The sequence below is a fragment of the Vulpes vulpes genome, chromosome 5 (assembly GCF_048418805.1).
Source record: "Vulpes vulpes isolate BD-2025 chromosome 5, VulVul3, whole genome shotgun sequence".
Classification (NCBI taxonomy): Eukaryota; Metazoa; Chordata; class Mammalia; order Carnivora; family Canidae; genus Vulpes; species Vulpes vulpes.
In genome coordinates this window covers 82021197-82165375 of record NC_132784.1, presented here as the reverse complement: position 1 = coordinate 82165375, position 144179 = coordinate 82021197, and the positions used below count along the sequence as shown (strand labels likewise).

Below are 144179 nucleotides of genomic sequence, written 5' to 3'. Positions count from 1 at the left end.
TAAGTACTTATTATTTCTCATTCTTCAAAGCTCAGTACAGATTTTCCTCCCCCATTAAATCCCCTTCAAGGACTTCAGTCACAAAATTTTCCCCCTACTCTGAATTCATTCTGAACATAGAGATGTTATCTCTTAGCTTAGCATTTAATTATCCTAGTGCAAGTTGATTTAAGATTTCAAACTATTAGAAATCTGGATCCATTTTTCCTTGCATGGTAGTCAAAGTTGACTCCAATGTTGGGCACGCATTTTCATAGGATTCATTTGCATCAGGGACACTGTGCTAAGCATTATATAATATGATCCTTAAAATCACTTCATAATGATAGCTTTAACTAGTGCTCTTCGAGAAATAAGGAAACCAAGGCATAACCGAGGTGGTTGAATTCACAAGTGAATAACTAGTGAAGCAAGGCCCTCCCTCAAACAAGGTCGTCAGAAGCCAGAGCCCAGTCTCCACCACCATACTACAGAAATATAAAAACTGGTGACTTAGAAGGAGAAAAGTCACAATAAACAGTACTTTGGTCTATTCTGAAGAAAATTATGTTTAACTCAAGCCTTTAAAGAATCAGATCTTTGAATAATTAATATAAATAAAATATTCTCTAAATCACTGCATGACCATTATATAGGATTTTATTGGAGAGAATACAGAAAACTATGCTTTAGAGTTTTTTGAGGGGCACCTAAGAGGCTCAGCCAGTTAAGCTTCTTTCTGACTCTTGATCTCAGGTCTCTGTCTGAGGGTCATGATTTCAAGCCCCATGTTGGGCTCCATGGTAGGTGTGGATCCTACTTAAAGTCTTTGGAAAACTTGTATTTATTAATATTAGTAGACGTTAAAGTCAAACCGTGGACTCTCTATAGAGTATTTTTGTATGAGAGGAAACACTACTGAGAGAGAAATAACTCTTCCATTACTATATTGTAAAACCAAGTGCCTACACTGATCTTTTTTCCAGGATATGTGTAAAACTGTGATTCTGTGTATGTAGTTGTACTGTGGTTATTGGTAGAAAGGGGAAAAAAGCATGACCCAGTATTGCATATTTCCAGAAGTTTGTTTCTGCAACACAGTTTGGTCATGTTCTATTTTTACCCCAGCCTTAGGGAATCAAGACGGGGAAATAGGTCTCTAAGGACACATATCAGGGTACTTTTTTCTAAAGTCAACAAGTACTTTTGTGTGAGCCAAACGCTGTACTAGGTACTCTAGGCATTACAAAAGAAGCCTAAAACCTAATTTTGGCTTTTTTTTTTTTTTAATTTCAGTTTTAAAAATAGTTGGAAACTAAATGATTCCCAAACCCAAGTTCCTTTCATCCTCAGGTGCCTCCCACATTGTAGAGTTTCCCGAAATGTATATATTTGTTGCTGTGTTTATTAATGTTAAATGTTATGTGGCAGTCACTGCGGTTCATTGAAAAAACAGCCAGAAATGAGGTCCTGAGATGGTTCAGAATACTGTATTCTAACTAGTACGCTGAGTCATCTAAAATTCACATATATACAGCATGTGACTTTATTTTTTTCAAAGAATTTTGTAAATTCTCTTATTTTGTGTAAACAAATGTCTCCACTCTCTTGTTCACTCACTTAGCTTTCTTCTTTTTTAAAGATTTTATTTATTTTTTCATGAGAGACAGAGAGAGGCAGAGACACAGGTAGAGCGAGAAGCAGGCTCCATGCAGGCATGCAGGGAGCCCGACACGGGACTCGATCCCAGGTCTCCAGGATCACACTCTGGGCTGAAGGCAGATGCTCAACCGCTGAGCCACCCAGGCTAGCATGTGACTTTAAAACACTCCTGAGAACAAGTTTCTTTACATATGTTATCGAAGAACCTTACCTATACACTATCTTTGACTCCTCAACATTTCTTAAAAAAAAAAAAAAAAACCCAAAAAACAAAAACAGAAACAAATGATAATTGGATAACTTTGTGGTTTCATAGAAAACACTGTAGTATGGTTTTAAAATTCCCTCTTCCTCTTCTCTTCCTTTTTTTCTTTGTTTATATTTATAGCGTCTTGGTAAAACTAAGGGCAACTTAAATTCTAGTCTATTGTTAATGTGAAGTTCAATGTAAAACCCTTCCCTTAACAGTTTTTACATTCTTGTGAACTCATCAGGAGTTATGAAAAGAGTTCAGGCTTTTATTTATACTTAGTATATAAGCCTTTCCCAATAGTATACTCATTCCTTTTGGTTTCTTTGTTAAATATGTCCTGATTGCTTTATGCCTGTGGTCATATGAACAAATGCAAGCAAGTTCTGTTGAATCAAGTACTTAAAATTTCCCAAACATCTACGAAGGAACCGTTAAAAAAGTAAATAAAAAGACAAATTGGCAGCTAAGCTTAGCTATGATAAGGCTGGCTGATTCTTTCCAAATAGAGGTCAAATTGCAGTAAAGTTGATCTTTGAACAATGAAGGGGTATCAGGCACTGACCACCCATGTAGTCAAAATCTATATATAACTTTTGACTCCCCCCAAACTTATCTACCAATAGCCTACCATTGACCAGAATCCTTACTTACAACATAAACAATAGATTAACACATTTTTGTCTATGTATTGCATACTGCATTCTTACAATAGAGTAAGCTAGAGAAAAGAAAATGTCATTAAGAAAATCATAAGAAGAAAATAGATTTATAGTACCATACTGTATTTATTTATTTATTTATTTATTTATTTATTTATTTATTTAAGTAATATCTACACCCCATGTGGGGCTCAAATGCAAGACCCTGAGATCAAGAGTCACATGCTTTTCTGACTGCACTAGCCAGGTGTCCCTCTGTGTTTATTGAAAAAAAACCATGTTTAAGTGGACTCATGCAGTTCAAACCCATGTTGTTCAAGAGTCAACAGTATCTAGTTTCTATGGTGGGAGTTAATATATAAAATATATATATTTTAAGATTTTCACAGAGAGAAAGAGGCAGAGACACAGGCAGAAGGAGAAGCAGGCTCCATGCAGGGAGCTAAGTGTGGAACTTGATCCCAGGACACCAGGATCACACCCTGAGAGAAAGGCATACACTCAATTGCTGAGCCACCTAGGCATCCCTATAAAATTATTCTTGAAAATCTTTTATAACCGTCAGCCTGGGTGCCTCAGAGTGCCAGAAGTATTGTTTACCACTAGCAGCTCTTCAAAGTTAAGTCATTTCAAGTGAGGTCCTTTTCTTCAGAAGTATGGTTGACTTTTTATTGTTGTTGAAAGTTACAAATAGAGAAGATATAGAGTAACATCTCAATGGTCCCTCCTCACTCCTACTCCAATGAGTAATTCCCTCCCCAAATTAACTAGTCAATAGCTTAAAGCGTAACTTCACAGTTCTTTCTCTACTTACACATATACAATTATATACATTTTTTACTTGCTTTTTTTCTTCATTTGATTATTTGATTTTTAGACAATTTGAAACTTATAGTAAATTTGTGAGTACAGTACAAAGAATTTCCCCCCTGAATCATTAGAGAGTAAGATGCTAACATGATGTCCCATCACTGAGCCCCTCATACTTAACATGTGTATTTCTCACAGACAAGGACATTCTACATAACCACAATACAACTTTCGAAATGAGGAAATTAGGGACGCCTGGGTGGCTCAGTTGGTTGAGCATCTGCCTTCAGCTCAGGTCACAATCTCAGAGTCCTGGGCTCCCTGCTCAGTGCAGAATGTGCTTCTCCCATTTCCTCTGCCCCTCCTCCTACTTGTACTTTGGCTCTCTCTCTCTCTCTCTCTCTCTCTCTCTCTCTTTCTCTGTGTCAAATCAAAAAGTAAAATCTTTTTTTTAAAAAAGAGAGGGACTATGACTCCTCTATTTGAAAAAAAAAAAGAGGAAATTACATTGATACATTATCACAATCTAATCCTTAGACACCATTCAAGTTCATCAGTTGTCCTAATAATGGTCTTTATTGCCAAAAGATCCATTTCACAGTCCTATGTCGTCATTTAGCTGTTGGTCTCAGGAGTCTCCTTTAGCCTGAAACGATTCCTTAGTCTTTCTTGGATTTTCATAATTGTGACACTTTTGAAAATTATAGGACAGTTATTTTGTAGAATGTCCCTCGAATGATGTTTTTCTGATGTTCCCTCACAAATAAGTTCTGATTATGCATCTTTGGCAGAAATGCATCTGAGATCATGTTGTGTTCTTGTGGCACACGGTTTTCTCATTATTGATATTTGCTTTGGTCACCTGACAAAAAGTGGTGTTCACTAGATTTCTCCATTGTTAAGTTTTCTTTTCCCTCTTTGTAATAATCACTTTGGGGAGCTTTTTGAAACTATGTAAATTTCCTTATCAAATTCTCAATTTATTCATTTATTCACTTGTCCATGTGCTCTAGCCACTCAATACATTGTTAGTACCATTCCTTTAAACAAATAGTTATCTTTTAAAATCAATTAAGATTAAGAGAAATAGGGGTGCCTGTGTGACTCAGTAGATTGAGTGACATTCTTGATTTCAGCTCAGAGATAATCTCAGAGTTGTGAGATTGAGCCCCATATCAGGCTCTGAGCTGGACATACAGCCTGCTTAGGATTCTCTCTCCCCCTCTTTCCCTCTGCTTCTCTATCTCTCCCCCTCTCTTAAAAAAAAAATTTTTTTTAAAAAGACTAAGAAAAATAAAAAAATTTATTTTACTGTCATTTATTCCTTCTCTAATGCTCTTCCCTTCTTTATGGAGATCTAAATTTTAACCTATATAATTTTCCTTTTGTCTGAAAATTTTCTTAAAACATTTCTTATAGGGTAGTTCTGCTTGCAATGAATTCCCTGTTTTTGTTTGTGAAAAACTATGTCTCCATCATTTCAAGGATACTTTCACTGGAAATTATCATTATATTATTCACCATATTCATTAGACTGGTAGGGTTGTGTTTTTTTTTCCCCCCCAACATTTTAAATATTTCACTCCATTCTATTCTTGCTTACATGGTTTCTGATGACATGTCCACTGTAATTTTGTAGGTAAGGTAATTTTCTGCTCTCTGGCTTCTTCAAGATTTTCTCTTTGTCTTTAGTTTTCTGTAGTTTGTATATAAAATGCCCAGGCATGGGACGCCTGGGTGGTTCAGTGGTTAAGGGTCTGTCTTCAGCTCAGGGTGTGATCTCGGAGTCCCAGCATCGAGTCCCACATCAGGCTCCCTGCATGGAGCCTGCTTCTCCCTCTGCCTATGTCTCTGCCTCTCTCTCACTTTGTGTCTTTTTAAAAAAATGCCTAGGCATAATTGTTGCTCCTCCTATTTAGCTCTAATGCCCCACTCCAAGCCTCCTCTCCATGTAGACACTTTGCCTTGGCTCTGACAAGTTGGTCTAGGCCCCTCCTAAACACAGAAGCCCTCCTCACCTGTTCAGGCTCTGCCTCCCCACACCCCTTGCCCGTGACCTCAACCCACTTGGGCTCCAACACTCAGGCCACTTCTCTGCACCTTTCTTGGAATCTGATGCCCTGCACGAGACCATGCCTGTAAGTGGATGCTCTCCTTTCCCAGTTGGGGCATCAGGCCTTCCTCTGTGGAGATGCATTCTTCATCACACTTGGATTTTGATAGTTCCCACCAGGACTACTTCAATGCATATGCCCTCCTCCCCTTTTGGCAGGAACATCACAGAGGTGATGCTGTTTTTTTCCTTCCTCATCTTGTCCAGTGGCAACCTGACTTCAATTAGTCTCATTACCAAGGATGTTCACTTAATACTTGATTAAAGTAATGTCTGCTAAGCTTCTCCTCTATAAACTTTTTTGTTTGTCCAAATAATCAGTAAATATTTTGTGGATACTATATAAATATCCTATTTCTCATCAAACATTTAATCAATTATTTATGTTAGTATGGTTTTGTATTTTACTCAAGAGACTGTAATCTGTTACTTTCATTGGTTATTCTGGTCAAATTCCTCCAGATTTGTTCAATGGGGGCCCCTTCAAGCTGGTTTCTGCATCTTTTGACATGTCCCCAGCATTCTTTGACTACTTCTTTACTTTCTGAGACAATAAGATATCCCAAGATCATATTGTCCTTTTCCTGTGCCAGACCTAGAAACAACCATTCTTCTAAGCAGTCCTGATTCTTTTTAAAAGAGAATGATATTTAAAATTCAGAATTTTGTCACTGGGCATGCTCATTGCTAGTGTCACTGCTTCGGTTCTTTCAGTACACAGAGGTGGGATATGAGCATGTATGTGTATATATGTATGTACACACATTTACATTTATATTTCTCATTTATCTAACAATATATAGACATACTTTTTTATTGAGATATAATGCATATAACATGAAATTCAGCATTTTAAAGTATACAATTCAATAGCTTTTAGTATATTATGTTGTACAACCATTACTATCTAATCTAATTCTAGAATATACATAAATATGATAGTATTATTCAATACAACATATATATAACTGAATATAATTCAGTATATTCAGTATATTCAGTATATAATTCAGTATATTTATTTCAGTATATAATTCAGTATAATTCAGTATATTCAGTATATTCTAGAATATACATAAATATGATAGTATTATTCAATACAACATATATATAACTGAATATAATTCAGTATATTCAGTATATTCAGTATATAATTCAGTATATTTATTTCAGTATATAATTCAGTATAATTCAGTATATTCAGTATATATATACTGGAATATAATCCAGTATATATAATATATACAATATATTGAAAACCATGAGTTTGACTTGATACTGCCTATTCCAATCCAGTAGCACAGGATTAATTCTAGTTTTCTTCTTTTCTATCTCTGCGCTTTTTTCCAAAAAAACAACAAACCCATTACTCTCAATATTATTTTATGAACCTCTCTGCACTTAGCTAATCCCCCATCCCTGCCATCTCCCCCTCCCCTGTGCAGATGTTCTCTTACCCTACTCAGGCTTTGACTCCTCCCTTAATGAGGCAGACACCTCAAGCAGACACCCCAAGCAGACACCTTCCTTACCCTATTCAAGCTCCAGCACTCACCTTGGTCAGAGCTTGCTCTGGTCACCATAGCTCCCCCTACACTGCCAGACATAGATAGACACAGATATTACCGTGCTAAGCACTACCTAACAGCTTCAGGATCATATTGTTCAGGGAAGGAAGAAAGGGGAAAATAAGAGAAGGGAAGAGGAAGAACAATGAGCAGAGATTTAACCACTGAGTTTTGGGGTAGTTTGTTAAGCAAACTGGTTGTGGCCCAAATAAAGTGATATACTAGCTTTTACTGCTCCTGCCCTTATAATGTTACCTTGAAGGCATAACCAACCCAGTCAGAACCAGCTTGCCTGGTTTTTACTTCAGTATTCCTCGCCTGCTTCTCTTCAACCTTTAAGAGGAAGGGCATTAGCTATTCAGTTAATCACCAAGACCAATTAATTCTGCCTCTTAAATGTCTTTGAATAGCTAACCTAAGCCAGGGCAGTGGGGGTGGGGCCAGATTAAATCATTGATTATCCCCTGCTGCATTAAACGAGCTGGAGTCAGACATAAAACTAGAACATTTAAATAAGAGAGTAAGGATATAAAGAGGAAAATATGAGTCTTTAATTATAAAATTATTTTTAAAGTCGATTCTCAGTATAAGTAATAAAAAGATTATATCAGAGCATTCACCATACCTAACAGCAAGCAAGTCCTCAGGCTAAAATTTAAGTGTAACATAGAGAGCAAGAAGGCTAGAAAAATGAGCTAAGGCTGTGTAGCCTGGCTAAAAACATGTATGGGTAGACTTCTGTTAAAGTGGAATTAGGAAATCTGTTTTATATAGGACTCTAGTTTCATGTGACTGGTTTTAGTTTCTTTCTTCTTATGAAAAAAACCACCTTTGCCATTGTAAATTGGCAAATTTACATATTTGGCATTATATATGGAGAGTTATAAAAATGTTCATACCCTTTGACCCAGTAATTCTGCTCTTAGCAATATATCTTAGAAGGGAAAAAATTGTAAATGCGTGAGATTGCAACCCTAATTATAAAACTGCTGGATTAACAAACAGTCTAATGAGCAATAATAGTGAAAGGCACAAGTAAATATGGATTGTTTTGTAACCACCAAAAATTATAGATATGGAAACTATGTAGCAACTTGCAAAGTAACTTATGGGATAATGTTATTTGAAGTAACCAGGATACATTAGTCTATACACACTATGATTCAAATATTTTTAAACTGTTTTCAAAATGACACAAAAGACAAACAGGTGGAAAAATAAGAACAATATAGTTAGTGAGATTATGAAGCTTTTCTTTCTTTTTAAATTTTGCTCTAATGTTGGACTGTTTTGCTTGTGCTATAAATAAAAATCAAGTTGGAACAGCAGAAAACCCAACTTTATTTTAGCTGAATCAAAAGTATAGGAAGGCTGGGGCACCTTGGTGGCTCAGTCAGTTAAGCATCTGCCTTGGGCTCAGGTCATGATCTCAGGGTCCTGAGACTGAGCCCCACATTGGGCTTCCTGCTCAGTGGGGAGCCTGTTTTCCCCTTTCTCTGCCCCCAACTCATGCTTGCACTCTCTCTTTCTCTCAAATAAACAAATAAAATCTTCAAAAAAAAAAAAAAAAAGAATGTCTTATGGGCATTTCAAATTTAACATATCCAAAATAAAACTTCTGATATTACTTCCCAAACCTCCTCTACCCATAGTGTTGCCTGTCTCAGTTGATGGCAACTCCAAACCCTGAGTCATATATGCTATCATTACACTCTGCTAATTCTACCTTCAAAATATGTCCAGAGTTTGGCCACGTCTTACCTCCTCCACTGCTAGCACAATAGTCCAAACCATCTTGTCGTGCCCAGATGACTACCATAGATTCCTAAATGATTTGCCTGCTTCCACCATTGCCCCTCCTCCACTCTCAGCACATGAAAAATAATCAGAGGGTTCTTTTAAAAGCCTATTAGATAGGGATGCCTGGGTGGCTCAGCAGTTAAGTGTCTGCCTTTGGCTCAGGGTGTGATCCTGGAGTCATGGGATCAAGTCCCACATTGGGCTTCCTGCATGGAGCCTGCTTCTCCCTCTGCCTGTGTCTCTGCCTCTCTCTGTGTCTCTTGTGAATTAATAAATTTTAAAAGTCTTTAAAAAAATAATGTCAGATAATGTCTCACCTCTATTCAAAATCCTCTGTCTCCCCATCATACTCAGAATAAAAAACTAAAGCCCTAACAATGACCAACAAGGCTCTACATCCTCTCTACTCTCCTCATGTCTATGACCTAATCTCCTGCTATTTTCTCATTCAATCACTTCACCCAGCCACCATTAACATCCTTGATATTCATACAAATATCAGTCATTCTCTTGTTTTAGTACTTTTGCCTTTGGACCTAGTTGTTCCTCTGGAATACTCTTCACCTATACATCCCCATAGTTCACTCTTACTTCCTTCAAATCTTAGCTCACATGCCACCTTCTCAGTATGACTACTCTTGACCATCCTGCAATACTGAAGCATGCCCCCATTATCCCAAAATACTAGATCTCTGTTACTCTTTTTTTTTTCTATAGCAATCATCTTCTAACATGCTACATATTTTAAAGTATTTTTATAGTATTGTTTGTATACCTGTGTTAAAATGTAAGCTCTAAGGGGGCAGAGATTTTTTTTCAGTGCCTAAGATGAAGAAACTTAACCATACTGCTACCATTTGGCAGAACTAGGAATATTTCAGAAGGCATAATCCAGAGCCACTGTGCTATCCTACTATACCTACTCCAGCTTACTTTCCTAGAGAAAAAGTAAAGCTAGAGTAGATACAGTAGTGTGGCTTCCTGGAGCCCCAGTCATTTAATTCCCATGCTGTCTCCTTCTGAAGTTCTTGCTGAATCCAGCTGATTATAAAAATTATAAAAAATGAAAGTGGAGATGATGAAGTAAGAGAATAAAAAGCACTAAGTCATTGGAACATTTGTCTTTTTCAGAACAAAAAAGTAGTATTATGCCTTCATTGGAACATTAGTCTTTTCTTGACTACAAGACAATCTTTTACTTCAGTCATATCTGAAGACATTAAAATACCAGCACCACTCACTATGACCACCGAGGCTGCCCCCCTTTTAAAAAGCTGCAGGTACCAAATATCATTCTCCTTCTCTCTTGTCTAAGTAGGGAGGGCATAGGCAAGTACCCAAGCCTGGTTGTGGGACTGGCTGGGAAGTCTATTGAGGGATCTTTGTTACAGATTTATTCTCCTTCTAAAGTGGGACCTACAAGGGACACCTGGGTGGCTCAGCGGTTAAGTGTCTGCCTTTGGCTCAGGGCATGATCTTGGGAGTCCCGGGATCGAGTCTCACATCATAGGGCCTGCTTCTCCCTCTGCCTATGTCTCTGCCTCTCTCTCTCTCTCTCTCTCTGTCTCTCATGAATAAATAAATAAAATCTTTTTTAAAAATGAAAAAAGGGGACCCATGAAAAAAATTGTAGATTGCAGAGTTCAAAAAGACGGAAAGATCTTGGGGTCTTGATAACATCTTTGAGGTACTGCATCTTTGAGGTTGATGCAGTACCACCATGTTCTCAAGCTTCTCATTTAATGACAATAACACGGGTCCTCACTATTGAAGCTAGTGGTCCTCAGTCAGAAGCTGTATTTACTGCACAACGACTTGGAAACATGGGGGTGAAGGTGCAGCGGGCAATTTCATTTTATTCAATGACTGGGTGGAGGTAGTAGCATTTGGTGCCTGGAGATAAAGGGTTGTATATTCCTCCCAGGGGTGGGACCATCTTGCCCCAATGCCAACAGGGCACTTAGAAGCACTGTTTTAAGTAAATCTTAGGTTATTTGTGGCTGAAAAATATCCAAACTGATATAATTACACCCCATTAAAACTTTTATCATATTTTTATAGAACAATGTGTATCTTGAGTACAAAGTATTGGGTGGCTGGTTTTAGTGCCATCACCTTCATGATCACTAAAAACCTTTGTATGGTGAAATGGTTAGAAAAAACAGTGTGCGCTTGTTACAGGATTTTTTTTCTCCATCGGTGCCTGCAGTTCTTGGTCGCACCGTTCGAGAATAAAGAGATAGAACAGAGAGGTGGGCAGCAAAGTAAGGTTTATTGAGCGGTAGCAAAGTGCTGGTACAAAGCTCCTGAAGTGGGAAGGGACCAGAGAGGGTTGCATTTCTTTTTTTTTTTAAATTTTTTTTTTATTTCTATTTTTTGAGGGTTGCATTTCTAAAGGGTTTTTATGGGGCTTGTTGGTGGGTTGTTTTGTTTTAATCTGATTAACCCACCCTACCGTATCATCCAATCAGGTTTTTGTCTCATGGGAAAGGGTGGAGGCCTCCTTCTAGGGTGGTATAAAATCCTTTTAAGGGTAGTTTCCTCTTAGGGTGAGGTTCTTGTCCCTGCCTGCCTATCTTCCAACTATCCTTCATCAGACTGCTGAGAATTATATGAAGTGAATTATTGTATTATCAGACTTCAGTGTCTTCAGAACTCTGACTTTAGAAAAGATCATTGCTTTAGGAAAAGATCTGGCTGGCTCAGTCAGAAGAGCATGCGGCTCTTGATCTCAGGGTCATGAGTTCCAGCCTCCTGTTGCGTGTAGAGATTACTTAAATTAAAAAAAAAAAAAAAAGATTATTGCTTTTAAAAAATCTAATATTCCCTGGGGTAGCTCAGTTGGTTAAGCATCTGCCTTCGGCTCAGGTCATGATCCTGGGATCCTGGGATCCTGGGATCCTGGGATCCTGGGATTGAGCCTCATGTTGGGCTCCCCGCTCAGGAGGGAGTCTGCTTCTCTCTCTCCCTCTATCCCTCCTCCTGCTCCTGCTTTCTCTCAAATAAATAAATAAAATCTTAAAAAAAATTTTAATCTTCACTCCTAAAACCAATCAGTTTCTTTTATGCAAAAATCACTGTTATCTAAAATGGTTTTTCTTTACTATTTATAATTTTTTACTATTGATAAAAATACCTTTTCACAAATATTTAGGTGAACATGTTCTCATCATAAATGCAAAGAATAGAGAGATATACAGAACAAAATATAAAAATCACTCTTCATCTACCTTCAAATCCCTCTTCTCTAGAGAAAACCTCTTTAAACAGTTTGGTTTGAATGTTATATATGTACTTGTATACATATACATATTCAAACTTTTTAAAAAAAAAGATATTTTAAAAAATTTATTTATTTGAAAGAGAGAGCACAAACAGGGGAAAGGGCAAAGGGAGAAGGAGACTCCCCACTGAGCAGGGAGCCCTATGTGGGGCTCAATCCCAGGATCCCAGGATCATGACCTAAGCCAAACGCAGATGCTTAACCAACTGAGCCACCCAGGTGCCCCAAATGTTTTTTTCTTTTATAATGATTTTCTTTCCCTTAGGTCTTTAAGATTCCTTGCAGGTTAATACATAGATACCTAACAGAGTCATTGTAACTACAGGATACTATTACACAGTGTAAATTACCATAATTTATTAAGTCATTTATAGACAGATTATTTCTAGGTTTTTTTGTTATTCTGAAATGGTAAAGCAATGAGTATATATACACACTTCTTTGTGAATGTGAGAGTACTTCTTTAGAATGGATTCTAAGAAATAAAACTATTTGGTCAAAGTATATGTGAATTTTAAAATTTGATACATAAATGCCTGTTTGATTTCCAAAAATGCTTGGCCATTGTGCAGGCCCATCAGTAGAATAGAACAGTGTCCTTGTCTTTGAATATTCACTAAGAGTTGATGTTATCCATTATTTTAACTTTTGCCACTCAGATTGATTAAGATATTTTATTGCTATAGTTTATATTTCCTTGGTTGCTAATGACAATAAGCCTCTATTCTTTTTTTTTTTTTAAGATTTTATTTATTCACAAGAGACACAGAAAGAGGCAGAGGAGGGGAAGGAGCAGGCTCAATGCAGGGAACCCAATGTGGGACTCAATCCTGGGACTACAGGATCATGCACTGAGCTGACGGCAGACAACTGCTGAGCCACCCAGCAGTTCATTCACCATTTTTATTTATTTCCTCTGTGAATTGACTATTTGTAGGTAAAAGGCTTGTATTTCTTTTTTTTAATTTTGATTTTTTTTCATTTTTTTAATTTAAAATTCAATTAATGAACATAAAATGTATTATTAGTTTCAGGGGTAGAGTTCAGTGGTTCATCAGTTGCATATAATACCTAGTGCTCATTACATCATGTGCCTCCTTAATGCCCATCACCCAGTTACCCTTTCCCTCCACCTCCCACTCCTCCAGTGGCCCTCAGTTTGTTTCCTGTGATTAAGAGTCTCTTATGGTTTGTCTACCTCTCTGATTTCATCTTGTTTTATTTCTTCCTCTCTCCTATGATCTTCTGTTTTGTTTCTTAAATTTCACATATAAGTAGATCATATGGTAATAGTCTTTCTCTAACTTATTTTGTTTAGCATAATATCCTCTAGTTCCATCCACATCTTTGCATGGCAAGATTTCATTTTTTTGATTGGCTGAATAGTTTTTCATTGTATATATACCACATCTTCCCTATCCATTCATCTGTCAATGGACATCTGGGCTTTTTCCATAGTTTAGGTATTGTGGACATTGCTGTTATAAACATTGGGGTGCATGTGCCCCCTCAGATCACTACATTTGTGTCTTTGGGGTAAATACCCAGTAGTGCAATTGCTGGGTCATAGGGTAGTTCTATTTTCAACTTTCTGAGGAACTTCCATACTGTTTTCCAGAGTGGCTATACCAGTTTGCATTCCCATCAGCAGTGCAGGAGGGTTCCCCTTTCTTCTGCATCCTCACCAACATCTGTTATTTCCTGTGTTGTTAATTTTAGCCATTCTGACCCATGTGAGGTCATATCTCATTGTGGTTTTGATTTGTATTTCCTTGATGCTGAGTGATGTGGAGCATTTTTCATGTGTCTTTTGGCCATTTGTACCTCTCCTTAGGAGGAACATCTGTTCATGTCCTGTGCCCATTTTTTATTGAATTATTTGTTCTTGGGTGTTGAGTTTGATAAGTTCTTTACAGATTTTGGATACTAGTCCTTTGTCTGATATGTCATTTGCAAATGTCTTCTCCCATTCTGTCAGATGTCTTTTGGTTTTGTTGATAGTTTCCTTTGCTGTGGAAAAGCTTTTTATCTTGATGAAGTCCCAATAGTTCATTTTTGCCTTTGTTTCCCAGGAACCTGGAGACGTGTCTAGCAAGAAGTTGCTGTGACTGAGGTCAAAGAGGTTGCTGCCTGTGTTCTTCTCTAGGATTTTGTTGGATTCCTTTCTCATATTTGTCTTTCATACATTTTGAATCTATTTTTGTGTATGGTGTAAGGATATGGTCCAGTTTCATTCTTCTGCACGTGGCTGTCCAATTTTCCCAACATCATTTGTTGGAGAGACTGTCTTTTTTTCCATTAGATATTCTTTCCTGCTTTGTTAGAGAAGATTAGTTGACCATAGAGTTGAGGATCCATTTCTTAGTTCTCTGTCCGATCCATTGATTTATGTGTCTCTGTTTGCGCCGTACCATACTGTCTTGATGATTACAGCTTTGTAATAGAGTTTAAGTCTAGAATTGTGATGCCACTGGCTTTGGTTTTCTTTTTCAATTCCTCTGGATATTTGGGGATTTTTTTTTGGTTCCATACAAATCTTAGTATTATTTGCTCCAACTCTGTGAAATGAGTTGATGGTATTTTGATAGGTTGCATTGAGTGTATACATTGCTCTAGGTAGCATTGACATTTTAACAATATTTGTTCTTCTATTCTGTGAGCATGGAACATTTTTCCATTTCTTTGTGTCTTCCTCAATTTCTTTCATGAGTGCTCTATAGCTTTCTGGGTACAGATTTTTTGCCTTTTTGGTTAGGATAATTCCTAGGTATCTTATGGTTTTGGGTGCAATTGTAAATGAGATTGAGTCCTTGATTTCTGTTTCTTCTATCTTGTTGTTAATGTATAGAAACGCACTGATTTCTGTGCATTGATTTTATAACCTGCCACTTCGCTAAATTCCTGTATGAGTTCTAACAATTTTGAGGTGGAGTCTTTTGGGTTTTCCATATAGAAGATTATGTCATTTGCAGAGTGAGAGTCTGATTTCTTCTTTGCCAATTCAGATGCCTTTTAATTCTTTTTGTTGTCTAATTGCTGAGGCTAGGACTTCTAATACTATGTTGAACAGCTGTGGTGATAGTGGACATGCCTGCTGTGTTCCTGACCTTACAGGAAAAGATCTCAGTTTTCCCCATTGAGAATGATATTTGCTGTGGGCTTTTTGTATATGGCTTTTATGATATTGGGTATATTTCCTGTATCTCTACACTGAAGAGTTTTAATCAAGAGGGGATGCTGTACTTTGTCAAATGCTTTTTCTGCATCTATTGAGAGGATTATATGGTTCTTATCCTTTCTTTTATTAATGCAGTGTATTACATCAATTGATTTGCAGATGTTGACCTACCCTTGCAGCCCAGGAATAAATCCCACTGGGTTGTGGTGAATAATCCTTTTAATGTACTGTTGGATCCTATTAGCTAGTATTTTGGTGAGAGTTCTGGCATCCATGTTCATCAGGGATATTGGTCTGTAATTCTCCTTTTCGGTGGGGTACTTTGCCTGGTTTTGGGATCAAGGTAATGTTGGCCTCATAGAAAGACTTTGGAAGTTTTCCTTCCATTTCTATTTTTTGAAACAGCTTCAAAAGACTAGGTATTAATTCTTTTTTAAATGTTGGTAGAATTGGGAAGCCATCCAGCCCTGGACTCTTTTTATTTTTTGGGAGTTTTTTCTTTTTACTGCTTCAATTTCCTTGTTGGTTATGCATCTGTTCAGGTTTTCTATTTCTTCCTGTTTCAGTTTTGGTTATTTATACATTTCTAGGAATGCACCCATTTCTTCCAGATTGCCTAATTTGTTGGCATAAAATTGCTCATAATATGTCCTTATAATTCTTTGTATTTCTTTGGTGTTGGTTGTGAAGTCTTTCATTCACAATTTTATTTATTTGGGTCCTTTCTCTTTTCTTGGATAAGTTCTGGCCAGGGGTTTATTAATCTTATTAATTCTTTCAAAGAATCAGTTCTTCGTTTCATTGATGTGTTTTACTGTTCTTTTAGTTTCTATTTCATTGATTTCTGCTCTAATATTTATTATTTCTCTTCTCCTGCTGGGTTTAGTTTTTATTCATTGTTCTTCCTCCGGGTCCCTTTAGGTGTAAGGTTAGGTTGTGTATTTAAGACTTTCCTTATTTCTTGAGAAAGCCTTGTATTGCTATATACTTTCCCTCTTAGGACAGCATTTGCTGCATCCCAAAGGTTTTGAACAGCTGTGCTTTCATTTTCCTTTGTTTCCATAAATTTTTTAAAGTTCTTCTTTAATTTCCTGGTTGATCCATTCATTCTTTAGCAGGATGCTTCTTAGCCTCCATGTATTTGAGCTCTTTCCAACTTTTCTCTTGTGATTGAGTTCCAGTTTCAAAGCATTGTGGTCTGAAAATATGCAGGGAATGATTCTAATCTTTTGGTACCAGTTGAGACCTGATTTGTAATCCAGTATGTGATCTATTCTGGAGAATGTTCCATGTGCATTTGAGAAGAATGCATATTCTGTTGCTTTAGGATGGAATGCTCTCTCTCTCTCTCTCTCTCTCTCTCTCTCTCTATATATATATATATATATATATATATATATATATATATAAAACCCATCTGGTCCAGTGTCATTCAAAGCCCTCATTTCCTTGTTGATCTTATGCTTCGATGATATGTCCATTGCAGTGAGTGGGATGTTAAAGTCCCCTACTATTATTGTATTATCAATGTGTTTCTTTAATTTTGTTATTAACTGGCTTATATAACTGACTGCTCCCATGTTAGGGACATAAATATTTATCATTGTTAGATATTCTTGTTGGATAGACCCTTTAATTATGATATACTGTCTTTGCTCGTCTCTTATTACAGTCTTTGGTTTAAAAGCTAATTTGTCTGATATAAGGATTGCCACCCTGGCTTTCTTTTGATGTCAATTAGCATGATAAATGGTTTTCCACCCCCTCACTTTAAATCTGGAGGAGTCTTTGGCTCTAAAATGAGTCTCTTGCAGACAGCATATGGATGGGTCTGGCTTTTTTATCCAATCTGATGCTCTGTCTTTTGATTGGGGCATTTAGCCCATTTACATTCAGAGTCACTATTGAAAGATATAAATTTAGTGCCATTGTATTACCTGTAAAATTACTGTTTCTGTATATTGTCTCATTCCTTTCTGGTCTATGTTACTTTTGGGCTCTCTCTTCCCTTAAAAGATCTCTTTTAATATTTTTTACAGGGCTGGTTTGGTGATCACAAATTCTTTTAGTTTCTGTGTCCTGGAATCTTTTTATCTCTCCTTCAATTTTAAATGACATCCTGCCTGGATAAAGTATTCTTGGCTGCATATTTTTCTCATTATCACCCTGAATATAGCATGCCAGTCCTTTCTGGCCTGCCAGGTCTCTATGGATAGGTCTGTTGCCAGTCTAATGTTTCTATCCTTGTAGGTTTTAGACCTCTTGTCCCAAGGTGCTTTTAGGATTTTTTCTTTGTCTCTGAGATTTGCAAGTTTCCCTATTATGTGTCAGAAGTTGACTTATTTTTATTGATTTTGAGGGGGGGTTCTCTCTGCCTCCTGGACTTGGATGCCTGTTTCCTTCCCCAAATTAGGGAAGTTATCTGCCATAATTTGCTCCAATATACCCTCTGCCCCTCTCTCTCCTCTTCTTCTGGGATCCCAATTATTCTAATATTGTTTTGCTTTCTATTATCACTTATCTCTCAAATTCTCCCCCTCGTGATCCAGTAGTTTATCTCTTTTTCTCAGCTTCTTTATTTTCCATCATTTTGTCTTCTGTATTACTAATTATTTCTTCTGTCTTATTTATTCTAGTCTCTAGAGCCCCATTGTTTTAATTGCATCTCATTAATAGCATTTTTTATTTAGACTCTATTAGATTTTAGTTTTTTCATTTCTCCAGAAAGGGATTCTCTAATGTCTTCTATGCTTTTTTCAAGCTTTGCTAGTATCTTTATAACTATTACTCTGAACTCTCGTTCCTACATCTTTCTCATATCCATACTTATTAGGTCCCTGGCAGTCAGTACTGCCTCTTGTTCTTTTTTGAGGTTTTTCCATCTTGTCATTCTACCCAGAGAAGAATATATGGACAAAGGAACAAAATACTAAAGTGGCAACAATGCCCTCAGAGAAATATATACAAAACAAGTCAGAAACAAAGAAATAAATAAGTAAATAAATAAGTCAGAAGACCCAAACCTGAGAAAAAACAGAAAGAGGGAATATAGTCAGAAATGTGAACAGAATAGAGCAATACACCAGATCCTGTGTATATTTTTGTCTGTTAGAAAACTAGATCCCAAAATTGCAACAAAAGAAAAACTTATATGTACAAACAAATTTACATACAACAAAAATATAGAATGTAACTGTAAAAATGAAAATTAAAAGACAAAAAAAAAAAAAGAAGGAATATAAACAGACATGTGAGCATAACAGAGGAATACACTATACCCTGAGTGTATTGTGGTTGGTTTGTTAGAACAAACTACATCTCAAAATTGTAAAGAAAGAAAAACATGTATATACAATAAATAAATAAATACATTGAAAGGCTAGAATGTAACTATAAAGATGAACATTAAAAAAAAAACTTTTTTTTAAAGATTTTTGTCTATTTATTCATGAGAGACACAGAGAGAGAGAGAGAGAGAGGCAGAGACACAGGCAGAGGGAGAAGCAGGCTCCATGCAGGGAGCCGGATGTCGGATTCAATCCCAGGTCTCCAGGATCATGCCCTGGGCCAAAAGCCGGCACTAAACAGCTGAGCCCACCCAGGCTGCCCTAAAAAAAAAAAAAAAAAAAAAACCTTTTAAAAAAATAAAAAAAAGAAGAAGAAGAAAAAGAGAGAGAAAAGTGAATATGATTAGACAAGTGAAGAGAACAGAGCTATACACTAGATTCTGGGTGTATTTTGGTCTGTTAGAAGAAACTGCAGCCCAAAATTGTAAAGAAAGAAAAACGTAAGGATAGAATCTAACTGTAAAAATGAAAATTAAAAAAGATTAAAAAGAAGAGTTGATAAAATAAGAAATTGGTTGAAAAAGGAAAGAGAAAAATTAAAGTTGAAAGTTTAAAGAATCTGGAGAGAAAAAAAAAAAACCCACCATGAATTCTATATGCTACAGTCCCCTAGCACTGGAGCTATGCAGTTCTCAATGTTGGGTAGATTTGGTCTTGGGTGGATGTTTTTGCTGGTCTTCTGGGGGAGGGGCCTTGTTGCCCTGATTCCCAGGCCTCTTTCCCCAGGCAGAAATGCACCGCCCTTGCCAGGGGTCTGGGCTAGGTAATCTGCTCCAGATTGCCCCATATGGCTTTTGTTTCCTGAAGGCTTTCCGCAGGGCCTTAGAGGATCAGACTAAAAATGGACCAAGGGTCCCGCCCTGGAGCTGAAAGCTCTGGGGCCCCACTCCTCAGTGCACCCTCAGGGTAAAGCAGCCAACCACTCCTGTCTCCCAGATCTCCCTCCACACTCCATGCTCACCCAGCCTGTGACTGAGCATTTCTCTCAGGCACACCCCCTTGCAAGTCCCCAAACCCTATAGACTCCCAGAGTGTGCTCCCTGCTGCTCCTCCCAGGGGAGGAGGTGAGGGTGTCGCTTGCTGAGCCCCTAATCTGAGAGCCGCTGTGCCAACTGTGCCCCAGTTCCTAGTCCACAGCAACCCGAGCTGAGAGCCCTCTCCTGGGCTGGTTGGCTGCAGCCAGTTGGCCCTCCCCCATGCCTGGGAACTCTGCTGCGCTCAGGCACCACCAGTCTTCCCGTGCCCCTGAGGGTGCTGAGGCCACACTGTCCCACCTAGGATTCTGTTCCCTGCTCCACCGCCCTAGCCCCTCCAGACAGGGATGTCCCTCACTGTCCCTCACCAGAGCCGACTTCTAAAAGTTCTAATTTGGGGCTCCGTTTCTCTATGGTTTCCCAATAGCTGGCTGACAGAGGCTCCCTCCCACCACAGTTTAATTTCCCATCTATTTCCTCAAATTCACTTCTTGGTGCCTCCTACCTGGCAGAAAGTGGTCGGTCAGTTTTCTATTAGTAGAGTTACAGCTATTTTCTTAGCTCTCCAGTTGAGTTCACAGGTGTTGAGAGTAATTAAATAGCTATCTAGCTGAATTCCTGGGACCAGATGAAACTAAGATCTCCTACACCTCTACCATCTTGGACTCTCTTAAAAGGCCTATATTTCTTTGGGCAAGTTTATTTTTTTTATTGATTTGTCATAGCTTTTTATGTTTTGTGGCTATTAGTCCTGTCATGAACGTTTCTAATATTTTTCCTGATCTTTTACTCGCCTTACCTGCTTAAAAAATTTATCATAGGTTTTACCAAACGAGTGTTTAATTTTTAAGAGTACTATTTCTGTTGTCTTTTTTGTTTGTTTTTTTTTTCCTTGTTTTTAATTTTTTAAGTAGGTTCCATGTCCAGTGTGGAGCCCAATATGGGGCTTGAACTCAAAACCCTGAGATCAAGACCTGAGCCGAGATCAAGAGTTGCACACCTAACTGAGTCACCCAGGTGGTCAAGAGTACTATTTCCATTTTTATTTTATATATATTTTTAAAAGATTTTATTTATTTATTCACGAGAGACACAGAGAGACAGAGGCAGAGACATAGGCAGAGGGAGAAGTGAGCTACCCACAAGGAGCTTAGTGGCACTCAACGCCAGGACCCCAGGATCACAACCCAAGCCAAAGGCAGACGCTCAACCACTGAGTCATCCAGGTGCCCCACTATTTCCATTTTTAAATATTTTTCTGATTTAAAATATACATTGGATATATTCATTGTAAGAAATTGAAAAATACAGAGCAAGTATAGAGGGAAATAAAAATCATTCTTAATTCAACTGACCCACAGAGAATCACTGCTAAAAAAAAAAAAAAGAAAGAAAGAAAAAGAGAGAATCACTGCTAACATTTGAAGTATTTCTTTTTTTAAAAAGAGATTTTTTTTTTAAATGTGAGACAGAGAGGGAGAAAGAGAGAGAGAGAAATAGCAAGAGAGAGCACAAGTAGGAGGGAGGAGCAGGCTCCCCACTGAGCAGGAAACCTGATGTGGGGTTCAATCCCAAGACACTGGTATCACGACCTGGGTAGAAGGCAGACACTTGACTGATTGAGCCACCCAAGTGCCCCTAATGTATTTTTTTTTCAGTTTTTTTCTCTCTGAATCTCTCTGTATAGTATCATATATGTTCTCTATATATTTATATACTTGTTCATCTATATTTTTTATATTTTTAAATTGAAATAATTCCATATAGACATGATTTATCTTTTATTTTTATGTTCAAATTTTCATTAAAATTTTTATTTGAATTGTGGTAAAATACATATATACAAAATTTGCCATCTTAATTATTTTTAAGTGTATAGTACAGTTGCAGTGCAACCAACCTCCAGAACACTTTTAATTTTTTAAAAATATTTTATTTATTTATTCATAAGAGACACAGAGAGAGAGGCAGAGACACAGGCAGAGAGAGAAGCAGGCTCCCTGCAGGAGCCCCATGTGGGACTTGATCCTGCAACTCTGGGGTCATGCCCTGAGCCAAAGACAGACGCTCAACTGCTGAGCCACTCAGGCATCCCTAGAGCAATTTTTCTATTTCTTAAAAAAAAAAAAAATGCCACTGACATTTTGATAGGGGTTGTATTATATATCTATCCATCTTGGTAGTATTGACATTTTTAACAATGTTACATGTTCCAATCCATGAACACAAGATATTTTCCTATTTATTTGTGTCTTTCAAATTTTCTTTCAGCAGTGTTTTGTAGTTATTTTCCAACACATTATGGTATCTTTTCCTATGTCATTAAATGTTCTTTGAAGACATCAATTTATAATTCTGTAATAACCCATAATGTGCCAATATGCTATATTTAACCAGTACCATATTCTATATACTTGTTTCCAAGTTGTCTGATTATAAATAATGCTACCATCAACAATTTTTTTTTAAACATATACCTAATCACTTCCCTGGGATAAGTTACTGACTCATGAGCATGAAGACATTATTGGTACATGTTGCCAAACTGCCTCTCTGCAGTGCGGTACCGCAGTACGGTCTTACCATGAGTATCAGCCTGCTGTCCTCTCTCCCAACCTCCGGCCGCCAAGTGCTGTAGAGGCCTACAGAGTACTTTACCTGGCACACCTGCCTCTACCATACTAATACTGTATTTTATCCCCTCAAAATCATTTGCTCAATCACTGAACCACCAAGGTGCCTCACTATTTTAAGTGAGGGATGACAGAGAACCTTCCAGCCCAGGCTCAGGTGCCCACATCAGACCCCCCAGGGAGAGTGGCCTGGAATAAAGACCAAATCAAACAAAACAGTTACTGCCCCCTTGAAACTCTTCAAGAGGGCCCCCTGGGTGGCTCAGTGGTTAAGTGTCTGCCTTTAGCTCAGGTTGTGATCCCAGGGTCCTGGGATCGAGTCCCACACCAGACTCCCCCTGAGGAGTTTGCTTCTCTCTCTGCCTATGTCTCTGCCTCTTTCCGTGTGTCTCTCGTGCATAAATAAATAAAATCTTTAAAAAAAGAAAGAAAGAAAACTCCTCAGCAAACTGGAACCAGAGTCCACCTGCTTTATGACCCAGTAACAGAAAGTGGGGAAAGTGGTGACACGTCTGCCACCACAGCCAGACTACCCTGGGAAATGACCCGAGTCACAGCCAATGGCCATGGACATGAGGCAGGGAGGAGGTGGGGGCAGCTGCCTTCAGAGAGAGTCTGAGGAAAGGCAACTACCACCAGCAAGTCAGCTCAGTAGAGTCCTTGGAACCAGAACTTAGGGGATTTCCGGGAGATGGAGGTGAGCGATTTCATTGCTGAGCCCTGGGCCAGAGACCCCACAGTTTTCCCAGGTATTCCTTGTGGGGAATATAATGAGCAGGGTGGGGTAAGGCCAACCAGGGACAAGTGGCTTAATCTCTATGAGCTTGTTTCCTCATTTGTAAAATGGTGATAGTGTAAAATAATGATTATATCGAAAAAAAAATTTCTGGGAAGTTTGGCATGCCACAGCCCTGGTATAATAAAACCATACATAATACTGACGTTTTCTTTAAAGCTATGGTTCTCAGAACAGGTGGAACTTCTCCAGGGGCATTTTGGCTTCTGAGGGAGAATCTTCAGCTGTCACAATGATTAGAAGCACTGCTGGGATTTAATGGACAGTTGCCAAGGATGCTGTCCACTCCAAAGGATTATTCTGGGTCCCTCACAACTTTTGATGTCTCTCCTGATATATCAGTGAAAAACCTGTTCCCAGTTACCTGAACCTACAACCTACCTCCATTTTTCATATAAATACAGTGCCCCCTCTCCAATTCTAATATACACTGAATTTTCTAGAAATACAGCTTGCAGATTAAAGAAAGGAAAACTATATGTTAGTTTGATTTGCAGTGAATTTTTCATCATTTCAGAAAAAAATAAATCACAGCCACAATTTCCTCAACATTCAAGTTACCATTTCAACACAACTCTAGCAATCTGCATTTATAGCTATTATGGCTACCTATGATTCTGGGCACAGATGCAAACATCCAACTGTCTCTTTATCCCATAATATAGTCATGCCCGAGCACTGATATATTGAAATATATATATATATATATATATATATATATATATATATTTAAAATTTTTTACTTATTCATTCTACAGGTAAAGAGAAAGCTGGAGGAGAAGCAGAGAGAGAGGGATAAGCAGACTCTGTGCTGAGCACAGAACCTGACACAGGGCTTGATCACATGACCCTGAGATCATGACCTGAAACAAAATCAAGAGTCAGATGCTCAACTGACTGAGCCACCCAGTGCCCGTGAAATACATATTTTATTATACAATGCATTCCCTTCATTTCTCTTTTACATTGAAGTTAGGGCCTTCTTTGTTTATTACATGTATAAATGATTTATTGTACTAATAAATTTTATTTCAAGATGATAAAGGAGATATTATAAGGTATTTATATTTATAAAAGAGATGACCCTTTTAGAACTACTGCCTTCAAAGAAAAACTATCTTCCTGATTACGTGGTGATATTGATACTTCAGGCACAAATGAATGGTCTTCCATTTTACATAATCATGTACGCAATTGCTGTGTATACATATTGAATAACTTTGAGACTCAAGGAAATCTCTCTGTGGTATCTGTACCAGGGCAAATCACAGCACTCTTTCCATTTGCTAGTCAATGTTTTGAGTTTGAGTAAGCAGATTAAAATGAACTCTCAGGAATCAAATTTCCCCAGTCAAAATGAGAAGCTAAAGCTGAGGCAAAGAAAGATCTTAGATCTCCAGAAGCCAGACAGAAATAATGATAAGGTCACTTAACATTATTTAAGCTCATGTCCTAAGGTTTTATCTTATATATTAAATATTATATCTTTTAATCTTTATGTCAACTTCATGAAACAAGTACTATTATTATTCTTATTTACATGTTAAGAAACCAAAACTCGAAGAATGTGAGTGATATCTTTAATGACACACTGCTGAAAAGTGGTAGAGACTCAGGTCTGTCTGACACCATAGTGCAAGCTCTTAACTATGACAACAGATGGAGAACACAACTTTAATTGGAGAACAGGAAAAACTTTATCCACAACTGGGGAAATGGAGAGAAGATGAATGAAGAGAGCACTAACTTGGCATTCAGGAAAACCAAGACTCAGGCTCAGTTTTTGCCACTGACTTGACCTTGGATATGGAGAGGCAATGTCACATAATGATTTAAGAGTGTGATTTCTGGAAAGCAGAATGTCGGGGTTCAAAGCCCAGCTTTGTCACTTGCTGAGTAACCTCAGACAAGTTATTAATGATTCTGTACCTTACTGTCCCTCTTTGTGGTATAGGGATTATAGAAAAAGGATTATAAAAAAGTAAGCATTCAAGGAGTATTACCTACAATGTTAGTTAGGGTTGACTGACCTGTGACAAAAGGTTGAGTCATTTGTCGAGTCTCTTGGAATCAGATTCTGAAATGGAAGCCTGTCTTTTACTCTGGAGGGTTTGTTCCAGCATAATCAAGTAGCAAGGCTACTTGGCCCCAGAACACTTTATGTGGCAAGACCTTGAATCTTTGTAGAGTTTATTTCCTGTACATGCCGGGTTTATTTCCTGCACTCTGGAGTGCATGTGTCTTATCAAAGCCCCCACTGTATTTGCCACTTCTTCCTCTTCCAGCTGAATTAACATGATGTCATCAGTAAAATGGACTAATGTGATATTCTAAGGAATGTCTGCATGGCCCAGGCCCCTTCAGAATATAGTGTGACAGAGGATGGAAAAGAATTAATGTAACCCTGGGGCAAGGCTAAAAATATATGCAAGCTTCTTCTGATAGGCTTGGAAAATAAATTGTTCTTCAGACCAATGACTGTACCATGTACCTGAAGCCATTTAATTTGCTTTAGCAAAGATACCATATCTTGCACAGCAGCTGTAAGTGAGACCACTATTTGCTTGCATTTGTGGTACCAGTGTTCTCCAGAATATATCTGGCTTTTGAAGAGACTAGACGGGAAAATTAAATAGAGATATAGTCAACATTGCATTGGAAGTACTAGCTAGTACATTAAGACAAGGGAACATAGGGCACCTAGGTGGCTCTGTGATTGAACATCTGTCTTTGGCTCGGGTCATGATCCTGGGGTTCTGGGCTCGGGTCCTTCATGGGGCTCCATATTGGGAGCCTGCTTCTCCCTCCGCCTGTGTCTCTGACTCTTCTCTGTGTGTCTACCATGAATAAATAAATAAAATATTTAAAAATAGTAATAACAATATACAAAAGTCAGTTGCTTTCCTATATACAAATAATGCATATGGGTATTTGAAATTCAAAAACCAGTATCATTAATAATAACATGAAAATTGAAATACTTGGGCATAAATATAAGAAAATATATACAGCATGTATAGGCCAAAAACTACAAAACTTTAATGAAAGAAATAAAAATGACCTAAAATATGTGGAGAAGTATTCTGTGTTCAGGACTGGAAGATATAATATTATTAAGATTCAATTATTCCTGACCTGATCGATAGATTCAATATTATCTCAACCAAAATCCCAGTAAGTTATTTCACAGATACTGACAAAGTGATTCTAAAGTTTTTTTTTTTAAGATTTTATTTATTTATTCATGAGAGATACACACACACACACACACAGAGGAACAGACACAGGCAGAGGGAGAAGCAGGCTCCATGCAGGGAGCCCAACGTGGACCTGATCCTGAGTCTCCAGGATCACACCCCAGGCTGAAGGCAGCGCCAAACCGCTGAGCCACCTGGGTTGCCTGTGATTCTAAAGTTTGTATGGAAAGGTAAAAGAGGTTTGCCTGGCTGACTTAGTTGGTAGAAAATCTGATTTGCTCTTCAGGTTGTGAGTTTGAGCCCCTTGTTGGATGTAGAGATTATTAAAGAAAGAAAAATTAAAAAATGAAGGGAAAAGACCTAAAATAGCTAACACAGTACTGAAGAAGAGAAATAAAATTGGAGGACTCACATTATATAATATTAAGATCTACTATAGTAATCAAGACAGTATGGCATTGGTGTTAGAATAGACACGTAGTTCAATAGAACAGAATAGAGAGCCATGAAATAGACTTACACAAATGTAGACAATTGATCGTTGGCAAAAGAGGAAAAGCAATTTGGTAGAGAAAGAACAGTCTTTTCAACAAATTGTGTTAAGACAATTACATGTTCAAATGTAGACACAGACTTTACATTTCTTGTAAAAATTAATTCAAAATGGATCATAACTAAATGTAAAATGCAAAAATATAAGACACTGGAAGAAAGTATTCCTGTTTTCTAGGTTACCTTGGGTTTGGCAATGTGTTGTAGATACAACACCAAAACCATGATCCAGGAAAGAAAAAATTTTAAGTTGTATTTTATTCAGATTAAAAAGTTCTGCCTCTGCAAAAGACACTGTTAAAGAATGAGAATTCAGGCCATAGATCTGGAGAAGATATTTGCAAAACACACGGCTGTTAAAGGATTTGTACCCAAAATACACAAGGGAATCTTTTTTTTTTTTTTAAGATTTTATTTATTTATTCATGAGAGACACACAGAGAGAGAGGCAGAGACACAGGCAGAGGGAGAAGCAGGCTCCACACCGGAAGACTGTTGTGGGACTCGATCCCAGGTCTCCAGGATCACACCCCAGGCTGAAGGCAGTGTTAAACCTCTGGGCCACTGGCACTGCCCTACACAAAGGACTCTTAAAACTTACCAATAAGAAAACAAACAATCCAACTTAAAGATAGACAGAAGAGTTGAACAGACACTTTACCAAAGAAGATATACAGATGGAAAATAAGCATCCAGGACCAGATGACTTCACAGGCAAATTCTACCAAACATTTTAAACCCACAACACTAAGATCAAGAGTAACAGGCTTTTCCAAATGAGTCAACCAGGCACCCCAAATTCTATCAAACATTTAAAGAAGAGTTAATACTTATTATTTTCAAACTATTCCAAATAAATAGAAAAGGAAGGCAAACTTCCAAATTTATTCTATGAGACCAGCATTACCCTAATAACCAGAACAAGATAAGGACTCTACTAAAAAAGAGAACTACAGGCCAATATGGATGAACATGGATGCAAAAATTATCAATAAAATAATAGCAGACCAAATCCAACAATGCATTAAAAGAATCATTCACCATGACCAAGTGGGATTTATTCTTCGGTTGCAAGGGTGGTTCAATATTTGCAAGTCAATCAACACAATACACCACATTAATAATAGAAAGAATAAGAACCATACAATCATTTCAGGGGCACCTGGGTGGCTCAGTCAGTTGGGCGTCTGACTCTTGATCTCACTGAGGTCTTGATCTTGGGGTCATAGGCTTGGGCCTTGTATTGGGCTCTACATGGCATGGGCTTTGTATTGTGCTCTACATGGCATGTAGCCTACTTTAAAAAAAAAAAAAACCCATATGATCATTTGAAGAGATACGGAAAAAGCATTTGACAAAATACAACATCCATTCTTAACTGACTGAGACACCCAGGTGCCCTTCCTTTTTATAAAGATTTTATATTTATTTATTTGAGAGAGAGAGAGAGAGAGAGGGAGAGTATAACATTCAATCTTAATAAAAACCCTCAACAAAGTAGGTTTAGAAGGAACATATCTCAAAATAATCAAGACCATATATGAGAAACCCATAGCTGATATCATCCTCAATGGAAAAGCTCTCAGCTTTTCCTCTATGGTCAGTAACAAGACAAGGATGTCCACTCTCACCATTGTTATTTAACATAGTACTGGAAGGCCTAGCCTCAGCAATCAGACAACAAAAAGAAATAAGAGACATCCCAAATTGTCAAGGAAATAGTGAAACTTCCACTGTTTGCAGATGACATGATACTCTCTATAGAAAACTCGAAGGACTCCAAAAAAATTGCTAAAACTGATTCACAATTTCTGCAAAGTCATAGGACACAAAATCAATGTACAGAAATCTATTGCATTTCTATACACTGATAATGAAGAAGCAGGAAAAGAAATTAAGGAATCAATTCCATTTACAATTGCACCAGAAACCATAAGATACCTAGGAATACACCTGACCAAAGAGGTAAAAGACCTGTACTCTGAAAACTATGCAAAGTTGGTGAAAGAAATGGAAGAGGACACAAAGAAATGGAAAAACATTCCATGCTCATAGATTGGAAGAACAAATATGGTTAAACTGTCTATGCTAAGCCACACAATCTATACATTTAATGCAATCCCTATCAAAATAACTCCATCGTTTTTCACAGAGCTAAAGCAAACAAACCTAAAATTTGTGTGGAATCACTAAAAGACCCTGAATAGCCAAACTAACCTTGAGAAAGAAAAAGTTGGAGGCATCACATTTCGAAACTTCAAATTATATTACAAAGCTGTAGTGATCAAATCTGTATGGTTCTGGTATAGAGGCACTAAGGTGTCTCAGTCAGTTAAACATACAACTCTTTTTTTAAAGATTTTATTTATTAGAGACACACACAGAGAGACAGAGAGAGAGACAGGCAGAGGGAGAAGCAGGCTCCATGCAGGGAGCCCCACGGGGGACTTGATCCCAGGTCTCCAGGATCACATCCTGTGCTGAAGGTGGCGCTAAACCGCAGAGCCATCTGGACTGCCCTAAGCATCCAGCTCTTGATTTCAGTTCAGGTCATGATCTCAGGATCCTGAGATCCAGCCCTGCATCAGGCTCCCCTGTCAGTGGGGAGTCTACGTAGGATTCTCTCTCTTTCTTTCTCCTGCACTAACTCTCTCTCTCAAATAAATAAATCATTTACAAAAATGTATGGAATTGGCACAAAAATAGACATGTAGATCAATGGAACAGAACAAAAAAACCAGAAATGGACCCAAAAGTATATTGTCAATTAATCTCCCACAAAGAAAAAAAGAATATCCAATGGGCAAAAGTCTCTTCAACAAATGGTGTTCCAAAAACTTGATGGCAACATACAGAAGAATGAAACTGGACCAGATACTTAACCAACTGATCCTGCCTTGTGCCACTTAACTAACTGGAGTTTACATAACAGCTTTAAAAAGAAAAATAAATAAATAAATAAGGGGCACCTAGGCAACTCAGTTGGTTAAGCATCTGCCTTTGGCTTGGGTCAGGATCTCATGAGTCCTGTGACTGAGTCCCCCATCAGGCTCCCTGCTCAGCAGGGATTCCACTTTGCTGTCTCTCCCTCTTCCTGTCCCCCCAGTCATGCTCTCTCTCTCTCAAATAAATTAATAAAATCTTTTTAAAAAAAGAGGAAAGAAAAAAGAAAATAAGCAAATGAAAAGATGTTCAACATCATTAGTCATTTAAGGAAATGCAACTTAAAACCATGATCTTCTCACCTATTAGGATAGCTGAAACAGAGTCCAAAATGGCAGGGAAGAAAACAAGAATGGCTAAAACACAAAAACAAAAACAAGTGATAAACCGGAGCTCTTAAACATTGCTGGTAGGGATGCAAAATGGTAAAGCCACATAGGAAGACACTTGACAGTTCTTGTTAAATTGCAGTATTGTGTGGACCACTACCTGTGCATGCTGTAGGTCTTATAAGAGCGGCCTTACAAGGCTTTATATGAAAAATACATATCTAACATTACACTTAATAGTGAAAAACAGAGCTTTTCCTCTAAGATCAGGAACAAAACAAGGATGTCCACTGTGACCACTTTTATTCAACATAGTAATAGAAGCCCTATCCACACCAATCAGACAAGAAAAAGATTTAAAAGGCATCCAAACTGGTAAGGCCGGAGTAAAACTTTCACTATTTGTAGGTAAACTGATATATATATAGAAAACCCAAAAGACCCCTTGCTAAAATACTAGAACTGATAAATGAATTCAGTAATGTTATAGGATACAAAGTTAATAACTGTTGCATTTATTTGTTGCATGTATTTGTTGCAGGAATCTGCTGCATTTTCATACACTAATAATAAAGTTGCAGAAAGAGAAATTAAGGAAACAATCCCATTTATAATTGCACACATACAAAATAAAATACCTAGGAATAAACTTAACCAAAAAAGTGAAAGACCTGTACTCTGAAGACTCCAAAACACTGATGAAAGAAATCGAAAATTACACAAACAAATGGAAAGATATTCCACGCTTATGGATTGGAAGAATATTATTAAAATGTCCATACAACCCAAAGCAATCACAGATTTAATGCATTCCTGTCAAAATACTTTTTGACTAGAACTATATCAAATAATACTAAAATTTGTATGGAGCCACAAAAGATCCCAAATAGCCAATGCAACTGAGAAAGAAGAACAAAGCTGAAGGTATCACTGTCTCAGATTTCAAGATATACTACAATGCTGAGTAATCCAAATGGTATGATTTTGGCACAAAAATTGACACAGATCAATGAACAGAATAGAGACCCCAGAAATAAATCCATGATTATATGGTTAATCTGTGACAAAGGAGGCAAGAATATACAATGGGAAAAAGTCTCTTCAACAAACAGTGCTGGGAAAACTGAATAGCTGCATATAAAAGAATGAAACTAGACCACTTTATAACACATACGCAAAAATAAACTCAAAATGGATTAAAGATCTAAATCTGATACCTGAAAACATAGAAATCTCAGAAGAGAACACAGGCAATAATTTATCTGATACCAGCCTTAGCAACATTTTTCTAGATATGGATATGTCTCCTAATATCTATATAGGATATATAAGAAAAGGATATAAAAGCAAAAATAAACTATTGGGACTACATCAATTGGTTTTGGAATCAAGGAATGGAACTTGGAAGTTTTCCTTCCATTTCTATTTTTTGAAAGTGTTTGAGAAGAATAGGGATTAACTCTTCTTTAAATGTCCGGTAAAACTTCCCTGGGGAAGCCATCTGGCTCTAGACTTTTGTTTGTTGGGAGATTCTTAATTACTGATTCAATTGCTTTGCTGGTTAAGGGTCTGTTCACATTTTCTATTTCTTCCTGTTTTCAGTTTGGGTAGTTTATATGTTTCTAGGAATTTGCCCATTTCTTTTAGATTGCCCAATTTGTTGGCATATATTTTTTCATAATATTCTTTTATAATTATTTGTATTTCTGTGATGTTGGTTGTGATAGCTCCTTTTTCATTTGTGATTTTATTTATTGGGGCCCTTTCTCTCTTCTTTTTGATAAGTCTGGCTAGGGGTTTACCAAGTTTATTAATTCTTTCAAAGAACCAGCTATTAGTTTCATTGATCTGTTCTGTTGTTTTCTGTTATTGTTGTTTATTTGTTTCTATATCATTTATTTCCACTCTAATCTTTATTATTTCCCTTCTTCTGCTGCTTTTAGGCTTTATTTGATGCTTCTTTTCTAGCTCCTTTAGGTATAAGGTTTGGTTGTATATTTGAGACTTTTATTGCTTCTTGAGGCTGGCCTATATTGCTCTACTTCTCTCTTATGACCACCTTTGCTGCATCCTGAAGGCTCTGGAGTGTTTTGCTTCCATTTTCATTTTCTTCCATGTAATTTTTCTTTCTTCTTTAATTTCCTGGTTAACCCATTCATACTTTAGTAGGATGTTCTTTAATCTCCATGTATTTGTGGTCTTTCCAAAATTTTTCTTGTGGTTGATTTCATAGTGCTGTGGTCTGAAAATATGCATGGTATGATCTCAATCTTTTTGTACTTGTTGAGGCCTGATTTGTGACCCAGTAAGTCATCTATTCTGGAAAATGCCCCATGTGCACTTGAAAAGAATGTGTATTTGCTGCTTTAGGATGAACTGTTCTGAATATATCTGTTAACTCCATCTGGTCCAGTGTGTCATTCAAAGCCATTGTTTCCTTGTTGATTCTGCTTACATGACCTGTTCATTGCTGTAGGTGGGGTGTTCAACTCCCGTACCATCGTTATATTATTATCAATGAGTTTATTTAATGTTTGTTATTATTTGATTTACATATTTGGGTGCTCCCAAGTTGAGGGCACAAATATTTACAATTGTTAGATTTTCTTGTTGGATAGACACCTTAATTATCATATAGTACCCTCTTTTTTTTTTTTTTAATTTTAGCCATCCTAGTTAGTGTGTAGTGATAACTCTTTGATGGTTTCAATTTGCTTTTTCCTAATAGTTAATAATGTTGAACATCTTTGCATGTGCTTATTTGTCATCTATATATCTTATTTTATGAAATATTGTTCATATCTGTTGTCCATTTTCTAATTGGATTTTTTTAAAAAAGATTTTATTTATTTATTCATGAGAGACACACACACATACAGAGGCAGAGACACGGGCAGAGGGAGAAACAGGCTTCATGCAGGGAGCCCAATATGGGACCCGATCCCGCGTCTCCAGGATCACACCCTGGGCTGAAGGCAGCGCTAAACCACTGAGCCACCCGGGCTGCCCATAGTGCCCTTCTTCATCTCTTGTTACAGACTTTGGTTTAAAATCTAGTTTGTCTAATATAAGTATGGCAACTCTGGCTTTCTTTTGACCATCATTAGCATGATAAATGATTCTCCATCTCCTTATTTTCGATCTGCAGGTGTCTTTAGGCCTAAAATGAATTTCTTATAGGCAGCACATAGATGGATCTTATTTTTTTAAAGATTTTATTTATTTATTCATGAGAGACACAGAGAGAGAGAGGCAGAGACATCGGCAAAGGGAGAAGCAGGCTCTATGCAGGGGGCCCGATGTGGGACTCCATCCTGGGACTCCAGGATCATGCCCTGGGCTGAAGGCAGGCTCTAAGTCACTGAGCCACCCAGGCATCCTGGATCTTATTTTTTTTTAATCAATTCTGATACCCTGTGTCTTTTGATTGGAGCATTTAGTCCATTTATATTCAGAGTGATTATTGTTAGATATGAATTTAGTGATATTGTAGTAGCTGTAAATCATTGTTTCTGTAAACTTTCTCTGTTCCTTTCTAGTCTGTTGCTTTTGGTCTTCCTTTCCCACTCAAAGAGCCTCCTTTATTTTTTAAAGATTTTATTTATTTACTCATGAGACACACACACACAGAGGCAGAGACATAGGCAGAGAGAGAAGCAGTCTTCCCACGTAGAGCCTGATGTGGGACTTGATCCCCAGACCCCAGGATCACAACCTGATCCAAAGGCAGACACTCAACCACTGAGCAACTCAGGCATCCCAAAAAGCCTCCTTAAAAAATAAAACCACCTCTTTTAATATTTCTTGCTTGGTTTAGTGGTCATGAACCCCTTTAATTTTTGTTGGTCTGGGAAACTCTTTATCTCTCCTATTCTGAATGACAACCTTGCTCGATAAAGTATCCTTGGCTGCATATTTCTCCCACTGAATAGATATTTTTCCAAAGAATACATGCAGATAGCCAACAGACACATAAAAAGATGCTCAGGGAAATGCAAATCAAAACCACAATGTGATATTACCTTATATACCAGAATAGCTAAAAACCAAAACACAAGAAATAGCAATTGTTGGTGAAAATGTGAAGATAAAGGAATGCTGTGCACCGTTGGTGGGAATACAAGTTGGTGCAGCCACCATGGAAATAGTATGAAGACTCCTCAAAAAATTAAAAATAGGGATGCCTGGTTGGCTCAATTAGAGGAGCATGTGTAAGTTGAAGGTGTAAGTCCTAGCAAGAATAGAAGCAGGGAAAGGAATGAAAAAAGGCAATTTTTCATGGAGTCCCTTTGGCTTGCCTGTATCAGAAGCAACCCTGTATCCATAGATGAATGGATAAAGAAGATGTGGTATATACACACACTGGAATATTACTCAACCATAAAAAAAGAGTGAAATCTTGCCATATGCAACAACATGGATAAATCTAAATGAAACAAAGCCAGTCAGAGAAAGACAAATACCATATGACTACTCATATGTGGGATTTAAGAAACAAAACAAATAAATACAGGAAAAAGAGACAAACAAATAAAAAGGCCAGACTCTTAAATGCAGAAAATAAACTCGTGGTTGCCAGAGGGGAGGTTGGTGAGAGGATGGGTGAAATAGATAAAGAAGATTACGAGTGGTACATTTATCTTGATGAGCATTGGGTGATGTATAGAATTATTGAATCATCATATTGTATATTTGAAACAATATAACATTGCATATTAATTATACTTCAGTTTTTAAAAAGGGAAAAATAAATGGCTTCTAAGGCCAACAATCTCTATCATTACTGCTAGAATGTGATATTTTTTATTTACTATTTTGGCTGGTAATTTTAAGGGTATGGCCTTCCCCATTATGATACCTCTGATCCGTAGGCCAAGGATATCAGATGAGTATTTATTGGGGAGTATTCATGAGAACAACCCTAAGGGGAGTAGAGGAGTAGAGGAAGCAGAATTAGGCAGAGGAAAAAAGTATAACTGTGATATAGTCACAATAACCCAAGAGAAGTTTTGTAGTTGGAATGACTCTTCTGAGTTGTCTCAAATTGGGGCAAGGGGACTTGTACTCACCTTGACCCCTGAATCATTGGATATAGGATGGCTGACTGTAGAAAGACTTTGGGTAAGTTATGTCACCCAAATTCTCACCCAGAATTGCCAAGGGCAATTTCTGGAGAGGGACTGAGCTAAAGCTGCCATATGCAAATACTGTTAACAGTGAGGAAATGAATGATTCAGTCCTATAGACAGGAAATCTGAGCAGTATGTCCCCAAATATAGTGGCTTAAATAAATTAGAAGTTTGGTTTTTTTCCCTTTCTCTCTCTCAGCAGCCCTAAAGTGAGTGGGTCTGGAAGAAAATGGAATGGTGGTTGGCAGGAGCTTGGGGAAAGAGCAAATGGGGAGCTGGTGTTTAATGGGTACAGAGTTCCAGTTTTGCAAGATCAAAAGGGTTCTGGGGACAGATGATGGTGATGTTTGCACAATACAAATGTATTTAACACCACTGCAATGTACACTTAAAAATAGTTAAGATAGTAAATTTTATGTTATGCATTTTACTCCCCCCCCCCCCCCCCCACACACACAAAAAGAGGCAAGGAGGGTGTGGAACATAGCTGGTTTTCAAGGTAGTGGAGTTCCTGACAATCAGGGACCCTGATTCCTTCCATCTTATGGCTCTGCTATCTTCTAAGAAGTTCTTTCCAGACTTTAATATAAATGTGAATCATCTGGGCATCTCATTAAACTGCAGACTCTGATGAAATACATCTGGGGTAGGGCCTATTCTAACAAGTTCTGATGCTGATGCTACTAGCCCATGGGCCACACTTAGAGTAGCATGATGCCAGGGCATTGGCTTTGTCTGAATGGTCTGAGTTGTGTTATTGTCAAGTCTGATTTCCAGTCCAACAGACAGGGAAAGAGAGGAAGTGAAGAACAAGCAAATTCCTTTTAAGCAAGTGTTTTGAAAGCTGCACAAAGCACCTCTGTTTCCATTCCATTGGTGACAGTTTAGTCATGTGGCCACACCAAGCTATAATTGTATCACTGTGAGAGATGGGAAAACAGACCTTGGAGGATAACTAATGGTCTTCCATGGATCTTGTTTTAGGTTTCAGTTTCTTCACCTTTTAAATTGAGGTCTTTCATATAAAGACATATTCTAATCGTCTGGGGTTCCGTGACACCAAATGTCCTCAGTGATATAAATCTAAATTCAATGTTTACTTATCGTTGCTTTCCTTAATGGGAAAGGAAAAAAATTGTTTTGAGACAAAGAAGATTTAAACATGTTATTTACTACTTGCTTTCTTCTAATGGAAGTGCATTATTAGCTGAACAGGATTTCAGGTGTAAAGACGCAAACGATGAAGAAACAAGAAAAGAGCTGAATTACTCTGTGAGAGAGAAAAAAAAAAGAGAGGTTTAGGAGTTCAGAAGAAAGATGCCAGGGCCTGTAAAGCTGATTGTAACCAGGCGCGGCCTGACAAGTCTGCCTGGAAAAAGGGCTAGAAGGGAGAGAAGATAGCTGGTGTCTGGCGATGAACTTGGGGAGAAAACAGAGCTGGTTAATGGGAATTTTTATTAAATTTTATTATGTGTTATATGATGTAATCCTCCAATCCATCTTCTCTACAAAATTTTCCCTCCAGTGCCTTGTAGAATGGATTTTCTTCTGAGATATAATGAGAAGTACTGAGTCCTACCCTAAGGGTAGCACAAGGCAAGAACAATGGCTGGCACTGGGTTCTAGAATGCAGTAAATACTCTCATTTATCTTCAACACTTGCTTTAAAATAAAAAAAAAAGAAGAAAACAAAACACACACACACACACACACACACGACAAAGAATGGGCAGGCTTCATTGCATTCAGGAGGTTAACTGGAGTATGTATTTGCTACGATAACCTACTATGAGGACCTCGGCTTCTTCATCCAACACCTGAGGAACAGTCAAATACTTTTTAAGTTTCCTTCCAATTGGACTCCTCTGTGACTCAAAATCAAATGTTAAACAGAATTTAAGTAGAACTGAACCAACCATAATTTATCAGTTCAGTGATACCAAGAAGCAATGAAGGATTGAGATAATATAATTTAGTCCAAACAAAATAAAACAAAACATAGCACTAAAGTGAGAATTAAAGATGAAGTGCCTTTCTTGACTTGGAAATCTTTATAATTACATCAATTCTTCACTTTGTGCCTTGAGTTAGACTTTTGCTTTTAAAAACAACAAACACCATCCTTCAGTGTGTTTTTGCTGTGACTTTACAAGAAGAAGCATCTTGGGATGAGATTATAACATATACAGAATGAATAGGTAACAAATGCACATGGTACAAAATGTAAAAGGCACAAGAGGTTATATGGTGAAATGTCTCTCTTTGTCTCCCACTGCTCCAGCCCTTCTGTCCCCTACAAGCAAGCACTTGTTTCTTGGGTATCCTTGAAGAGATATTCTCTGGATACATAATACGTAGGAGGCTCTAAGGAGACCCTTTCTGTTTCAGTTTCAGCTATATCCTCAAAGGTTAAGAGAAAACAGTAGCTACCACATACACTCACATTCCAAGGAGAGTGACTACCTTCCAAACAAGACTTACAAAGGCAAGAATCAAAACGTGGCTTTGCAAACCTTGGCCAGTATTGGGGGCATAAAAGACTTGGAGTTGAAGTGGCCAGAGCAGGGGATTTCTTCGGAAAGGACTGTTTTATTCTTGTGTGTTTTCCGTATGCCCGTGGGGGTAAGGAGAATGATGTTTTCCCTTACCTTAAACCAACAAGAAGCCTTCAAAGGGACCATTTCTAGGACTGGGCTAGATAGCATCCCTCAGAGTTTGGAGGACATGATGAAACGGTACCTGATGTACAGCTGGGAAATTTAAAGTGAGAGACTATGGCAATAGGCCCAAAGAGGCAGAAAATGGAGAGGCTAAGCTTTCCTGGGAGTGAGCTGCACTGACATGAGGATCAAATGGATTCAGGGGGCAAAAACCAGGTTGAAATTGGCTTACAAAAAACATTTCCCAATTGCGCTGCCTTAGAGGGACATGAGATCCTGAGATAGAGAGAGACAGAGACAGAGAGAGTGTGTCATCCTCGGACATCCGTAGGCTGAGGTTTAGACGTTTAAGTGGCCTGCCAGAGAAAAGCATGAACCACATCTCAAAAATTGCAATTGGAGGTCCCTAGTTGGGGGATTTCTGAGAAAACCATAGAAGAGATCAAAAGTCAGAATAAATATCTGCTAATCCTGAAAGGCTCCAAGTAGAATGACCTGTTTGTCAGTCAGGTATGACCTTTCCCATCTTTTATTTTTCCCTCTTCTTTCAAACCTGGAGGAGCTAGAGGAGTTTAGAGAAGCAGGGGAGAGCCAGTGGAAGACCAAGACTAAGAAACCAAGAAGTTTCCCAGCCTGCCTCTTTCCTCCGGCTCAAAGCAGAGCTAAGTTCTAATTTACAGAGGCTTATTTTATTGGAGTGGCCAACTTAAAAGCAGAAATGAAACTATTATGGGAAATTAAAGTGCTCAGGGGACTTTTAATTTTTTTTTTCTAAGGGTGACCAGAAAGGTTATGATCTTCCACAAGATTTCATCCACGGTTTAAAGGGATACTGAAGGGAAAGAATGAAGTTGCCTTTTATTTACACCTTATTTTGGGTGTTTCAAAACCATATATGTGCATACCATACATACTGTTCTACACTTTCCTTTTTTATCACAATATAGCTGGGTGGCTGTTCCATATTAGTATATACAAATTTACTGCATTCTTCTAAACAGCTGCACAGTAGACCATTTAAAGGATGTACCATGATTTATTTTAATCATTCCCTTTTAGGGTGTTGTCAATATATTAGTAAGTCTTAATCTATATGAAAAGTGTAGAAAGAATTTTAAAACACTCATCACTAAGTTTTAGAGCAATACACGTCACACTTAGTTATCCACTAGATGACTGTCATTAGTGACTGAAGACTGAAACTGAGAGCATTCAATATGCTCAATATTGAATGCTTATGCTCAATAAGCAAAGCAATTATAATTAAATTCATTCTGGAACTTGGCTGACTCTCCTGTTCCAAATGATAATATTTTAATACTACCTAGGAGGGTAGAAGTAGATCAGTTTATTTTTAAAAACCTCTTTTTGTCTAATTAATAAACAGTTGTATGCTTGGAATGTGTTGGACAGTGTTCTATGTTCATTACTAATGTTAACTCTTTCAATCATCATAACAACCCTAGGACGTATTGTCATTACACCCAGGTTACAGATGAAGACACTGAGGCCTAGAGAAGTCAAGTAACTTGGCCAAGCTTGCTTAGCTAGAAAGTGACAGAGCAAGAATTTGAACACAGGAGAAAGTCTGGCTCCAGAGTCATGATCATGGGTACTACACCATGCTGTTCCCCAGTGGGTTGATTCTAAGCCTATCACATCACTGCAAGGATAAAGCCTTATGAGGTGCTCTTTTATTTTTTCACCTTAAAAAAAGTTCAAGTATTGGCACCTGGGTGGCTCAGTCAGCGAAGCCTCTGCCTTTGGCTCAGGTCATGATCGCCGGGTCCTAGTATTGAGCCCCACATGGGCTCCCTGCTCAGTGGGGAGCCTGCTTTTCCCTCTACCCCTTGCTCATGTGCTCTCTCTCTCAAATAAATAAATAAATTCTTAAAAAAAAAAAAAAAGAAAAGAAAAATTCAAGTATACTTAACAGTGTTAGATTAGTTTGAGGTGTACTGCTTAATGATTCAACAATTTTATACATTTCTCGGTGCTCATTATATAGAAGGCTTTCTTAAAGCAGAACTGGTCGTCAAAGCTATAATCTTCAACACGATGATCATTAAAAAAAATTAATAATGAGTGCATACTACCCAGAGGACATCATTCTGCATTGTGGTTAAGAGAAATACAACATAACTCCGTGCTCTTGAAGAGAGTTAATCTAATTTGCCTGTTGTTTCCAAGGAAATGGCCAGAGGCAGTATTCTATAGCGTTACCAGGCCAGTTCCAAGGAAAAAAAAAATAGGAAACCTGATCATTGAATCCAAATGGAGAAAGATAAGAGAAAGCCAGAAAGCAAATTCAATCAGCTTGGCCCTGGAGGAGAGCTAATACGTGAGATGTGCAAAGCAGACTAAAGGAAAGAAATCTTGAATCCTTACCCGAGTGAGGGTTCAGGAGGTGGCCACAGATTGTTACCAGTGGCCTCTCGTGTGGGTGTGAGTGTGGTGAGAAGCGTCAGAGAGGTAGAGTTGAACCCGTATGGAGAGGGTCATGTTTACCCATCTCATAGATGGGAAATCAAGGCTCCAACGTACTCCAGATAGTATGCTTTTTAATAACACACACTAGAAATTTATAGACATGATTGGCTGATCTTGATAAGCATTCAGTCAAGAGAAACCTAAGGCAGGAAGGGAAGACTCAGCTGCCTCAAAAAACCAGGCTGGTGACTGTAAATGACTGTAACGGGTCCAGGGTAGCCAAGTGAAAGGTACTTATTCCCTCCTGAAGCCATTCAACAAACAGCCCCTTCTGGGGGCAGCAGCCCAGGATCTTCTCATGGAACTCTGCATGCCAACAGTCCTTGGGTATGCAGTCAGCAGCCACTGTAGGGAAAGCGGTACTAGCTGAAAGGCAAAATAGCTGAAAGAGAAGTAAAAGAAACACACTGGTTTTATTCTTTATAGATTCTAAGAGGAAGTTGGCCACGTGAGGGTTGATAGATCTCCCACAAGGACATGTTTATGACAAAGGCAGAGACAGCTGGATTGTTGGTTCCTCCAAGTACTTTGTTCCCTTACTGTGTAAACAGGCTTCAGACTTCTTTTCAGAGACAGAAAGGAAGGAGGGTAGCCAAAGAAAGTGGGTCAGACCACAACCAGTTTTAGGTGGGATGGGGGTGGGGGAGGAACCCCAGGAAATAGAGCAGGTGGTGACAGCTATGAAGAGTAGAGGAAGGAGAGATGATTCCCTAGGGAGCCTGCTGAATGCAAGAAAGAGGCTCCCTGAGGGGGTGGCCTAGAAATGGGAATAGAGCTCCCACTTCTTGACAGCCTTGCCCATGGGGTTCTGAGATAGTGCCCATGATAACATTTTTAAAGCACGTAGAAGAAAATAAGAAACTCTTCCTGACTGAACAAAACTGGTTAAATAAAAATCATGATAGTGTAGCTGCTACTGAGTGTGGATGTTATTTGGTTTGATTTGCCCAAGTTGATTCTCCAAAGGCTGCCACCATTTGGCTTGAAATCATATTCCACTTTCCTTCGGGGTGTGGGGGGGGGGCAATATTTGCCGCCAAATAAGAAATTACACTAGAATGGCTTTATTTATTTTCTCCATTTAAGAGGCAGTTTGTCCTAAATTGATTTTCTTCCTCCGCTATATATCTAAATTTTGGCCTTCATCTTATCATGCTCAAAATGAGCTTCTAAAAATAATGAAAAGTTCTAGAGAGGAAAAGAAAGAAGGTGACAAAATGTATTAACTCTACAAGTAAGAGATCTTGAGACGTGTAATCTAAAGAGCTTAGACTTTTACATTCAATACTTTATTCCTATTCCACTGGGTTTTGTCTGTTTCAAAAACTCTGTACACAAATTTCAGGAAAATAAGAGTATATGCCCACTATATTGATTTTATTCCATATCCAGCAATTTGAAGAAATAACAGTTTTGTCATTTTAGGGACAGCCAAGAAAGAACTTCAGATAGTGAATGACATCAGAAACATAGTTCTTTATTTTGGAAGTGTATTAATTTCATCTATTATGCACCTAACAAATGATAAGAGACCCAAACTGGACTAAAAATTTCTAGTACGAAAGAAGATATTTGCAGGTTTCATCAGTGAAAAGATACACTGGGCCTCCAGGTAATGATTAATTACATATAAGAGGTTTGCCTACTAAATCCTCTGCCTCAGAATTATCCAGAAGGTTTTATCCAAACTCCTTGTTAGGTCACTTCTAGGCACATTGCAGTTTATTAAGGAATGCTAATGTTCTAAAAAGAAATTAATATATTGTAATGGATCACCAAATTACTTAATATGTATGGAGCTGCCTTTTAAAAATGATCCTGTTGAAAGGGGCCATGCATTGTTTGTTACCAAAAGCCACTCTACCTATAATTAAAAATAAAACTTTAAAAGATCATTGTTGAAATAAGTAATTTGGTAATTCTCTTTTGAAAATAAGTTTAATCAATGAGTTTTGGTTGCTTAGCAAAATCTTTATTACAAATAAATTACGCTCCAAATAAGGATATTGTATTAAAATGTAGATATCCTTTAAAGATCTTTTTTTTTTTTCTTGGATAAATTTACTCTCTCTGACAAAAAGATTCCAGAATGTGGCAGGTGGGTGGTGCATGTAGTCTTACAGCCTAAGCAAAGCAAACTTAGGAACAGATTTTAAAAAATAGATTAAGTGTTTTCTAAGCTACTGCTTGCCTACACTAGCCAGCTGAAGGCTTTAAATAATTTAATCCCTACAACAACTGTCAGCTCCAACTGGAGGCCTTAAACAAGGACTGGATTCATTGAGGACTCCAACAGGTGCAGTCTAATGGTGCTTCCCTAAATCTGCTATTGATCTATGTCTGTGCATGTGCAGGACACTACATTCTTAAATTCAATAGGACACTAATTAAATTAATCCAAATGCCTCTTGTTTTGTCCCATCTTTCACTATCATATTACCTTGGACACTCACCTATTTTTTTTCCAGAGAAATACTTAGCAATTGAGTTTGTTTTCCATGTTGCTTTTCTAAGCAAAGCCTTCTTAATACAGGGTATGTTTTGGAAAGCAAATTAACTAATAAATTGCTTTCTTCCTATTATTATTGTTCTTTCTATCCAATTGACTTTTCTATATTAGCATTTACTGAGTGCTATTAAAGTTTCTCAGGTTTTTTCCTTTTACACATTTATAAGATGTATATGATTGTACTTGTTGCTTATATATTCAAATATATTTTTAGAGAAAACTCACACATTTCTTTTATATAATCAAACTGAGATAACTTTTCCTCTTAAGTTAAACTGAAAAACCAAAAAAGAAAAAGCCCTCAGTAACCAGCATATTATGACATTATAATAAGATCTTTGCCAGGCATTTAGTAAAAAGAATTTTATTTTATTTTAAAGATTTATTTATTTATAATAGACAGAGAGAGAGAGAGACAGAGGGAGAAGCAGGCTCCATGCCGGACCCGATCCTGGCACCCCAGGATCGCGCCCTGGGCCAAAGGCAGGCGCTAAACTGCTGAGCCACCTAGGGATCCCAGTAAAAAGAATTTTAAAAGCCAATAGCTATCTAGATATCCATGCGCAAAATAATTAAATTGTATCCTATACAGACACCATATGCAAATTAACCCAAAATGGATTAAAAACCTAAATATAAGACCTGAAACTACAAATCTTCTAGGAGAAAACACAGGGAGAAAACTTCAGGACATTGGATTTGGCAATGATTCTTTGGATATGACACAAAAAGCATAGGCAACAAAGCAAATATAAACAATGGGACTACATCAAACTGTACAACTTCTGTGCATCAAAGGAAACAATAAACAGAGTGAAAAATCAGCCTATAGAAAGGGAGAAAATGTTTGCAAATCATGTATCTGATAAGAGGTTAATATTCAGAATATGAAAGGAACTCTTAAAACTCAACAACAATAAAAGCAGATAATCTCTGATTAAAAATAGGCAAAGGACTTCAACAGACACTTCTCCAAAGAAGATATAAAAATGGCCAACAAATATATGAACAGATACTTAACATTTCTTATCATAAGAGTCATGCAAATCAAAACCACAATGAGATATGACCACTCTTAAAATAACAAAAAATAACAAGTGTTGGTGAGGATATGGAGAAATTGGAATCCTTGTACACTGTTGATGGCAATGTAAAATGGTAAGTCATTATGAAAAATGGTATGGAGATTCCTTAACAAATCAAAAATAGAATTGCCAAGGGCTGTCTGGGTGGCTCAGTTGCTTAAGCATCTGACTAACTCTTGATCTTAGCTCTGGTCTTGATCTTGAGGTCTTGAGTTCAAGCCCTGCATTGGAGTCGAAATTTTTTTTTAAAAAAGGAATTATCATATGATCTGGCAATCCCACTCCTGGGAATTCAAAAGAATTCAAAGCAGAATCTCAAAGTGATACTTGCACACTCACTTTCAGTGCAGCACTATTCATACTAGCCAAGAGGTGAAAGCAACCCAAATGTCCATCAGTGGATAAATGGATAAAGAAAATGTGATATATACACACTGTAGAAGATTATGCAGCTTTAAAGAAGAAGGAAATCCTGTTATATACTACAACATGGGTGAACCTCAAGGACATTATACTAGTGAAATCAGCCAGTCACAAAAGGACAAATGTTATATGATTCTACTTATAAGAGGTACCTAAGGTACTCAAAATCTAGTAGTAGGAAGTAGAAAAGTGGTTATCAAGGGCTGGGGAAAGAGAAAGGGGAAATTGGAGCTTAATGGGTGTGAAGTTTCAATTTTGCAACATGAAAAGCTATAGATCTGTTGCACAACAATGCGAATATATTTAACATTACTAAATTGTACACTTAAAAATGATTTGGCAGGTACTATATTGTTGGTTTGTGCCCTTTTCTTATTAGGTGTAATGCCATAAAGGGTTAACTCAGCAGGCTCAGACTCTGCACATTCCAAAGCAAGGATTGGACCTTGACCGGCTCCTCCTGAGAGATAACCTCTGAGCCCTTGGAATATCCTGCCTGAAAAAAAAAAAAGTGTTTTTGTATGCCTTGGGCCTTGAGTTATCCTGTATTAGTTTGACCAGATAATTTATGCTAGTAATTTGATTCATGGTGAATACCTTTTCGTATGCCTCAGGCCCTGGTCCATTCTGCATCAGTTTGACCTCTGGAATCCGGTGACTGGGTACCTAAGGTCAGTCACATGGTGGTGATACATGCCTCTCTAACTGGCCCCCAATAAAACCCTGGACACAAAGGCTTGGGTTAGCTTCTTTGGTTGCCAACACCTCACACATACGGTCACACATGGTTGCTGGGAGAACTGAGCGCTGTCCATGTGACCCCACTGAGGAAAGACAACTGGAAGCTTATTCCTAGTTTCTCCCAGACTTTGCCCCATGCTCCTTTTCACTCTGCTGATGTTAATCTATATCCCTTTGCTAAAATAAACTGTAACTGTGAGAATAACAGCTTCTTAAAGTTTTCCGTGTGCTTCCAATAAAAATCATCAAGCCTCGGGGTGGGGGGTGGGGGGTGTCTTACAGTTGCTTCATCCCTGGTGTTAACTTTGTTCATTTTGTTAAGGTCCTCTTGAATTTCTCTGAGGGAAAGATCTTTTCCCTCTTTTGTAATTAGGAAGTATTCTGTAGAGTGATACTTTGAGACTGTATGAATATCACGTTCCCCATCAGTATCTCACATAATTACTTCATATTTATTGATGATTCCTTTATGAATCATTTATTACAGGGTCTATAAAATGGTGATTTTTCTATAGTAATAAGAACTTATAGCTTCTTTTTTGTCAATCAATGAGTTATAACCCATCCCTAGTATTATTTACTTTGTTGCTCAAACCCACCAGTATTTGACCTGTGGGATCCCCTTCAAGCTGGCTCAGTGTCCCCTTAGTTTCTCAGCACTTCCTTGTCTTTTTCTGCCCCAGATTTGGAATTGACCATTTCTCCAAGGAGCCCTTGTTCCTTTTACTTGTACATTAATTCCAGGAAGAGTCATCTATATCCTCCAGGAGTAACAAATAGAAAACAGAGTTAGTCAAATTGTTTAGTAGGAGACCAGGAGAGAAATTCCAATCTACTTACAGCCTCACGAGTCCCTGGACATAGATGAATCTTTGGATACTTCTTCAAGAAAACCTCAAGCATGCATACTTTCCTTATTCTCTCATTGGAAAAGCAAATGTGTTGTATGTTGATACAATCCCCTGTATATCCTATGACCTAACACTCTGAGAAGATGGTCTAACATATCACAGGATTCCAGAGAAGTCAAATTGTACTTTTTCTAAGAAGCCAACATCTGACGTTCTGTTTCCAAATCTGGTCACAGGACACCACCAGGTCAGACTACCCCTTACTTGTCACAAATGCTTCAGTTTAGAAGTTGAGGACCTATTGATCTCACCTCTTTATAAGTAGTATGTGGCCCATGTTTGGAGTTTGGTTTAATTCTAAATTAGATGGGAAGTGATTAAAAAGGTTTTGAGCAGTACAGTGAAATGATCTGGCTACGTGTTAGCAGGATCACTCTGACAATTGTATAGTGAATAGACCGAAGGGGATATGGTAGCTACTGGAAAATAGTCTCAATGTCTTGCTGCATAATTGATTGAGGGCCACAGCTGTGGTGTTTTAAAGCCGTTTTGCACTGGCTGCCTTTAGCCAACAACTGAGCATAGTAGGGATAATAAGGCAGGCCCCTTCCCAAGAATCACAGGACTCCTCTGAAAGATGAGTGAACTGCACAGCAGCCTAAGATTGTTTACTATAATCTTCTCTTCATCTGGACTAAAACTTACATCACAGTCTGACAGCTCTTCTAGCCTCTCCTAACTCCCTCCTCATTTTCTCCCACAAAGGTTTCCCATGATAAATTTCTTGCTTTTTTTTTTTTTTTAAGATTTTATTTATTTATTTAACAGAGAGAGAGAGAGAGAGAGAGCACAAGCAGGGGGAGTGGCCGAGCAGGGAGCCCAACTTGGGATTCAATCCCAGGACTCTGAGACCTGAGCCCAAAGCAGATGCTTAACAGACTGAGCTACCCAGGCACCCATGATAAATTTCTTGTGCATTTAATCATGTCTTGATCTGTTTCTCAGAGAACTGACATGGGGGTCAAGGGCAGAAGTGGGGAGACCAGTTAGAAGGCAATCACAGTGATCATGGTGAGACACGATCGTGGCCTGGAGCAGAGTGGGGGCAGTAGAGGTTGAGAGAAGTGCTCAGATTTTATTTTTTCTAGTTTTTGTTTGTTTGTTTTTTGAAGATTAAATTTACTAGAATCGATGCTAGGATAGGGTGCAAGAGAGAGAGGTCAAGGATGATGGAACTATTTTTGGCCTAAGCAATTGGACAGATTTAGTGCCATCCTCTGACACGGTAAAGCCTACGAGAAGACAGAGTTTGTGGAATATGATCAGAAGCTCTGTTTTGGACATGTTAAGTTTGAGGTACTATGAGCTTCCTAAGTGGAAATGTCACATAGGCAGTGGTTTAATTAGTCTGGAGGGCAGAATAAAGGTATTGCCTGGATTTGGGAGTCAGCATATAGCTGGTATTTGAAACTATGGAACTGAATGTGATCACCAAAGAAAAGTCTGTGATAGAAAAATTCCAGGAACCGAGACACAGAGCATTCTAAATTTGGAGACAAGGGGTATTCAGCAAAAGAGACAAGGAAGATCATACAAATTTAGAATTTTCCACAACAGCCTGGTGAAATTAACTGGCAATCACCCATCTGGTCCCCACCCGAAGAGTTTTTCCTTTTCCAGAATGTCATCTAAATGCAATCAATCACTGTGTGGTCTTTTTGAGTCTGGCTTCCATTGCTAAACATACTGTAGCTGAGATTCATCCACACTGTTCTCTATATCAATAGCTGTCCTTTTAGTTGCCTAATGGCATTTCTTTGATATAGATGCTCTATAGTTCATTTCTTCAACACCAACTCATGGACATCTGGTTTGTTTCTAGTCTTTTGAGATGATGAATAAAGTTGCTATAAACATTTGTGTGGGTTTTTTGTGAGGATCATTTTTATTTACCTTGGGGAAAACATTTATGAGTGGGATTGCTGGGTCATATGGCAAGTATACATATTTAGTATTATTTATTTTAAAGATTTATTTATTTATTCATGAGAGACAGAGAGAAGCAGAGACACAGGCAGAGGGAGAAGCAGGCTCCATGCCGGAGCCTGACACAGGACTTGATCCTGGGACTCTGGAATCACACCCTGAGCCAAAAGGAGGCCCTCAACTGCTGAGCCACCCAGAAGTCCCATATTTAGCTTTATAAAGGATTGCCAAGCTGTTTTAGGAAGTGTCTGTACCATTTTATTTTATTATTATTACTTTTTAAGATTTTATTTATTTATTCACGAGAGACACAGAGAGAAGGCAGAGACACAGGCAGAGGGAGAAGCAGGCTCCATGCAGAGAGCCCGATATGGGACTCCATCCCAGGACTCTGGGATCACGCCCTGAGCCCAAGGCAGACACTCAACCGCGGAGCCACCCAGGCATCCCGTCTGTACCATTTTACATTTCTACCAGCATTGTATAAGAGTTCCAGCTACTTTGCAACCTCGTCAGCATTTGGTATTATCAGGTGTTGTTGTTTTGCCATTCAGTAGGTTTGCAGCCATATCCTACCATGGTTTCAATTTGCCTTTCCTTAAGACTAATGAAATTGAGCATCTTTCCATGTGCTTATTTGCCATCTGTTTATGCTCTTGGGTCAAGTGACTGTTCCAACTTTGGCTCATTTTTTTAAAATTGTGTTGTGTCCTTATTAAGTTTCAAGAGTTCTTTATACATTCTAGATACAACTCTTGTCAGATATGTGATTTGTAAATATTTTCTCCCAGTTTGTAGCTTTTTATTCCTTAATGATGTCTTCCAAAAAGCAAATCTTGGGCCACCTGGGTGGGCTCAGTGGTTGAGTGTCTGCCTTTGGCTTGGGTTGTGATCCCGGGGTCCTGGGATTGAGTCCCGCATTGGGCTCCCTGCGTAGAGCCTGCTTCTCCCTCTGCCTATGTCTCTGGCTCTCTCTCTGTATCTTAAATAAATAAATAAATAAATAAATAAATAAATAAATAAACAAACAAACAAATAAATAAATAAATAAAAATTAAAAAAAAATCTTTTTAACTTTGATGAAGTCCAGTTTATCAACATTTTCCTCTATGGATTAAATATGCTTTGGACATCATGTCTAAAAAACTCTTTGCCTAATCCAAGGTAAAAAAGAAATTCTTCTTTGTTTTTTTCCTAAAAGTTTTATAGTTTTATTTAGAAGTCTGTGATCTATTCTGAATTAATTTTGTATAAGGTGTAAGGTATAGGTTGAGATTTAGTTTTCTGTACCATAGGTGTCCAATTGTTCTAATACCATATGCTGAAAATTCTATCCTTTCTCCATTGAATTACCTTTGGTCAAAACTTGTATGAATTTATTTCTGGACTCTTTTTTTTCCCACTGGTGTACATGTCTGTACTTTTGTCAATATTGGGCTGTCTTAATAAGTCTTAAAACAGGTAGTGTAAGACCTTCAACTTTGTCTATATAGATGTTAGAAGCGGCTCATCAATATCTTTAAAAAATTCTGCTTATATTTTGATGATAATTGTCTTGAAACTATAGGTCAATTTGGGGATAATTGACAGCTTCATATTTAATAAGTCTAACATTGTCAGTGAGTTCCTGACATCATTCTCATAGTTGCATCCTAATGTTTAAATACTTTCATTAGGGATGCCTGAGTGGCTCAGCGGTTGAGCATCTGCGTTTGGCTCAGGGCATGATCCCGGGGTCTGGGATCGAGTCCCACATCAGGCTTTTTGTGGGGAGCCTGCTTCTCCTTCTGCCTATGTCTATGTCTCTCTCTCTCTCTCATTCTGTGTCTCTCATGAATAAATAATAAAATAATTTAAATTTTTAAAAATACTTTTATTAAAGTGAAGTCTAGAATTTGTTTATACTTTTTAAGGGAATTTAGTAATCAGACATTTAATCAATATTGAGTTTCTGGAAGGTAGAGACTATATCCTACTTATCTTTGAATCACAGTATACAGAAGATTGAAAGTACAGAAGAAGATCTCAATAGTTGTGGATTAAACGTTTAAATATGAGACTTTTAAAACAATTCTGATATCTTCAGACATAGTGAAGGATTGGGTATATGGAAATTCCATGTTGCAAGAGGAAGAAAAAACCACTCCTTTCTAAAAAGAGCCATAGCAATGGTCCGTGATGCAAATAGGAGTAGGAGGACAAAAGAAGCTGTCCCCAAAATGTTCATCCATCACAAGACTTAGAATCTCAAAATACCAAGACCAATTGTTTTATAGGTTAGACTCATACAGTGACACTTTGTACGTCTTTTATGTCAATATACACTTACACAAAAATTTGATTCCAAAATGAGAAACTTCCTCTAGAACTGGTTGGATTGGGACACTTAGGTGGCTCAGTGCTTGAGTGTCTGCCTTTAGCTCAGGTTGTGATGAGTCCCACATCAGGGACTCATCCCCCAGGGAGTCCTCCAGGGAGCCTGCTTCTCCCTCTCCTGTGTCTCTGCCTCTCTGTGTGTGTCTCTCATAAATAAATAAATAAATAAAATCTTTAAAAAAAAAAACCTGGTTGGTTGGTTTGTCATTTTTAAAAATTGTGCACTTCTTTAATTAGCCCCCATAGTGAATTTTTTAAAAGATTGATTGATTGATTGATTGATTTATAGTGGAGGTGGCAGAGATAGAGGGAGAGAGAATCCTGAAGCCAACTCTCTGCTGAGCAGAGCCCAAGGCAGGCTTGATTACAGGACCCTGAGATCATGACCTGAGCCCAAACAAAGTCTGCTGCTCAACCATTTGAGCCACCCAGGTGCCCCAGTGGATTTCTTTTTAAGATTTCACTCTACTAGAGAAAATGTATTGCCAATTCATGAATTCATACTTAATTCATGATTGAGTGTCTTACTAAAAACCCCCACACTTTGGCTTATTGTTGAATAATACTACAGCAATCATTATTAACCAAATTTTCACATAGCTCTAGTTCAACAATAGGTGTAAAGGATATGTCTTCTCCTTTCTGATACACAGGTGGTACCAAATTATTTACCATAAATTGTGTGACTAAGGTAGTCAAAGGAGTGATAATCATCACTATTTTTTTTTCCTGCTACTATTGGTTTGGTGTGCTTCAAATCAACGATGATTTAAAAAAAGATTTTATTTATTCATGAGAGACACACAGAGAAAGGCAGAAACATAGGCAGAGGGAGATGCAGGCTTCCTGCGGGGAGCCCAATGTGGGACTCAATCCCCAGAGCCCCAGGATCATGACCTGAGCCAAAAGCAGATGCTCAATCATTGAGTCACCCTGGCCCCTCAATGATTTTTTAAAATAAGGTATCGTTTATGGTGGGTATTTTTACATTGTTAATTTTTTTTTCAAGTAATCTCTACATCCAACATGGAGCTTGAATTAATGACCCCAAACTCATAATCCCGAGAGCAAGAGTCACATGCTCTACCTGACTGACCTAGCCAGGTGCCCCTCAAATAAGTAATTTTGGTAAAAAACCGAATGCTCAGATTTTTAATCTTTTAAAACCCTTTGTTTCCTTAATTTTATTAAGACTCTACTGGCAACAAGAGCAAAAATCAACAAATGGGACTACATCAAACTAAAAAGCTTCTGCACAGCAATAGAAACTATTGGCAAAATGAAAAGGCAACCTAATCAGAGATCTTTGATAATGATACATCTGATAAGAGGCTAATATCCAAAATATATGAAGAACTCATACAACTCAATGGCAAAAAACAAATAATCTGATTTCAAAATGGCCAAAATAGATAAATAAAATTAAATTAAATAGGCAGAGGATCCAATCAGACATTTTTTCCCAAAAAGGCATACAGATGTCCAATAGGTACATGAAAAGGTATCCAACATCACTAATCATAGGAAAATGCAAATCAAAACCACAATGAGATTATAACCTCACACTTGTTAGAATGGTTATTATCAAAAAGACAAGAAACAATAAGCTTTGGCAAGGATGTGGAGAAAAGGAAAGCTTTATATACTGTTGGTGGGAACATAAATTTGTACAGCCACTATGGAAAACAGCATGGAGGTTCCAAAAAAATTAAAAATGGAACTACCATATGATCCAGCAATTCTACTTCTGGGTATTTATTTGAAGCAAACACAAACACTAATTTGAAAAGATATCTGCAACCCCATGTACATTGTGGCATTATTTATAATAGACAAGACATGAAAACAACCTAAATGTCCAATGATAGATGAATAGATAAAGAAGATGTAATATACTCACATGTGGAATTTAGGAAACAAAACAGAGGATCATGGAAGAGAGGAAAAAATAAAACAAGATGAAATCAGAGAGGGAAACAAACCATAAGAGATTCTTAATCGTAGGAAACAAACTGAGGGTCACTGGGGTGAGAGTGTGGGGAGATGGGGTAATTAGGTAATAGACATTAAGGAGGGCATGGAATGTAATAAGTGCTGGGTAGTGTTGGGTATTATGAATCACTGACCTCTACCTCTGAAACCAATAACACGTTACATGTTAATTAATTGAATTTAAATAAAAAGGATGTGATATATATAAATATAAAAAATATAGAACATATAAATGTATATATGTAAATGTAATATATAAATGTTTATATGTATATATAAACATATTCTAAAAATATATAGATATGCCTGAATTTTAGAAATATATATACTATTTATATTGTATATAGTTAAATAAAATACATATTGTATTGTATGTATTGTAAAATGCATATTGTAGGTTTGTAGTTATAAAATTGTATATATAGTTATAAAATTCTGCTTAAAAAAGAAGGAAATTCTGCCATTTATTACAACATGAATGGAACTTGAGGACACATACTAAATGAAATAAGTCAGACACAGAGAGACAAATGCCATATCTCAATGGTCAAAAGTATGAACTTCCAACTATAAAATTTAAAAAAGAATAAACAAGGCTCTATCTGTACATTGATACACAATGAAACACACTCAGGAAATCCTGTCACTATTTTTTTTAAAATCTTGTCACTATTAAGATGGATCAATTAATTGTCATCTAGATCATTTAAGAATTGTTTGTGTATATATAGGCGGTGACTTTCTATATGACTACAAAGTGTCTAGATGAAAATGATAACTATTCATCCATTGTCAACTGGACATTTTAAATTATTTCTCCAATTATAGTGGTGGATTTGAACAGATTATTTTGTTCTTTTAACAAGCCCCCCTTTGGATAAAGAAGAGACATTTTCGAGCAGTTGGCTGGGGCGAGGGGTGCATGCTGTGATTAAGGGTGCTAGGAAAGATAAATGAGCCACGTTGGGATTAAAACCATGATCTCATTGACAAAGAGTTCCAACTAAACAGCACAGATCTAATAAATATATACTTCTTGGAACTTTGCTCTTTTCCACAAGTGTTTTCTCTGTAGTCACTGAAGTATGAAGACGTTTTATTCTCTCTAAACTTCCAGCAGAACTCTTTGTGCCAGGGATAGCACATTCCATACTTCTGTGTACTATTACCAGTAAACAATGAAATGACCACCATAGAGTCTAAGTATGTGTTGCCTCATAAAAGGAATTTAGGAGAGTCTTTGGATGAAAAGCACCACACAGAGTATAGTGGTAGTATTGTACTATTGTGCAGAATATTATTTCACTAAAGATTATGAGCCATACATATTTTACTGAGAGTCTTTTGTGGGCCAAATTCATGTCCTGAAAACATGGCATTTTAAATAATGTAAATTTATGGAGATTGTAGATTTTTCTCCTAGAAAATGAATACATCTTTTATACAATTTCAGAATAGAGAATAATAATGAAACTGTGGAAGCAAAGTTCTAAAATATTCTTTATTTAATGTAATATCAAGTTGCTTTCAGAGTTGGTAAAATCTGTTTTTAAAAATTGTTTCTATTTCAAATGAATCATTCAGTGAACAAGCTCCCATAAAAGGTGACAAAACAGAATAAGAAGAGGAAACAGGACACTAATCAATAATTTACCAAATGTGGTTGTGTCACACTCTAGGTTACAAAGAACAGAAGTTCTTTTAGTCTTAAGGGAACAGAGGGTTAACTGTAAGGGCGTGTGTGGTTTAAAATTATTAAGCCATTTCATAACCGAGACAATTCAAAGACTGATTACACCAGAGTCCACATGGTCCTTCCTTTTCTCCTGGTGTCTCTCTTCTTTCTCCAACCTTTCAAGTACGTTAGATGCGATTGGATTAATTCATCAGTGGGGAGTCTATCTACACAGTAGATTCTGACTCAGGTGCCTGTCCCTGACAAGTGTTTAGTTTCTCTTTAAAGGCAATTGGAAAAATAAATAAATAAATAAACAAATAAAGGCAATTGGAGACAGTATAAAGTCTATGCCATGCTAGTTAATATCAGCCCCCAATTTTTTTTTCTTAAAGATTTTATCTTTAAATAATCTCTATACCCAATGTGAGGCTCGAACCCACAACATTGAGATCAAGAGTCTCATGCTCTATCAACTAAGCTATCCAGGCATCCTCTGGCCCCACATTTTCATTTTTATTTTTTAAAAGATTTTATTTATTTATTTGACAGAGAGAAAGAGTCAGCACAAGCAGGAGAAGCAGCAGAGGGAGAGGGAGAAGCAGACTCCCCAATGATCAAGGAACCTAACACAGGACTCGATCCCAGGACCCTAGGATCATGACCAGAGCTGAAGGCATATGCTTAACCGACTGAGCCATTCAGGTGCCCTGGCCCCACATTTTCAAAAACAAAAAAATAGCTCTTCACAGAAATCAAAATTGTATATACCAAATGTTTTCTACAATGGGAAAAATATGTGCATATGATTGAATACAAAAAGGGGCAATGTGAAATAAAAACTGTTTTTCAAAGTGATGAGATTATAATTGGCTCCTCTTTTCCGTCTTAGTTTTTGCCAATATAGTTCTAGTTCTTGACTAATTTAAGAAAGTTTTTTCAATATTTAGAATAATGAATATAATTTAACAATGCCCTGATGGTTTTTAAACTCATTATCTCTCTCTCTCTCTTTTTCTTTTCAGATCATTTTAAATGCCAGCAGTAGAGTCTGATTAAATTTAGGAAATGTGTAAGAGATGTGTATAATTAACAGTTTAAGGTGATTCAATAGTCTTTCTAGTCATTTTCATCATGTACATAGAGAATTCATTACTTGGTTGTGTTATTGATACTGTAAAAAATGAAGCCCCAGTTATATTTGTGTCCTTCTCACATACGCCTTTAAACTATTTGCCCATCCCTCTGCCTAGCTGTAGACATGCCCCTATTTTATAAAATACATCAAAATGTCAAAAGCAGACTGAAACATTAGAAAAATATAGCTGTTGAGTGTGAGGATGTAGAGTACACTAAACGTATTTATAGCAAGTGGGTAAATTATATCAAATACAACAAACACTCAGCCTTTCAGGACCAATCTTGACTGACAAGCGTTTAAAATTCGTAATAATGGTAGAAATCTCTAAAGAATTTTTAAAAACCCAATTGGTTGGTTAACAGAGCTTTTGCTTTATTATCAGTGATGCTTAATTGATTTTTTTTCAGCTCCCAAAGGACCAATATTAACTTTCATACCCAGCAGATACATTTCGAAAAGTTTAGGGTGGCGGGTCAGGTGGAAAAAATATATATATATATATTTACCAAAGTGCCTGATTATAATGACTGCTCAGCAATTTAACAATTGCCATTTTATGCTCCTAATAATGTCCTAATGTAAGTTATAAGAAATTAGTTCCATATCATACACTTGGCCTGTACTCTAGAATTCTGATTAATATTTCTAATTTGAAATTTATTAATCTTACTGATTTTGCAATAAGAAAGTAACATTCTTACCAAGTTGGTTTTATCAAGTAGAAATTGTATTTGTCTGCCACCTGGGGGATTCACGGAAACACTGCAAGTGGCAAAACTCATAGTAATAAAATACTTAAATATATGTGTCAATATTATTTGTCTTATGAATGATGTTGGCTGATATGTGTTATATATGTATACAGATATGTATATATGCACACACATATATATAACACATATATACACACATATTGTGTGTATGTATGTAATTTTGATCAATGAGGTAGTGGCAAAACCAAGATGTGAGTATAATAGTGTATTTGGGATGTAAAGTGACAAAAATGTTTCCCAAACAAAGGAGTGATATGTTTTGTCAAATGTTGCTGGTAGAGGAGCACCTGGATATCTCAGTTGTTGAGCACTTGCCTTCAGCTCAGGGCGTGATCCCAGGGTCCTGGGATCGAGTCCCACATCAGGCTCCCCACAAGGAGCCTGCTTCTCCCTCTGCCTGTGTCTCTGCCTCTCTCTCTCTGTGTCTCTCATAAATAAATAAATAAATAAATAAATAAATAAATAAATATCCTTAAAAATATATATTGCTCCTAGATCAAATAAGACTGACCACAGCAGTAGGTAATTCAGAAGTCATAGGTTACCAGGAAAAGAGCTGTTTCTGGATGTTTCATGGTTTTTATTGCTATCATGAAGATATTATTTACAACATTTTTCTAATCCATTACTGATGGAGTATAGGGAACTCTTAATTTTGTTGATCTTTTATTTGACCACCTTACTGGATTTTACCGTTATTTCCAACAGTTTGTCAATTGATTTACTTGTATCTTCTAGATAGAAAAATCATTTTGTTTGCAAATATTGAAAGATTTGTCTTACTTTCCAACATTTATATTTCGTTTGGCATTAACTGGGACCTCCAGTGCAGTGTTAAGCAGTAGAAGTGAAAGTGACCATTATTGTGCTTTAAAATTATCTGCTGTAGATTTCAGGGAAATAGTCTTTATTAAACAAGGAAGTTGGGATCCCTGGGTGGCGCAGCGGTTTGGCGCCTGCCTTTGGCCTGGGGCGCGATCCTGGAGACCCGGGATCGAATCCCACGTCGGGCTCCCGGTGCATGGAGCCTGCTTCTCCCTCTGCCTATGTCTCTGCTTCTCTCTCTCTCACTGTGTGCCTATCATAAATAAAATTAAACAAAAAAAAAACAAGGAAGTTTCTGTTCCTAGTTTCCCTTTTCTTTTTTCTTCTCTCTGTATTTCACTTTTACAAACTGCTTTATTAACTTTACAATACATAATGAGCATCTTGCCATGCAGTAGGGTAAAACTCTCCTGCCGACAGAATCTTACAGATTGGGTCAAAATAGAACATTCAATTAGAAGTTTGTCACAGAGGGCCCACAAGAGACATGTAATACCAGAAGGTTTACAACAAAGATACATGGAGAACATGCAAGTTTAGGAAGCAGGTGTGTCTTCCTATTAACCTCAGGGGAAATTTGGGATTCCAGGCATAAGACAAACATATCATGATGGTCATGGTGAGGAGGGTCAGTGCTAACTGCCTCTTGACTATGACCGAATTGCTTTTCTTTTTTATTTATTTATTTATTTATTTATTTATTTATTTATTTATTGTTTTTTATTTTTTTATTTTTTCAAATTGCTTTTCTTTGAGCTTCTCCATCTGCAGTCTCACCTCCTCCCCAATCCTTTTCCTATCCTCTTCTCTCAGCCTTCTCTGTGGCTCTCCAAGTCTCTGAATCATGTCCCACTATACTGCCTAACACAGGACCGCCTACAGTTTACTCTGGGCACACAATATTCACCAGCTTTCAAAGGAAGGGCCAAGGAGTCTCCTTTATTAGCAACTTGCTCCTCTTCATCCTTTTTTTCATTTTCCTAGCTGGCATTTTCCATGTTGACTTTTTTTTTTTTTTTTTTTTTTTTTACTGTTTGTTCCTCTTTTTTTTTTTTTAATTCATGAGAGACACACAGAGAGAGGCAGAGACACAGGCAGAAGGAGAAGCAGGCTCCACGCAGGAAGCCTGATGTGGGACTCGATCCCAGGTCTCCAGGATTACGCCCTGGGCCAAAGGCGGCTCTAAACCGCTGAGCCACCCGGGGTGCCCTGTTTGTTCCTCTTTGAATCCCATTGTTCTGGGGCCTATCCCTACAAGTGTCCTGCTCCTGATTCTGGATTCTGGCCGTGAGTGCTCAGTGGTAACAGACACACACTTGCTCCCCCACTGCCTCCTACTCTTTGGGGCCATCCCTGGCCCCCACACCCTCTGAGGTTTCCCTTTTTCTAAATCATAAATGGGTGTGGAATTTTATCAAATATTTTTTAACAAATATCAAATGATAATGATTTTATTTTTGTTATCATGATAATGTTAATAGATTTCCTATTGTTAATCCATCCTTATGCACATATCTAACTATCCTGTGTTTTATATTTTCTTTTAAGCTCAATGCTGTTTTCAGTTTGCTAATTTTGACTTCTGATTCTTCCAATTTTGTTCATAAGTAAAATTGGCCCTGTGCAATTTGAGTATCAGAATTATTTTCAGCTCTAAAATGTTGTTAGGAGTTAATGACAAGAGTGCCTGGGTGGCTCACTGGTTGAGTGTCTGCCTCCGGCTCAGGGCGTGATCCTGGCATTCCAGGATCAAGTCCCACATTGGGCTCCCTGTGAGGAGTCTGCTTCTCCCTCTGCCTGTGTCTCTGCCTCTCTCTCTCTGTGTCTCTCATGAATAAATAAATAAAATCTTAAAAAAAAAAAAAAGGAGTTAATGAAAAGAAGGAACTAAATAAATTCCAAAAAATGTAGAATAATAACTGTAAGGACAAATTCCCAAGCTCTTGTTAATAATTTACACATTTCAAGCAATAGCTAAAACCAAAATTTGATCCACTCAAAAGTACTTTACGAGAGAATAAATACAATCTAGCGGAAGAGATAAAATATGAATGCAAACATAACACAAGGGAGTATGTGAGAAGTGTTGTAAGGACTATAAAGGTGGAGATTATTTCTGGCTTGGTTGATCTGACAAGGTATCATTTAATGTTTCCCCTCTACATAAAGAGCTCCTAGACATTGAGAAGAAAGGAACCAACATCCAATAGAATAATGGGCAAATGCCAGGAATAGAGACTCCACAGGGTAATAAAAATGGTTTTAAACATATGAAATTTTTCTCAACTTAACTTATGACAAAAAATGCAAAACAAAATTTTACTGTGATACCATTTCTCACTTAACAGATTGGTGAAAATCTGAAAGTTTGACAACATACTCTATGGCAGGCCTGTGGGGAAATAAGCAATCTCAGACATTGGTGGTAAGCGAGGAAAATGATACAAGCTAACAAAATTAGAAATATCTGATATCTGCCAAAATAACAAATGGATTTACCTTTTGACTAACAATCCCATTTTTTAGAATCTATGCTAAAGACACCTCCACAAATAGAAAAAAAAATGTACATTGTTATTCATTGTGGCATTACTTGTAATAGCAAAAGATTGGAACAACCTATCAATAGGGAAGGAGTTGAAGAAACTATAATATATCATTACGATGGAGCCCTATGCAGTTGTAAAAATGAATGAATATCTCTGAGTATGAATGTGGAGAGATCTTTGGATTATCTGTGATAAAAGTAATAAAAGCAAGGTGCAGAACCATGAAATAAAGAAGGGAGGAATAAGAATATATGTACATATACACATTTCTGCTACAATGTAATAAATACTTTCCTAAAAAAACTTGACCTTCTGAAAAATTGCATGCTTAAAATAGGACTTACATGTGAAAAATAGGGTCAGGAGCAGATCATTAAAAATCTATGCCAGGGTGTGTGGGTGGCTCAGTCAGTTAAGCCTCTGACTCTTGGTTTTGGCTCAGGTCATGATCTCAGGCCCCACGTGGCCGGTCTCTGCATGTGGCCTTGGTGAGGAGTGTGCTTGGAATTCTCTCTCTCCCTTCCCTCTGCCCCTCATGTGCCTATGCTCTCTCTCTAAAATAAATCAATAAAATCTTTTTTTAATTAAAAAAATAAATATCTATGCTACTTTGTTATCAAGTACAATAGAAATAATAATTCATACTTTGGGAGATAACTTAGACCACTCTGACAGGCAGTCTGAAGTGTCTGGAGAGTGCCAGGATTAAAAACATGTAAAAACAGAGTGAGAGGGATGGGGTAATTGGGTGACAGGCTTTAAGGAGGGCACTTGATGTAATGAACACTGAGTGTCATATGAAACTGATGAATCACTAAATTCTACCTCTGAAACTAATAACACAGTATATGTTAACTAAATTGAATTTAAATAAAGAATTTATTAAAGAATAAAAATATATGTAAAAACAGTTTAATAAAAATACCACTAATATTTTAACTAAATCATGGCTGGTGTATATAGAAACTATCTATGTTGGTGGGGAGCTCTGAGTGATTGGGACTTAAATTAAGATAGGCCTGGAAGGTACTATGTTATGCTATATGGGAGTATGTAAATCTTTCGTGGTATCCACAAGACGAAAATATATCATGTTTGTTGGCTTTCACTCTCATTCTCTCATGAATGTACAGGAGAGTTTTCCAGAAGCTACATGAGATAGGAACATATTGGATGAGAATCCAGTTGTTTCTATTAAACCAGATATTAAGGAGGTTTGTAAAATGCCACTGTTCTCACTATTTTTGTTTGGGGAAATGCAGTTATTTTGCATAAACATATATGTGTTAACTTGTACTATTAGCATCTTTTTTCATTATTTTAAAAGATTTATTTATTTAGTTATTTATTCATGAGACACACACACACACACACACACAGAGGCAGAGACACAGGCAGAGGGAGAAGCAGGCTCCATGCAGGGAACCCGATGTGGGACTCGATTCCGCGACTCCAGGTTCACGCCCTGGGCTGAAGGCAGGCGCTAAACTGCTGAGCCACCCAGGGTTCCCCTCATTATTTTTAATTTATTTAATAAATACTTTAATGCTTTCTCAGTTTTAATTTTGTTTAGTCCCCAATAATGTATTCCACAGAAGACATCCTTATGGCTAACAGACACATGAAAAGATGCAACATCACTCATCATCAGGGAACTAGAAACCAAAACCAAGATGAGATACCACCTTGCACCTGTCAGAATGGCTAAAGTCAACAACACAAGAAACAATATGTGTTGGCAAGGATGCTGAGAAATGAGAACCCTCTTGCGCTGTTGGTGGGCATGCAAACTGGTGCAGCCACCATGGAGAACAGTTTGGAGGTTCCTCAGAAAGTTAAAAATAGAACTACTCTATGATCCAACAGTTGCACTACTAAGTATTTACCCAAAGGATACAAAAATACAGGTTTGAAGGGGTACATGCACCTTGATATTTATAGCAGCACTATCAACAATAGTCAAAATTCACTGATGAATGGATAAAGTGTAGTATTTATATCCATACGCTACTTTTATATCATTTTTTAAATGATTTTATTTATTTATTCATAGAGACACACACAGAGAGAGGGGCAGAGGCACAGGCAGAGGGAGAAGCAGGCTCCATGCAGGAAGCCTGATGTGGGACTCGATCCAGGGTCCCCAGGATCAAACCCCGGTCTGCAGGCGGCGCTAAACCGCTGCGCCACCGGGGCTGCCCCATTTATATCATTACACACACAAACACACACAAACACACACACACACACACACACACACGTATATAGAATATTATTCAGCCATCAAAAAGAATGAAATATTGCCATTTGTGACACCATGGATGGAGCTAGAGTATGTTACGCTAAGTGAATTAAGTCAGAGAACGACAAATATCATATGACCTCGCTCATATAGAATTTAAGAAAGAAAACAGATCAACATATGGGAAGGGGGAAATTTTTAAAAAAGGGAGAGCGGGAAACAAGTCATAAGAGACTCTTAATGATAGAGAACAAACTGAGGGCTGATGTAGACATGTAGAGGGGGGATGGGCTAGATGGGTGATGGGTATTTTAAATTTTTAAAAAAGATTTTATTTATTTATTCATGAGAGACACAGAGAGGGGGGCAGAGACATGGACTGAGGGAGAAGCAGGCTCCCTATGGGGAGCCTGATGTGGGACCTGATCCCAGGACCCTGGAATCATGACCTGAGCCGAAGGCAGACGCCCAACCACTGAGCCATCCAGGTGCCCTGGCGATGAGTATTAAAGAGCACACTTGTGATGAGCACTGGGTGTTGTATGTAAGTGATGAATTACTGAATTCTACTCTAGAAACCAATATCACATTGTATGTTAACTAAAATTTAAATTAAAAAATAAAAGGTTTACAATGATTTTTTTTTAAGATTTTATTTATTTGAGATAGTGAGCACAGAAGTAGGGGCAGAGGGAGAGGGAGAAGCAGACTCTCTGCTCAGCAGGGAGCCTGATGCAGGGCTCCATCCCAGGACCCTAGGATCATGACCTGAGCTGAAGACAGACGCTTAACCGCCTGAGCCACCCAAGCACCCCTACAGTGATCTTTTCTTTTTTCTCCTACAATGATCTTAAGACCAAAAAGTCTAACATCCTTTGCTACAGAGAAACTTTAGACTTCCTTCATTAGTGTGGTTGATGGTAGCAATATTGTTATTAATATTTGGAAATATTCTCCTTATCTATCTCAAAGATTTTAGCTCCTGGCTCTTGCCTTCTTCCATTTGTACTACTCTTCATTCCTGTTAATTTTAATTTACACCTAGACAAATCGTCCAGCACCCACACTGTTCAATTCCTTGAATTCGCCTCCACTGATCTTATTCTCCAACTTACCTCAGCCTCTCTCTTCTTTGGTCATAACCTTGATTTGTCATTATCAGTAAGTACAGATCCTCTATGATCTCACTTTTCTGCATTCCATTCTCTGATCTCTACCTCCTATCTTTTCAGCTTATTCTAGAGATCCTTTAATGCCATCCATAGGTCCTCGAATCTGGTGATACCCTTTGGTGTCATTTCCCCTCCTTACCCAGTTTTAATTCCATGGTCAGTCATTATAAACACTCCCCTCCATAAAAGTTTGACACTTGTTTCTCCCTTTTGTTTCTTCACATTCATTAGACAAAACCAGACCTCTGGTTAAATGTAGATGTCTTCCCCTAACCCATATATTTATTTGATTTTTTTATGACTGAACTGAGGCTGGAGCAAAACACAACAGCAGACCAGTCTGTTTTATATTCTTGGCCAGACACCTCAACTGGACCCTCTAGACTAGACAATCTTACTATACGTCCCTAGTCATCTCACCCTTCTCACATTATCTTTTCATACCTTCTCCTTTCTTCTGAACCTCCAAATTCTCACTTCTAAAACCTATTCTCAGCCAGTGATCATGCTTCCTACTTCACCAGAAAATGGAAGTAATTACAAGGGAACTTCCAAAGACTCTCACCAACACACCTAACCATGTCTCAGCAACTGCACTCACCTACTCAACTTTTCTATATGTTGAATTATTTATGCTTCCTCTATCTCAAGACAGTCCTTCCTCCATTTATGCACAACATTCAAATTTCCTTCATCTATCTTATTCCGGCAACTCTCCCTTTTATCTCTAATGTTTTACTTGCTACTCTATCGTTCCCACCAGTACACAGTTTTGTTGTTAACTCTCCCACTCTAACAACAGCCACATATTACTCTTGGTATAAACTTTGAGTTGTAAGATAAATCCCGGGGAAGTAATGTACGGCATGGTGACTATAGTTAACAATACTATATTGTTTATTTGAAAGTTGCTAAGAGAGCTGATTTTAAAAGTTCTCATTGCAAGAAAAAAATTGTAATTGTGGGTGGTGATGGATGTTAACTAGACTTGTTGTACTGATCATTTCACAATATATACATGCAGCAATCATTATGTTGTATGCCTAAAATTAATACAATGTAATATGTGAATTATATCTCAGTATATTAAAGAAAAGCATCTGGAAGAAATACACTTGTTGGCAGGACTTTAAAAGAAGAAGAAATGTTTATTAATAGAATGGCAGTGAGAATAAAGAAAATAAGGTAGTCTGGAGGGGGGCAGCCTGATGAGATTGCTGATGGAAATTGATTTTTTTTAAAAATTCTTATGGGCTCTTGTTCTTCACAAGGCGGACTGTATGAATAAAGCAAGTACAGAGGATGGACCTTTTTTACCTCAGTGAATTATTTTTTAAAAATATTTTATTTATTTATTCATGAGAGACACAGAAAGAGAGAGAGTCAGAGACATAGGCAAGGAAGAAGCAGGCTCATGTGGGGAGCCCGATGTGGGACTCGATCCCAGGACTCCGGGATCATGACCTGAGCCAAAGGCAGATGCTCAACCGCTGAGCCACCCAAGAATCCCTCCCTTGGCAAATTCTGTCTACTTTCTAAAAGCTATCTATAGTAAACAAACAAAACAGAAATTTCTCTCAACTTACTGTTCTAGTAGTTATTGTTTTCCACTCCCTTTTCTTGCTTTATTTTGCAGGAAAATCCCTTCAGAGACTGCTCTCTAATTCCTCTCTTCTCTTTTTTAAACCCACTTCACCAGGTACTTGCCCCCATAACTCCTTCAAAACTGCGGTGGTTAAAGTCATCAATAACTTCTATATTGCTAAGTCCTATGGAGGATTCCCAATTTTCATCTTACTTGACCTAGCAGTTGCCTCATGGTTTCAGGGTTGATCACTTCCTTCTTGGCAAACTTTCTTCATGCGGCTTCTAGGACAACCTACTCTCTTGGTTGCAGTTTATAGAAACACAATGAATTTATGAAAGTCTGAATTCCAAAATTATACCCAAAAGAGAAAAGTGCAGGAAAAGTTTATTTGTTCCCATTTGAATCACATATTATTAATTCACTCCCTTACTTAAACTTTGACATTTAGAGAAGAATTAAGTCCTTAGGGATGCCTGGGTGGCTCAGTGGTTGAGTGTCTGCCTTTGGCTCAGGTCATGATCCCAGAGTCCTGGGATCGAGTCCTACATTGGTCTCCCTGTGGGGAGCCTGCTTCTCACTCTACCTATGTCTCTGCCTCTCTCTGTCTCTCCTGAATAAATAAATAATTTTTTTAATTAAGTCTTTAACCTGCTTTCTAATTAACTAGGGCTCAGTTCATAAGGGAAAATTTTTTTTAAATTTTATTTATTTATAAATAAACGCTATTTATTTATTTATTTATTTATTTATTTATTTATTTATAAATAAAGCGCTAAACTGCTGAGCCACCCAGGCTGCCCCATAAGGGAAAATTCTTCAGAAGAATGCTAGTAAATTAATGTAAAGTCAATCATATAATTAGAAAATGATAATAAAATAACCTCTAACGTAGCAAGTCAAAAATTATCAGTTGGTGTAAGAACTAAGAGGTGAATAATCGATGAAAAACCTAACATGTTTGTGGTTCCAAAGAATTATTTTCTAGTTGCAAGAAAAAATATAGCAGAATTAGACTGTCTCCACCCTAATCCCATATTAAGTTTTATGTTATTTTTTTTAAAGATTTTATTTATTCATTCATGAGAGACACACAGAGAGAGGCAGAGACACAGGCAGAGGGAGAAGCAGGCTCCATGCAGGGAGCCAGACGTGGGGCTCGATCCTGGATCCCCAGGATCACACCCCGGGCCCAAGGCGGCGCTAAACCGCTGAGCCAGCTGGGCTACCCAGTTTTATGTTATTTAATGGAGTGTAATCACACCTATAACAAGAAACTCATGGGAGGACATCATGAGGAAGCAATGAGACAAATCCATAGGTGGAACATGCATTCTAAAACACAACAAACTGGGGCATCTGGGTGGCTCAGTCAGTTGAGCATCTAGCTCTTGGTTTCAGCTCAGATCATGATCATAGGATCCTGGGATCCAGCCTTCCATGGGGCTCCACACTCAGTGGGGAGTTTGCTTGAAGATTCTTTCTCTTCCTCTCCCTCTGCCCCTCCCCTGGCTCATGCATGCATTCTCTCTCTCTCTCTCAAATAAATAAATAGACCTTAAACAACAACAACTGGCTTAGTCTCTTCAACAATCAGGGTTGTGGAAAAACGAATTTAGATTAAAAGAAATGTAAGAAACAGAAAAACCGAACACAATGTGTTATCCTGGACTGGCTCTCATTTTAAGTAAACCAAATATGAAGAACATTTTGGGACATCTGGAAAATCTAAGTATGTATTAGGTATTAGATGACATTAAGGAATTATTTAATTAGATGTAATATTATGTTGGCTAGGTAGGAAAATGTTCATAATTCTTGAAAGATGCAAAGCACAGCATTCAGGGGCAAAATGTCACATTGTCACTAATTTATTTAAGACTACTTCATTAAAAATTACTTTTTGAAAATGGAATTTGGGGACGCCTGGGTGGGTCAGCGGTTAAGCATCTGCCTTTGGCTCAGGGCGTGATCCTGGATTCCCTGGGATTGAGTCCTACATCAGGCTCCTTGCATGGAGCCTGCTCTCCTCCCTCTGCCTGTGTCTCTGCCTTTCTTTCTGTGTCTCTCATGAATAAATAAATAAAATCTTTATTTAAAAAAAGGAAATTGAATTTGTATTTGGGAGAAGATAAAATTGGACTCATGTTGCCTAACATGCATCAGAATAAACTAACGTGATCATAAATCTGAATGTAGTGTTGCCAGTTAAAATGTAGAGTTGTCTACATTTGCTCCTTGGTACATACTTTACAAAAAATTATTTGTTACTTAAGTGAAATCAAAATTTAACTGATTGTGCTGTATTTTTATTTGCCAATTCTAGCAATACTATCTAAATGGAAAAAATGAAACCATAGAAGTACTAAAACCATGAATGAATTTATTACCTGGGAACAGAGAAAGGCCTTCTACCTTAGTCCCAAAATCCAGAGCAACAGGATTGATAAATTCTACTACATAACAATTAAAAAATTGTTTTTACATGAGCAAAAAAACCTCCCATCCAACCTCCTGCCACCCTCACAAAAAAAAAAAAAAAATTTTTTTTTTCAATAAAAGCACAGTTAAAAGAAAAATGAGAAATAAGGGGGAAATATTTGTAACCGATATAACATTCAAAGAGTTAATCTCTATAATACAGAGAGCATTTTTAAAAACCAAGGTAATGAAGACCAAAAATAGAAAAATGGGCAAAAAACATGAATGGGCAGTTCAGAGTAAAAGGAAATGACCCTTATACATATGAAAAGATTATAGTTTCACCTGTAAAAAAAGGAATGTGAATTAAACAGTACTGAGATACCACCTCTTACCTATCAGATTAGCAAAAGTCCAAATTTGACAACACTGAAGGAGCTACAGACTTGGGGAGTGAAAAATGGCACAATTTCCCTGAAAGGGGGATTGGTGAGATCTAATAAAATTACATGTCTATTTACCCTTTAATTCAGCAATCTCAGTTTAGAAATGAGCCCCAAAGATACGTATACATAAATATAAAACAATATATGCTGAAGATTATTTGCTGAAGCCTTATTTGTAGAGCAAAAGATTGGAAACAACATAGATATCCCACAGTAAGGTTGGGTAAAACTTATGGTGTATCCACACAGTGGAGTACTACTCAAATATTAAATAAACAAACGAACAAAAAAAGATGAAAATCTTTACTGATAAAGTAGGGAGTGACCTCCACAATATATTAAGTGAAAAAAGCAAGTGTAGACTAATGGAACTTTTGTGTAAGAAAAAAGGCAAAATATATGCTTGCTTATCTTTGCAAAAAGAAACACTGGAAGGATTTAGCTGGAAACTAATCAAAATGATTACCTATAGAGGATGGGAATGGGGTTGGGTGGGTGGAGAGTCTAGATACTGAAGTGAAATTCCTCTGAGAATAACTTTATAGAGTTTTGATTCTTGAGCTATGTAATGAGGTTTTTATATTTAAAAATAAAATTACAGCTAAAAAGAGCAAACATTAAAATTGAAACCAAATGGAAACAGTTGAATCCAACTATATATCAAATTGCTCACATAAAAAAAACAAAAACAGAAACAAAAAAAACCCACACAAATTGCTCAGGTAAACTCAAAGATACAAGAATTATTTCAAGTGACTTTTGTAGAAGGACCTTGACTGAACAATCTTAATATGACACCATCTAAAGACAAAAAGAATTTTATTTTATTTATGATAGTCACAGAGAGAGAGAGAGAGGCAAAGACACAGGCAGAGGGAGGAGAAGCAGGCTCCATGCACCGGGAGCCTGACGTGGGATTCGATTCCGGGTCTCCAGGATCGCGCCCTGGGCCAAAGGAAGGCGCCAAACCGCTGTGCCACCCAGGGATCCTGACAGAAAGAATTTTAAAGAATTCTTAAGCATCAGTCAGAAAATATATTGATATTGACATTTTAGTATTGGTATTTTAATCTAAAAACTTTGTTTTTTAGTGATCAACAATTTTATATATTACTCAGTGCTCATCAAGATAAATGTACTCTTAATCACCTTCACCTATTTTTATCCATCCCACCACCTATCTCCCCTCCTATAACCATATTTTTGTTCTCTTTAGTTAAGAATCTGTTTTTTGGGTTGTTCCCTTTTTTCCTCTGTTTTCTTTCTTAAAATCCACATGAGTGAAATCATATGATACTTGTCTTTCTCTACTGGTTTATTTTGCTTAGCATTATATTCTCTAGATCCATCTGTGTTGTTGCAAATGGCCAGATTTTATTCTTTTTTTGGTCGAATACTATTCCAGTGTGTGCGCGCGCGTGTGCATGCTTGTGCGCCACATTTTATTCATTCATCTATCAATGAACACTTGGGCTGCTCCCATAATTGGGCTATTGTAAATAATGTTGCAATAAACACAGGGGCGCATATATCCTTTAGAATTAATGTTTTCATAAACAATACCCAATAGTGGAATTACTGGATCATATGGTAATTGTATTTTGAATTTTTTGAGGAACCTTCATACTGTTTTCACAAGTGGCTGCAATAGTTTGGATTCCCACCAACAGAGCATGAGGGTTCCTTTTCTTTCTTTCTTTCTTTTTTTTTTTTTAAGATTTTATTTATTTATTCACAAGAGACACAGAGAGAGGTAGAGACACAGGCAGAGGGAGAAGCAGGCTCCATGTGGGTAGCCTGATGCAGGACTTGATCCTGGGCCCAGGGGATCACACCCTGAGCCTAAGGCAGGTGGTCAACCGAAGAGCCACCCAGGCATCCTGGTTCCTTTTTCTCTACATTCTCATCAACACTTGTTTCCTGGGTTCTTGAGTTTAGCCATTCTGACAGGTGTGAGGTGATACCTCATTGTGGCTTTGATTTGCATTTCCTTGATGATGAGGGATATTGAGCATCTTTTTACGTGTCTATTGGCCATCTGTCTGTCTTCTTTGGAGAATTGTCTGTTTATGTCTTCTGCCCATTTTTAAAATTGGATTGTTTTTTGGTGTTGAGCTATATAAATTCTGTATGTATTTTGGATATTAACCCTTTATCAGATATGTCATTTGCAAATATCTTTTCCTATTCAGTAGATTGTCTTTCAGTTTTGTTGATAGTTTCCTTTGCTGTGCAAAACCTTTTTATTTAATAACAATGTATTTTGTAAGGACCAAGATTTCTAGAATAAGAGAAATGAGATACAAATGTAGAAATGCTAAAGAAAAAAGACAGTCTGTTAAATTTGAATTGGAAATCAATATATGAACTTGTAATTTAAAAAATACATTTCCTATCTCTGAACACTGAAAAGGCCTAGAAACAATGGTACCCAGTAGCAAAGAGAACATCTATCATCCACATTTTGTTTCTTTTTTTTTTAATTAGTTTTTATTGGTGTTCAATTTACCAACATACAGAAAAACACCCAGTGCTCATCCCGTCAAGGGTCCGCCTCAGTGCCCGTCACCCATTCCCCTCCAACTATTACTATTTCCAAACTGAAGGAAACAAGGTACCTTGGAGAAATGACTGAGTTTAGGTCTGTGATAGAGAGGGTACAGTTCTGTAAGAGGGAAGATACATAAGTGAGTCTAAGACATTTTGTGCCAGTAAGTTAGGAAGTTTCCCAAAACTAATGGCCTCATGTCAAAAAGATAGGGGACTCAGTATAAAGTGACTTGTACTGGCTCCCAAAGAATAAGGATTACAATTGATTGAAACAACTTGAGTCTTAAAAAAACTCATGAATCTACAATGATACTCAAAAAGAGAAAGCCAGAAAAAAATTCATTTTCTACTACTTCAAGAAGGTATTAAATCAAATCCTTTACTTTAAAAACTTATCATTAAAGGGAAAAAAATTAAAGTTACCCTGCTTTTATAGTATTATTGAAGAAGAGTTCTTTTTCACAGATCTTTCTATTAATGTAGAAAGAATAATAGAATTGAAACATTTTATTTAGAGACCAAGGATTTCACTATTAATTCAGGAAAGATTTATTAATAGACCATGAAATCATGGTGAAAATTTGTTGGAAATTGGCACTGTGCCAAGGCCTCACTCTAATTACCTGCTTGTTAACTACAAAGGGTGAAATATACCTAAAGGAGAGATCTGATAGTCACCATCAAAACAAGTGATCAAATTTAACATCAAATTAGTAGTTTGATGTATCTCTTGAAGTAATACAAAATGAAGTAAGTACATAGCTATACTCTGACATATTCCTGCCAAAATGTTTAACCTGAATTTCATCACTCCTTTAGAGCACACTCTTGGATATATCCAGATTATGGGGCATTCTTAGAGAAAACCAGTCAGGTCTCTTAAAAAATAAAAAGATGAGAGGACTATTTTTAGAATAAAAGCAACTGAAGAGATACAACTACTAACTGCAATACCTGAAACTTTATTGGATCCTCATTTGTAAAAAACAAAAACAAAACAAAACTCCTATAAAGATATTTTTGGGATACCTGGGAAAATTTGAATATAAACTGAATAGTAAATAATGTTAGGAAATAAGTATTAATTTTCTTAGGTGTGATGATGGTACTATAGTTATGAAGGAGAATGTCCTCATTCTCATAAAACATAAACCAATATATTTTTGGATTAGGCATCATGATGTTTGTTTTTGCTTTCAAATTATTTTGTAAATAGCAAACAGCACATATAAATACATACCTATAAAGGAAACATGCTAAAATATTAGTCACTGGATCAGTGTAATGAGGATATAGACATTCATTGTATTATTCTTCGAACTTTGATCTCTTTGAAGTTTTTCATAAAAATATTAGGAAAAAACAGCATTTGAGTCAAACTTTGGAGAACAGAATGTGAAAGCTATTCTTTTATATGTGTATGAATACTATTCTTAAAGATTTATTTTTGTTTTTTTTTTTTAAGATTTTTATTTATTTATTCATGAGATACACAGAGAGAGGCAGAGACACAGGCAGAGGGAGAAGCAGGCTCCATGCGGGGAGCCCAATGTGGGACTCGATCCTGAGATCCCAGGATCATGCCCTGGGCAGAAGGCAGGCACTGAACCACTGAGCCATCCAGGCATCCCCTTAAAGACTTATTCTTACATTAGTCATAGACAGACTCGAAAACAGATTTAAAAAGTATATGACACACAACCTAGAGACAACTACTTATAATATTTTGATGTAATATGTGTGTGTGTATACACATCTCCTGTATGATGTGCACTATTTTTGTATTCTTTTTCAGCTAACAATATCGTGGATATCTGTCAGTCATTGTACATTAACATGCTTCCTGGCCTCACGACATTCCATTGTAGAGATGTTTCGTAACCTATTTAACGAGGCCTCCATTGTCGGATGGTGCAATAAACATTGACATCTTTGTGTTAATAAACATCTTTCGTTCAAGCGTCTGATTACTTGGAAGGGTAAGAATTCAGGCTGTGGAAAGGGTGGTGTGGAAATAGGAGCAGAGGCACGGAGAGACAAGAATAAGGCGTGCATGATGAAAGCGAAGTTTACTTTTGCATACGTGGGCCTCCATCAGCGAGGAGAAGGAGAGGAGACATCGTAGGATGATCTTTTTTTTTTTTTTTAAGGTTTTATTTATTTATAGACAGAGAGAGAGAGAAAAAGAGAGAGAGAGAGGCAAAGACACAGGCAGAGGGAGAAGCATGCCCCATGCAGGGAGCCGGATGCAGGACTCGACCCCAGGTCTCCAGGATCACGCCCTGGGCTGAAGGCAGGTGCTAAACCGCTGAGCCTCCCAGGGATCCCCAGGATGATCTCTAATTGGAAATTAGTTTGAGAAGAGACCTGTTCTCCCCTAATCTTGGGCTACGCCAGAGCGGCTCTGAGCACTTTCACGGGTCCACCTTATTTAAATTGCAGATACTACTGTTGTTACTCGTATCTATAGGCAAGGAAACTGAGGCACAAGTTGCCCAAGGTTACCAATCCAATGAGAGAGGAAGCCTGGGTTTGAAGGAACGGGAGTCTGGCTGTGGGGCCTGAGCGCTATTATCTCCACTTTGCATACGAGGAATCACCACCGTAAGATGCTGAGCTTAATTCCCGGGGCCTTACAGACGTCAAAACTTTAGACAATTGCACATACGTTTGCATATTTGCATGTGTGCAAATATACATATCGAGTAGTGAAGTTTCTTATAATAAACTGTGCTTGAAACTTTGAAATAAATATGAATGAATCCATAAAAAAACAGAACTTTGGACAAAATAGGAGATAGTGACCGTATAAGATGGATGAGAGCATCCCTAACAAGCACAGAAAGCATTAGTTCAGATGGTAGGAAAACCTCGATATGTCCCTTACGTTCAAAATATAGAAGGCAAAAACAAAAACAAAAACAAACAAAATAGAGAAGGCTTCTAAACTTAGCATCGCTCCCTAAGATGGCCAGTTGGCCTGAACTACACTGATTGGCAGTCAGGCTTCAACAGTGAAAAAACCCAGGTTCCACAGCGTGGTAATTAAATTCCAAAAGGCGCGCGAGCCTGCAGGGTAAACAGTTTCCCGCCTCCCAGCCGGTTGCAGCCAGCTCAGCAACAGCGCCCGGAGCCCGGCGTCGTGACGTCAGCGCAGGCGCTGCGCCCACCTCGGCGTTCCTCCCCGCATCCGCGCGGCCGAGCAAACCGGCGCGTCGGGATCTTAGCTCCGCCCATCGCCCCGGAAGTTAATGCCGAAGCCACACCCCTCTCCTCGTCCGGCAGGGGCGCAGCCATTTTAATTCATATCTGAGTGGGCGGTGGCGATTCGCGTTGGCTGTCTGGCTCCGCCGGGCCGGGGGTAACTTTACTGGTTTGGGGTGGTTTTTAGTTTAATATTTCCTTTCTAGCTTCGCATCGCGGGCCAGCTCTCCCTTTCTAATCAGCTGAGGCCATGTCAGGAGACGGAGCCCCGGAGCAGGTGAGGAAAGAGAGTGGTGGGGCCTCGTGGCGACCTCTTCTCTCCACGTCTGTGTCGGTCCGGGTGCTCCAGCCATGTTCGCCTGAGGAGGGAATTGGGGTCTGAGGAACCCGGAGGACGGGGTTCAGCGGAAATGGTGGGAACGGGGGAGCGAGAGCTGACGGAGACGTGAAATTCTTGTTTTGGCTTCTCTGAGGCGTTAACGCGAACACTTGCTTTAGACAATAGGAAGCTGCTTCGTCCTGTTGAGGTTTATGGGACTACTCCTGGGGGATTCCTTCCTTTAATAACCATTTTTGTTTTGGCATCAGGGTGGTTGAGGATCGATTACCTTGAACGTGTGGCCTCCGTTTTCGAAAAAAACTTGACGGTGTTTCCTCTGCCCCCCCCCCTTCCGATATGCCCCCAGAGAGGTGACCAGTTTTGCGAAATAATGTGAGGTGAAACTCGTCTGGAGAAATGGTCTCTTCGCCAGAGCGAATGAAGCCGGAAGCAGTGTAGGAAAAAAAAAAAAGCCGTGGTTAATGCTGAGATTTGGGGATTGTGTAGCTTTCTCCTGATACCTTTTTTTTTTTTTTTCCTCCCCCTGTCCGCATTTTCATTTTCGTTTTTCAAGCGATCCAAATGTTGCAGCATTTGATAAATCGGAAAACGAGAGGTCTTTTTTTTTTTTTTTTTTTTTTTGGCCCCTTCAAATAAAAACGTCTCCTTTAGTACTGGACGTAAATGATCTACAAGCATTTTTAAAATTCAGGTACTTAGCGAAACGATTGAGGGTGTTTGGCTCTTTATTCAGAATTTTGTAGAGTAGTATTTTTGCCTCTTAATTTGAAGGAGGAAACTGATACTTCATGAAAGATGTCAGTCAGTTTGCTTTTCGATTTAAGTCCTGGAATGTTTAGGTAAATAGTTTTTTAAAATGGAGGCCCGCTAGCCTGCAGAGTCTCAATTTCCTGAAATTCCCTGTTGCCACGGTAACGAACTACACTTAGGTTTTTGTTTTTTAAGTCCCCAGCTTAGAAGGTAGAGGCTGTTCTTGGAGGTTGACAGAGGCCAAAGTTGCAGTTCCTCTTGAGTAGTCTGGAGACTGTAAATGTCACGTCGGGAGAGCTTGCTAAATTGAATTTTGTGTTTGCTCGTTGACCGAAACCTTGTTAACATTTTACATGGTGTCTAGATGCCCAGGAAAGCAAAATCTCCAGTCTCAAAATCATTATATCACATCTGCTTATGTATGTATACCTATGGTTTTTCTGAGATGAAGTCCTATTTTGTCACTTGAAACTTGAGGAGTAACGTCCTAAGGTTTCATTGAAAGTTTCCAGAACTTTTTGTTCCAAAATTTTTCTGAAATTATAAGGACACTGAAATGAAATGTCATGACTTTGAATATTTCAGAACTCTCGTGTTTTGAATGGAAGGGGATGGTGGTGAAAATTTACATGAAAAAAAAAAAAAGTTTTACCGTGCAAAGGAAACTTAGTATGTAGAGAAAAGTTAAAAGTGAAATGAATGCCTGCAATACAGTTCTTAACCTATAATCAATAACTGTTAACTGTTTTTCCAAACTTGTTTTATCTCTGCATGCAGATTTATTTGAAAGTAAGTCGAGACATATTTCAGGCCCTTAATATTTCATCATTCTTTTATTTAAGGACATTGATGCAGTTATATAACCATACCATTTTCTCACCTAAAAAAATTAATAGTTTAACCTATCATTTTCTAAAGCTTGGTTCCTGTTCACATTTCCCCAGTTGTCCCAAGAATATGATTCATAGGGTTTTTCTCTTTTTCTTTTCTCTTATCAGAATCTAATCTGGGTTTACATGCCTCATTAGTTTTGTCTCTTGAATAGTTCTCCTTCCCCCCTTTTCCCAGGGACTTGTTTGCAGAATCCCAAGACAATTTTCTAATAAAACTTCTCATTTTCTGAGTTGATTTGATTTTTGTGTATGTGGTATCATTTAACTCGTCCCTCCATCTTTTGTTATTTCCTGAAAACTTTGTGGTTGGTTAGGTCTAAACTGAGAGCTTTGATAATATTTGAGTTCAATATTTTTGGGTGGAATGGTATGATGTTACATGGAAAGGCACTTCATGCTAGGTTGTTCCACTATTAATGATGGTTAAGTTCGATTATTTGGGTAGGGAGATGATTGCTGGGTTTCTTCATTGTGAAGGATTATTTTCTCTGCAGTTAGTAATCTGTGGATTGACTTTGTATTCCTCAATAGCTTTTTTAAACTAGTTATGTGTCAGTTGAATCAGTTATTACTTTGGAGGTGGCAAATGGTGATGTTAAAAATTCTATTCTGTTTTTACTGACTCGCTCATGTTTTTCTGTAAAGAATTTTTTTTCCTTTCTCCATTTTTTTTTCAAATATTCTTTTTGTAAAGATTTTATTTATTCATGAGAGACACAGAGAGGGAGAGAGGCAGAGACACAGGCAGAGGGGGGGAAAAGGCTCCTTGCAGGGACTTCAGGATCACCCCCTGAGCGGAAGGCGGCGCTAAACCGCTGAGCCACCCAGGGATCCCTCCTTTCTCCTTTTAAAAAATTATTTATTTTCAAACATTTTATTTATTTGAGAGAGAGCACAAGCAGGGAGGAGAGGGAGAAGCAGACTCTGCTAAGCAGGGAAGGTTGACATGAGGCTTGATCTAGGATTCTGAAATCATGACCTGAGTGAAAGGCAGACCATTATTAACTGACGGAGCCACCAGGCACCCCCTTAACCCCCCTATTTTTTTTAAAGATTTTTTTAAATTTAGAGAGCCCATGCAAGTGGGCGGGGTGGGGGGAGCAAAGGGAGGAGGAAAGAATCTCAAGCTGACTCCAGCAGAGTTGGAAGTGAATCTCAGGACCCTGAGATCGTGACCTGAGCAGAAACCAAGAGTCAGATGCTTAACTGAGCCACCCAGGTGCCCCATTTTCCTTTCTCTTTTAAAAGGAGATCACTGTGGATTCATGGGTTTCTCTGTATCTAGTGTTTAAAAAGTAAGCAAGTAAGCGATGGTTATTTTTCTTTTGGATGCTTAACTTGTCTTAACTTTTATGGTGTCTCCTGTATCTTTCCTCCATCAACCTAAAAGACAGTTTTTGATGTCTGATTATCAACAGTGTCATTATCATATAATCTTTTCTTTAATTTTGTAATGATTTCAAACATGTAAAAAACGAAGAAATAGTATAATGTATGATCTTTTTTTTTAATGTATGATGTTCTTTTTTTTTTTTCTTTTTAATGTATGATGTTCTTATCATAGAGCTTTAACTGATAGCTGACCTTGTTTTTTCCCCATACTTTTCACTTGCTCTCCCCATCCTCATTATTTCCCAGCAAATCCCAGATATTGGTTTATTCAACTTTAACTGATAGTAATAGATACACCTTCAATAGTAATTAGATTACACCTTCAAGAGTGACATGGTTAAAAAAATGAATCCACTAGTTTGCCTTGGGGTGGGGTGATGACTGCTAGGTTTCTTCATCATGAAGGATTATTTTTCCTTTTGCAGTTAGTATTCTGTGGGTTGATGGTGGATCCCTCAGTAACCTTTTAGTCATTGAATATTTAGAGGAACAGGGTACCTAAAATGAGCTGAAATGATAGACAAGAAAAAGACTAAATAATACTAAAGAATAGTAAAAGCAAACAAAGAAACCAAAGCCACTCTGAATGGTGGTGCATTCGCTTTGGAAAGATACCAAAGGATGTGATGGACAAAGAATCTGGCAAGATAGGAAGTGTGGATTTCTTTTAGCCTTTTAGCAGTTGAAGCTCAAAGTTTGTTGAATAAACCTGGTTATATCTTAAATTTGTCATTAAAATATATATATGGCTATTACTTTCTTGGTATTGAAATTTAGATTTGTGCCTTCTAGAAGGGGGAAATGATTTTGAACAAGTAGGATCACTAGCTAAGGTTTATTGTTGTGGGCCCCCGCCCCCCCCCCCCTGCCGTTTTAAGCTTTTGTGAGGAAGTTCCATTTTCAATAGAGAGCTATTTAAATTACCTTGCCAGTTTTCAAGGGTATTCTTGATTACTGTTTTTGCCAGTTCAGTGGTGACAAAACTGTGCTTGTAAGTTCCCCTTCACTTCCCTAATGAAAACACATTTAGTTCCTGTGTGGAATTATGGCTATATTTTTGTCATTTGTGTTTTACTGCTGGTTCAACTTTTGATCTCATTCTTTTTAAGCTCCATTTTACCTTGTGCAGTACCCCTACAGCATTTAGCTCTTTGGGAGTTGCTTCACTAGGGTTTAGACCTGAATTGAAGGGACTGCTGTTTTCCTTGCATCTAGGAATCTTGGAAATTCTGTTTTGACATTTAAAGATGTACAGTAAATGAATGGATGAATTTTGCATTTAGGCTCTATGCCATACATTACAAATTCCCATAGAATTTAATTTTGGAGGACAAAATAAAATATTCTGGGCGTAAGAGTGGAGGGTTTCTAAAGCTTTATTAGATATGAAGAGAGAGAAAAATGTGTTCAGCCAGGCCTGTTCTTAGGAACCTTTAAATCCCTAAAATTCTGTTTCTGCACTTTTTTTAAAGGATTTTATTTATTTATGAGAGGCACAGAGAGAGAGGCAGAGACGTAGGCAGAGGGAGAAGCAGGCTCCCCACAAGGAGCCTGATAATGGGATTCGATCCCAGATCCCGGGATCATGCCCTGAGCGGAAGGCAGATGCTCAACCGCTGAGCCACCTAGGCATCCCTCTGCACTCATTAATAAAACAATATAACTTCCCCTAGGATTAGGAAGGCCTATAATACAAACAAAATGATCCTCACTTTGGAAAATTTGCATGACTTGAAGAAGCTTAATTACCCGTAGTTCTTAAAGAGAGGAACTTGCAGCCATAAATCATCATTGTCTTTGGTCAAAAATAAGTTTGGGACGTTATGGAAAATAATGAAAAATGTTCTCTGCTATGTACTTCTTAAGATGAAAGATGAATGAAAGATGAAACACATATGGTGTTGAAACCTGAAACTTGATTTAGGATTTTGTTGGGTAACCATTAGTGCTTACTAGCAGTTAAAAGGTAATGGTAGTGCCAAAAAAATTTTAAAGCCAATATGGATTTTGGGGAGGGGAAGGACCAAGTATTAGACGATGTGTTCTTTGGGCCCAGTTATTTTTTCTGTTTTTAACAATTTTTTTGTAATATTCTTTCCTACTTTTTCTCCTCCTGTTGTGATACTTGGTGTAACAATTTGGGGCAGCCAAAATTGAGTTCATTTTTATCGTTATTTTTTCGACCATGTAGAATACACTAGTTGGCAATAACTGTTCCTAAGAGAGATTGATCTGTATTTATATGAGTATTGATTTTCTTTAGAAGTACAATAGAAAGGTGCTGTGTTAAGAGAGATTGCATTCCTTTAGTGATAATATAGGAGTTTCAGAGAATACAGTTTACATCCCATGTAGACTTTCCAGAATTGCAAAATACATGTTAAGATGTTTGTACCTATTGGGGATCCCTGGGTGGCTCTGCTGTTTGGCACCTGCCTTTGGCCCAGGGCATGATCCTGGAGTTCTGGGATGAGTCCCGTGTTGGGCTCCCGGCATGGAGCCTGCTTCTCCCTCCTCCTGTGTTTCTTTTTTTTTTTTTTTTCCTCCTGTGTTTCTGCCTCTCTCTCTCTCTCTCTCTCTCTCACCCACCACACACACACACACACACACACACACACACACACACACAAATAAATAAATAAATAAATGAATAAATCTTTTAAAAAAGGGGGATGTTTGTACCTATTAAGTGGATAATTGCCAAAAACAGTTCATAGCTTTAAGCTTTTCTGCCATTATCTCTAAATCTTTTCTGTTTAGGCCAGACCTAGGTGTGAATTTGAGTTTTTTTGTTTTACTGAATAGTTGGTAATGCTGTGAGAATTGATGAAAAAAGGATTTAAGTTAGCAAATTTTTAGATTAATGGATAATTCATAATCCATAAATACCGAACGAATAAAGCTAAGGAGGACAACACTGTGTCCAAATTGATGTTTTTTCCAGTGTTTTACTTAGTTTATCTAGTGAATTAATACGTTGGCTACTTTTGGTCTAAAGCCACATTTTTTTTGAATTCTAAAAGACTCCGGTCTTTATTTGTAGTTTGCATCTATTTGTTTCCTAGCGAATGAATAAACATTTAATAAGCAAATATGATAAGTACCATTATTTGGACCAACAATCTTTTTTTTTTATTTTTTTTATAAAGTTGTTTTTTTTTTTTTTTTTTTTTTAATTATGATAGTCACAGAGAGAGAGAGAGAGAGAGAGAGAGAGAGGCAGAGACATAGGCAGAGGGAGAAGCAGGCTCCATGCACTGGGAGCCCGATGTGGGATTCGATCCTGGGTCTACAGGATCGCGCCCTGGGCCAAAGGCAGGCGCCAAACCGCTGCGCCACCCAGGGATCCCTGGACCAACAATCTTTAACCTGTTTTTTCTTAAGTTTTGATTGTTTACATGTTTAATAGATTTTTTAGTTTCTAGAAGGGTTGAAGAGATTATATGCAGGATACATACTCAGATTCATTTACAAAAAAAAAATCTGGTAGAGTTCTTTTGCACTATAAAGGAATACAGAACTAAGCTGGCATTCAGTCCTAATGTCACCTGTCACATAAACTAAAGGGTTTATTCTCTAGGCATATGAATGGTCTCAGTTACTACTTGCAGATAATCTTGCAAAGTGCTACTCTAGTCTATTTTTAATTTTGAATAAAGGTTATCTACCAAGGGAGACTTAAGACTTCACATAGATAGTATAGTTTATGCAGCTTTATTAATGTTTTAGCGAGGGAAACCTGGGTGGCTCAGCGGTTTAGTGCCTGCCTTCAGCCCAGGGTGTGGTCCTGGAGTACCAGGATCGAGTCCCACATTGAACTCCCTGCATGGAGCCTGCTTCTCTCTCTGCCTATGTCTGCCTCTCTCTGTCTCTCATAAATAAATAAACAAAATCTTAAAAAAAAAATGTTTTAGGGAAAAAAATGGAATGACTTAGGTCTGTTGCCACTTTATTTTTCATTTTGAAAAATACATTTACAGAACAGTTCGATTAAGTAGTGTTTCTCCAAATGGAGTCCATGGTCTATTGAATCATAATCACTGAGGTGATTTATACAAGTATGTGTGTGTACAACTTAATGTCAGACTCTGAGACTGAGATCTTCATTTGAAACAAGTACCATACGTGATTTTTATGTAAATGAAGCTTGCAAACCATGTAAGAGTTGAAGATACCTGAACCTTAAAAGTTGTTTTTGAATATATTCTTGATAAAATAAGTGGAGAAAAACCGTAGATTATTTGAGGATGGTTAGGCTTTTGATAGGATTTTATGGTTTTCCTTCCTCTGCTGTATTTAATCAGTCATTACCCTTAATAGTGGTAGATAGTCATTACAAAACCATATTTGAGACAGATCCTCTACTTCTGTTGGTCATGGTCAAAAACTATTTATGCAGGATTAAATCCTTTAACTTAACATCTTTTCCCCTATACTTTTCGTGTTCATCACTTGGCTTAAATTTTCACTGACCTTTATTTTAATTTAACTTTGAGATGACTGTAGCGTAACACCCTCCTCATTTACCATGAAAGCAGCTATTTGGAGAACTACTTTTTTTCTGTGAAAGTTGTACTTCCCTAGTGGGAATGGGAAGAAGAAATTAGATTATTTTATTTTATTCAGCCATTAATCATGTTTGTCATTTCCCCCCTCCCACCTCCTGTTAATCAGCCCCTTAATATTAGTTAGGCTGACATATAGAAACTGGTTTGCAGTTTCAGTAAAGCTTAACTTAGAGTTTTTCAGAGGCTATATGAGCCATCCACAGTTATATGAAAAGACTATTAAAAGTGTTTTTCCCTTTCTCAACTACATACATTGTCATATACTTCATAGTTACATAATCATACTTCATCCAAAACAATATATTGCAATAGATTGAAAGCTGAAGCAGATAATGTCTCCTATTCACCCGGATATTAAAGAATCACAAAAAAGAAAACTGCTATGGTTTTCAATTATTATTATTATTATTTTTTTTTGGAAAATATTTTTAAATAAGATCAGTTTATCTTAAAATGAACTCAACTTTCTATTTTAATTTCTATTATGTGATAATATTGATAGGTATAGCCCACATTTCTAAAAATTTTTCTTTTGTTCAGTTTTTGAGAATGCAGAGTAATTTTTTACAAAAAGTTTGAGAATCGTTGAAATAGTACATAGTGCCTGTGAGGCCCTTGTCAAACTCCTGTTTCTCTGGGTTACCTTCATAAAAACAAAGTTTTAACATGGTAAGTGGAAGAAACCCACCTAATGGGGGAAAACTTGTAAATCTGATATTTAATAAGGGACTTAATAGATGTATCTATAATACAAAAGACTCTTGCAATTCAACAATAAAAAGATAACCCAATTAAAAAAGGGCAAAGAATCTGAATAAACATTTCTCCAAGGCAAATGGCTAATAAGAGCATCAAAAAACGCTGAACTTGATTAGTGATCAGAGAAATGTAGATCAAGACCACAAGGAGTTCCACTCTACACCTACTAGGATGGGTATAATCATCAAAACACAAGTGTTAGCAAGGATGTGGAGAAATTGGAACCCTCCTAAAACACTGTTGGTCGGAATATAAAATGGTTCAGTCACTTTAGAAAACAGTCTGACAGTTCTTCAAAATGTTAAAAATAGAATTCCCTTGTGACCTAGCAGTTTACCTGAGGTGTATACATGTATGAAAACACAAAATGATCTCCACTGAGAAACTGGAAACAATCCAAATATCCATCAGTGGATAAACAAAATGTGGGATTATCTATCCATACAATGGAATATTATTTGGCATTGAAGAGAAAAGTACCGAAACATGATGAAACTTGAACCTTGGAAACATGCAAAGTAAAAGCCAGAAACAGCACATATTGTGTGATACAACTGACATTAAATACCTGCACACCCTGGAGACTGAAAGTTTTGGTGGTTCCTCGGGGGTAGGGGATTGGGAAATGGTGATGACTATTAGTATGGTTCTTGTTGGGTGATTACATGTTTTTTAAAAATTTATTGTGAATTGTATACTTGAGATGAGTGATTTGTATATGGTCTTTTAAAGGCATTTTAAAAAAGAAAATTTAAAAAGGTCAATGTGTAATGAATTTACCCTTCTTTCATACTTTTAGTTAGTTGTACACTTGTTATTATTCAGAGAAATTAAATATGTTAGCAATACCCTACTACTAGAAAAACAATTTATAGAACAGATGCTAGAGATAATTCCTGAGTAACATTTTGTCCCTATACAAAAAATACATCGTGTAGTTTAGTTTTTCTGGGTTTTGCACCCATTTGAAATAGTGAATGTTGGTATGTATCTCTGTATATGCTGTACAGTTGTGTTATTTTTCTGGTTTTTACAATTGTGTAAATCAAAGACATTCCCAAAGTCCTACTAATATCATTGGTAATGTACATGGCTTGGGAACTAGTCCAGCTTTTGTTCTGCTCATTTGATTTGGGGTCCATCCTACTCCCATTAGGATTCCCTAAAGAGGGACCCCTGGGTGGCTCAGCGGTTGAGCCTCTGCCTTTGCCTCAGGGCGTGATCTCAGAGTCCTACATCGGGCTCCCTGCATGGATCCTGCTTCTCCTTCTGCCTGTGTCTCTGCCTCTCTCTCTTTCTCTGTGTCTCTCATGAATATAAAATAAATAAATAAAAATAAAAATTATTTTTTTAATAAAAAATAAAGTATTTTTTAAAAAATTCCCTAAAGAATGGTAATGGGGAGGCCTCTGCCTTTGGTCAGGTCATGATGTTCAGGTCCACAGCATCAGGCTTCCTGCTCAGTGGGGAGTCTGCTTCTCTCTCTCCCTCTGCACCCCTTTTTCTGTCTCTTTCTCCCAAATAAAATCTTAAAAAGAATGATAATGGGATTAAAGTTTATTCCAAAGGCAAAAGCTGGATTTTTGATATAATTTCTTCTTGTAATAAGTTTTGGGGATTTATAACCATAGGATAGTTGTTCTTTTGCGATACTAAGCACAGTTTCGACCTCATTCCATTTCAAATGAGCACTGGAAACTTGTCCTAAATTTTCTTAAAGTAACCTATTCCTCTGATCTGGAATAAATTTAGGAAATAGTAATACAGTGCCATTCCTTATGGAGGTCCAGTGTCTTGTGGAATACTAGTAAACTGTTCAAATTTCCTTTGCCCTATAGAAATATGCCCAGGCAAGAGAACAGAAGTATGCTGTTGGCTACCCGCCTGGTTCATCATGATGAATGACTTTTTATTGTAGGAGTTAAATGTGGCCAATAACTACCAGAGTGTATTCTTGGCCATTCTGGTTAGTTTCCTTGTTAATTAATGCACTCGATTGAGAATTATCTATGTAGATTGTTTTACGAACTTACATCCTTGACAAGAGGAAAATATGTAGGGGTATAACAGATTCTGAAAAGAGCTGAGCCGTGGTTCTGTCAGATTTCTAACTGGACATTGAGAAGATTCATATAATTTAATTATATTTCTTATTATGAAATGGAGTTATTACTTAACAAGGAGTGATTAATGCCTGATCTAGGAGATGCTCAATAGCTGGGTTTTTGTTTTTGTTTTTTTTACATCTGTTCTCCATCCTTTGCATGGGTTCTTAGGTGCATTGTAACCCCATCCCTGTGGTGTCTGGTTAGAATTTTAGGGGTTCTATGAAGTTGGATGGGGAAAATAAATTGTGTGTGTGTGGTTTTTTTTTTTTTTTTTTTTTTTACTAATCTCTAAAATTGAGCTTTTCCTTCTATTATGAATGTAGGCAAGAAACCACACTAGCAGCATTAGCAACAACTGTAACTGGTTATAAATATTACTACAAATATTGTCCTTATCATTAGACTCATTACTAGATCCTGTTATTTAATGTGTTATGTATTATTGTGTAAAACTTTGTTTAAAAATATTTTAGTGATTACATTTCAATATAATTGGTTTCCTTTGAAGTCTCTCATAGTTTGTGTATTTTGTACACTATCTCATAGTTTGTGTATATTGTGTACAATACATAGTTTGTAATGTATTTAAGAACATTATTCTGAAAAAAAAAAAAAAAGAACATTATTCTGAGAGGGGTTCCAGGCTGGCCCAGTCAATAGAGCATGTGATCTCTTGATCTCGGGGTTGTGAGTTCAGGCTCTACATATGACGTAGAACTTACTTTAAAAAAAAAAAATGAAGGGTAAATAAAAACATTATTCTGAGAAAGAGCCCATAGGCTTTAGTAGACTTGGTGGGGCACCAAAAAGGGTTAGGAAACCCTTGGAGAGCTAAAGTTTTTGACTAAGGCTGACATTAGAACCATCTGGGGAGTTTTTAAAGCAAATAATGATTAAAAAAAATAAAAGTGGTGATGATTCAGGTCTGTTACTAGAGGTTCTGATTTAATTGATCTATGACTTGGGGCTTGAGCATCTTTTTTAAATCTCTTTTCTCCCAGGTGATTCTAAAGTGCTGTCAGGGTTGAGAATCACTAAAGGAATGCCTTATTTTATGTAGCAAGGAGACATTTATTTATACTTGTTGCTGTGATTTTGTGGTTGAATATTAGATGCTATCTTTTGAGTCTTCTCTGTTCTTTTAGATTATGGTATCTGTTATCTGATGTGGTAGGCTAATACTCAGCAATTGGCTCTTGAGTGAATAGACCTCCCATCCGACTGCTTTGAAACACAACACTAGTTAGCATTGATTAAAGCAATTCAGGTATAGGTTAGCTGTTTTTTAGTTCCTGATTTGAAGTTCCTATATCATTTCTTATCATTAAGATTTCATAGTTGGTATCTTATAAGATCCTAGTTTCATTCAAAAAATTGTTTTTTCAAGAAGTAAACTCTTTGAAAGGAGAAGTCTTTATTTTGTTGTATCCCAAGTGTCCCGTCAGCAATGTGTGGCACATATTAGGCACCGAGCAAATATTTTCTCAGGTGAATAGTAAAAATTCAAACAGTAGAAGAGTTTATATTATAAAGTAAGTGTGTGTTTCTGGGAGTCTCTCTCTGTCTCCCCCAGCTCATGTACAATTTTTTTTACGCCCAAAATTATGGAGATAGTTCCATGTTGCTATCTATAGACTTGCCCTGCTGGTTTTTTTTTTAAGTGACTAAAAATTCCTTTATTTAGTTTTTAGGTGTCATTACTTATTTATTTTTAAAGATTTTATTTATTTCTCATGAGAGACAGAGAGAGACAGAGACACAGGCAGAGCGAAGCAGGCTCCATGCAGGGAGCCAGATGTGGGACTCCATTTCAGGATTCCAGGATCAGGCCCTGGGCCAAAGGCGGTGCTAAACCACTGAGCCACCTGGGCGCCCATGGTGTCATTATTTAAATACTGTTCTTCAGTGCACATCTCTGTGCATGTATGCAGTAGGAGAAGTTGCCAGAAGTGGAATTTACAATCAGACATTCATATTAAATTTTGATCAAATTACTACTTGCCCCCATAACAATGTGAGAATATTTTTATTTACCCTCGCTAGTGCAGTGTTGGTTATGAAACAGTTTGAGGGGATCCCTGGGTGGCTCAGCGGTTTGGCGCCTGCTTTTGACTCAGGGCATGGTCCTGGGGTCCCGGGATGGAGTCCCACATCTGGCTCCCTGCATGGAGCCTGCTTCTTCCTCTGCCTGTGTCTCTGCCTCTCTCTCTGTGTCTCTCATGAATAAATAAAATCTTAAAAAAAAAAAAAAAACCACTTTGGATCTCTGTTTTATGGTTTACATTTGTATTTCCTTTGAATATATAAAGGTCATTGTTAACTTCCTTTTCTATGAACTCCAATACTTAGCCCATTTTCTTTTTGAGTTTCTGGTCTTTTATTGACTGTACATTAATAAATTTAGTACTCTGCCAAATATGTTGGATATTTTTTAGGTTTGTCTTCTGATTTTGATTATAATACTTTCTCATGCACAATTAAAACTGAATTAAGTGTATTTTTTTCAGAGGTTTCTGACAATTTTCTATGCAAAGATCCATTTCAATGTATTTCCCTCTAGATCTTTTTTGTTTGTTTTAGGCCTTTATCCGAAATTTACTTTGCTAGAAAGGGTAAAATAGGAATTCAATTTTATCTTAGTAAAGTTGACTGCAGTTATTCTAACACCATACGTCGAATAAGCCACCATTCTGATTTGAAATAACACCTTCCTTTGTTCATTTTCCGTAGATCATTCTCTTTCTGAACCATCATGAACCATTGATTTATGAACCATTATCAAACCATTTTGCCATGTCATTTTGGGTTTTAATATATGGTTGGGGCCAGCAATCCTCCTTTAATAAATTTCCCTAGTTTTAGTTTCTTGAGCTAACCTACTTGTAGAGCTCTTAGATTTTAGAGCTTGTGTTTTAGAAAAGTTTCGTACAAAATTACAAAACATACTTTTACCTGTGGTAGATAACAATTTATTCCAAAGAAGAATAGATTTCTCCCGGGTATATTTGTTTTCCTAAACCTATGTCTAAAATATTTTTCCCAGTTGGATTTTTGACATTTTTCTGTGAGATGTTAATTGCCACTGGGGGGGGGGGGGGGGAGCTGTTAGGGGCAGTGTTTCCTTCTCTTATCTCCTCTTGAATATTGTGTATTGTCAGATTATAGATTTTAAGAAGTCCTGTAAAAAGACGAAACACTTTTATCTGACTTCTTTGAACATTGCTTTCTTTTTGTGGCACACAGTGGTATTCTGAACAATGATTTGAGAAGTAGTACTTGTATTTTTGCCTCAGGTGCTAGCTATTTTAGGCATCACTTTTTTTAAGATTGTATCTTTAATAAAAATAAAACTATCACCCACACATGACCACTAAACATTTTAGTACAGTCTTAGAAATCTCTTACTGTAAATTTGTATTAGTTTTAATGATACTATATATACAATTTGTGATTCATATTTTTAAAACTTTTACATCAAAAAAAACTTTACATATCATTTCATGCTTTTTCTTTTGTGGCTCAGGATGAATGCTCTATAGCAGTGTTTCTCAAAATTGGTCCAGGGACCCGGGAGGTTCCCTAAGACTTTCAGAGGATCTGTGAGTTCATACTGTTTCATAATAAATTTAAGATACTTTTTTTACCCTTTCATTCTTAATCTCTCAGAGTACAGTGGAATTTTTACATGATGTGATATCACAGCAGATTGAATACAGAAGCAGATACAAAAATCCAGCTACATTTTTTGAAAACCAGACACTAAGCAGATTGGCAAATATACAAAATAAGGATATTCTTCTCACTGAATTTGTAAATTTATTTCTTATAAAAGTTATGTTAACGTGTAAATTTATTTTTATTGTACATGAAAAATAACATTTTTGTCAGTTTTAATTTGTAATATAGTAAATACTGAAATAATTGCTTAAGCAAAAGCTCTTTGGCATACTCAGTAATTTTTAAGAATATAAAAGAGGTCCTGAGACCACAGAGTTTGAGAATGGCTGCTCTATAATATTTAATATAAAAAGTGGGTTTGTTTAATAATGGCTTTTAAAAGTATGTGATCACTAAATTCTGTTTTTATGCAAGTGACTTAAATGATAACATATACATAGATTGTAGAAAGTGCAGGCCTCTTTTGTAAGAGTACATTTTTATGCTTTGTACTGGGGACTGATAACTTGTGCTTGGATTAAATTAGGCATGAAACTTTTAAAACCGTAACATCAGTTCCTTATTTTTCTTTCCTACAGGCAGCTGAGTATGTCCCAGAGAAGGTGAAGAAAGCCGAAAAGAAATTAGAAGAGAATCCATATGACCTTGACGCTTGGAGCATTCTCATTCGAGAGGCACAGGTTTAGTGATATAGGATTACATTTCCTTCTCTATGGGTCCAATCACACTACTTGGTTCTGCAGTAAATAATATTTCATAATCCTAACATTGTAAATGCTGTTTATTGGTTTTCAATTTTAGAATCAACCTATAGACAAAGCACGGAAGACTTATGAACGCCTTGTTGCCCAGTTCCCCAGTTCTGGCAGATTCTGGAAACTATACATTGAAGCAGAGGTTAATATTTTATTTTATTTTTTCTTATATAGCATCTGATGGGAATTGCAGCATACACTAGAGTGATAGAAAACAAGTTAGGAACATTAGATAGCACAACCAGGACAAGGAGGATTTAAATGTCTCTTGCCTTTATTTTGTAATATAGGTTTGAAGGAGTAATTAAAATGAATTTTTGAAATTTGGGTCTTTACAAGCTGATGATTGTTGCATTTTGGAGTTGCAACAACATTAAAACAGTTTCAATGGTATTGGAGTGCTTTAGCCTTTTATTTACTTGTCATGTGTCAATTTATTGCCTCCTGTGTCATTTATTTAGAACTCATTTTCTTTTTATTCCTACTTACAAACTAATATGGTATTATAAGAAAATACAGAAATGTTAGTTTCATAGGGTATATTGAGTGGTGGAATGAAACATGTTAGATAAAAAATTATTTCAAGTTTTAATTTTGTGAAAATGCATGGTTTGTCAATAAATGTAAGCATTTTGATAATTTAAAGATAAGGTTTTTTAATAGGATAAAGTTTACATTATTCAGGAATAAGCTAATGTGATTCAAATCTGTGTAATCATAATTTACCCAATGATACTTTGATATTTTTTTTTCTTGCTTTCTAACTTGAAATTTTAAGTTAAGCATGTTTATTTTAAAGAGTAAGGGCCTCATTCTTGTTATGATTAGAAAAAAGGGAAACGTTCATTTTTGACAACTGGAACTAGCAGTCAAGATGATAATAAAGCATTAATGTGTTGATACCAGTGGCACCAGGTAATCATCTTTCAGGTTATGAATTAATGGAAGGGATGAGGTGGGAATAATATCCACATTACAGTGAAAATTCTATCCATTTCTTTTAAACTTATACTATGAAGTATTCTTATTTTGAATGTTAATTTTGTAATATAAATTCTCAACATAAATACACTGCAGCCTCATCATAACATTATCCATAATGACTGGAATTCGATAATATATAGGTCTGTTTTAGACCTCTTCAGAGGGCTTTAGTCATTAGTAGTACTAAACAGACTTCAGCACAACACAGTGTCACCTGTGATGTGTTCCTCATAATGGACCCAACTAACAGCCAGTTTAAATTGAGGCTACAGTGTACTTAACTATATTTGTGCTAGAGTTTACAGTATATTACTTTGGGGGTAGGTGGGAATTACTGGATAATAGCAGGAACATTGTGTGTGTGTGTTAAATCTTTTGTGTGGTTGTGTATGTGGTATGTATGTGTGTATGTGTGAGAGACTGTACCTTACATGGAGTTTGGTTGTGCTTTTGACCCAAGACCATATCCTTAGGGTTTCATCAGTTATCCTTTGGGACCATTTCTTTCTTAATATATTTAATCATCAGAGTAGACTGGCGTGGAATTCACCAGGTGAGTGAGTAGGCCTGTCTGAAGTATGCTGAACCCAGTGCTGCTTTGTAATACTCATTAAAGCAAGGAACCTGGATCACCTGTACTTGTTCTGCATTCCAGTTTGATTTTGCAAAAACACATTAGCTTATATGCAAACTCATCAGAAATGAACATAATTAATACATAATAGTTTTTGTATAATGAAGTAGTGCTTTAGTTTTAGAAATTTCTCATATTCGGGTATTTATTCATGCATTTTATTAAGCTTAAGTTAAACTGAAATTGGCTTTTAGATACTCCATTCTGTGAGTGTGAACACAATAAGTCTGTTTCTTCCATTTCCTAGCTAAAAATACCAACTGCATTCTAAAAAAGATTTCTAAGACTAGATGTTATTTCAAGGGGCTGAAAATTGTCTAAATAACAGGCTCATTTAATACTTCAGAGCTATTAGCCAGTTGCCTGATATATTTAATTCATAATATTTGCAATTCTTTCTCATGCACACACAAATATGAATGTATGTATAAAACATCTTTTGAGAAGAAATGGTAAAGAATTATTATATGTGTGTTTTGTAAAATTGACATTTTTGGTTTAGGAATTAAAATGTTAAATTGCTGATTCAGAAATGCATATCCTGAACTGTGTTTTTCTCTTTCTTGATTTGCTCTTTATTTTTTTTATTTTCACATTTTCTACTTTGTTTAGCCTGTACAAGGCTAAAGTTTTCTTTGGTCATATCACCCAGTGTGGCCTTTAATATTTCTGGAGGAGACACATAACCTATTTATAATACATTAAAACTGAAGTAATAATAACAATGTCTTTACATGAAAGATAATACTAACAGTGTTTACATAACATTTTGTATGCACTCTCAAGAAAATAAAGTTTTTTTTAATACATTTGTTGTAACTCAGTACTTCATGGTGGGAAAATATGTTTCATTTGTTTATGGTCACCTAAACCAATGCGTATGAGTCCAAATACATTTAGTTCTTTTCAAGTGAAAATACATACATCATTAATAACAGATAATTTTGCTTCCCCAGAGAAATTTGTAAATCCTTCTTAAGAACAAAGTAGCAAAAGGTGGGGTTTTTTGTGGGGTTTTTTTTATTTTGCCTTCAAACTTGAAACATCAACATCAATTGCAAATGAGCATAATAAAATTTTTATTAGAGAAGATAATGATACTAGTCTAATATTTTTATATTTGTCAGTATCTCAGCCTATTAGTGGCATTTGCAGAACCTAGTTACTTGTGTAAAATTAAAAGAATAGCTTTATTAAACTTTATTAAACTAGTTCAGAACTAGGTCAGATTACTTTAGTGTTGCATATGTTAATTATATAGATACATCAGAGTTAAGTGGAATACCCAGTCAGAGCCTCAATGCTAATTTTTAAAGAACCACTTTTTAGCGTGGTCAGAAGGGTTGCTAACTATCACAAAATTGAGAACATTTTTATAGTTTTGCCATACTCTTTTTTATGTTCTTTTTTCCCCTTGTGGTTTCTGTAGCTTTTCATGTAGCTAGATAATCAGTGTGACAGCACATAAGCTACAATATCTTACTGTTAGAAGGAATTTGTTTTGAATTGGGCCAAATTCATAAATTTTCCCATGAAAGAACGATTTTTTTATGGGTAGCTGAAGGAGAAAATCATGAAGGTAATGCTGCTGATAATAGCAACAATGTATCTTGCTATCTGTGAAAGCTGTAATTCTTTAATAAAAGTGTGTAGAGAATTGATTGCTTTTTATTTTAAAAAATTTAAAAACATGAATCCTTATAAAAATGAGTTGTAAAGTATACATTTCAGTTTTTCAAAATAACCTTTCTACTTGGGAAAAATGACTCTTAAAAAATACCTTTCTTCTTGGAAAATGGAAGTGAACTCAGGATGGAACATGAGTGACCTAAATTGAAATAAACTTCTCCACTGTTAATACTGTTTTAATTCCTCTTAGTAGCAGTTCAAACTACTGTTGTTATAATGCTTTGTATATACTGAGCAATGTGATTTTTTAAATGCAGATAAAATTATTGCATTCAGATTATAATTTCTTTCCTATACTTCAGCTTGCAATCTTTTTTAAAAAAATCTGTACTCTTTTCTTATAGATCTGCTCTTTTCCTGTTTGTAATAAATGTTGGTCCATGTCTGTGTGATTATTCAGATTGTACTCTAAAACACAACATGATCTTTAACTGTAGTTTCTTAAATGCTTGTATACATGTAGTGTAGGGGTGTAAAAGAACACAGGAATGATTTACAAACACAGAACTGAGTGATCAAATATCCAAAAGTGCTTTGAATGATTACATACTATTTTTAAAACAAAGGAAATATTTATGTGTTTACTATTAAAACTAGCAAACTTCTATTTCAATTTTTATTGAAATATCCTGTCCACATATTCCTTTCCATTATTGTAGCATAGGTGGTTAGGTTTTGTCACTAATACTAACTTGATCTATACATTTTTCTCCTTTGAGGCCTTTTCACTCAGGCATTATATAATAAAACTATTTTGCAAAATGACATGGTTAATTTAGATAACCTTTTTTTTTTTTTAGAATCTTATTTTCTATTCTTTGTCTTCCAGATAATTTAGTATTTTATGTGAAATGCAGTGGTGTATTTTCTAGCAAACCTTGTACTGATCAATCTAATAGCTTGTATATTTATAATCTTTGCAAACACTGATAAACATACTGAAAAAGCAATGCTCATCTTTTCCCCTCTGCAAAAGACTCCCAATTTTTAACCCAAATTCTTTATATTCTACTTTACTATGTGTAATAAGATTTATGGTATATTCTGAAAAGGTAGAAAAGGCATTGCTAACCAGATTTTAATAAGTACACATCTAAAATTTGTTATGGAACAAAAAGGGCTATTTGAGCATGCAGTTGAAAGGTTCCCTATGAAAAATGCTCTAGCTTAAGTTTCTTGGGCATTTGTGGAATAACAATACTTACTATATAATACCTAATAGTGTTTTTTGTTTTTAAATTGTGGGGCATTGTAATCAACAAGCTCTTAGGGGACTATTTTGGTATATGACCCACTTCCCCTATTCTAAGAGGTATTAAAGTTATGCTGCAGCATGGCATCCATGAATAAACACACAAGCCCTTCTTAATATTATGGAGTAAAACTTTCATAATTAGAAATACAACTAATCCTAACAGAAAAAGCCTTTTGAGGGTGCTTTGCGGTTTTGGTTCTAACTTAAGCATAAGGGAACCAGGTGGCAATTGACTTTATCTTAAAAAGAAAGCAATAAGACCTCTTAAAGGCTCAAATATTTTCTAATGGGTTCATTGCTTTTGTTTGGTGTGTACTACCAACTTGCAAACAGCTGTTCATTTTGAATGAGTCTGGTTCGAGGCACTTCCAAGAAATGAAGATGTCTAAAATATACTGCTGATGTCTATTAAAAGCTGTATTTTAAAATGTGGACAGGAATGCATTTATCTGCTTGTAAATAATTTACTTTTTAGACTATAATTTATATAAACAGTTCTCTTAGCAACTTTGGAACAGAAAATGGTTAATATAAAGGTGTAATAAATTGAAGTCTGTATAAATTTTTTCCCCCACATATTCAGAATCCACAGAAATTTCAACAAAATTGTGAATATTTGGTTTGAATACAACTTGTTGAGAAACAAAACGGCTTTTCTAAGTCTCAGGGAAGCATAACCTGGGGTAAGTTTGCCATTTTGTATGCCAGGAGACCCACCCATGTCCCCAAACCCCACCCACTCACCCAAGGAAAAATTTTCAATTTGGTAATATTAAGTGATAGTTCTAAAAACAAAAATCTAATGTCAAAGACAGGTTTGAAGTATAATTTGGAATAATACTTTGGAATGTAATAAGGCCAATAGATAGTCCCATAGCTCTTTTTAAGCTTTCTAATAGTTTTATTTATGTGATAGAACATGTTCAGTTATGGCCTTTTTTAATGCAAAATTTTAGTTCTAGCATATACCGATACATTATTGTAAGTCTTTACTTATTTCTATATGGGAAGTAGTCTTATTTCTCTTCTAGTTGTGTGGAGATATAACTGACATGTACCATTGCATAAGTTCAGGTGTACAACGTAATGATTCAATACATATGTATATTGTAAAACAACACCCACGATGTTTAACCTCTATCACCTCACATAATGAAAAAGGAAAAGGTCTGTTATGGTGACATTTTCTGTATTTTTCATGTTGAATTTTAAGAAAAATGGGAGTGTTTACCAGATTGATTTTGATTTTCTCAATTTTTTTTTTTTTTTATTAAACTGACTATACAGGCATTGTATATTTAAACCAGAAGAGGACATTAATTTAAAACCCAAAATTCAGAGCTGGAAGATAAGATGAATTAGTTTAGTTAACTCCTATGTGAATGAAATAAATCAAGATACTACCCCTTAGAATCAAGGATTACAATCTACAGTGTTACAGGAGTACCTGGGAAGCTTTTAAAACCTGTAAGCTTGCAATTAGTATACCATTGCTGACTTGATCTCCACAGGATGAGCACACAGAAATGTACTATTAGCTATTTCTAGCAACTGGTTTTGGGAATCGAGGCTTAAAAACTCAATAATTCAATCTCATTTCTGTGAGCATATGTCATATCTCACAAACCTGTATTTGGACTATAGAGTGATTAGTCTGGCTTGCTCTTTTGACTACACTGTGATAAATCACTTGATACAGAATCAGTCTAGAAGTAATTGTAGAAGCATCTATTGTGTGCTTGGTGTAGTATTCCTGACAGTGTTAGTTCTGAAATCAGGGTTGTGGTTGCGTTATTGAACTTTGACAGTTTTTTAGTTGCTGACTTTATTCCTGGATTTGAAACCCAACTTTCTAGCTCTGTAAACTTGTTTTCTTAATAATATTGATCATTTAAGTGACAAAGTCTAAGAGTCCCATGTGTTTAGGGAGGACTATGTAAGCTTGAGTATGGCTTAAAATTACTGCAGCTTTTTTTTTTAAACCTTAATCCTTGAGAGAGTCTTTAAACATGAATACCACCATATCTTCATATTTTCAGATTATTAGCCAACATCCATTCAGTTAATTAGTACTTGAGTCTTTATAAGTACTAATTCTTTTGGGGGATGGGAAATGGAATGTTCTAACAAAGAACTGGTCATTTCTAGCTATTTATGTAGTCAGGTTTCTGAATTTTTCATGACAGGAGTGCATTGTTTTCCAGGCATTTTTAATGAATATTTTCTTACTTAAAACTTTTTTTCCTCTTAGTGACTTTTGGTAGCTTTTAAATCAAATAGGACTTTTAAAAAATGGTAATTTTATTATTTCTAGTCCCTATCTGACCTTAGGAGAGTTGGCTCTTTCCATCTTCTAATTAAGACTTGTGGCATCAGTGATATTTATAGAAGAACTGGAATAATATCTAAATTTCATAAAACTTAAATGTCCGCCTCATTATTTTAAGGAAGTATCTCATGAAAGTGTAGACTGTATTGTAGGAGAGAGCTTAAAAGTATTTGGGGAAAGATTGCCAAGAAGAATGTTTCCTGCACGGTCTGTACATTTAATTAATTCTCTACTGTTTTTTTAAATGAATTTGTCTAACTTGTTTAATAAGTGAATTCTTGGTTTTGTGGTTCTCTTAATTAGGTTATGTTACTAGATGAGAAAATGGGTAAAACATCACGATTTATTGGGAGTGGAAGATTTAAATTGTATGGCAGTTACTGAGGAATTACATGGTTTAAATCTACTTTGTTATGGGTTGAACAGTAAGAGCTTTGCTTTTATCGGTTACAAACCGACATTTTTGCTTTTTAAAGTTTTTTGAAGATATTTTAAACCTACAGTAGAGTTGCAAGAACAGTGCAAGGAACTCTTTTGTATGTTTTGTCTTGATTCGCCAGCTTTTAACATCTGACATATGCTTTGTCAGTTCTGTTTTTCCCTGAACCATAGGAGGAGATTGGGTTGCATATACATTACAGCCTTTAATACTTTGGTGTATTTTCTTTTCTTTTTCTTTTTTTTTTCTTTTTTGGAGGCAGGGTGGGCAGAGGAAGAGAGAGAATCTCAAGCAGGCCAGGCTCCACGCGGGGCCCATCATAGGCCAAACGTGGGGCTCATCATAGGCTAGACGTGGGGCTCAATCTCAGGCCCATAAAATCATGACCTGAGCTGAAATCGAGTCTGATTTGTCGATGATTAACTCACTGAGCCACCCAGGTGCCCTGTTTCAGTGTTTTTTTTTTTTTTTAAGATTTTATTTGAGACAGCATAAGCAGGGGGAGTGGCAGGCAGTAAGAGAGTGAGAAGCAGGCTCCCCATCCCCATGAAGCAGGGAGGCTGATGTTGAGACTCCATCCCAGGACCCTGGAATCGTGACCTGAGCCAAAGGCAGATGCTCAACTCACCAAGCCATCCAGGCGCCCTCCAACATCTAATAACACATCTTCTCATAAACACTTAGGAAACTTCACATTAATAAAATTTTAATCTATAGTCCATGTTCTTTTATTGTTCTAGTCATGCCCTTTATAGCAATTTTCTAATAAAATTAGCGTCTATATGTCATTCCTCTTTCGTCTCTTCTGAGGTTGAACTGTTTCAGTGTTAGGTTTGGTATTGCCTCATTAGACTCAAGTGCTATACATTTTAACTGAGAAGCTGCAAGTGATTTTGTGTCCTCACTATTTCATCCAGAGATACATCATTTACACCTTATTGGTAATGTCCATGATGACCATTTTCTCAATGTGTAGTTACTATTTCTCCTTTTGTAATTAATAAAATAATGGGGAGATGCTTTATGATTGTAAAAATCGAATTTCTAACTCAGCAACCACCCACTTCATTTTGAAATTGTTAATTTTGTCAGGAATCATTGATGTTTTTCTTCTGATAAATTAATAATTTTTTGGTATGTTTGAGTGTAAATATGTATTCTATTCATAACTCAAACTTTGAGCTTATTTATATATGAAAACTATCGGAAAGTATTAGCTTTTCTTGCATCTACATTTTTTCTTTTTAAGTAAAAATTTTTTTGAAGATTTTATTTATTATTTGTGTGAGAGAGAGAACAAGTGGGCAGAGGGAGAAACAGGCTCAGAACCCTGGGATATTGACCTGAGCTGAAGGCAGATCCTTAACTGAGTCACCCAGACACCCCTTCAGATTTTTTCATTTAAACAGCTTAGTGGGGGCAGCCTGGGTGGCTCAGCGCTTTAGCGCCGCCTTCAGCCCAGGGCCTGACCCTGGAGACCCGGGATCCAGGCCTTTGTTGTGCTCCCTGCCTGGAGCCTGCTTCTCCTTCTGCCTGTGTCTGCCTCTCTCTCTGTGTGTCTCTCATGAATGAATAAATAAAATCTTTATAAAAATTAAACAGCTTAGTGGTTAGTGTAGTTAGATGATTTACAAGATTTCAATGGTTTGTGATGATAGCAAGTTTTGCAAATCATACACTTTATCATTTATCAGTAATACCTTTAAATTCAGTCATAAATCACTTAGGAAGATCACAATTGCTCTTCAGCTCATTAGGTTTATAGAACCTTAACTAGTTTTATATTTTTATGAGAACCATTGTAAGCCACAGAAAATTATCTTGAGTGATTTGTTAGTTGGCCAAATGGCAAGTTATTTCAAATAAGAATGTATATGTTTTTTAACAACCTTGAGGTCTTTGGCTTTAAAAAAAAGTTACTGTGTTTGCAAATGCTGTATATTTTAAGTATTTAGTTTTTTTGCTGCTTGAGGTACAGATTAGAAAGCTAACACTTTAAAGAAAACCATTTTTCTGTTAGCAATTAAAGATTGCTTAAACCATGGAAGTGGTATTTTCCTAGAACCAGGATGTTTGATTGTAAATTTGAATTTCCTGAGTTCCTAGAATAGTAAGATTTACATTTAAAGGACAGACATTCCAAGTCAAAACTTATTTATATTTAGGTGCCTGATACAATCCTTTAATAGCTGGGGTGGTTATTTGCCATGGATCTCAATTGCAGCAGCAGAATTACCTCTCATCTGTTACTGCAACAATGGCATCAGTTTTTGTTAGTGCAGAAAAGATGTTTGAAGAATTGGTAGTTTCTTGAATTGCAAGAAATTTGCAGATTAAAAAGGGTAGTGTGGAAGAATAGAAATGGTACAGAATTTGAAACTTTGTGACCTAGGATTTTGTACTTTAAGCTCTTCTACTGAATTCCTGTTCTTTTAGGTAAGCCATTTATGTGTATATATATATATATTTTAATTTTCTTTATTTTTTTTTTAAATTTTATTTACTTATGATAGACTTACAGAGAGAGAGGCAGAGACACAGGCAGAGGGAGAAGCAGGCTCCATGCACCAGGAGCCCGATGTGGGATTTGATCCTGGGTCTTGAGGATTGCGCCCTGGGCCAAAGGCAGGCTCCAAACCGCTGTGCCACCCAGGGATCCCTATATATATATATTTTAAGATTTTATTTATCTTTTCATGAGAAACAGAGACAGAGGCAGAGACACAGGCAGAGGGAGAAGCAGGCTCCATGCAGGGAGCCTGATGTGGGACTCAATCCTGGGTCCCCAGGATCACCCCCTGGGCTGAAGGTGGCGCTAAACTGCTGAGCCACCGGGGCTACCCTATTTATTTTTTTAAAGTAGGTTCCATGCCCAATGTGGGACTGGACTTCATGGCACCAAGATCAAAAGAGTTGACTGAACCAGCCAGGCACCTTCCTCCTCTTTGAAATTTGTATTATGAGAATTTTAAAACAAAAGTTGAAAGAATAGCACGAATATTAAATACCTATATACTTTCTACCTTGATGTGTTGTGCCCATACATTATCTTTCTCTGTATAAAGAATATTTTCCTACATAACCACTATACTATCACACTGAAAAGGAATACTGGTGTTCTATAATGTAATATGTAGATCATGTTTACATTTTTCACCTGTTCTTGATTCACTTTTTCTAGAATTCCCTGTTTCTATAAAGGATAAGATTATTTGTATATTATGCCTTTAAATGTTCCAATTTTTTTTTTTTTTTTTTTTTTTTTTTTAAAGGGAGAGTGCTCACAAGCAGGGAGTAGCGGGGACAGAGGGAGAGGGACAGAGTATCTCAAGAAGGCTCCATGCTCATCACAGAGCTCGGGCTCAATCTCATGACATCTCTGAAGGCATGAACTGAGCTGAAATCAAGAGCTTAACCAACTGAGCCACTCAGGCTCCTCCATAATGGTCCGTTTTCTGCTGTCCCTAGTGTTTAAGTAAAATTTACCACACAGATTTTGTTTCTCACTCTGAACCCTTCCCCATCTGAATAGGAGAAACATTTAATGTGAATTCAAGTATTGTTTCCAGTAATTTGTATAAAAATGAAAAGTCCTATTTATTCTAGACAAGAGTTGTCTATAGAACTGTGGTAATGTTAGGAGTTTCAGTGAGATTTTTTTTTTAAGGTTTTATTTATTTATTCTTGAGAAAGAGAGAGGCAGAGACACAGGCAGAGGGAGAAGCAGGCTTCATGCAGGGAGCCCGAGGTGGGACTTGATCCCAGGTCCCCAGGATTACACCCTGGGCCGAAGACAGGCACCAAACCGCTGAGCCACCTGGGCTGCCCAGGAATTTTTTATATTTTTACTAAGGCAACTTACTCTAAATATAAATACATTTGCAATAAACTAAAGTTTTTATAGGTCTTAACCTAAAATATGCTTGGAATTGAACTGGAGTTCTTAAACATAGGCATATGTTTTTCGATAATATTTTCATTGTAAATCCCAAAACTTAAACTTTATGGAAACCTATGTGGACATCACATAAAGGAAAAAAGTATATTAGGAAGATATTTTTGAAGGTGAATGATTTTTCTACAGTAGATTCTTAGAAGAGTTCAGGTTACATTTTAAAAATACATTGTTGATTTTCAGTTGTATCTTGCTGACAGTGATTTTACCTTTATTTTTATTTCCGGCCTCAACAGTAATAGCTCAAATTTATTAGTCCTTTAATATATTCTGGCACTGTTTAGTACTCTGTATGGGATATGTGATTAATCACAGTTGGCCTTTTGAGGTAGGTATGTATTATACCTCATTTTTTCCAGATGATCAGCTTTTCTGAGATTTAGGTTATTATTATTATTTTTTTTTATGATAGTCACAGAGAGAGAGAGAGAGAGGCAGAGACATAGGCAGAGGGAGAAGCAGGCTCCATGCACCGGGAGCCCGACGTGGGACTCTATCCCGGGTCGCCAGGATCACGCCCCGGGCCAAAGGCAGGCACTAAACCACTGCGCCACCCAGGGATCCCAGATTTAGATTAAACAACTTTGTTAGCATCAAAGTGTTTAAGAAAGTGGGAGGAGTTTATAGCAAGTGTTCTAAATTCTGGGTCTGGGCATGTAGTCCTTTGAAAAAGTAGATTATGTATAACTACTCACAACCACATACGGTTAAAAATGTTTTAGAAATTGGCATGGTTTAGGAACTTCCATACAGCTTCATATTACAATTTGTAAAATCTTACTTCAAAAATTCTATGTAATTTTACCCTTCACAATTTTAAAGCTACTCACAACCACATATAGTTCTTACAAGTGTTTTAGAAGTTGGCATGGTATAGGAACTTCCATACAGCCTCATCTTATAGTTTGTAAAATCTTCAAAAATTCTATGTATTTTTACCCTTCACAGTTAGCTGTGTATATTTTGGTCTAATTTCAAATAACAGGAGTTCTAAACACAAACACAGCAAATCTTACTAATTCTGGACTTTTTAGTTGGTAAGATCTCATTCTTCAAAATTATATTCAACATTAATGTGAGAACAATCCATTTACCTTCTGTTCTTAATAAGCACTCATGAGTTTTATTAGGATGAAATATTCTTAAATCAAGGCCAGAATTTAAGATTTAGTGCCTTTGAGTATCTTACTTAACAGTTACCTTTTCCTTCTATGGAAGTGTGGAAGCCTTGCAAAAATAAGTTTTCTGATAGGATAGACTTATTTATTGTGTGTGTGGGTGTGTGTGGGTGTTTGGGTATTTTTGGAGGGGAAATCTTTAAAATATTTGAAATTATGAAAAACTTCATGAAAATAAAAATGAAAAATTGTAAAAGGGGCACACAATATTTAGTGCTCCTTTTAAAAAGTTGTGAAAGAGGATCTTGGCTCCTATATTTAATAGGAAAGTCTTAGTTATTGAAGCTGGACCAACATTTCAAGTTATTTATAATTTATGGTTTATCAGACTTAGAAGGTTAAGATATTTTTGATACATCTCCAGTCTATGTCACTGAATACTGAAATATTTTTTTATTCAACTTCCTGATACTGCTCAATTGATCCTAAATAAACCATTATGATGAAATGTAAAAATTCAGATTATTTGCCTATAAAATAATTTTGCAATTCTAAATTTCATAATTGAACTGTAGAAACTCACTTCAGTGTATTCAGTGATAATTTTTTAATAGGGAGAAAAGTATAATTTAACTTTTATCAGATTCTATGCAGATTAAAATATGCAAAATTTTATTAGCAAATCCTTTTGGCAAGTAATTTTATATATGGAGTCTTTAAAAGTACCTTAAAATAGTGGATGTTTACTAGAATGAAGACTTAATAGATATGTATTGATGTATTTGCCTGCATTGTATTAATTTCCCAAAGTGTTAAACTATTTTTTCTGTACTACAGTTGACTGTTGATAGGTTCTCAAAAAAGTCATCAAATACATTGCTTCAGGTTCTTGCTTTCACTTCATGTGTCAGGAGAAAATAGGGGAATTAACTTTCAAGTATCTACTGAATAAATGCATGCTAGACACCAAGGTGCTATGAACATCTCAGTGAACAAGTTTACATTTCGGTATAGAAAAATTATAAGATGCCTGTTGGGTGCTAGGATAGAGAAAACAATATGTGAGGATTGGTCCAGGAAATCTATGGCAGCAAGACTTATCAACAGGCCTGAAATTTGTGAATCCCTGGCAAGGGAACCACTAGTTCAGCCTCAATAGAGGCAAGAAAAAAAGAACATTGCTTTATTTGAGCAGTTGAAACTACTTAATAGTTGATAAGCTGAATTTTGCTTCTAGTCCTTCCCACTATTTCAAACAGATGACTTGTGACTATTACATGAAGTATTTCTTAGTTACAAAAACATATGAGCTTGATAGTTAATAATTGCACCCAAACTGTTAGGAAATAGAGCTGGAGAAAAAGCTTGAATATCTGAAACTTTATAATGGGTAAAATAATGTGAATACAATTTTGCTCTAGGAAAATAGCAAGTTGAAAAACATAATACTGGGCTATTGTTTTAAGTCCATGCCTACATAAATTTAGATGTTAACTGGAAGTTTGTTTTTCACTTTTCAAAGAAAAATACATGTTGGTTAGAAACGGTCTTTTGGTTTCATTTTTACTTGGCATTTCAGTCTTAAGAAACTAATAGAATTAAGAGGCTATAAGACCCTTTATTCCCTGAAATTGCCTTCAGATTGAGGAAAATGTAACAATTGGCCAGACTTCTTTTGGGGAAAAGAAAAACCTTTTCAAAGGTAGAAACTAGTTATTTTTTTATAGGTAGATAAAACCTAAGTGGTTGCTTTAAACAGTTTGATTCCTAGAAAAGTTTTCACCATAAGTAAAACCTGTTTTTATTAAATGCCTCTCCTAGGACACCACATAGCGGTGTCTAGTTTACTCAGTAACATGATTTCCAGATTGGTTAAACAGAGGTTAATGTGCAAGTGTGCACTAAAAGGGACAGTTGTACCAAAAGGACAATTAACCAAGATTTTAAAATGTCCCTTATACTTTTGTTTATTATCAAAGATTGAAACTTCGTTTTGAGGAGAACCCTGGAACTAATAGCCTGATGTCTTATAAATATTTTTGGAATACATAAAGACTGGATAAAAATAAAGCACAAGAGCTGGTTTCCAAACATCTTTTTTTGGTAAATATCTATTCCAGTTTCTAAATTTTCAAATTTTTGTAAAGTATAAAAATCTCTTAGGGTGGAAATATTGTCTACCCGCAGCAACATGTTAATGAGGAAGGAAGTATTAATAAGAATTATTGATGTAATGATAAGTTATATTAGAAAGGTATTACATGAAATAGTGTTTTTATAGCTATAAGAGTAATTGAGAATTATACTGGAACTTTGATCACTGAATTAGTGAATTCTGGTTCTTGACTGGTTTTGGCTACTTTCTGGAATCTTTAACAATCAGGGTTCTCTTCCAAGTGGAAATTGATATGCTAATAAAAATTCATACATTTTAACTGAGTTCATATCTGTAAATTTTATGTTTAAGAATTAGTTATTTCTTAGTCAAAATCTGATAGATTGATTAGTTTTTCATTAGGAATAAATACTGGGATGCCAGATTAAGTATAAAATTTTGTATTTGGTAGCTTTATAGTATCTTTACTATTCACATAGTAACATTTCTTCAGCCTCCCTGGCCTCCTTAAATGTTCTGGACATATTCCCACCTCCAAGGTTTTCTTTACAAATTAACTCTTGTCTGCTTTACAAGTATTTATTATCCAGATAGCTGCTTAACTAAGTTCTTCAGTCTTCAAGACCAAAGTGTTGTCTTCTCTGTGAGATCTGCTGTGGCTACTGAATTAAAAATTGCTGCTCAATTCCCATCTTGTCAAAACTTCATCTTTCCTCTATTATTTTCACCTGAAATACTTAATCATCTCCTAATATACTGAACAGTTTACGTATTATGCTTATAATTTGTCTTGTACTCTGGTATATTTCAGAAACTGAGAACAAGGCTTGACACATAGTGGCATTCTATATTAATTTGTTGGATGAGGGCAGCCCGGGTGGCTCAGTGGTTTAGCGCCGCCTTCAGCCCAGGGTGTGATCCTGTAGACCTGGCTGGGATTGAGTCCCATGTTGGGCTCCCTGCATGGAGCCTGCTTCTCCCTCTGCCTGTGTCTCTGCCTCTCCGTGTGTCTCTCTCTGTCTCTCATGAATAAATCAATAAAATCTTAAAAATATATATATTTGTTGGATGAAATATTGCAGTGGGAAGTAAAATTGAAATTATCAGTTTATAATACCAGAATACAATTTTTTTTAAAAGATTTTATTTGAGAGCACAAGTTGGGGTAGGGACAGAAAGAGGGAGAAGCAGACTACTGAGCAGAGAGCCCAATGCACTCCTGATCCCAGGATTCTAGGATTATGACTTGAGCCTAAGGTAGCTGTTTAACTCACTGAGCCACCCACATACCCCTTGAATTTTAATTTGTAAGGATTAGAATATGGTACCAACTTATGACAATGTATTATTTTTTATAAAATTAAAAGTCCATAGCTTTCCTGTTAACAGGTTAAAAAATATACCTACGAAAAAAATGTACTTACGGTTTTTCTAAAAATACAAAGGTAGTGTTTTTGTTTGATACCCCCAGATATTTAGGTATTGTATAATAAGCTTCAATGACATTTAGTGTTATCTTGATGTATAACACAAAGTGTTCTTTAAAAATTACTCAAAGGGCATTACTAATTTACCTGCCATTTTGAAGTAACTTTAAGAAAAATTGGTTGTGATTTAGTTTCAGATAAAATTTTAAAACCTGGTGTAAGATAAGTGCCCCACTAGTTATAATAAAGTTTTAGCAGTATTATGTTGAAGTGAAATTTCTGAGACATTTATATGAAGTTAAAACTTTTATTTTCACATGTTGATTTATCGATTTCAGATAGTTTTGTTGTATTAGTAAAGTGTAGACAGTCTATTTCTTTCCCTCCCCCTTTCACAGCTTTCACTAACATTGACAACATTGACACAATCCCAACATCTGATTGATGAGTGGGAGTTTTTTGCAAATATTAAAAATATATTAATATTAAAGTATTAAATATTACTAACATATACAAATACTTATTTTAATCCATAAACCTAGCTTTAAATAGATTTGTTTTTAAAAACAAATATAAAAGATGAATTACTCTAGCTTTTGTCTATAAAATATTATATATATTCTGCGTTAAATATTATTTATCAAAAAATATTATCATTTTACTTTTTGTTCTTTAATTTTCACCCAAACCTCACTTACTTAGGCATAGCAGACATTAAAGGTAAACTTAAATTGCTGGATTCGTAAAGTGAGGATGAGTGACACTTAACTTGGGAATTGTGTAATAATAGGAAATATATTTTGGTTAGTTTAATTCTGTATTTTTTTTTAACCTTTGGGATTTAGTGTCTCAATGAACATTGGATTTTAAAGTTAAGTTACTTTTCAAGATAGTTTGCTACAAAATTTTTTCCCAAGTTTTTTGAATGCTAGATGTTTAAGAAAAATACGTTGAAGACTTGGATAGTATGGTGAGCTTGGTTACTCTCCATTAGCAACTAAAACTACTGGACTGAATTTGAAAATCATCTTAAAAGCCTTATTGAAGAACTGATAGTATAGTAAGGAATTGCCAGGCCAAAAACATTGGGAAACAAATACAGAAAAACAAAAATAGGAACACTGGGAGATAAGCAAAGTAACTCAGTTGTTTTTACCCTGAGAATCTTTGCACACCAGAAGAATGCAAGCTGCAATTTTGAATGCTTCTAAGGTCCGGCAACAAAAGTCAAAGCCTTGAGCTTTGTGATCCTGAGCAGAGTGGAATGGAGAAGCCCTGATAAGTTATAACACTGAGTTGTTCCTTGCATGGATTTGTGGTTCAAATAAATAAGCACTTGGTGTTTCGTTTTTGTTTTTTTTTCCTTTTTCTTTTCTTTTTTCTTTCTTTTCTTTTTTTTTTTTTTTTGGATGTTTCAACAACAACAAAAAACCCCACAAAAATCCATAAAGGTGGACTCAACCTGAATTTAGGCTCTTAAGAAACTGATAAGCTTACTCATACCCTTTCTGGAAGAATGTACCTTCATCATAAGCTGCAAAAGAATCTCCACAAATATTTTTCCAAGGAGAAGGATTTCAGTTGTTAAAAACAGCATGTAAGGAAATCACACATAGCAGATCTGCAAAGACTTCATTTAAGGTTGAATTGAGTTAAAACAGATTAGATACACTAAAGAGAATAGAAGAAATCCAGATTAGAGTTTAAAGAGACCGTGAGATAGAAAATATGAAAGAGGATTAAGAGCCACAAAGCATAGAGTGAAAATGTGTTTAATTGGAAGTTTCAGAAGCACAATTTGAAGATACACATACTAATTTTCCAGAATTAAAGAATTCAACAGATTCAGTATGCTCAATGGATCCCAAGTAGTTAAAAAAGAAAAAAACTTCCCACCTAGTCATATGAAAATGCAGCCATAGAAAACAAGACAAAATTGCAGAAGCCACAATATACAAAAAGTCAAAGGACCAGATGAATGCAGATTGGCAACTTCCCAACAACAATGGAAGCCAGAAGACATTGGAATTGCCTCGTTAATATTCTGAAAGAAAATAGCTGTCAAAGTTCTACATACAGAAAAATCTTTATGGGGATAAAAAGAATTCTAGGCAAGGTTAATAAAACAATGGTATTGTCAAAGATAATAATTTTGGACATTTCCAGTTATATACAATTTCCTCAAGCTTAAAAAAAATAGTATCCATCCGGTTACCATAAATATTTGTTTTCTTAAGTTTTCTCCCCTAAATTCACTCCGTTCTAATGAAAGTTCTCATAAGTGAGTGGGCCTTTATTAGAATTGTAATTAATAGTATATTTTTAATTTCACTTTTTTAGGAAGAAAGCAATTAGGAATTTTATATTTATAAAAGAAATTTGGTAGATCTTATTTCATCACTTTAGTGCTTGAAGTTTACGAAGTTTGTGTTCAACAGTTTAAGTGTTGACTCCTATTTTTACCCATATATAATCATTCCAATAATAAAGTGTTACTCATACCTTATAAAACACTTTAATCTTGAGTTATACCAATGTCTTATTTCTTTAGTTGATACTCATTTTTAGGTTTGAAAATTATCTGAGTTAAATTTGTATGGTAGTACTTTATCAGTTTGAGATAGATTTCTTTTTAAAATGCTTAAATTCTTTTGAGTGTTTTGAAGTTGCAAAAGTCCTGCTTTGAATATATTGTTAATTTAACAGTATTATACATCTGATTTCTCCCTGGCTGCTCAGTTGGTAGAACATCCGACTCTTGTTCTCAGGGTCACGAGTTCACGTCTCATGCTGGATATAGAGCTTACTTATTATTTAATTTTAAAAAATCAAAAATAAATAGGAAGATTGTAATTTCTGTGTGCATAATACATATCCCATGTCTTTTTAGAGTATTTGGAGGGTTGGTTTAGAGTTTTAAAATACATATATATTATTTAAAAATATGGTTCAGAAATCCAAGATACTAAAGGGACCTACAGTGAAATGTTTTTCACCTACCTGTCCGTGATTCATCCGTCCTCTCCTCAGTGACAAATGCTCAGCCTGTATTTTTGTCTTCTGCTTTTTCATGAATAATTGCCTTTTATTGTGCACCTTGCTTTTCTTTCTTTGTTGCTTAACAAAGTGAATTTTTAAAGTTATTATGTTTTACAGAGGGGTGTTTGGCTCTTCCCAGACTTGTTTTAATATGAACATTACTGCATTGAATGTCTTTCTACATGTCATTTCCTATGTGTGAGTATGTTGTAGAGTGTTTCTAGATGAGGAATTGCTGGATCAGAGAGTATGTTGGATTTTTTTGAATTCTCTATATCCACATTCCTTCCCTACAGAATTTGTAAAAATTTAAAATACAATTGATATTCCTTGAAAAAACTCAACTTCCTCAGATCTTAATACAATCTTATTACAGTTTAAAACTTTTGTCAGTAGTAAATAAGCTCTATGGTTTTCATTTGCATTTCTCTTATGAATGAGATTGAGCATGTTTGCATGTTGAAAGACTGGATTTCTTTTTAAGCCCTGATATTTTTACCACATTTTTCTGTTTTGCTTTTTCTTATTTGCAGAAACCTATATATTAGAGAAGTTAAGGGATACCTCACAATTTGCTGTTAAAAGTTGAAGTAATTTTGTCATAATCTTTAAATAGTATGCTCTCCTTATTTATGTTCTTCTCGGTGTCAGATTCCAAGAAAAGATAAATATGCCCTATGATGAAAAACCAATATTTCTCTCTCTCTTTTTTTTTTCTTTTTTTAAAAAAAGATTTTATTTATTCACAAGAGACATAGAGAGACAGAAAGAGAGGCAGAGACACAGGCAGAGGGAGAAGCAGGCTCCATGCAGGGAGCCGGACATAGGACTTGATCCCGGGTCTCTAGGATCACATCCTGGGCCAAAGGCAGCGGCACTAAACCGCTGAGCCACCTGGGCTTTCCCAAAAACCAATATTTCTCTTTGTTATTTTGGTGTTCTTGACTTACTCTCAATACTTTGCTTTAAAATACATGTTCTGTGCTTAGATTTTCATTTAGTTGATCAAACTTAACGATTTGCCATTTAAATCTTGTGTTCACAAGTTATTTTTCTCACATGTCTTGAGCTTTCTATATTCTTGCAACTCAACGTTAGGAAGACATGAGAAGAAAATGTAATCATAATAGTTTTAAGTAGTACTTCAAGTACGTCTTTTGCTAAGTACTTTTTTCCCCTTAAATTGACTTACTATAAAATATTTGTGAAGAAAATCTTGATTCACAGTATAAATTTTCTTGAGCTATTATTATTTTTTAAAAGATTTTATTTATTTATTCATGAGAGATACACAGAGAGAGGCATAGGCAGAGAAAGAAGAAGCAGACTCCATGCAGGAAGCCTGATGTGGGACTCGATCCCGGGACTCCAGGATCACCTCCTGGGCCGGAGGCAGGCGCTCAACTGCTGAGCCACCCAGGTGTCCCTTGAGATATTAACAACAGGCTTCAAAATTATGAGGGCACTTTAAAAAATTACAGAAATCGCTTTGATGTGAATTTTATATATGGATTAATTTGTTCTACCTAACATGAAACATTTTGTTTATTAACAGTAAACGTTTTTAAACTAGTTTTCCCAATAGTGAGGTAGTTAAACACTTGTAAAATCTGGATTTCCAACATGCATACCCTCCTATCCAACAATGAATCTCAAATGTAGCATTTTGGAAGTCCATCCCTACATTATTTTAGGCCTTGTTTGTGTGGATATTGCTTGATGAGAGGAATGGCGGGGACGGGAGGCAATGGTCTTGTCTCTAGCCTCTTTCCTCAGGTTTAGGTAGTGGTTAGAAAAGGGCTGTCAGCTCAGCTTCTTAGAGAAACTGGGCAGTAGGAAACTGTTATTTTCCTATTACTTTTTACATGTCACAGATTTTGATAATCTGACAGCTACACTAACTTGTAACATAAAGTCTGGACAAAATTAGACCTGTGTATGTTAGAATCCGCTAGAAAGCATGGCCATCTGTTTATTAGATGAGAGAAACCTTCCTCTAGATTTCATATATAAGCTAAAATATTACCTTGATCCAGAGCTTGCTATTCAGCTTTTTTTATATATATATAAACAAACAAAAAAATAAATAACAGCATTGTGAGGGTCTGGTTTTTTATAGCAGAAATGTCAGTATAATCCTTCATTCTTGTCTACTGAAACCTAATGGCAGTATTCCATATAGAACTTGAGCTTCATTCTTTATTTTTGGCGATATCACTTTAGAAAATGTCCCCATAAACATATCTTTAGAGGACCTAAAATGTAAAACATAAGCCAAACATTTCAAACTCTATATATCAAATTGCTTACAAAATAGGGCATGCTTTTGTTAAGCCTTATAGGCCTGCTTGGAGAAAGGCACTTAGGAACTTAGGTAGTAAGGAAAAAAGTTTTAAAATTTAAGTACCTGTTAGGTTATTTTATAAATATTCTGGAGATAATAAATACTTAAAATTTTAAAGTAGGACTTATTAAAATAGAATCAGAATTTGAATTTTGGAATTGTCCATCACAGAGAAGTTTTAGGTCTTAATATTATTCCTTGATTCTTTATAGAATTTAATATTGTTTTTACCTGAACTATTCCTTTGATTTTCATAAAGATAATTTGTTAGTTATGTCTACTGTTAAAATCTCACTTTCAGAGTCCCAATTTCTCATCTTTCCGGTGGTTATTTGAAGCAGTGCTACATGGGAAATAAAAACTTCATTTAAGAGAATTAAAAAATTAATTTGGGTGTTTGCATGGAATTTAAACCATGTGAAAATCTTTCAAAATCCATAATATCATTTTAATCAGTCTTCATTTTATAAAATTGTTATTCTAAATTGACTGACAGTATAATCTTTCTAAGCCATTTTATTGAGGTGGGATTTTTCAGTTAATGTTTCAACAAGAGTTATAGAACTCATAGCTTTTTATAAAAGTTATTCATTTATATTTTTACATTTTCATAGGTATTTGAGTTAGTATAATATTAATTCCACAAGCTAACTTTGAATATGCAATCAATGATAAATATACCCACATTGATAGGGCAACTGTTTATTGAATGTTCTATGTAGGCACTCTGTAGGTGCTGTGAAATAAACTGATGAAAGTCAGTGCCTTTGTGGGATTTTTTTTTTATGATGTTGACTCATTTGTTTTCAGATAAGCCAATGGAATATTGAAAAATAGTTACAGCAGGCTTTCTTTACACAGTTGTCACTAAAGTTAAATATGTGGGTGAATAAAAGTGTTGATTAAATGGCTGAATTTTAAAGGACAAGCATAATGAAGTGGCATCAAAGGAATGGAAGTTAAGAGAAATGAGAAGAAAAGTGAATTTGTCATTATTTAAAAGGGAAAATAAAACTCCTATTTTTCTTTTATAAAGGAGTAATACAATACAATACCTGTTTATTGCAGAAGAATTTAAGTACAAAGGGGGAAAATCGTATTCCCACTACCTGACACTACTGTTAGCTTCTCAAGATGTAGCTATCTATAAAATCTTAAGAATTTTTGCAACTTAGGTTTTCCACATGGTAGCATATTTTTGTCTGTCTTATACCAAATTGCTTTTAAATAATCAAAGTACTCCATTCTAGATAATGTGCTATTTAACCTGTCCTTTGTTGTTGTACATTATATTGTTTCCAGTTTTTTGCCTTATAAGAAACTTACACATAAAAAAAAAGAAACTTAACAAATAGGATTTTATTTAAATACTTTTACTTGTATAATTTTTTCAGATTAACTCTTTAGAATTGGCATTTCACTATCAAAGGTTGTTGGCATGATCTTTCAAATAAGCCAGGTAAATTGCTTCTGAATTTTAATGAGAATGGCCACTGTATTGTTTGCCCAAGAATAGAGAGGAAAAAGATTAAATAAATGTGGAAATTTGGTGGAAAAGATGATTAAGAGATTATTTGGTGAGCATATTCTTAAATACAACTTGGAATTAGGTCATTTTAATAACAAACTGTAGGATTGAGAAAACTAAAATTGGGTCATAATACAAATCTTGGTTCTGGTGTTTTGGATAAACACCAAATGTCTGGATATGAAGGGCAGAGTTGCAGAATTTAATTATTTCTGATCTAAAATTAGAATATTTGAATAGAAGCATTGATTAGAAATGTAATATTTTAGTCTGAGGAATACACTAAATTTTGTATAATGAGGAAATGGATTTTTTTCCACATTCTTGAATTTTGTGTTGATAAGGAAATTGAAAAGTAGGCAAGTTGCTCAAAAAGTAGAGAAATGAAATCTACTAAATTTGTATCCACTTCATTATGGAAGCTTAATCTTGCTTTTCCAGAAGTGATTTTAAGAAAATCCAGATGAAGTATTACCCATGATACTACATACCTTTATCAATGTTATACTCGATTTAGCAATGTAAAAGCATATAATCAATGCCAAGGAAATGAAAAGTTTATGATGCCATTGAAAATTGCAAGCGGAAAAAAAAAAGAAAAGAAAATTGCAAGCAGAATGGTATTCTCATGAATCTATCAAAATGGGAAAGAAATTGATTAGTGAAACTAGAATGATTCACAGTAGAGGAGTGACTAAAATATGGCTTTTGTCCAATGATAATTCAATTATTAATTTTTTAAAATAGCAATTCTCAATTCATAAAATTGCAAATGTAGTGGAAAGTATAGTAAGAAAGAATTGTAAAAAGTTTTCAGTAAATGGTCTCCCACTTCAAAAATTTTCCCCTCCAGGGATGCCTGACTCAGTCGGAAGAGCATGTGAGTTAGTCTTGGGGTCCTGAGTTTGAGCCCCATGTTGAATGTAGAAATTACTGAATAGAAAAATCCTACTCCATACATTAAAAAATAAAGTTGTATGACTATACCCATGGAAGAGTAACACAGCAAATGAGAATGGAGTGAGATACTTTCTAAGGTGATACATAAAGTTCTTGTGAAATTACGTTACTGAATAGTATTTTAAGTATGCCTGGAAAGGTTTTCATTTTATTAAGAGGACAATTCGTAAAAGCTGAAAATTAAGGTAGCATAGAAAACAGTATATATATGGATTGAAAAGAAACTGTTAGACCTTTGAGGGAAGTGAATCAATACATCTGCTGAAGCATTACACAATTGCACAGCATTTTAGATTTGATGCTATTTTTGAGATCAGTAGCTTATAAACTTGGTTTTCTGACATTCCTACTAGCTCAAAGATCTCAAATTATTGTACATATTTCCATATTTCTCATTCTCAATTTTAATGTACTGGATTTTTTGTTTGAGTTTTTTTGCTTTCTTTTAAAACAAGTATGAGTGGGGAGGGGTCCAGGGAGAGGGAGAGAAAATCTTAAGCAGGTGCCACAGCCAGCATGGAGCTTGATACAGGGTTTGCTCAGCCTCACAACTGTGAGATCATGACCTGAACAGAAATCAAGAGTCAGATGCTTAACTGACTGAGCCACCCAGGTGCCCCTACTATACTGTTGAACCACAAAGTAATTTTGAAGGAATGATGGAGGTGGCAAAATGGAGCTAGAGTAGCAAACCAATTAGCCCATTGATAATTAGTAATTTTTTTTAAAGATTTTACTTATTCATAGAAATGCAGAGAGAGAGAGGCAGAGACACAGGCAGAGGGAGAAGCAGGCTCCATGCAGAGAGCCTGACATGGGACTCGATCCAGGGTCTCCAGGATCATGCCCCAGGCTGCAGGCGGCGCTAAACCGCTGCGCCACCAGGGCTGCCCGATAATTAGTAATTTTTGATACTTAAGACCAAACTACTTTTCTAAAAAACTAAAATATCCTGCTCTTTTTCCTTAGTCAAAATTTAAAGGATATTTTTGAAAAATGTTTGCCATAAGGTTGACAAAATATTTTTACTGGGAGCAAAGAATTTAGACATTAAGTAAAATAGGCTATGCCTATAGATGTCAAGTGGTGGTTTTGGCAGATACCCTGTAAATTGGGGCAAAAAGTTAGGTGAAAGTTTTACCTTTGATGGTTTTGATTGAAATCTGTTTTGCATGTTTACCTATCAATTATTTAACTTTTTTAACTTTGTGGCCCTGAGAATTTCAGAGCATGTAAAAATGAATCTGAAATGGAGATATTTATAACTAGTGAAAAGATACCAATAAACTACTCAGAACAATTTACTGCCCCAAATCAACTATGATTTTTTTTCTTAAAAAAAAAAAAAAAACCCAACTCTCTTTATTGCAGTAAAATTGTGTTATAGAAAATGTGCTAGGGAAATACGTAACTGAGACAAACCTCAATTTTCCCATTGATAACAGTTTTGGTAACAATTTTGTGTACATTTCTCCTTAATTTATGTCTCTTGCACTCTAGATTGCAGTTGAGGATAGATGGATGGGTAAACATACAAAATGTGTATATATTTTTAAAATTCCACCTATAGTATATTGTAGGTATTTCTATTTAGTATTAAATAAATCTACATCATTATTTTATGCATGTATATCCTACCCCACTGGTTTAGACAAAGCATAATTTAGTCATTCTGCCTTTGGTCATTTACGTTTCCAAATTTCTGTATTAGAAGCAATCTTTCAGTGAACATCCTCATACATATATCTTGCTAAAGAGCAGTATACAGTGTAGTCACTAAGAGCTCAGTTGTGCAATCATGTGCAAGTTACCAAACCTTCCTATGCCTCAGTTTTCTCATCTTTAAGTAACAACAATACAATAATATTTTATTTACTTGACTAGTGTTCTAGAATTAAATGAATTAATATATATATATATACACACTTTTATTAGAGTAGTGCTTAATTAAGCAATTAAGTAGTGCTTAATTTATTAAGTAAAGATGCTGCTAGTATAAGCAGCATTTTGTCATTGATTTCAACTTCTAAGAAATTGAATCCAACTTTTAAACTTAAATTTGTAATAGATAAGCAATAACCTTTTTTTAAAAGATTTTATTTATTTATTCATGAGAGACATAGAGAGGCAGAGGGCCTGATGTGGGACTTGATGCCAGGACCCCAAGGCAGGTGCTAAACCACTGAGCCACCCAGGTGCCCCGTTAAGCAGTAACTTTTACTACCAGTTCTACTGATCTTTTTTACTCCATTCCATCGACCTGTGGCATATCCTTCTGTTCACCAGTTCTCTTATAATGTCCTTTGACTTTGATGTGATTTTGTCCTTTTTTTCTCATCTTATGTATTCTTCAGAGTTCTGTTCTTTTTCTCTACCAGGTAATGCGTATTTTTTAGAAATTACTCTTTGCTTATGTATATTCTTTGCTTTTAGGGAATATACCTAATGTCTTAGGCATTATATATCCTGGTATGTATATATTCCTTTAAAACAAATGACTAGAATACAGATTCCTTAATCCTCAGTCTGATTTAAAAACAAATACCTTGTCTCTTAATCTTAAATTGTTTGTACTCAGGTACCATTTTATTGTCATCTCATTTTAATCTAATAAAAAGTAAATTTTACAGCAACTTATCAATATTTTTTGTTCTCATGAAAAAAAAACTGGTTTTCTCCTCCTATTTCCCCTCTTTCAAGTTCAGGCTACTGTTACCCCACTTAAGGATGACAGCAACAGTCTCTTAGCAATTATTCTGTCAGCTAGTGCCTGCTTGCTTCATTCCGTAGCACGAAAGCCACCTCAGTCTTCCTCAGCCTGCACCTCCCACCCTACTACCGATGAGCCGTAGTTTCTGTACATTCCTTATTGGGTGACATCCATTTTTTTGTGTGCATCAGATTTAAACTCTACTTAGTTTTTTAGGCCCTTTGTAAAGTGCACCTCTACTACAATTAGCCAAACTGCTTTCCCAGTACATGTTCATTCTTATGTGGATGTATGTCTTGGCAATTCCACAGAAAATTCCAGAAACTCCTGTCACTGATTTACACAAACGTTTTTTTCCTCATTAATGCCCTAGATTCTACCTGCTTAGTGAAACTTCCCTTGGTAACTCCAGTTTGCATGGAACTCATTTTCCACTGAATTTTATAGGAGATGGGACAGATACAAAATAATTGAAAGTTAGTCTTGTGTTCTTTCCAATAATTACTTTTATTTGTCCAAGTAGATTACAAGCTCTTTAATAGAGTTCAGTTTCTTATTCTTGTATCCACTTGGTAAATCCTGTGCACACAGTAAAGATGACTTTAGTTGGTTCAGAAAAGTGGAAGGTCAATTAATACTTAGTCTGGTTAGTATGAAGTATTAACATGAACATAAACTTAATCTAGAACTGAAGATAATCCAATTTTTGCTTAGCACATTTTAATTTCAGTCATAATAAGACTGTAACAGTGGCCTATACCTTCCACTCATTTAATAATATATTATTTCTGTGACACATTTTAGGTGCTTGGAGAACTGAAATTTGTGGGACATGAACAGGTGTATCTAAATCTGTATATGTAGGCATACATTTATAACTACATGTAGTAGAAAGTTGTAAGTTCTAGATAAAATACCGTGTTGTAGGAAAAATAAGTACAGATGAACAAAAAGTTAAAACTTCCTAGTTTCTTTAGTGACTTACTCACTAAAATAGAACTCCATGAGTTACAAAACTTAGTTTAATTCACCACTCTATCTCCAGTGCTGGAAAAGGACCTACCACACAAGGCACACATTTATTTGTGAAATAAAAATGAATTTATTGCAGACAGTCCCTTGCTGATACTGGGACTGGGTGGTGGAAAGGAGAATGTTCTGCAGCTACTCCAGCAACTTAAAACTTGGTTTATCTTAAAGTGTTTCTTATCTTAAAAGTGTATCTTCAGTGTTTCCCAAATTCCTTAAAAACTACTTATATTCTTTAATCTTAAACATGTATTTTTCAGGATCTGAGATTGGAGAGCAGTGGGGAAAAGTAGATGAATAAAAAATAAATGATGTTTGCTTACAGCTTTTAGGATTGGGGCCAAACTTTTTGGATAATTAAGACAAGCAGAATGAGACCACTTCTGTAGCTCAAACTCAGTTTAAATGGTCTTAAATTCCACAAAAAGTGTGTCTGCTTTGGTAAAGATGTAGGGAACAAATTAGGAAAGCAGGTTTACAGTTAATTTATTGAGTCATCACATTTATTATAAGCAATTACCATGTAAATTCACTTAAGATGAGGCCTAGCTCTGCCTCTGCTGGGTAGCCCAGTAGTGTCTTAACACACAAGCACTGGGGCACCTCACTGTCTCAGTCAGTGGAGCATGCGACTTCTGGTCTCAGGGTTGTAAGTTTGAGCCTCACGTTGGGTATAGAGACTACTTAAAAATAAAAATCTTAAAAAACAAAACCATAAGCACTGACTTTTCTTAATTGGTTACTATATAAAAAACCTAAACAAAGTATATAGGGATCGTTTTGCATGTTCATAGTTACCGTGTCATTTGGGTTTATTTGTCAAATGCTTTTGAGCTGCTTAAAATTAATTACACAGTTACTAATTATTATAATTGAAAATATTGTAAATAATGTTCTTTTTAAAATTCTAATGTTATGAGATTTGTTTTCTTGTCCCAAAGTATAAGAAAAAAATTGAATTTGAGGAAATAAGCCAAAATGCTATTGACGTATATAAGTTTATTTGATAAGAAAAATGTTTTATAGGCATTTACACCAAACTTTTAAAGTATTCAGTGAACTATGAAAAATGTTCCAACATTAGCCAGGAAAAACTAATTTAACTTTTAACAGGTAAATATTGGGGCTCCTTTAAATTTCCATATAAAAATGTTCCAGGTAAGGGCATAGTTAAACTGTTAAAAATGGACATTACCACAGTTGGTCAAAGCTTTATTAAACTTTTTTCCTCATCTGACCCAGCTTATATTTTACAAAATTAAATAATCTGCTGTAAGTCATCATTACTTCCGGGACTTACCGGAGGATACTTATAGTTCCAAAAGACAATGTTCAATGAATGTTTGGGAAATAACTGGAAATTAAGAAAGGACTGGAAATAGGAATTGTTCAAAAGTGTTAGTGATGATTTATGTTTATTCAATGTTATACTTGTTTTACTCTGCCCCAAATAACCAGTAACCCCAATAACCCCCAATAATTTTTATTCTTTTCCCTCCACAACAACTTTTCATGTCATGGTAAAATTCAAATGATTCATTAAAAAAGTAGTATCGTAATTGTATGACATTCTTAAGGTAAACAGTAGATATATCAGAAAAATACTAAAAAGTATCCTTAATTTTTTCTTATAATTTTTTAGTTATAAAAATAACCACATTAGAAATTTTGAAAGAACAATCATAACATCTCAGTAATACATACATTATTTATATTTTGGCATGTTTCTAACCAGTTTTAAAAGTCTGCATTAAGATAAGTTGGGATTCCTGTTAAAAAACAGGAGTCCAGGGCAGCCTGGGTGGCTCAACGGTTTAGCGGCACCTTCAGGGTGTGATCCTGGAGACCAGGGATCGAGTCCCACGTGGGGCTCCCTGCATGGAGCCTGCTTCTTCCTCAGCCTGTGTCTCTGCCTCTCTCTCTCTCTCTCTCTCTCTGTGTCTGTCATGAATAAATAAACAAAATCTTAAAAAAACAAAAAAACAGGAGTCCACACTTCTAAGGTGATTATTTGTACATTAAAGTTTGAGAGCTGAAGGCGAAAGATAATTTTTTAAAGAGCCCCTGTTATTTTCATTTCAAAATTAAATAACATTGCTTTTATTTATTTTTAAGTAAACTGCCCCCAACATGGGGCTCAAACTCATGATCCCAAGATCAAGAGTCACTCTATCAATTGAGTCAGCCAGGTGCCCCCATAACATTTAATAGGTAAGATACGAGCAAGTTCTAGTAAGCTTTGTAAAAAGCATGTGTATGTATATAATGGTCTTATTAAATGGAGACACTTTTCATTGGTTAATGGCAGATCCAATAATCTCTAATGTCAAAGTTCAAGGCAGTATCTAGAATTTTACATTAATTTTTAAAGATTTTTTTCATTAATTTATCAAGTAGATTCCTGTACAAGCCTATATTAACTATGATAAATATTAAGAATATTTAACTTCTAAATAAGATGTTTTCAGGTAAATTAGTAAATAACATAGCATAATGTTTAAAAGAAGAAAAATGGACTAGTAGCGTGACAAAGGGCAGGGTATTCACATGTTCTTATGCTGGTTTTTCACCAAAATGGAATTTGAATATGACCTGCAGCATAACCTTTGCTTTTCTATCAAATTAGGGCCAATTATAATAACAAACCTTGCTCTTTTTGGTTATTTGGTTTATATAGCTCTGTTTAGAGAATATGTAATGAAAAGTTTATACTCCTTGAGTTCATAATTTTATTAATTGGTATGATTTATGCATCTGGAATGCCTAGATGCTTTCTTTTCAATCCTTGGAAACTTTATAGTACATGTACTTATCATCCCTGTTTTATAAGTGGGAACATGGATTCTGGGAAAAATTCAGTATTTGATACAAGGTGATCAAATTCTTTTTATTTTTATCACACTGCTTTACCAAAGCAGGTTGATATTTTAAAATTTGAATATTTAAAAAGAAATTAGATTACAGCTGCTATATTAATGCCCTCAGTGTAGGCTCTAGTGAGGGGCTATCAAATATTTATTGGTTGAATTAGTGAATGACAATCAGTGACCAGGTATTCAAGACCAGAGAATTCTATAGTTTTTCTACATACATGTATTGGATGTAATACCAATTGAAGCAATAAATAATCCAAGATAGAGGACCAATTCATGTAGAGAAAAAAAGCCAGATTTTTGGTTTACATTTCTTACACAAAAATAGATTTTTTCTATTTAAATACATAAATGAAATCGTATATGTGCAGTCCCTGAAGTATTGTCTCTCTTTTTTTGTCTGTTTTTCCTTTTACCCATAGTAGAACTCTGCTGTAACATTATCAACTTTGTGTGTATACCATATTTTCTCCAGGCTCCTAAAATTGTCTACAAATATAGATATGTACAAACAAGATTTATTTTTTATCATTGTTATATAAAAGTGAATTCTACACATTTTAATATTTTTTCATTCAATAAAATCTTACAGAAATTCTCCCAAGTTATCTGTTATAGCTTTAATTCATTTTATGGGTATATAATATTCTATCATTTTGATGCATCATATTTTATTAAACCATTTCCCTATTGATAGACCTTTACTTTGTTAACTATTTTTGTTGCTGCAAAGTTAGCAGTCAATAACTTTGTACAACACTTTGTATTCTGATGTTTTTGTTTCTGTGGGGTAGATCTGAGAATGGAATTGTTAAGTCAAAAGGTATATATATATATTTTTTGAACAGTTTTTGCCAATGGCTTTCCATAAACGCCATAACAATTCATATTTCCATAAGCAGTGTATGAACTCCCTTTTCCTCAAACCACTTCAGTAGTGTTAATACCCGTTTTAAACTTTTACCATACTAATTGGTATAAAGTGATATCTATTATTTTGTTTCTCCCGTTTTGGAAGTTTGTATTTGTTTGACACATTATTTTTTAACCATTTGCATCTTCTGGGAATTGCCTATTCATATTCTTGGCCAGTTTCCTCTATGAATATTGGTTTTCTTGGCCAATTGTGAGAACTGTATATAATTTGTCGTCTGCATTTGGGAAGCTGGTGACTTGAACTAATTTACTTCACTCCCACTTTCAACTCAACTGTTTACCTCTTCTGAGACAAGCAGGGGAATGCAAGGAAACCTTGGATTTTATGACTGCCTCAAAAGGAGGGCTCGTGGAGAACTTAAGGGAAAGAGTAAGAAACTGACCCATAAAAACACTTGGAACCCCTCAACTGCCTTTCTACTCCCAGAGGAATGTTGACATCAGCGTGGCCTGCAAGAAATCAAAAAGCAGAACCAGCAGGCTGAATCCTCCCTACTCCTGAGCGAAGATTTCTTTCTGATTCTATGTCCAAGGACTACTAACCGCGTATTTGCTGTCTACACCCGCTACATAGCTGTCATAGTAGATCAAGGGTCCGCTACCCTGGTCTGCCAACACTGAGCTTCAGTGAATAGACAGAAAAAACAGCTGCACAAATAAGGATTCAGCAACAAGAAAGGAGTGCTAACTAAAACTGGACAGGCCCTAACAAAATAGAGGAGAGAGACAATAACTTCAACAAAATAATATGAACACAGTGATGTTGAAAGTGCAGTATTTTTGAAAAATGGGCCAAAATGGTAACATGGAGACCTAAATTATTGGCTTGGAAAATCTAGTGGAAGAAATAGTTTTAAACCTAGAGCAAAAATTCAAACAGTGTAAAAATAACAGATTTTGAGGATAGAACACGGAGATCTAATGGGTATAATAGTTCTAAAAGAAAAGAAGTGGAACAGATGGAAGAGGAAATGATTTTTTAAAAAGCTCCTGAGCTGAAAAATATCTGTAACTTCAAAGGGCATGCTGAATTCCAGGCAGATAATAGAATAATTGATGGCAATTACTATGTCCTCAGTTTGCCAGGCAGTGTTCAAATGGCTTCACATCAACTCATGGAGTCCTTGTAACAGCCTTACAAAATAGGTACAATAATCCCAATTATTCAGATAAGGAGAAAAGAGGTTAAGTGGATAGTCTGTAAATCCAAGAGGTCTGATTCCAGAGCCTTGATTTAGCTGCCTGGAAGTGCAAAATTTAGGCATATCGTCTGAAAATGTATGAACTCTGAAGATCAAGAGGAAATCTAACAAGTTCCAGAGAGAGCAAGTTATCAGCAGAAGAAAAAAATCTGTCAAAATTTTCATCTGTGTCACCTGAAGCCACAAAACAGAAAATTTACATATACTACTGAGAGAAAAGGACCACAAGCCAGGATTTCTCTAACCAATCAAATAATCCACCTACCATCTGATGAAACTACTCCGAGAAAGGGAAGTCTGATAATATTTAGCCTTGGTCTTTGCACATGTTATTCCTCCTGCTTGGAATAACTCCTCCCTTTCTTTACCAGCCTACCACCTCATCCTTAACATCTTCACTTTTTCCAGGAAAGTTTTTGCAAGTCCCCAAGTCTCAGTTGTATGCTCCCCTTAAACGCATGCATAGCACCCTATATTTTCCCCAACTTGGCACTGCTTTTCCCCATAAAATTCTAAGTCCTTTGAGGACCCAGACCCTATACACGTTTTGTTCACCATGGTAGCTGCATTTCGTACTGCAGTGCCTAGAATATAGTAGGTTGACTATATTGTGACTAAAATTTAATTGTAGTCAAAATTAACAAATCATTTTGCTACCATACTCAGATTGTTCAGTGACTAAAATAGTAGTCAAAATTAACAAATCATTTTGCTACCATACTCAGATTGTTCAGTGACTAAAATTTAATTGTAGTCAAAATTAACAAATCATTTTGCTACCATACTCAGATTGTTCTAGTAGTAGCTACTCAGGGAAAATAAAGTGTTAAGTCTCCAGTAGATAAAGCTTTATTCAAGTATGCCTTGTATAGATTTCTGTATCTACATTGTGACTATTTTACAAAATTTAAAATTTATAAAATCTCAATCTAAATAATTGTATGAAAGCTACATGTGTTGAATCAGTTTATATAAGTCATATTTACAATGCATAATTATCCATGTCATGCTCAAAATTCTATTTATTTTTGTAAGGCAGAAATAGTCAAAAGTGTAGGGAGGAATTTGTAAGATTAGTCAAACTCTGGCATGGTGTTTCAATACTCTAAAAACAACAATATTAATTCTATATTTTTTCTCTATTTTTCTTCAGATAAAAGCTAAAAATTATGACAAGGTTGAAAAGGTGAGTCTTCAGAAACATACTTTGAATTTTATGCTGAAGTTTAACTTGGGACTTAACACATATAGACTAATTTAGTAAAATGGTAACAATTGTTGAATCTGGGTAGTGATTATATAGGGATTCATTGTACTTATTCAACTTTTTTGTATGCTTGAAGATGTTCATTAAAAAATTTTGGAAAAGGAGATATTTATACTCTACTGACCAAAATCATCAGAATGATTATCTAAACTGAAAATAGGAAGGATTTGTTAAATTGCCATTTATCTATATGAAGATAAATTCTTGAAAAGAGCGGATTTGTTTTTTTAATGTTCCATTTCTCCCATGTCTGTGAAATTTATTTAACTGGATTCTGATAGTAATTTCTTGTATTTATAGCTATTTCAGAGATGCCTTATGAAGGTTTTGCACATTGATTTATGGAAGTGTTACCTTTCATATGTTCGAGAAACCAAGGGTAAACTGCCAAGTTACAAGTAAGTTAAAACAAGATCTTAAGAATGCAAGTCATCTCCAGGCATAGTCAATCCCACATAAACTCACACCTTCTCTTAACTCTGGGGAGAAGAGGTTTAAGAATTCAGAAAGTAGGGTTCTCTGAGACGTCCGTAAAACTTGTAACAAGTGCTTCAAAGAAAGTCCTATTCTGGAGAATTGAATCACCTAAGCCTTTCTATGTTTGAAACACTGTACATTTGGTTTTTTTGTTTGTTTTGTTTTGATTTTAAAGATTTTATTTATTTATCATGAGAGACACACAGAGAGAGAAACAGGCAGAGACACAAGCAGAGGCAGAAGCAGGCTCCATGGGATCCCTGGGTGGCGCAGCGGTTTGGCGCCTGCCTTTGGCCCAGGGCGCGATCCTGGAGACTCGGGTCGAATCCCACGTCGGGCTCCCGGTGCATGGAGCCTGCTTCTCCCTCTGCCTGTGTCTCTGCCTCTCTCTATCTCTCTGTGACTATCATAAATAAATAAAAATTAAAAAAAAAAAAAAAGAAGCAGGCTCCACGCAGGGAGCCTGATGTGGGACTCGATCCTGAGACTCCAGGATCACACCCTGGGCCAAAGGCAGGCGCTAAACCGCTGAGCCACCCAGGGACCCCAACACTGTACATTTGTAACACCAAATCATTTTGTTGGCAGGCTTGTTGTGAAACTTAATTAAAAAAAAAGTATCTTATTACTTGTCAGAGCACCACTCTTACTTTTGGCAGGTTACAATGCAATGTGCTGCCTACGTACTCAAAGCCATCTTTGATAGTTCTCTTACGTAATGTAACTCCCCACTATGACTTAACACCCACCTATCCTTCTTCATGGAAACTCAGTAATGGACTTTCAAATGCTATTTTTGCATATAACAAACAGGCCAAGTTATTTCTATAACTAGAATTCTATCTTTGTTTTCTTTTCCTCATCTTTTGTTATCTTGTATTGAAGAGGAAGTTCTTCCTGCCTAAATTTTACTTAGGAGCTAATACATCTTCAGACATAACTTACCTCCTTAGTCAAAGAACCAGATATTTCCACATTTGAATCTGCTACATGTAAGATTAAGGCAGTTTAAAGGATATAAGAATAAGTGAAACGGGCTTTATCTTTGATAAGCTCACAAACAGTAGGTAAAAGAAAGTATGTAAATTAACGACATTGACAAACACATGAGAACTACTTTCCTTATGTAATTGCAAATATCTTTACATTTTTGTTTATACAAAGTTTCAAATGCCATTTTGATCATATGATCAGAAGTTATGTTTTTATTTTTTAAAGATTTCATTTTTAAGTGATCTCTACATCCAGCATGGAGCTTAAACAACTCCAAGACCAAGAGTTGCATGCTCTACTGACTGAGCCAGCCAGGCACCCCATATGTTTTAGTTGTAGATATGTTTTAATAACAAATACGTGTTTTAAAAACACATGTCTTTTGGGTCTCTTGGCTGGTTCAGTCAATAGAGCACATGACTCTTGATCTTGGGGTTATAAGTTCGAACCCCACAATGGGTGTAGTTATTACTTAAAAATAAAATTTTAAAGAGGATGGCTGGCTGGTTCATTTGGTAGACCATGTGATTTTTGATCTTGGAGTTGTGATTTTTGATCTTGGAGCCCCACGTTGGGTGTATAGATTTCTTAAAAATAAAATCTTAAAAAAATAATAAAATCTTAAAAATAAATAAACAAAGATGTCTTTCACGTTTATTTCAGAGAAAAAATGGCTCAAGCATATGACTTTGCACTAGATAAAATTGGAATGGAAATTATGTCTTATCAGGTAGAGTTAAATTTTTTCCATATACACACTTAATAAACTTGAAATTATCAAGAAAGATACTGACATTTTATTTTATTTCTTAGATTTGGGTGGATTACATCAATTTCTTAAAAGGCGTGTAAGTATTTTTATAGTTTTTTTTTTTCCCATGTGAATAGTTGCTTTAGCTATAATATAATCGATGGCATTTTTTTTTATCAAATGCCAGGGAAGCTGTTGGATCTTATGCAGAAAATCAGAGAATAACAGCTGTCCGAAGAGTTTATCAACGAGGTTGTGTTAATCCAATGATCAACATTGAACAGCTCTGGAGAGACTATAACAAGTATGAAGAGGTAAATTAGGCCATAGTAGTTCATTATTATTATAAGTAAGCCATTTTAAATTTTGTTTTAATTTTTATGCATTGTGGATTTGTGGATTGTAGCCTCTCTCGTATAAGATACCTGGATATTAGTGCTACGTAGGTCTGTTTTTACATTGATTGTAATCAAAGAACCACTCCTAATGTGTTTGTAAGGTTTTGAGAGTCTCCTACTATTATTGAGTTATTTTTTAGAGAATACCCTGGGAGATACTATAATTCTTACAAAACTGCTTATATCAATGATACACCATACCCATGCAGTCATACATACATACATACACATTACCATTCATCTCTTATGAAATGGGACCTTGTTAGATCTAATTGTTTCCAGTAATAATGATCAGTTGCATTGCATATTTTTCACATAGTTAGAGTGCTGTGATTTATTGGCTTGCAGTGGGGCTGTAGTCCAAGCTTTTTGTTTCACTGGTGTATTTTTTTTTTAAAGATTTATTTATTGATTGATTTATGATACACATAGAGAGAAAGAGAGGCAGAGATACAGGAGGAGGGAGAAGCAGGCTCCATGCCAGGAGCCTGAAGCGGGACTCGATCCCGGAACTCCAGGTCGCGCCCTGGGCCAAAGGCAGGCGCCAAACCGCTGAGCCACCCAGGGATCCCAACACTGGTGTATTTTTTAACCAACTGAGCTAATTGGCTCATAAATGTAAACATACATGCCAAATACGCTGTATTGTTAAGAAAGTTTCTCGTATGTCCATTGTGATGGGGAAGAACTATGTAGGATGTTGAAACTGTTCCCTCGTAGGCATGAGAAATGGTTCTCAAGTTTTTGGCCTTTAGATTTTAAGAACTGTTAAAATCTACAAAGAACTTTTAATGTGTGTGTGTTTTTTAAAGAACTTTTAATGTTGGGATCCCTGGGTGGCGCAGAGGTTTGGCGTCTGCCCTTGGCCCAGGGCGCGATCCTGGAGACCCGGGATCGAATCCCACGTCGGGCTCCCGGTGCATGGAGCCTGCTTTTCCCTCTGCCTATGTCTCTGCCTCTCTCTCTCTCTCTCTCTCTCTCTCTGTGTGTGTGTGTGTGACGATCATAAATTAAAAAAAAAAAAAAAAAAAATTAAAAAAAAAAAAAGAACTTTTAATGTTAATATGGCTTTTATCTATCAGTATTTAGCATATTGAGATTAAAACTGAGAAAATTTCAAGATTTTTTTTTTAAAGATTTTATTTATTTATTCATGAGAGACACAGAGAAAGGGAGAGGCAGAGACACAGGCAGAGGAAGAAGCAGGCTCCATGCGGGGAGCCTGACGTGAGACTTGATCCTGGGTCTCCAGGATCACACCCTGGGCTGCAGGCGGCACTAAACCACTCCACCACCAGGGTTGCCCAAGATATTTATTAATTCACTCGAATTTCACAATAATAAACTCCTTACATTTTAACATAATAACATTAAAACAAACTGTATTTTCTAAAACAAGAAAAACTTTAGTGGGAAGAGTGACCTTGTTTTATATTTTTGCAAATCTCAACGTAGTCTAATAGATTTTTATATCTGCTTCTAAATTCAACATGTTATGATACTAAACATCACGTAGCCTCTGAGAAACTCCTTTGGGCCCTGTGAAGGGGTCCTGGTTAGCAGGAATCCTTGGACTACTGTTTGAGAACTGCTAAATGTGAAAGACAATGTTTATATCTCCATGCTACTTCTGCATTTGTTTTTAAAGTTACATGGAACTAGTTAGAAAATGGCTTTTAAGGCAAAGTGCTGGCTATTCACCCTGATGAATCTGTATAGCATTTTTTATTAATAGAATTTTACATGAAATAATTGACCCTTTCCAAATCATTCCTTATCTTTAGAAATTCCTGATACCTGGAGATTTACTACCAGCTCCTAACAGATATAAGCAGATTCTCCTTGATCCCTGAAGCATGTAATGTGATTGACCTTGATTTTATTTAAAAAAATCTTTTAAAATATAGAATTTAAAATGATTTAGTAAATGAACAAATTAACTGTGTTGTGCTAATATAGTATGCTTAATTTTAAAATAGTACACATTTCCCTTTGTTTTTCCTAGGGTATCAATATTCATTTAGCTAAAAAAATGATTGAGGATCGGAGTCGAGATTACATGAATGCTAGGCGTGTAGCAAAGGTATGGAATTCAACAGGTCACTTATTTTAATGATGAGTATGTTGTTTATACAAGAGTTTTCTTTGTTTGGTGTTCCTCTTGGCATTTTCAATTACTAGCAGTCTTTTTTTTTTAAGATTTTTATTTATTTGAGAGAGAGCGAGAAAGAGAGCATGAACAGGGGAGGGGCAGAGAGAGAGGAAGAAGCAGACTCCTCGCTGAGTAGGAAGCCCAATGTGGGACTCAATCCCTGAGCCCTGGGATCATGACCTGAGCTGAAGGCAGACTCTGAACCAGCTGAGCCATCCACGTGCCCCAGTTATTAGCAGTCTTAGCCAATGACAATTAATTTCATTGTCTGAGCAGATATATTTGAAATGAAACACCTCTTTATACACATGTTAAAGGACAAAAATAAAATAAATCAAGTTTGGAAGAAATGTTTTTAAGACACATGAATAGGACATGGAGACAAAGTTCTACCTACAAAAGATGAAGTAGTTCTTATGTTTCCCTTCTATCTGTTCATATATATTTGAATACTGTACTGCTTTGTGGTCTCATAGCTGTCAGGGGCAGATTTTTGTCTTATGTGCATACCTTTCCATTCATTGATACTGTTAGAAGTAGGAAAGATAGCTTAGTAATACAAGCTATTGAAATTTTAAAAGACAGACAGTTTCTCCAAAGCTAGCAGTAATGATGCCAGCAGATCATCAGTCATGTTGATCTGTCAACACCTGTGTCCTGGAGAGTGACCTCCTAGATCACCTGCAGAGAGGGCCCAGGGGTGTTCTATTCACTCAGGCCTGGGGATCTGTTCTTGGGTAAGTAATCCTCTGTTATCTTTCTCCCTGCTCATCAATAGTTTTTAGATTGTATTAACAAAGTGGTATTTGGGAAAAATAGGTATTTTGAACAACATATTCCAACCTGATCGACTCCATTTATCTGAATTGTTACTAGGCTCACCACAGAATTCTCAATGCTTGTTGTCTAGGAATATGAGACAGTAATGAAAGGTTTGGACCGCAATGCTCCATCAGTGCCTCCTCAGAATACTCCCCAAGAAGCCCAGCAGGTGGATATGTGGAAGAAATACATACAGTGGGAAAAGAGCAACCCTCTTCGTACAGAAGATCAGACTCTTATCACAAAAAGAGGTAACACAATTAACCCTCCTGGGACTCCAATTATATATATGTTCAATCACTTGATATTATCCCATAGGCTATTTTTTACCTCCAGTCTTTCTTTCCTCTTATGTTCTTCAAATTCAATAAATTCTATATAGATCTATCTCCATCCATGTTCACTGACCTTTGTTTTATCATATCTGCTGTTAAACCCATCCAGTGAATTCTTCATATCAGATATTGTACTTTTCAGTTGCCTAAATTTCCATTCTAGATATTTTAGGGAGCACCTGGGTGGCTCAGTAGGTTGAATGTCCATCTTGATCTCAGCTGAGGTCTTGATCTCAGGGTGGTAAGTTCAAGCCCCGCATTGGGCTCCACACTGGGCATGGAGCCTACTTAGAAAAATGGTGGGGCAAGGGCGGGAGGTGTGTGTGCATCTGGGTGTTTCAGTTGGTTAAAAGCATCCAGGTATTGATCTCAGGATGGAGCCTACTTTAAAAAAATGTATTTTTTATAGTTCCTCTTTTATAGTTTCCATTTCTCTGTTAATATTCTGTGTGTCTATTACCATCTTTTCCTTTATATCCTTGTAACAGTAGTTCCAAATCCTCATCTGCTAATTCCAGCATGTGGGCCATCATGGAGTTGGTTCCTTTTTTTCTTGAGTGTGGGTTGCATTTTCCTGTTTGGACATAGTCTAGACATTTAAAACTTTATTTTGAACATGATACAGATGTACAAATGATACATTGTAAAGACTGGATTCTGTCATCTTCCTCTGAAAAATGCTGAATTTTATTTTGGCAGGGAGTTAAATTACTGACAGATCACCTGGACCTTGTTAGAACGGATGTCTTTTAGTTTTGTCCTTAATCTCACGGTAAATCTCTTTGTCCTGGAACAAAATCTCCTAAAACAGAATGGAAAGTTCAGGGTGTTTATCCAGACCCTCTAACTTGATGAGACTCAAATTCTAAACTTGGTCTCCATTCCAGTGGGCCGCTGCTGGGAAACCTCTTCAGCATTTTCAGCCTTCCAGCTTTGCTTTCCACTTGAGCTCTTTGTATTCTTCCCTGGGTATGTATATTTTAGAGGCCAGGTAAAGATTTGAGGGCATTTATGCTTAAGTATTCAGGCTCCACCCTCTGTGGCTCTCTTTGCAAGGGGGATTTTCTCCCTTAATTTTCTAGCTATTCTTGCGCCCAGGATGCCATGTTACTTACCTCAAGCCAGTAAGCTTCAGGATTTGACTTGAGAGTTAGCTATCCCAGAAGTGTACACAAAAGGATGTGTCCCTGAGGGGAAAAGCCATATTAAATATGGATCTTACCCTGTGTGGTTCTGATTTTTTAAGGACTCAATGTTCTATGGTTTCTGTTTTAGCCATTGGTTTCTTTTGATCCGTCTTCAGTGCCTTTAAATAGTTGTTTTTTGTATTTTTTGGTTTATGATTTTTATTTTCAGGAGAGTTAGTTTAATAGAAACAACTCTGCTACTGTCAGAACTAGAATTTGGAACTTTAAACAATTTCTCAATCTTTTCTTACTCTTACCTATAAGCCTTTGCAGATAGTTTCCTTTGCCTACACCATGTTCCCTATTCCTTGCTGAGCTCTATTTACTCTCTCATCTAACCAGATTCTGTCCCTTCTTCAGGTTTTGCTTTAGAAATCAGTTCCTTAGTGAAGCCTTTCTTGAGTCCCTAAACTATGCTAAGTCCTGCTGCTGCAAGTTCAGGAGTACACTGTATTTTCCTCATCATAATAGTTATTATTTTATAATTGCCTTCGTAATATCAATCTTCCCAACACAGTGCAGACTCCTTGAATATAGGAAGTCTTAGTCACTGATAGAATCAGTGTCTCTTACATTCTCTAGCATATAGTTTGTTTTCAATAAATACTAATTTGATAAATGATGGATGGATGGATGGATGGATGGATGGATGGGGCGTGGTGGATAATGGTGCCAGAAATCACTACCGCTTTTATTTCTAATTATCATTCATTATCAAGGGGCCTGTTTTAGCTTACAGAGTTAGTTGTGTTGCTTGTACTGATAGTTTCATAAATAATGTTTCTTTTAATTGAATGTGGTGACTGTCTTCCCTAGTTATGTTTGCTTATGAACAGTGCCTGCTTGTATTGGGCCATCACCCTGATATTTGGTATGAAGCTGCCCAGTATCTTGAGCAGTCAAGTAAACTGCTTGCGGAAAAAGGGGTAAGTATTCCTCTCCTCCTTTGGCCTTTTCATGGTTTTAATAGAGCAATAGTTTGCTAAAAATATAACATTGAATTTTGGTAATGAAGTATGAGTGTTGAAAATTTTAATCTCATGTCAATATAAAGCTTAGTGACACTCTGACTCCCTTAGTCATAATTAAAATATAGGGGCTGCTTTTTAATGTATTAAAATGATGGACCATTTAGATTACTTGTATGTTACTTAACATACAGAAGAAGTCTTTGGAATTTTTTTAGAATCCAGAAATGCATATGTGTCCATATGTATACATGTGAGTGTCTATTCATTCATTCTCTTTCAATTGTATGAAAATTATTAAAGAGTGAATTTTTTTCTCCTAGGATATGAATAATGCCAAACTATTTAGTGATGAAGCTGCTAATATATATGAAAGAGCCATAAGCACTTTATTAAAGAAGAATATGCTTCTTTATTTTGCATATGCAGATTATGAAGAGGTCAGTAACAATATTTAAAACTTTGTTATAATTGGATTTTTTTCCCTGCAGGACTAAATTTTTTTTTTTTCTGATTGCTTCTTTGCCAAGCATGTTGCTTTTAGTAGAGATGATGCAAGATGAACAGTTACTAGTCCTCATCTCATTATATATTTATGCTCAAAGCAGGTGCCATTGTGGGGTGCAGCCTCTGGATTCCTCAGAGCTCAAATCCTGCTTGTTTATGAATGTATATTTATATCCACTTCTTCTCTACCACCTTAGAGTCGCATGAAGTATGAGAAAGTTCACAGTATATATAACAGACTTCTGGCAATTGAGGATATTGACCCTACCTTGGTGAGTAACATTATAAATCCCTTTACCACCTTTGCAGTCAGCTTTAACAAAAATTTTTAATTTACATATGTTAAAATTCACTGATTTTTTGGGGGGGGGGGTATAATTCAGTGAATCTTGACCAATAACACTGAGTCCTGGGGCCACCGTCACAATTAAAATACACTTCAGTCACCTCGCAAAAATTCCCTTATGTGACCCCTTCATAGCCAATTACTGATCTGTTCTTTCTTTCTTTTCTCTCATTCCTTTCTTTTCTTACTATTTTATTTATTTTACGTAGTCTGCACACCTGATGTGGGCTTGAACTCATGACCCTGAGATCAAGAGTTGCATGCTCTACCAACTGATCTAGCCCCTCAATTTTTTTTTCTTTTTTTTTTAAAAACGCACCAGTATGAAGCAGTGGTGCTTTCTCTAAAACCTTCCTCATGATCATGGTTTAAAGCTATTCATGCTGAGGCACCTGAGTGGCTCAGTCAGTTATGCATCTGCTTTTGGCAGGGGTTTTGGGATCAAGCCTTGCACTGGGCTCACTACTCATCAGGGAGCCTGCTTCTCCCTCTCCTCCCCGCTTGTGCTCTTTCTTAATATCTCTGTCGCTATCTTTTGTCTCTCTCTCCCAACTCTATTATAACTCTATAAATAAAACCATTTATGCCATGTAATTGTTGCCTAATATTTCTTTTTAAATAAATCAAAACAATAGAAACCAATATTCTGGGAAGGAATTGAACAGGAACTCACTTTATCTTGAATTCTCCACAGTAGTGGTTATCAAAGCCCCAAGTTTCTGTAAAAATGCAATGAAGCTCTTTCATCCAGCGGGGGAAGGGATAGGCCAATGCATGTGGCTCTAGACATTCTGCCTCAAGTCAAATCTCTACTGCTTTTTTGTTTGTATTAGGATTCCACTGTTCTAATTGCTTGCATTTATTTATGATTTTAAAATTCACTTAGCAAATTGTTCTGTGCACCAGAAGTATGCTAGATTCCAGAAGTATGATGACAAATTAGAGAAAATCTCATTCCTCAAGGAACTCATTTCATTCATGCATTCATCCATCTATCCATCAAAACTGGGTAACATAATTTGACATCATCAAAACTGGGCAAATCAGGACTCTACTCTTAGTCCAAAAACATTTGTTCATTGAACAAATATTATTTATTTATATATTGGGCACCCTGTGGTGCTGAGTATAAAATGGCTCATAATTGTTTATCAGTAAAGTTATATTATATGGTCTTTGGAAAAATAGAGTAGGGGGCTTTTAAAGCAGTAAACCAAGAAAAAGTAATGTTAAGTATATATTACTAAACATGCTTGTAGTAGATTAAATCTCAAGTTTTCTAGGTGTTGGCATTTATTAATGGAGTGTTTTCTAGTAGTTTTACTTCTGTTCCCTCCTTAAAATTTAATTGCATATTCTGGAATTAGATAGTAGTGATGATTATACAACCATGTGCATATACTAAAACTATTGAATTGTATACTTTAAAGGGTGAGTTTTGTGATATGTGAATTATTTATCAATTTTTAAAAATTTATTTGCATTAAAAATTAATTGGCATGCATCTTTAATACCAGAAAAAAATTTGCATGTGGGCTTCAATAGAGCACTATCTATAAGCTTACTTTCTGATATCTTGGGTATTCAAGATTGCTGTCTTCTACAGGAAACATACTAGTATAGGAATAAGGTGAGACTGTTTTGGATGCTGCAGGGATCACATTTTACCTAATCTGTAGAAAAGAAATGCTTTTTTTTTTTTGCATAGGTATATATCCAATATATGAAATTTGCAAGAAGAGCAGAAGGTATCAAATCTGGAAGAATGATATTTAAAAAAGCGAGAGAAGATACCAGAACCCGCCACCATGTCTATGTTACTGCAGCACTCATGGAGTATTATTGTAGTAAGGTAAGTGCTGAAATAAAATATAAAGATAAAATAATTTCTTTTATCTGAGATAAATTGATTAAAAGAAAGTCCTAGTTTCTATCATTAAGTTTTAATTGCTCCATATCATAAAGGAAGTCTAAGTGTATCTGTATAAAATTATTTGGAGGGGATCCCTGGGTGGCTCAGCGGTTTAGCGCCTGCCTTCGGCCCAGGGCATGATCCTGGAGTCCCGGGATCGAGTCCTGCGTCGGGCTCCTGGCATGGAGCCTGCTTCTCCCTCTGCCTGTGTCTCTGCCTCTCTCTCTATGTCTATCATGAATAAATAAATAATATCTTTAAAAAAAATTATTTTGGAGCATCACCCAAGTTCCCACTGCCTGCTAATTTATGCCTTATTAAATCCTTTGGTTTTTAACTCAGCAGTTTTTACTTAATATGATTTTAATTAACATTTTAATACTTAATGTAACTTGTTTAGGTGTTGTAGTTTTAATATTCTTTTGAGTATCTTGTCTGACATTTCATGGAGATCAGTATATTCTTCTTTACTTATAGGACAAATCGGTTGCCTTTAAGATTTTTGAGCTGGGTCTAAAGAAATATGGAGACATTCCAGAATATGTCCTGGCCTATATTGACTATCTTTCTCACCTCAATGGTAAGTCAATTCTAGATCTATAATGGTTATGTAATTATTACTAAACCATCAATATCATTCTCGGAAAATATGTTGCTGAGTTTCTTTTTTTCTCAACTGTATTATGATTCTGTCATCACACCAGAACCAGGTACTTAAATAGGCACTCAAGAAGTATTTGGCCTATCAACCATGAATTTTTATTTGAATATTGGTAGATGACTTTTGACTCTGAAGAATGGTCTTTAATGCCTCATCAGTGAAGTCTAATCAGTAGTAAGATAAAACTACAAATTCAGACTTGGGAAACACAGTTGTTTATGCTCATCTGTGACAACTCCGGGCAAATCATCTCTTGTTTCCTGGGTTGGGGTGGAGAAACAGACCACAAATATCTAGCTACCAAAAGTCAAAGATGCCCAAGTAGTAAAGTGAAATGCTTGGAGGCTGCTGGGGAAGAGATTTCAAAAAGAAACATTATGTTTATTACCACCTTTATTTCTCTATCCTGTTTGTTTTTTTTTTTTTTAAGATTTTATTTATTTATTCATGAGAGACACAGAGAGAGAAAGAGAGAGAGAGGCAGAGACACAGGCAGAAGGGGAAGCAGGCTCCATGCAGGGAGCCCGATGTGGGACTTGATCCCGGGACTTCAGGATCACGCCCTGGGCCGAAGGCAGGCACGAAACCACTGAGCCACCCAGGCATCCCCTCTATTCTGTTTTAATAATAATGTCCATCCTTTGCTAAGGTCTGAGTTAGGACCTTATACCAGGCACTGAGCTAGGGGATTTATATATATGTCTCATTTAGTCTAGTTACCCACAGTCCAGTACGTGTAATTTCTTGACTAGAAATGATCTAGTATAAAAATTGGTTTAAGAAAGAAATATACAATTACGTGCCATGTAAATGAGTTAGATATCACAGGTATATATCAATGCTTTGAATGATATTTTAGAAAAATAAGGTATTCTTTATACCTATATAGTAGAAAATAATAAAACTTAAATATGGGGATGCCTGGGTGGCTCAGTGGTTGAGCATCTGCCTTCAGCTCAGGTCGTGATCCTGGGTCAGGGGATCGAGTCCCATATTGGGCTCCCTGAGAGGAGCCTGCTTCTCCCTCTGCCCATGTCTCTGCCTCTCTCTGTCATCAATCAATAAATAAAATCTTCAAAAAAAAAAACAAACCCAAATATAATTTGGTATTTTAGCTTAGTGATTCTATACTCTGGAAGAGGACTTAACTCCACTGAGACAGTGGAGCATTTAATTAAAAAGAAATTTTCTGGGCAGCCCAGGTAGCTCAGCGGTTTAACGCCGCCTTCAGTCCAGGGCCTGATCCTGGGGACCGAGGATCGAGTCCTGCATCAGGCTCCCTGCATGGACCCTGCTTCTCCCTCTGCCTGTGTCTCTGCATCTGTGTGTGTGTCTCATGAATAAATGAATGAAATCCTAAAAAATTTTTACAGAATTAATGTTTCTCAAAAAAAAAAAAAAAGTAATGTTCCTCACCAATTGCAAATTATTTTGCTTTGTTATTTTTAAAATGCAGATGATATCTGATATCAGCATTATTGTCTTCCAAAATCAGTGTTTTACATAGTTCGTTCATTTGTTCATCTATCTATCCATCTATTCATCATTTATTCAGTACCTTCTGATTACTTGCCTGGGAATATGAAGGTGAATAGGACTCCATTCCTATTCTCAGAGCATTCTCATGGGGAATCATGTGTAAACATAACTGCATCATCATTTGGTTCTCAGTTGTAGCATGACTTCTGGGGTTAGGTGTATAATCTTGTTTGCAGTTTCTCATCTGTAGAACAGTCATAATAAAAGTGCCTCTCATGGGATTGTTGAGATTAGAATGAGTTTTTACATGTGTCTCACTTAGATAGAATGTGGTATGCATATTGTAAATGTTAACTACTTATGATGATGGTGGCAATCATGAAAAAAATGTCCTACTATAATAGAGCCCTGAATGAAGTACTCTGAAAGCACAGAGAAGAGAGTACAATTTAAGTTCTAGAGTTGTGCTGTGCAGTTATGGTAGCCACTAGACCACTAAGTACTGGGTACTTGAAATGTGGCTAGGCCAAAATGAGATGTGGTATAAGTGTAAAATATATACCAGATATCAAAGAGTCACTACCCAAAAATATATATATATAAATCATTTTCATATTAATTACATGTCAAAATAATTTAGACATATTGCATAAAAGAATATATATCAAAATTAGGGGGATCCCTGGGTGGCTCAGTGGTTTAGCGCCTGCCTTTGGCCCAGGGTGCGATCCTGGAGTCCCGGGATCGAGTCCCACGTCGGGCTCCTGGCATGGAGCCTGCTTCTCCCTCCTCCTGTGTCTCTGCCTCTCTCTCTGTCTATCATGAATAAATAAATAAATCTTTAAAAAAAATAAAATTAATTTCACCTGTTTTTACCCTTTTCAACATGGCTCGCAGAAAATTTAAATTATAAGTATATAACTTGCATTATATTTCTGTTGGGCAGTGTGGTTTTAGAGGAAACATGAGATGGGTCTTAAAGGATGAAGAGTAGTTAGCCAGGAAAAGATATAGAAAAATGTATTATTCCAGGTAGAGAACACAGCATATAAAGCAATGGGAAAGTTATGTGGAATGGTAGAAAGTGTGTCTGGATTAAAGCAAAAATAATAAAATACAAGATTTACTTATTTCTTGAAGTACAGTATATTAAGTTTTAGATGAACGTCATGAATATGGTGCCATCTTCTTTGGTTCAATACATTTAATCTCTTGGTTTTACTTTGCACATGGACATGTAGTAGTAAATACAATAACTATCCTGAGGCAATAAAACCCAACACTGCTGGATTTTTTAACACAACTTTATTGAGATATGATTTACATACCATAAATGTATCCATTTTAAATATACAGTTCAGTGATTGTTAGTAATTGCTAAATTTTAATAGTTCCCTTAAGAAGAAGTGTTATTTCCCACTTCCAGCTACAGAGGACCTACCAAGATTTCAACTTTAATTGTACCTATATGAGAATTTATTTATTTATTTTTAAGATTTTATTTATTTTTATTCATAGACACACACACACACACACACACACACACAGAGGCAGAGACACAGGCAGAGGGAGAAGCAGGCTCCATGCAGGGAGCCCGACGTGGGACTCGATCCCGGGTCTCCAGGATCACACCCCAGGCTGCAGGCGGCGCCAAACTGCTGAGCCACCGGGGCTGCCCCCCTATATGAGAATTTAAAGTAGTTATTTAGAGAGTAGTTCTGGTGCTGCAAAGTAAGAAAATCAGTTATATATAAATCTGAGCTTGCTATCCATCACATTCCATATATTTAAAATATATCGATCATCTGACCCAATGTCAGCAGATATATTATTTTTTAAAGGCCAGTGGGGTGCCTTGCTCAGGTATCACACTGTTGGAAATGGTCTGACATTATAACTGCAGTACACAGAAGGCAGGCTGAACTACAGGTAAGAAGACCTGGCTTCTAGTTCCAGCTGTTAATAACAGTGAGCCAGATCATCTCAATTGTTTTGAACCTGTTGTTTTATAGGTTAACTCCTCTATAAAAATTGGGGAAATAGTGACCTTTTTGCATAGGATTTTTGTCAGAATTAGAGATGCCTGTGTAAATACACTGTTGATAGTAAAACCTAATTTTTCAATATTTAAAATCTTTTTAATATCCTAGAGGACAATAATACCCGAGTTTTGTTTGAACGAGTCTTAACCTCTGGAAGCCTTCCTCCTGAGAAGTCTGGGTAAGCTGTTGAGAAAACTTGTTGGCTGGGTTCTGATAGCAGCTTTAATACTTGAATTGTGATCTGTAGATGAACATTTGAGTAGAAGTTTCAGGAGAAATTTCCCTTTTCTCTTGAAGTTTAATTTAACAAATGCCTGCCTGTAACATTTTTATACTTGTTTTAAGATTTTTAAAAAAATATTTGTATACTGGTTAGAATTGTTTTGAGATGTGTTGGCAATTTATTATTAAATATTTTAATATATCTTCCTAGGTTACTATGCCCTAGAAATTGCTGTGAACAATTAAAAATTTTGAAAATTTTACCTTAACTCCAGGCAAAGACTCTTAGATATTGAAAGTTTGTTTGACATATTACATCCCTGGTTTATGCTTCTGGCTGTCAGTTTTACCAAACAGAGGAACATAGCATAGTGGTACAGTGGGAATAAGGTGGCTTTGGAGTCTTGGCTTCAAATTGCAGCTCAGCCAGTTATACCTTGGGTACCTTTCATGACCTTTCCAAGCCTGGTCTCATCCAGTGATAGAAGGTCTGCCAATATAGGCTTTTTGTGATAGTGCCATCCCTGGTATGTAGTGGGCATTCAGTGTGTCATTTTAGTACAAAGGTGTTTACTGACATTTAAGTAGAGTCTCAGAGAATTAATTTTGGCAGTTACAACAGCACTGAGGTACAAATATGTCCCAAATAATCCATGTTAATGAGAAAAAAAACAGCAATCATATAACATATTTTAGAATATATTTTTATTCATACATTGAATGAAGAAGGTATTCCACCTACCTCATGCCACTAGACAAAATGGGGAAGCCACATTATTCAGGACAAACTGGAAGTCTGTATATTCCTTTTTCAGCTCTTCTACTTAGAGTTTACCCCTCTTTAAGGTAAATGTGTCTGTTGCCACAATCTGATAGGAAGATGTGCTAACTAAAATGTCAAAAATGGCTTAAATACACAAGTGTGCAGGGTGAAGGATTATATCTATAATGTTTTCAAATCTTAAGCAAAAGCAAGATGAGGCAAATATGGCAAAATACATGGACGATGATTACATCTAGGTAATGATGACGATGATCTCTAAATATTTGTTATACTGTCCTGCAATTTGGAAATCTTCATTTATAAAAAAAAAGAGAGGGATCCCTGGGTGGCGCAGCGGTTTGGCGCCTGCCTTTGGCCCAGGGCGCGATCCTGGAGACCCGGGATCGAATCCCACATCAGGCTCCCGGCGCATGGAGCCTGCTTCTCCCTCTGCCTGTGTCTCTGCCTCTCTCTTTCTCTCTGTAGGACTATCATAAATAAATAAAATTTAAAAAAAAAAATTAAAAAAAAAAAAAAAAAGAGAGCTTTTTATAATTAAATAAAGGGAGGAGGGAACTTGAGGTTTTTGGAAATGGACTTCCTGTTCCAAACCTAGAATAATTAAGTACTGATTATATTTATTACAGAGAAATCTGGGCTCGATTTCTAGCTTTCGAAAGTAATATTGGTGATCTAGCTAGCATACTCAAAGTGGAAAAAAGACGGTTTACAGCATTCAAAGAAGAGTATGAAGGCAAAGAAACAGCTTTACTGGTGGACAGATACAAGTTCATGGACTTATATCCTTGCTCTGCAAGTGAACTAAAAGCGCTTGGTTATAAGGTATGTACTTAGGATCAAGATGTGTGTAGTGTTCCTCCTCTTATGTTTTAGAATAGTTCAAGGATACACATCCCTCTAAAGCAAATTCTGAAATAGAAATTAGTTTTAGAATAGATTTTCAGAAAACAGGAAAAGTTCAGGAATTTTTTGAGTTCATGAAACATTGCATATCAAAAGTACTGAACAAAATGAGAATTAGAGTGAGAGTTAACTAACACTTTCAACCTTTCCCTGAAATCGTTGGTGTCCTGTATCTTCTATCTGGTGGGCATGTGAAGGTATTGTGGAAGGAAGAAAAATTGTCATTTTAGGTATTTTGTTTTTGCTAATAGTTCTTAAAACTATTAAACGTGTTTTGATAGGTCTTAAGCCAAATGTAGCTCCTGGAGAGGTTTGTATCTTAAAGCAGTACTGCGGGGGCTCTTGAGGAAATTAGCTTATCTAGCAACAGAACTCCTTTATATAGACAACTGAGTCTTAAGAAATCTGAGCCCTGAACCTGTTCAGGCTAGGGGTAAATTATTCTTTTGTTTTGTTTTCCTGTGTCATGAAAACAATGAAAATCTGAAGGGAAGCTATATCCACAAAATCCCAGATTGGTCCCTTTAAGCCAATCAACATTAGGATGCTTTGGCCATCATTCTCTTCACCAGCCTCTTCTGGCCTGGGTCTCCCTTGTCTGGCATGTGAACTAGATTTAAATGTTTGAGGAAAATTCCCATAATTGAGCTTCAGACCTATTCATTAATGGAAGTCCCAGTCTGTAACTAGGGGTAACTGCTCAGGGTTCATTAAGTTCAGCTTGTAGTTTACTTCTCAATGAAAAGCAAAAGACCTTTAAGTGAAGTTACTAGCAAGGACTATTTCAACCTCACCAAGATGAAATGGAAATTAATAGAGCTCTTACTACTTCCAAGTAGAACTGTTTTTAAATATTCATATTTCATCTATTTTTGAGAAAGAATTATATATACTCCTGTGTGTATATAATGTGAGAGGGGAAGAGAAAAAAGGCCATTCTCCATGGGCCTGCTGATTTAGATCTGCCACCCACTGCATACGAGCAAATTTTGAGGATGTGAAATGCACTTGTACCTTTCAATGATGGCAAAAGGGGCTCTTTTGGTTCTGGGCAGGTAGACTGACACCAGTGCCTGTAGCAGAGGAACTTTTCTGGGATAGGGGCTCTGTTTATCAACATAGGTGGCCACACTGTCTCTTTCGACCTGTCCTGGAGAACTGTTCTCAGCCCTGGTGGGGCACTGCTGATAAACTAAAAAGAGGATGGTGAATGGGTTTGTGGTCAGAGGCCCGTGCTCCCAGTCCTCTCTGCCTTTTAGTTCTGTGACCTTGGAAATATCAGAACTCTGAGCTTCAGTCCCTCCTAGAAAATGGAGAGGTTACTATTTGCCTCATCGAAGAAGGAATAAATGGCTAAAAAATGTCTGGACAAACAGTGGCTGCTCATTCTATATCCCTATTTCCTGTAACACAATATGTTGGGAATAATTTAGTTAACAGAATCATATTAACTAGTATAAGTGATTAGTTTAGCTTTCATGAAGAGGGACTTCACTTAACTCGGCTTCACTTAAACCGATATTGTTCACTTCTAGTGGAAGGGAAGTGTCAGAAAAAAATGTCTACAATTATAAAGTTTTTCAAATGGCCCCAGTGTCTATCAGGTGCCCAATCTTAGATATTTACTCAAAAAAGCTGGTCTCTATCCTACAACTGTCCTACCTACCCGGTAGCACAGGGTCTGACCATTCTTGAGCAGGGCTAGGGTAAGGGTTTGGGATTCCACATCTCTAGAGCCTTGCAGCTTTCCTTGTCGAATGGTTAACGGTCTGTACCATCACGTTCTTACTTACCCTCTCGGTTCTCTTTCTGTGGTTTTAACCCAGTTATTCACAGTGTATCCTCAAGATTATAGAACTGCACAATTATATTCAAGCCCCTTTTTCAGGTTTAGGATTCTTCTGTTCTGCATTTTCAGGATGTCTCCCGTGCTAAGCTAGCAGCTATAATTCCAGACCCAGTTGTAGCTCCTTCTATAGTGCCTGTTCTGAAAGATGAAGTGGATAGAAAACCAGAATACCCTAAACCAGACACTCAGCAGATGATTCCATTTCAGCCACGACATTTAGCACGTAAGCCATGACTTTAGATCCAGTACTGAGACCTCTGTTTGTTGATTTAAATCCAGAGGTGGGGGGGAGTGATGTGACCTTTCCATTGCAGGTTAATTATTAGACTCTGGGTCACTACAAGTGACTTAGCTGTAATCTATGAAGCAAGATGAGTTAAGAATGTCTTTAAAAAAATGAAAAAACCCTCAGTGATCCGGATTCCAGTAACGCGCTTTGGCAGTGACACTAGGCAGTCTTCAGAAATGCTGCTACATACAAATTACCTGTACGACTGGCAACATACCTTGGTGATGCTGTTTGGTATTATTTACACTTACTAACGGGTAGTAGCCCCTCCAGATCCTATTTGAACGAGGCCCTTATGGTTAAACATGCTGTTGAATAACCGACCTTAAAACAGGATTGCTGAACACATGATTTAGGCGGCTTAGAAATGGTCTCTGACAGAAACGGACTGAAGTTCAGCCCCTGGCTGTCTTCCCCAAAGTCCCTTGTTTACTTTCTGCTTCCCAGGGGCCACAGGGGTGAGATGGCTCTGTCTCATCTACTTTAGTTGGTCAAACATGCAAAGCACTAAGAGCAATTTAAAATGTCAAGAAAGCAACAGATCTGGAACTCTAGACAGAAATTACTTCTGACTTATTTTACCTCTGTAGAGAGTCTTCCATCCTGTCTGATTCCTCCCCTCCTTGTGTCACAGCGCCAGGCCTACACCCGGTTCCCGGGGGCGTGTTCCCAGTGCCACCTGCAGCCGTCGTCTTAATGAAACTTCTCCCGCCTCCCATCTGTTTCCAGGTTTGTTCACTGTTATATACTTGCTCTGTGGCTTATAGTAATTATGTGCTTTTTCTCATCTCATGGAAAATGTCAAGTAGTGTGGTTTTAACTCGTCAGATTATTAGGGATTTTTATTTGTCTCAAAATAGGGTCCTTTTGTGCAAGTGGATGAACTGATGGAAATTTTCCGAAGATGCAAGATACCAAATAGTAAGTCACGAAAGCTCTGCTTCAGGGCCAAATTCACATGGTCTGTTATTCTTTGCCACTGAAGTTTCGAGATCCAGCTATCTTGCAGGAGTACAGTGAGGCCACAGGGCAATCAAACCCTCCTTAGTCCAGAGAGGCTTGTTCACATTCTAATGCCACTGAGTAACCACCACAAAAGCCCATCATTTCTATGCGTGTGAAGGCTCCTAGGGACTTGGCTTCTGAGAGTAAAGAGCAGCTTGCATCTTTTCCTTTAATTCTGTAGCATCACTACTGCCCTCCCTTGCTCTGCCAGTCGTAGGCTCTGAAAGCAAGTGTCCCCGATAGTGCGTGCAGCCAGCCTCCCCCAGCAGTCCTTTCTGTGTGGTTTGCACAGCTGTGGAGGAGGCTGTGAGGATCATTACGGGCGGCGCCCCGGAGCTGGCCGTGGAGGGGAACGGCCCGGTGGAGAGCAACGCGGTACTCACCAAGGCGGTCAAGAGGCCCAATGAGGACTCAGATGAAGATGAAGAAAAGGGAGCTGTCGTCCCCCCTGTTCACGACATCTACAGAGCGCGGCAGCAGAAGCGGATTCGGTGAGGCGGGCTCCCCGGCTGCCTCCGGAAGAGAACTCCAGGGTTCCCCTTTTGCCTCTTAAGTCGTATGTTTAAAAGAGACAATGCTTTGTTACAAGGTTCTTGGAAACAAAGTTGTATTGTCATTGGTGCCTCTATCATATGGTTCTTGAGAAAAAACAAACCAACCTGTGTGAATTTTAGAAAATGGAACAGACCTATGCTCTAAGCAAAACTAGGTTTTCAAAAATGTGAGAACAGCACAAAATGGCAGAACCACCTTTGTTCCCTCTTCAAGGGTGTCTTGTATGTGCCGCTTGAAGATTTGTGAGTTTTCAACAGTTTTATTTTAAAAACTGGATGGCTTATGATTGTAAAGCATTTTATCACATTTTCTGAAAACAGTTCTCAGTTTGCCTATGTAGAGTCCTGCCTTATTGTTTGTTTTTATTTATGGCAGAATGTATGGAATCGGTTTTGTAGTTTAAAATTTTAAAACAGTCCTTTAAAAAAAATAAAAGGATCTCAAAAATGTCACGCCTCCTGCTGCTGCTTCCATTCAGAATTTATTTAAAATAGCTACTTACTTATTTTAGGTCATTTAGCCAATACCATTTTAAAAAATAAATGCCAATACAAAGAAAAGTCCTCTTGTATTTACTGTACGTACACTTACCTGCATGTCCCCTCCTGGGCTCAGAACCTACTGAAAACATGAGGGATCTAATTTAAGAGTCAAATTAAACATTTTAGAAATCTTCAAATATGAATGTACTTTCCCCCAATTAATCTGAGGCAGATCTATTACCTTTCATGTCTCTTAAAAGCCATGTGTGGGAATTCCTTTTACCACCCACTGTCTTGTTCTCACAAACATTTCAGAGGGTGCTCAGTGCTCAAGAACATGTCCCTCAGGAGCTATGCACACATGGCATTAACTTCTAAGTCCAAAGAATTAGGTTTGTTGTTTAATCTAATTCTTTGTTAGCAACGAATATTCTAACCTAAACTTTGTTAGCAACATTACCTCCTCTTTAGCCATTTTTCTAGAAATTAGTTGCCAGAAAACAGGTTGAACGTAAGGGTTGTGATTCAGAATAAAAGCTAAAGGGAAGGGGGAAAAAAAAGTATTACAGTAACATATGGGTACACATTTAGAATTTGAATTCAAAAGGATGAAATACATTTTTAAGCTGGCTTCAAATATTTCTATAAAACTCTTGCTTATAACGGAAAAAAGGTTATCTTGAATCCTTTTCTTACATAAGCTTATATTGCCTTAGCCAGGTAATATTTACTAAGGTATTCACAAGCCTGTGTCTCTTGTTTCTTCCCATTAATGCTAAAACAGCCTCAAAACAAGGTCAGCTGCTTCTAATTCAGATTTTGTAATCCTCTCAAGTATCATCTTTAAGCTGTGTAGTTGTCTTCCTTTATAATGTTTCAAAGCAGTGTGAAAGGCACAAGTAGTACCAAATAGCATCACAGGCTTTAATATACAAGGTACAGAATCTCTCTCGAAGTGCTGCTATCTTTGGGAAGGGCTTTTTTTTTGGGGGGGGGGGGGGGTTAAAGACAAAAAAGGGCTTCCATCTGTGAGGATGTCTGCATGAACGACAACACAAAGCTAATGAATGCATGAAAAATGA

General features: G+C 36.5%; 1 protein-coding gene across 2 annotated transcripts; it reads left to right on the top strand.

The window, feature by feature from the left end:
• The first annotated feature begins 72947 nt into the window (after nt 1-72947).
• CSTF3 (cleavage stimulation factor subunit 3) lies at nt 72948-143062 on the top strand. 2 transcript variants are annotated; one of them, XM_072759076.1, is made up of 22 exons: nt 72957-73178; nt 87968-88069; nt 88191-88286; nt 102527-102650; nt 121865-121897; nt 122279-122376; nt 124112-124178; nt 124262-124296; nt 124387-124513; nt 126603-126680; nt 127660-127822; nt 129910-130019; nt 130385-130501; nt 130766-130840; nt 132623-132766; nt 133304-133406; nt 137117-137186; nt 138641-138836; nt 140836-140989; nt 141690-141784; nt 141916-141976; nt 142353-143062. In XM_072759076.1, exons 6-22 carry the CDS (start codon nt 122297-122299, stop codon nt 142553-142555), a joined length of 1878 nt encoding a protein of 625 aa, XP_072615177.1. In that variant the 5' UTR covers nt 72957-73178; nt 87968-88069; nt 88191-88286; nt 102527-102650; nt 121865-121897; nt 122279-122296; the 3' UTR covers nt 142556-143062. The 2 variants fall into 2 exon arrangements, with proteins under 2 accessions (XP_025868553.1, XP_072615177.1); XM_026012768.2 differs by lacking the exon at nt 102527-102650 and having other exon boundaries at nt 72948-73178.
• The last annotated feature ends 1117 nt before the right edge of the window (nt 143063-144179 follow it).

Coding starts and splice junctions, on each gene's coding strand:
- CSTF3 (XM_026012768.2), top strand. CDS start 73,152: ATGTCAGGAGACGGAGCCCCGGAGCAG. Junction 122,377..124,111: donor GGTAAACTGCCAAGTTACAA/GTAAGTTAAAAC, acceptor CGTTTATTTCAG/AGAAAAAATGGCTCAAGCAT. Junction 137,187..138,640: donor CTTCCTCCTGAGAAGTCTGG/GTAAGCTGTTGA, acceptor TATTTATTACAG/AGAAATCTGGGCTCGATTTC.